The sequence below is a fragment of the Pteronotus mesoamericanus genome, unplaced genomic scaffold (assembly GCF_021234165.1).
Source record: "Pteronotus mesoamericanus isolate MK-2021 breed Mesoamerican mustached bat unplaced genomic scaffold, CSHL_Meso_final contig_164, whole genome shotgun sequence".
NCBI lineage: Eukaryota > Metazoa > Chordata > Mammalia > Chiroptera > Mormoopidae > Pteronotus > Pteronotus mesoamericanus.
This window is the reverse complement of record NW_026555065.1, coordinates 4,859,332-5,003,510: the sequence shown is the minus strand read 5'-3', so window position 1 is coordinate 5,003,510 and position 144,179 is coordinate 4,859,332. Positions and strand designations below refer to the sequence as shown.

The following is a 144,179-nucleotide window of genomic DNA, read 5'->3' as shown; positions in this document are numbered from 1 at the left end:
AGCAGCCATCTCAGATTCCTTTATAGCTCAGGCATGGAGGCCCTGGGGAAAACACAGATGGTGCTTGGCCTGTACCACCTGGGAAACCTCAGGGCCAATGTACCCAGTAGACAGCTACAGACTACAGTGGAGCACCACAACCCTGCTCCTGCACAGTGGATCCTCCGCAAAGGGCAGAGGTTGGTGTCAGTGGTCACAGCCAGTCCTTGTATCTGACTGGCCTGGGTAAATCCCTCCCATTGACCTGCCAACAGCAACCAAGAGTCAACTGCAAGAGGAGGGTGTACTCCGACCACACAAAGGGCACACCTAGAGTAATCGGGTTGGGTGATAGGGGATGCTGTGCCATGGGACCCTACAGGACACGTACTACATTAGACCATACTACCGAGACATGGAGTCAAAGCAGCTCCACCTAATACATAGAAACAAACACTCCAGGGAGTATGCCAAAATGAGCAGACAAAGAAACATGGCCCAGATGAAAGGACACATCAAAACTCCAGGAAAAGAACTAAATGAAATGGAGACAAGCAATCTATCAGATGCAGAGTTCAAAACACTGGTTATAAAGATGCTCAGGGAACTTAGTAGGGACCTCAACAGAATAAAAAATATCCAGTCAGAAATGGAAGATACACTAATCAAAAAAAGATAATTTACAGAGAAACAACAGTAGAATGAATAAAGCTGAGAATAAAATCAATGATTTGGAATATAAGGAAGCAAAAAACAACCAATCTGAACAAAAAGAAAAATGAATAAAAAAAAGTGAGGGTAGTATAAGCAGACTCTGGGACAACTTCAAGAGGTTCAACATTTGCATGATAGGGCTACCAGAAGGAGAAGAGAAAGAGCAAGAAATTGGAATTCTATTTTAAATAATAATGACAGAAAATTTCTGTAATTTGGCAAAGGAAATAGATATGCAAGTCCAGGAATCACAGAGTCCCAAACAAGATGGATGCAAAGAGGCCCATTCCAAGACGTATCATAATTAAAATGACAAACATTAAAGATAAAGAGAGAATCTTAAAAGCAGCAAGAGAACAGAAGCTAGTTACCTATAAAGGAGTTCCCATAAGACTGTCAACTGATTTCTCAAAAGAAACTTTGCAGACTAGAAGGGATTGGCAAGAAATAGTCAAAGTCATGAAAAACAGCACCTACAGCCAAAGGTGCCCTATCCAGCAAAGCTATCATTTAGAATTGAAGGGCAGATAAAGAGCTTCCAAGACAATAAAAAACTAAAGTTCATCATCACCAAACCATTACTATATGAGATGATAAAGGAACTTCTTTAAGAAACAGAAGATCAAAACTATAAACAATAAAATGGCAATAAATACATATCTATCAACAATTGAGTCTAAAAAATGAAGTAAACAAGAAGAACAGAGACTGAATCATGGTTATACAGAATGTTTTGATGGTTGCCAGATGGGAAGTGGTTGTGGGCAATGGGGGAAGAGGTGAGGAGATTAAAAAATACAAATAGGCAGTTACAGAATAGCTATGGGGATGTAAAGCACAGTAGAGGAAATGGAGTAGCCAAAGAACTTATACACATGACCCATGGACATGAACAATGGTGGGGGGATTGTGTGAGGGAGTAGGCGGTGCTGGATAGAGGGTGGAAAAGGGGGAAATACTGGGACAACTGTAATAGTATAATCAGTAAAATATAACTTTAAAAAATCCAATCTGTGGAAATTCAAAGCCCAAATTCCCCTCTCTCCTTAAGCCTGAAGGCCCCTAGAGGGACCATGTCCATTGAAGCAGCTCCTGGGAGCTCCACAGTGCTTTTGCAGTACTCCCTTGCTTCCATTCCCATACCGCTCAATTAATACCAGGCCTGGCCCTGGGGAATCATGCCCCTTTAAGTCATGCTCCTTGTAATGAGGCTGGCAAGAAGTCTCCCCATCCCCCACCTCCAACCCTACCACCAGTTTTCCCCTCCTCTTCAAGGAACCTCTGCAGAAGCCAGGCATGGGAGGCGCAGACCAAGCCCCAGAGCTGCTACATCTTTGTCTTGACTCTTGTCTGGCAAAGAGCCAACTGGCAGAGAGAATAGAGAAGTAGGCTCTTGGGAACTTTCCAATGACACCAAGAGGGCAATGCCTCAGCTTTAGGGGAAATCCCCAAAAGAAATATTTTAATTAAACCAACTTTCTGTCCCATGGCCAGGTTGGCCATGGGAGACAGAGAAAGGTCATACTTGGGCTCATATGTTGGAGTCCCTTGGGAAAGAGGGTACTGTTAATCTATGTCAGTCTTTTGCCCTCTGGTGTATGCATTTTCCCCGAAGTTAAGGAGAGAGCTTAAGCCCCAAGACCTTCTGACGAAGAGGTTCCAATCTGGGAGATTCACACAGAATACAGGTTCAAATCCAGGTTTTTCTGCTTGCTAGCTGAGTGAACTGGGGCTAATAAGCTACCTCTTTGAGCCTCAGTTTCCTCACCCCAAAAGTTGGAGAGTCACAAGTCCAAGAGTATTGAGACCGTGCATAGGGACCCCTGAGTGAAGATGCCTGGTACACAATAGGTACTCAGCTATTGTGCCCATTTGCCTGTGGGACTGCCCTCCTTCCTGACAGGGCCTCAGACAGAGGAAGGCCACCCATATAATAGCTGGCTCCAGGGTAAAGCCAGAGAGCAGCCCCAGTGCACTGAGAACCTTGGGCAGAGCTCTGAGTGACCCGTCTAATACTGAAGCTGGAGCAGGGCTCCAAGTGGGTTATCTGGGACAGACCTTGACCATTCTTGCTACAGAGTGGCCTGCAGGTGGACATGCTCTGAATATCTGGGCTGACCTCAACATTGACATCATCAGCAGATTATCTTCGCCAAATGCGGTTTGAACTTCAGGTTGGTGACCCAAGGCAGGGTGAGGAGAGGGTTCTTCACCTGACTATGCCGCAGGGATAGACAGACAGAACTGTACTCTGGGCCTTACTCTGTAGCACAATGAACATCCCCTACTCAGGGGAGGCAGAGAGATCCTGAAGAAATATGAGAGGTCCAAGTTATATAACTGCAAACTTGTCAGGCATGGAGGCAAATTGGGCAGGACTACTCCTCCATATTACAGATCAATAAATCTGACTACACAAAATCTCAAACTGTTTATACTAGGGAAAAAAATGCACCATAAACAAAACTAAAAGGCAAATGAGAAATTAGAAAAATGCTTTCAGTACATACAACAGATAAGGAGATACTATTCTTTTTGCTGAGAAAGTTATTCAAACCAATCAGAAGATGAATATTCAAGTAGATGATAGAAAAAAATGAGTAGGCAATTCACAAAAGAAGTTAAAAATTGCCAATAAACATGAACATATAGTCAACCTCACTAGTAAGCAAAACAATTAAAATGAAGGGGAGCCCTGGCCATTGTGGCTCAGTTGGTTTGGCATCATCCTGCAAAGTGAAAGGTCACTGGTTCCATTCCCAGTCAGGGCGCATGCCTGGGCTGCAGGTTCAGTCCTTGGTAGGGGTGCGTGCAAGAGTCAAGCTATCGATGTTTCTCTCTCACATTGGTGTTTCTCTCCCTCTCTTTCTCCCTCCTTTCCTGCCTCTCTAAAAATAAATTTTTAAGAATATTTTTTTAAAAATTAAGGTGAGATACTATTTTTTTAACTCTCACATTGGCTAAAATGAAAAAGTTTTTAAATGCTCAGAGTGGGCACAAATGTGCAAAAATGACACACAACCACTCCAGGATGAAAGTTTAAATTGGGATAAACATTAAGAGAGCAACTTGCCAGTTTATTGCAAAATTCTTATTTGCTTTGACTCCAAAATTCTGTTGAGAGACTTATCCAAGGGAGAAATTGAAAAAGAAATCCAAGATGTATAAGAATTTCACAGCAGTGCCACTTATAATAATGAAAAATTGGAAGCACATTAAATGTTGACTAGAGAATGATAAATATCACAGTACTTCCAAACAATGAAATGTTTTACAGGCATTTAAAGTTGTCAGCAAAATGTATTTGTTGATGTGAGAAATCTTGTATATTATTGAATAAAGAAGGATAAAACATTTTGACAGTATAAGCTCATTTTTGTAGAAAATGTTCCTGTGTATCTGCATTGAAAAAATGAATAGATTCTAAAAATATTACTAGTGGTTAGGTCTGAATAGAGTTATAATGGGAACTTGGAGGAATTGTATTTGTATATTTTTATTGAGTATTCTGACCTTTGTAATGAGAAAAAACCTTCCAAATAAAAAAAAATAATTGGAATAATTTAAAGAAAAATCCTTCTCCTCAGGCCTTCATGCCCATACCTTTTGGGTTGAATTAGCATGTGTTACTCAGCAGTGGCTGGAACCCTGGGCTGGAAACTAGGGTTTGGGTCTTATCTGTAGTCAACCCAAGACTTGTTAAGGCCCTTCTCATCCCTGAGGGTCTTCAGAGCCCAGGTTCCTGGGGATGTGCAAGATCTTGGAGAGCTGGAACGGATAAGCCTCTAGCAAGACCAGGCACCGGCCCCACTGTATAGTCTGAATGTAAACAGAGCCCATGGCCACAGCCTGCCGGTGGGTGAGGGCTGGGCTCTGACTCATTAGCATTTTATAAGTGTCCACAAGCTCAGGCATTCTTTAACTGGATCTGTGCATGATAATCAAGGGTCCATTTGGATGGGATTAAAAAAAATACATCTTTTTTATGGCTAACCTCTATCTGAAATCTAGCTTTTCCTTTTATTATGAATGCAGGCAGTAAGCCTCAGTATTAGCGGTATCTGTAAATTCATCCCTAATAGAAATCATTGACATTTCCTTATCATATTAGAATTCCTTGCAGGTATCTCAAAATATGATTTATACTCATCATCACTTCAAAATTCTGGCAGTTTTTATGCCCACTGCTAGATTTTGTTATTGAAAGTGTCAATGAGGAAACATTGATTATAGTACACTTTCATTTTTAAAAAATATTTTTATAACCGTATCTCAATATAATTGATTTCATTTATAATCCTCTATACTTTAGTCTGTGCATTTAAAAACAATTCTGAGAAGGGGCAATAAACTTTACTAGACTGCTAAAGGAGACCATGCCCTCCAAAATGTTAACCCCTGCTATAATAAGCCTAGGGCTCTGAGGCAGGGGGAAGGAAGACTCTTCCAGTTGGGCTGATTATTCCTGCTCCCTCTCCCCTCATTAGCTCACAAAGGCAGCCAGGGCTTCTAGTGGTTCCATTAGAACACTGTGATTCACTGCCAATTCACCTTGAACCCCTATCAAATACTTTCCCAGATAGCCAAGACTGAATGTGAGTATCCCAGATATTGCATTCTCAGCAAGCGAAGTCACCAATAATGATGTAACCCAAGACATTGCCAATGCAGGTCAGGTTCCAGGTTTCAGATTCAGAGTTTTTACAGATAATAAGCCCTCACCACTCTATCTGTAGTACAAGTTATAGTTTCAAAAGCACATATCATTTAAGCCTCATTCCTGTGAGGATCAGCCCCATTTTACAGAAGAAGTGAGGTCCAAAGGGGCAAAGTGACCCACCTGATTCTTGTTGAGTAAGTAGCAGAGCTGGGATTTGAACCTAAACCTCCTGACTCCACAACCCATGAGCTTTCAGTTGTTTTGCTCCTGTCCTGCTCCACCCCTGAGTTGGGGTTTCAGACTATAGCCAATTTAAGCCCTAACTTTCTCTTGACCTTTCTAATGTTGGAGTCCTGCCTGTGCTTTAAATTCAAAGAATATTCTACCGAGGTCTTAATCTGTGCAGAAAATTCCATCCACAGAGTCAAATGCCTGCTATTTTTTCCCAGCCAGCATCTCTTCTCTCTGCTCTCCTTTGTGGAACTGCTTCTTCCCGATTCCATGTGTCCTGGAGAAAATGTCCATCTCAGTGCCCCAGGGCCAAGGATGGGTGTCTGGCTCAAGCTTATTGATGGCAGGCTGGTGACTATTTCAATTCCAGCACCCCAAATGACTGAGTTTCTGACCCATTCCTAGTTCCTAACCTTCTTAAGGCTGTTTTTTGGCCCTAGTCAGCTTCTGTTGTTTTCATCCAAAGAAGCATCTGCTTCACCACCAAATAGATTGGGGAACAGGGGAGAGGGAAGAAAGGAAACCTGCTTTTAGTGCAGGCCCACTATGTACAGGCATTGGCCTAGTTATATTTGATATATTTTTTCACTTTACTCCAAAGTGAATTTATTTTGAAGTGAATGTTATTAGGCCCATTTTTGAAAATTGATTTGAGAAAGAGAGAAAGAAGGGCTGGGGAGTGGAGGGGGAGAGGGAGACATTGATTCCTTGTTCCACTTATTACGCATTCACTGGTTGCTTCTTGTATGTGCCCTGACCAGGGATTAAAACCACAACCTTGGTGTATCAGGACAATGTTCTAACCAACTGAGCAACCCAACCAGGGCATTAGGCCCATTTTAACAGGGGAGGAATCTGACGATTAGAGGAGTAGTCGCTGACCTACAAAATTGAGTTGGTGACAAAATCAGGGTCAGACCCAAGTTCGTTCAATTGCAAAGTCCATGCTCTCCCCATTGTCTGAGGCGCCTTCCTGGGGCACACTGCTTGTTTTGTAATTGACAAAGGAAAACCATTAAAGTGTGCTCTATCTTTCTCACTCAAAATCAGAAGAGCACACTCAGATCTGGCTACAACATGAGGCAGAAGGGGCCCAGGAAGATCATTCTGCGCATTTTGTTCCCTTCCAGCTCCTTTCCAGCTCTGGGTACTTCCCAGGTACAAGTCCTCCTCCCCTTCCCCCACAGAAGCTTGCTCCTGGGAAAGGGACTTTCTGAATTCATGGCCATCTTACTCCCTATGACTGAGAAGACTAACTGTTTTTCTAATTAGGAACGTTTCAAAGAGCAGAATTTCTAACTCCGCGATTGTGGGCGTGAGTCAGCTGGGCCAGGGGCTGTTCAGAGGATCAGCGTACTCCTGAAATCACACAGATGGGGCAACTCGGGAGTTGGGAAATTTTAATTTTAGGTAATAGTTAATAAGCTTTGTAGTTATTGCATATAAAAAGCTATTGTTTCATGAACTGAAGTATGGCCCACCCTGACTCCAGGAGACCACAAGCAGTCCCACCTTTGTGCCCCAGGAGGGCTGCAAGCCGTCGGGATGGTATCTGAGCCATTGTACTACAGGGAGAGACATCCCACCGCCCAGGACACAAATAAAGAAAGTCACGCAGGACGCAGGACACAGGGCCCAGATAGAAAATCTCTGTCAACAGATGAAAGGATGTTAGGGAAATTACCAGACTGTAGCTCTTATCTGATTAACCTCTTTCCTAAATTCCAAATCCCTTACCTACACTTTTTCCTCCTTACAAAAAGGCTGGCTTGAAAGGAAACGTAAGGTGTCTGTTAGCGTACATAACCCACTGTCTTCTCAGCGCACCAGCCATCTGAATAAAGTGCCTATAAAGATTCAGTCCCTGTCTCTGCTTATTGGTTCTCGTAGTAACAGGCACAAACGCTGACTTTTTCGGTTTCAGTACTGCATACACTTCCTCACAGAGGTCAGCCCTGAGGGGTCAAGGCAAGAGGCCCGGACCAGGAGAGTGAATCAGGAGGTGTGAGACCTGATCCTGTAAGGAGGGGTCTGTGGTCTGCCTATGGTGAGGACGGAGCAGGGCAGGGTGGGGCAAGGGGGCAGCCAGGGATCAGGAACTCTGGCGGTTTTGCTCCAGCTTTGCCACCCCCTTGGATAAGTTTCTGCCCTCTGGGGCTACTACATACCCTTTTTTGAGATCCCTGGGCATGAGGAAAGGGCAAGCAGGTGCCAGGGCCCGTTGGCCTCCAGAAGGCAGCCTGGCATGCGGGGAATGTTCTACCCAGGCCAGGACGGCTGGTAAGGCAACCATGACCGTTGCTACCCTCTACTGAGCACAGGTCACAGGTCAAGCTCACTCAGCACTTCCTGGCACCTTCTGGGGGTCCCCAGAGGCAGATGGACCTCCAGTTTCAGGTTTCTGCCTGCAAGAAAGAGATAAAAGCCTTAAGACAAAGGACCCAAGGTGTGTGTGCTCTTCCTCTGGGGAATAAATAGCCCATGCCATTTCCTTTCCCTTCTTCTTCCCCCATTTCTTTCTCCACAGGCACATATCTCCTAAACTCTAAGGCAATGGGCATTATCCCAATTATCCCAAGTAAGGGGATTATCCCAAGCTAAACCCCTGAACCTTTTTTCTCTGACTTCCTAGTGAGCTAAGGCAGGCCAGCCTAGGCTCTCTCCTGTTGCTTCTTCTATGCTAGGCCTTTCCTTGTTTCATTGTCCCCAGCTTTAATACGCATATCATCATAATCATCTGGACTCATGCTCTGAAATCTTCCCTACACAAAGTGAAGAACCCACACACTACAGCTGATCCTAGGCAAACCTGCTCAGGGCCAGGGCCCTGTCTGGTAACAACACTAGGGTATCAATGACATGTTCCACACTGCTTAGTGCGGTCTTAAATTGCTAGAACTAGTTGGCAGAGTAATTTAGCAAAATCTAGTTAGTTGAAGATGTTCATACCCTTGAGCTTACGAATTCCACTTCTGAGTGTACACACTAGAGAAACTTTCTCACATGGCACAGTGAGACATGAACCAGAATACACAGTGTGGCAACATTCGTAATGATAAAAATGTCCATCAACAGGAGAAGGGCAGAACTGTGGCCAAGTTCAGATATGGAATACTACATAGCAATTAAAATCAATGAACTAGAGCCATGCGTATTAATATGCATCAACCCAAAAATATTAGGTTGAATTTTTGAAAAATGGTAGAAGGAAATATATGACAGTGCATTACACAGTTTAGAAATCTGCAAAACAATACTATATAAAATTTATGGATATATAAATATATTAGGAAAAGCATGCAGTTATGTATGGGAATGATACATACCACATTCATGCCAGTGGTTCCTGCAGGGAGGGTGGGAGGGTAAGGGGCGGGCGGTGGTCAGGTCCATGGACGGACTTAACTGTATCCGTTTTGTTTTTTTTTTAAGATGAAGGAGGAAAGACTGGAGCAAATATAATAATATTAAGGTGTGATTAAGTTAGGTGGTGCGTATGCAAGTGTTGATTCTATTTGTCTTTTCTGTGTGTTTAGTATATATAATAATAAAAAATAATATCTGCATTGATAGATGGATTAATATAATTACTCCATTCAGAACTGCCCCACTTGAACTAAACTTCTTAAGGCAGATAACAAGACCTCTTATTGTTTCAGGCCTTTTAAATTAAATCTTCTCTTGCTTGCCACCTAAAGCAAGGCCTAAACCGACACCTAAACTGCCTCAGCTTTACAAAGCTGAGAATGTAAAGTGGGAATAACAATGAAGCTTCCTTTGTAGGCCTGTTGAGGGATTAAATGAAATAATATAATGCAAAATGCTTAGCACACAGTATGGGTTAATAAAAAAAAAATATTGGTTATAATTCTGCTCCTAGCCAGACCACAAGCTAGGGTGTATCATCCTCATGTCTTTGCAGTTCTAGTTCATTATTTTTTTTATTGTGGCAAAATATACATAAAATTTACCATTTTAATCATTTTGAGTATACAGTTCAATAGCGTTAAGTACACTCACATTGTTGTGCAATCATTACCATTATCCATTTCTAGAACTTTTCGCCATCCCAATTGAAAGGAAAAATGGGAATGAAGGGCTACAAGGCTGCTATTTTGCTGCTGGTGTGATAGGGAGGGGGTCAAATAGTCTGTGGCAACGAGGCTTCGTGTCCTTTAAACAGTCCTGCCATCACCCCTCCCCCTCAGCCCCTGGTAACCGCTCTTCTACTTTCTGTCTGTATGAATTTGATATTCTAGGGACCTCGTATAAGTGGAATCTTTCATTTGTCTTTTTTTCTGGATTATTTGACTTAGCCTAACATTTTCAAGGTTCATCTGTATCAGAATTTCATTCCATTTTTAGGCTAAATAATATTCTACCCTATGTATGTACCACATTTTATTTATTTATTCATTAGTTGATGGATGTTTGGGTTATTTTCACCTTCTGGCTATTGTGAATAATTCTGTGTAGTTCATTAACTTAAAAGCAATGTGTGTGTAGCATTTTTCAATTTCCAAAGCATATATATTTACGTAAGATCACTTGATAAAGGCAGAGTAGATTTCCTCATCACATTTTATTGAAGTTTAAACGGGTCATATGACTGGCTCAAGGTCACACAGCTAATAGAACTTGAACTTAATCCTCATATAAAATAGAGGCTGTACTCAGGATCTAAGACTCTCTAATCTGTCAGCGGCCTTTACTCCAAAAGAAGTGTTTGGTGGTAAATTTCAGACTTCTTAGCAGCCTCGACTTTGATGTTCCTTGTGGCCGTGGCCTGTGTGTTTTTGTATCTTGTGTTCGCAGGCAGAGGATGGTGGATTTTTAGTGAACATTTGGTGAGAATCTGTTGTCAACCATTCAGTCTCTCGAGGCCTGTCTGTGAGGCCACCAGCTGGAGAGCTGCCAATTGCACCCAGATGCCCTCGCTGCAGCCGCAGGAAGTGCTGCCTCTCCGCTCTTGCCAGAGTCTGGTCCTGTGACCACCACCCACCGTTAGCCCCTGAGATGCATCCTTGGAAGTTTCTCTGCGATCTGGCAGGATACCCATGGCCTGAGGTAGGGATGGGGAGAAGGAGGAGTCTACCTCTTGGGGAGGCTTTGGAAATCATGCCCATCCTCTAGACCCAACTCAAGTCCCCCTCTTCTCTTCAGCTGTGCCTGCCCCCACTAGACCTACTCTACCTCTACCCCCTCTTCCCAACAGGGTCTGTTCCAACAGCTCCTGATCACCCTCAGATCTCTCTCTCTGCTTTATTATACAGTTTATATACTATACAACTCACCTCTTTCAAATATGCAATTCAATGGGTTTTAGTATATTCATGATATGTGTAACCATCCCACAGTCCAATTTACATTTTTGTCCCTGCAAAGAGAAACCCTGTATACTTTAGCTATCATTCCCCCATCCTCCCACCTACCCTCGGCCCTAAGCATCACTTCTCTGTCTCAGTAGATTTGCCGATTCTGGACATTTCATGCTGGGACTCATATAACATACGGTCTTTTGTGTCCGCCTTTGTTCATTTAGCTTCATGTTTTCAAGGTTCACCCAAGTCGTGGGAATCTCTTTTATGTATGTGAATGTGTCTTCTTTCTCTGGCTCTGCTATAAATGCTTTGAGGTCAGGGCCACTTTTTAATGTTTTTCTATCACCTTCCTCTTCCGCCGCCCATTGGCCAGGACAGTGCTAAGCACTAGAACACCCCCTGGTTTCCCTGCTGGAACTTTGGGAGGGAACTGCTCCTAGGGAATCCCTTTCATTGCCCAGGGAGACATCTAGCTCAAATCAACACTGGATTTGCCAGGAGCAGCAGCTTCAGCGTTCAAGACACTGGTCACATTTTGCCCCACCACCTTTTATCACTTGTTGTTGACTACAGGGTTGAACTCCAATTCTTGGTCTGGCTTTAAAACTTTGCAGCAGGAAGGAAACCCTCAGGCAGTTGCTAGTTTTTTCCTCACGTATAACTCCACCTTTTGGTCCCAGGGGCTTCTTCCGGCTTCCTGAACAAGGAGCATTAGGCCCTCGCTCAGGCTGTGCCTCTGCTTGGAATGCCCTGTCCTCTCTCTCCCTTAAGCCACATGCTGCGGCTTATTGAAAACCTACCAGACGCGGGGGGTCGGGGGAAGTTGGGCTGAACAGAAAGTTCGATCCCTGATTTGGTCATTTAGTAGCTGCAACCACAGACAAGTTTTAAACTTCTCTGGGTCTCAGCTTCTTCATGTGTAAAATGGGGACAGCGATAGCTACCTTGCCTGGGCTGTATTAAGTGTTGGAACCACATATGTGATGAGCTCGTACTGGTAGGTATTCGGTGGTTTCGATTCTTTCCCTGTTAAATTTGAGCTCCTCAGAGGAAATATCTAAGTTGTCCTCATTAAAAAAACAAACATCTTTTTGTTGATGTATGTGATAAAAGTACACTGATCATAAACATATACTTCAATTAGTTTTCAAAAACAGAACACACCTGTCTAACCAGCCCCAGATAAGGCCCCTGAAGTCCCTTTCTGTTCCTCCCCGACCTCTGACCAGGGTGACCGCAGTGCTGACACCACAGAGGAGGGTTGCCTGTTTCGTCCTTTATGTAAGTAGGCTCTTACACTACATTACCCTCACCTTTAAGGAGCCTCTCCCACTTCCCTGTTCCCATAGCACAGACTTGAACCGTCTCACACAGCGTGCCCGTGGGCTCCCAGAAGGCAGGAGCAGAGCTTTATTTCCCTTATTATCCTCAGTGCCTCTCACAGAGTTCAGGTGGATGGAGAAGGCAAGGAGTCCAGATCGGTGAGTTTTTCTGGGCACCAACCCCATGCTGAGAAAAACAAGCCTTTATTCAGTGGTGAAGCAAGCTCATCCCACTGAGGCCTCTGTGGTTTCTCAAAGAATGAATCCCCCGTTTCCTCTCTCTTTTTGACCTCTCTCCACTTCCTTCCTTTGGAGGACTTCCTCCCCCTCAGTCCGGGCCTCACTGACCTCTGTCAGCACCTCCTCTGAGGGCCAGACCTGGGTGGGAGGCCTGGGAAAGCTGCCACCAACTCCTCTTGTGAGAAACGGGGGCTGGGCCTGGGGCCCTCTGCTTGAGTATGGGGGAGGGGGGCGGCACAAAACCTCCAGGCAGATTCAGGGTCAGATCCTGTTCTGGGGTCAGCTCTTGCCATTCTGAAAGCCTCAGGGCCTGGGACAGGTCCCTACAGGCCTTCCTCTGACCCTCCCCCTGTCCACATGACACCCCAGGAGGTGCAGACCCTCCAGGGAGCCCCATGTAAAGGGTACATGTACAGAACCCATAATGCCAACAACAAAGACCTTGTAAGGCTGTTTAAAGGTCAGGAATGTTACATTGTATGTAATAGATACCACATTTATTTTATGTTTTGTTTTAGATTTTAAATTTCAAAGTTTTTTTATCCAGTGATTTCCTTCCTCTCTCCCTCCCTCTCTCTTTCTCAAAGAGAATGTTGGTTGGCCATTAGTCAAGTTATGTGCCCATGCCGGGCAAACTAGTCCCTTTTGCAGTGCTTTGTGGGCAGAATTTGTGGGTGGGGCTGGCATTTTCCTAGTCCTGCCCCTGCCCCAGCCTGGACCTGGGGACATCAGCCCAGCAGACTATGTGACTGGATCTCATGGGTCTCATCATAGTCCACTGCCTTCCAGTCCATACTAAGGTCAATTGCCCAGATGGTCTCCAAGGCTGCCTGGGTAGAAAGGTGACACTCGGCAGGGCGGGCCTCCTGGATCAGTATCTCTGGGCTATGAGCCCCTACTTGAGCACCTATGAGAATACTGGCCTCGGTCTGCAGTTGTGGCTAATGGCTGCCTTCCTTCAGGGCTCAGCATTGCCCTCTCCTTATAGGGCCTCAGGGCCTTGTTGGAATGCATCTCAAAGGGGTGAGCTTACTGCATAGCCTTTCCTTCAAAATCAGGAAAGAAGAACTTGAGTCTGATGAGCTCTGGAAAATGGAGCAGAGCACAGCAAGAAGGCCCTGTAGGCAAACGAGGGTGTTGTTTCCATGTTTGCCCTACTCAGGGGCATGCCTTGCTGATAGAATAAGGTTAGAGGCAGCTCTGGATGGGAGCACCTTATTGCAAGAGCCTGTGAAATCCCTAGAAGGGGCTCTGAGTCTGAAAAATGCTCTTACTGTACACACACCATGCACACACTTGTATTCCCCACCTTCTTATCAGGGACACACCTCCACAGTGGATCCCCACAAATCCCACCCCACCGTTTCCTCCTTCCCTCCTCCACCCTCCCCACCACACACAGAAGTCTACAGAAAGGACCTTAAAAACACAGCTATTAAAAAAAATTATTTTAATATACTGATTTTAGAGAGAGAAAGGAAGGGGGAGAGAGAAACATTGATTTGTTGTTCTACTTATTGGTTGATTGTTGTATGTGCCCTGACCAGGGATCAAACCCACAACTTAGTGTATCAGGATGCTGCTCTAACCCACTGAGCTATCTGGCCAATGCAAAAACTCAGCCATTTTATAGACAAGAAGACAAAGGCAGAGAGAGGAGAGACCTGGCCAAGGTCACCTAGGGATAGTGGCAAAGCCAGACAGGGAATGCAAACTCAGGTCTCCACATGGTTCGGGCAGCTATGTGCAGTGCAGACACAATATTTCACCTCCTTTCCCCTGCTATGTGACCTTGGGCAGGTCCCTTAACCTTGCTGAGCCTAGAGCCTTTATTTGTGAATGATAAAACCTACGTCAGTGGGCTTTTTTGAGGAGTCATGAGGTCTGAGCACCTTCCTTGCAAGTCATAACCATGGTGCGATATGGCGGACAGTCAGAACTCTGGCCTTTCCCCTTGCTTTGAAAGCTCATCTGCAAGTTATGTTAGGAATACATGTTACAAATATTTTTCCCATTATGTCTTTTAACTTTTTATGGTATTGTTTATTATCTAGAAGTTTGTGATGTAGTTAAATATGTCCCTCTTTCCCATTAGGTTTTTGTGTTTGTGTATCTTGCCTAAAGTTATAAGGGAGGAACAGGTTATAAATGAGAGACTCCTCAGACAAATCACAGAAAATGAAGTATAAGTAGATCTTGAAAATATGACAAACTTCCACAAATTCTCTCAAATTAAAAGAAATGCTGAAATACCTTTTTTTTTTTCCTTACATTATCAGATTAGCAAAAATCCTAAAGTTGGATAACACATTGGTAGTGGTAAAGCTGATAAGGAACATGTACTCTCACACTTTTCTGGTAGAAGTATATATTGTACAACACTTATCAAGGGCAATTTTGCTATATTTATAAAAATTAAAAATGTACATACCATTCGAGCTAGCAATTCCACTTCTGGGGAATTATCCTTAGATAATGCACGTGTGAAATGACATCTGCATCTTACAGCCTTGTTATTAACAGCAAATGAAACAACCTAAACATACTCCTTTGGGGAACTGGTAAAAATATGTTTCATTCATACAATGGACTACTATACAGCTATGACAAAGAAGAGGAAGCTTTTTATGAACTAATATGGAAAAAAAAACCCAACCCTCTATATTCTGTGAGGAAAGCAAGGTGCAGAATGGTATATGTGTATAATATATAACACACTCTCACCTCTAGTAACAACCAGACCTCCACATCATGGAAGCTGGTCCCACAGGTCGCTGTGGTTGGGGAACTGGGCGAGTGCCACTCCATCCTAAGGGTACTTGAAAATGGATAGCCAGCAGTTTGACATCTTACAGCAGGCGGTAAGGGCTCGATTCCCAAAGTGATGATCATGAGAGCCAAGCCTCCCAAAAGCCAAGAGGCTGAGTGACATTGAAAAAGACTCTGACACAACCATCAGAAGCATCATGTTAGCTAGACTTCTGTTACGTCAAATAAGTGAGGTTGCTTGGAAATTGAGCGAGACCAGCAAAATGACAGGAAGTTTTTGGATAGTCTTGTACAAGCAGAATCAAGGATGCCATGCAAGTGTTGATCATTAACGCTGAAGAAAGACAAAACCAGTGAAGCTCACAAACCTGGTGACCCAGACTACGAAACAATCCCGAAACCCCAGTTTGTGATTGGCTTGCCAAAAATCAAGTGACTCTTTATAGGAAGGCTCATGCCTGAGATTTCTGTATTCCTACCAAATCAATAGCTATTGCTTGTTAATAGTTTTACTTGTGATAACCTGTTTTGCTAGACAACAAAAGAATAATTATTTACTTTAATTAAAATCTATTCATTTTGTATTTGTTGCATGTATGTATTTCTTTTTCTTTTTTTGAAATTGATTTTAGAGAGAGAGAAGAAAGGAGAGAGAGGGAGAGAGAGAAACATTGATTTTTTATTCCACTTATTGAAGCATTCATTTGTTACTTCTTATATGTGTCCTGACTGGGGATTGAACCAATAACCTCATCATATCAAAACAACTTTCTAACCAAGTTACCTGGCCAGGGCCTGTTGCATGTTTGTATTTTGTGTCTTCTCTGCATGTGACCAAATAAAATATTGCTCAAGATCAGTCATTTTATTGATTTAAAATGTCAACAAGTCTTATTTAATGGAGGACTGCAATATAAATTTTCCTTCTTACAAAATGTATGCTTAGACATAATTCTGAAACTGAATATGACAAAATAAAAATCAGTAAAAAGATATGCAACCATTTGTGTAAAAAGTGGGAATGTATATCCTTATATATTATATATGTGCTCTTATAGACAATTTTATATGTATTTATATATTTAATATATGTATAATCTCTAAAGGGGTTCACAAATAACTAATATTAGTGAATACCTGCTGAGGAGTGGAGGGAGATTCTTTCCTATAGAGCTTTTCGTACTTTTAAATTTTGAACTATATGAATGATAATACTTCACTGATTAAGAACATTAAAAAACATGAGTTTTAAACAGCAGATTCCCGGAACCCAATCTAGAATATCAAACTCAACTGTCAGGGATCGGGCCTGCATATTTAGAGTCTAGGGAACATTTTAGGGGAATCCTTGCCTGCCATGGACGATTCCTGAAAACCTGCTGAGCCTTAGATCCAGGAGTCAAAGTCCCATGGTCGACACTGCGCCATCTGGTGGCCTTAGACAAGATTCCAAGCATCCCTCTGAAAAATCTGTGGGGATACTCAGTACACACACAAAAATACAAATGGTAACATGGCGCTATGCCCAGAGGCTGGGTGGGGGTGGCTCCAGTGGCACAGAGTTGACCTCCGGGGCTGCTTGTCTGGGTCCTAATTGGAATGAGGCTCAGCTCCTAGGATTCCACAGCCTCTGTATCCCAAGCAGCCACCTGGAGGTATCCCGCAGAAGCACATGGTACATGGACTCTAAAGTTAGACTTGGGTTCAATCCCTGGCTCCACCATCTGCTATCCTTGTTACCTTACATGGCTTAACCTCTCAGGTCCTCAGTCTTCTCATCTGCCAAATAGCTACAGGTAGGTACAAGTTGGACAGAGCCTGAACACAAATCTAAAACAATGTCCATGAATAGCAGAAAAGTGGTAAATGTTGATTCGCTTCCTTTTGTTACTCTTGCTAAGTTTATCCCCCTGCCCGCAGAACAGACTGGCTCACGGGAGCTTTCTGTGGCCACAGTGCTGGGAGGGTTCAGCACTGGAAAAGCTGAGGAAAAAGCAATCCGTATGCTTCTGGTACATCTAAGCACTTTCCTTCCCTCCTTCCACCTTCTTGGTTCTTCTTTAGCTACCAAGAAATAGTGTAAGCCTGGCTGAGGTGGGGAAAACCTCAGGAAGTGGCTGCTAGTCCCACAGGCTGGGTCAGGTCCAGTTCCAGTCATTGCCCCAGTAGGCCTAGGTGCTTCATCGAGCGCTTTCTCTGGCCTGGGAGCAAGGCCCAGTCCCTGCCCTAAGGGAACACACAGTCTGGGGAGAGCCTAATAGAACAAATATTGCAATGAATGTGCAGGGGGTTGAGAGGTCTCAGGGAGGCTGTGGTGAAGTTACCAAGTTGGCCACTTGCTCTTTTGAGTTATGACTGTTTTAAAAGCTCCTGATGAATTTAACTAAGAGTCCTTAATTCAGATCTGCATCTTAGCTTTCCTCCTAGTTCTTCTCAAAATGGCAGAACCCAAGGAAAATGAGACACTAGATTGAAAATTTTTTGTTTGAGGCTGTGGGCAGGAAAGTTCAGAGAAAAGGACAAAGTAGACCAGGAGAGGTGACTACTGGGTTCAAAACTGTCTGGCAGTGGGAAGGCACCAGCCTGGCAGAGGAAGAGCCTCACGAGAGGAAACTGGAAAATACCAAGGTCACCTGTGTCACAGCTCTGCCCTGGCTGTGCTCTACACCCATAGCAGCAGAGGACTGCCAAGCAGTCAGATGCCAGAACAGGATCCTGACCTTAGGCATCAGCTGACTTGCAGGTGAGGAAACTGAGGAACAGTAAGGGGAGTTTTGAGCCCCAGCCCCACGTGAGTTAATGGGTGACCCTGACCTGGACCTCATGTCTTCTCCCCATTATGTGGTAGAAAGCATGTGGGCTTTGGAGCCAGAGAGAACTGGATTTGAACCCAAACTCTCCAGTCAGTTTGCTAGCTATGTGGTTTTAGAAAGGTCATTCATGTCTCAGCCTCAGTTTTCCTCATCTATAAAAGAGACAATAGTTCTTTCTCAAGATTGTTGTGGAGCCCTGGTCAGTGGCTCAGTTGGTTGGAGCATCATTTCATACACCAAAAGGCTGATGGTTTGATCCCCAGTTGGGGTACGTACAGGAGGCTACCAATCAATGTTCCTCTTTCACATCAATGTTTTTTTTTTCTCTCTTTCCCCCAAGTCAATAAACATATCCTCATGTGAGGATTAAAAAAATAAACAAAGATTGTTGTGCAGACTCATGATAATATATACAAATCACCTGGCACATGTCAGGCTCATGACAAGTGGGATCACTATTGTCATTGCTTCTCCTACTCAAACTGCCCCTGGCACAGACGCGTAAGAAGGGGGCTGACGGCTGCAGCAAGGCTGCTTTGCACTTGGTGGTGGTCATGGCGGGGCTGTGGGGTTCTGGTTGGTGGGGCCCGATGTACGGAAAGTAGAATGTGGCTGGGCAATGAGGCTTCCTAAGTAGCCTCACTTGTAGAGCATGCATGCTATTGGGGCCACACACCGAGACCACAGTGTGGAGGGGCCAATGAGCCTTGTTCTCTTATTCACGTTAAGGCACCTGTCAATCACATGCTTTGCAGACACTAAGTTGTTGCCAGGGGCAGAAATGCTACAAGGACTTTCTATCTTCCTTTTCCTTTTGCTCCGGTTTCCTCAGTTATGTATTTATTCTTTTCCTTTTATTGTACAATGCCAATAAGCAGCACGGTTGTTGCAGCAACAACCACCGTCTAAGTGCAGTGTACTGGGCGCTTATGCATTTGTTCATTCAGTTTAATTCTCACTGCAGCCCTGCAGGGAACATATTGTCATCCCCGTTTTACAAGAGGAGAAACTGAGGCTCAGTTCCTTGCCAAATTCACTCAGCTAAGAAGGTGCCAGAACTTGAAGGCAAACATCCTAGAGGCCAGGCTGACTTCAAATCCAGTGTTTTCACACCTAAGGCCAGCACCCCTTGCAGGGTTTGAAGCTGTTTCCAGGGAAGAGGGTTAGGTATGGGGCAGGGCCTGCGGGTTCTGGAACCTGCCCCTTGCGCTTGTGTGGGGGCATACTGGGCATGGGGAGCCGCATTTGAACCCCAGAGAGTTTGCTCATGAGACAACCTTGAACTAGTGGAAGGTGTCCTAGTGACAGGTAAAAAGCAGGGTTCATCAGGAAAGGGAGAGAGGATGAGAGAGTCATTGGGACTCTCCCAACATGTCCCCCTTCTCTTGGCAATGACCTCAGTACCCGACTCAGTGCGGAGGAAGATGACTCCACCCCAGGCTCTAAGGTCCTGGGTCTCAGGCCAGAACAAGTCACCCTAATCCCTCCTGGTCCCCAGTATTAGTTCATGAATGAGCATGTGGACCAGTAAGACACATGGAGAGGTTCCTCAGAGTCTTCAGAAAGAAGCTGCCCCACTTTTCTGAGAAAGCTTCCATTGGTAACCTTTCTATTTGGTGTTTGCGCCTCAGGTCTGTTTGAAAATAGTCAAACTGTAGGCAAGGTGGGAGGCCACAGGGCCCTGCAATCCACCCCCTCTACCCACCCCACCCCCGCCAGGCCCCTGGCTAAAGTGGCAAGAACCCAGTTGAGTCCAGAGGAGTAGGGTAACAGACACCACAGCCGATCCCCGACTCCTGGCCCAGAAGAGTCATCCAGGCGCCCAGGCCAGGGCACCGGGTATTTTCAGCCTCCAGCCGCATCAGTGGGCCCTGAGAGGCGTCAGCCTTATTGTGTTTCATGTGACCCAGGCACTGGGCCAGCGACACAGCCATGGGGAGACAACCCTGTGCCCTTGCCACTGGCCTGGGCCCCATCTCCTTTTCTGCTGGTCTCCAGAGCCAGGTCAGAGCAGAAGCATGCGGGAGGGGCTCCTGCCAGACCCAATGGGCACCAGAAACAGGTGGCAGGAGGGACCAGGGATTTTAGCTGCCACCAAAGTGCTCAAGAATGGGCTTTGGACCCCTCAGCAACCCCACCTTCTGCCCATTCCCTCCGCAAACATCCTGAGCAGAGCTTTGCTCTGAGCCCACAGGGAGTTAAGGTGACCAACCATCCCAGTTGGCCCTAGACACTCCTGGTTTTAGTAGTGAAAGTCCCATGTCCCACAAAACCCCTCATCCTGGGCAAGCTGGGCTGCTGTTGGAGGGGTAGGTGGAGGACACCTACTGTCCTCCAGCTGTGATGCCTGTTCGAAGATGCAGAAACTGAAGCCCAGGGAAGGCAAGTCCCTTGCCCAGGCTCCTGAAGCTAGCAGGTGAGGGCTGGCTCCTATCGATCCAACTTTCTGCCCCCTCCCCAGGTCAGGCCCGCGCCTGCCTCATTCAGGTGATTCTAATAGCCCCTCACTGCGCTCCCTCCTCCACACTACCTCTGCCTCATCTGGCTCTCCCTCAGCTCCCAGGGGTGTTTCTCTAAAGCAGTGCATCAGAATCAACCTGGAGGGCTTGTGCAGGCAAATCTTTAGGTCCCACCCCCAGAATTTCTGTTGGCAGGTCTGGGGCGGGGCCTGAGAACCTGCATTCCCAACAAGGTCCCAGGTGGTACTGAGGCTACCGGCTGGGAACCATGCTTTGAGAATCGCTGGTGTGAACCACAGCTCTGATAAAGTCTCCCCAAACTTCTGGACCTCCCATGGCTCACAACAAAAGCCCAGGCCTGACTTCAAGACCCACTGTGACCCAGCCCCTTCACTGCTACAGCCCCCTCCACACCAGACCCCAACACTTCCAGGCTACTCCACATTTTCAGGAGACACCCTGCTCTCTCCTCCCTCTGTCTTTGTTCAAGCCGTTCCTGGCTGAACACCACAACCCCCTCCACATACACTAATTCCCTTATTTATTGAAGCCCATTTCAAACCCCAACTCCCCCAGATGCCCCTCTGGGCCCCCATGAGTCGGGACAAAGGACTTCTCCCTCAGCTCACAGCTCAGCCTCTATTTCACCCTGCCCTGTGTAGTAGCTCTTCTTGTCACCAGTCTGTAGATGCCTTGAGGACAAGGATTGTCTTTTTCATCTTTGTCTACATAATTGTTAAATGGATGTGACGCCAGAAGACAGAACCAGGACAACAGACGGCTCTTTGGGGAGGTAGATTGGCACTCAACCTGAGAAAGAACTTGTAACAATGTGAACAGTTGACACCAGCTCTTGAGTGTCCTGCCATCAAATCATAAGCTCCCTATCACCTCTCGGCATCTTCAGCGGGGTTGGATGAGCATCTACAAAGTCACCAAAGTCCCTGGTTAGGCAGAGCCTGACCAGCCCGACTGCCTCCGCAGGCCCAGCTCTCGCCAGGGGAGCCTGAATCCCACCAAACCACTGCTTCCCAGACCCACAAGGTGCTATGGGCTGGCTGGACCTCACCAGAGACAAGTGACAGCAGGCAAGTGTGAATGTTTGTCAGCGGCCTTCACTGAGCCGGCCCACGTCCCCACGCTGAGTACTGCCTCCGCGGAAGGAACAAGCCCTCTTTGATTCATCCACATGCCTTTTCCTCATTTCATCCACACCTGTGCTTCCAGCCTCACGGGCTAGAGGAAGCAGTTTGTCTATGGGTCAGTTGAATATCTAGAGGTTCATCCCTAGCCTGAGCTCCTTGGGAACTGTGCCTAGCACCACACCAGATGCATGTCAATGCTCAGAAAGGCGTGCGTTTTCTCCCCATGCCCTGTTTAAGCCTTTCCTCATCCCTGGTGCCCTGCCAGGTACACACCGGTGGGCAAATGCCCTCTTGCCCCTCCCCATCTTCTCTTGGAAAAGAGCCTGTAAATCCTCTGACTGAGGGTCCCAGCCCTGCCATCCCCGGGGAAAATTTTACTATTTAAATCAGACAAGTTTGAAAGACTCACTTGATATACATGCTATTGTTTATTTGTTGGTTGGGTGGTTTGGAGAAGGAAGAGAAGGATTTTCCAGAGTCTGGACACATGGCTTGGTGGGGCCCCCCAGGGTCAGCACTGATTGTAAGAGTTTGGTGAGGTCTGCACTTTGTACCATTCAAGACACTCCACTCTGGCTTCCTACCCCATCAGGAAGTGCCCATCCGTCAGTTTCAAAGCCAGTAGCTTGGTTATTGGAACAGCCTGAGAAAGCGATGACCCGGGAGACCCAGCTGGGAAACACCCGGGGCTCAGCTCGCCTTCTGCCAACCTCTAGGTCTCAAGAGCATTCTCATTTCCTCTCCTTCCTGGGGCTGGCTGAAGTCATGACCTTCTGAAAGAATGCAGGGTCAGCCAGCCCGTCTGAAATTTCCTCTATGTGTGTGTGAAAGGAGATATGTCCAACTGTGAACACAGAGTCCACATCCTTATGACTCAGCAAATGCAGCTGTCCTCAAACCTGTCCCCTGGAATGTCAACTAGACCAGCCTCAGAGGTCTGGCAGCATTAGAACAGATGCTGCAATGCCTGGGCCCAGAGGCACTTTCCCCATGCGTTCTTTCAGACAACATCCAGGCACCCAGATACATCACCACAGAGATAGATACACATACCCAGATGCAGTCAGATGCATACACACAGAAACAGAGATAGAGACACACAGAAAACTCAGACACATCCAGCGACACACACACACGCAATCTACACGCACGTGCACACAGAAGTGCACACAGTTACACACACAAATACCTAGGAATACCCAGAAACACACACACACACACACACACACACACACACTCTCACACACACACTCCCCTAAAGGACTCAGCCAGAGTCAGATCTGTCCTCTATGCCTGACCTTGAATGCCTCTTCTGATCCCAGCAGGTGGCTGCTGGCTCTATAGCAGGACCCTCTGGGTCTCTGATCTGGATCTACGGTCACAATGGCTAGAGGAAGGGGAAAATAGTAGAACGACTAATTTATCACACTGTTAATTCAACTCCCCCCCCAAAAAAGTTTCACTTTTTCATTTATTTGGTAACTTTCCAAAGCCCAGCCATGTGAAGGCATAAGGACAAGAAATCAGAACACTAACTCATATCCTCTTTTCCTTTCTCTTATCAGAAGCTTGCCTATTCTTTAAAGCCAGACAAAAGTCTGATGCACAGTAGGCCTTCAAGACCAATACATATGAATTGAGTATATCCATGAGGGAGAGGCATGCTGGGAGAGGGTGGCCACCCAGTGCCTGGTTCTGAGGGCTCCGTTTTGGCTTTCTGTCAGTCTGAGGTCCTGTAGCTATCCTTGCCATTTAGGATCAACCAAGGAATGATAACTCATTCATTAATTAATTCCATAAATAGTTACTGAGCATCCACAGACACTATACAGAAAACAGCAAACAGAAAGTCCTAATCCAGCTCTCATAGAGCTTATGGCCCATCAGAGGAGAGAGACATCAAAAACTCATGTAATTCTTAAAGTATTAGGCCCTAGCCAGGTGGCAGAGTTGGTTCAAGTGCTGTCTTATATACCAAAACATTGTGGTTTCGATCCCTGGTTATGGTGCATATGGGAAACAACTGATATATGTTTCTCTCATATTGATGCTTCTCTCTCTCTCTCTCTTATTAGTATTAGTTATGAGCTAAATATGGTCTCCCCACCTTGTCCAAAATTCATATGTGAAGTCCTAAGTCCACATACTTAGAATGTGACTGTATTTGGAGATAGGGTCCATTAAGGAGGTGATTAAGTTAATGAGCCCATTTGGGTGGGCCCTAATCCAGTATTACTGGTGTCTGTATAAGAACAGGAAATTTGGATACACAAAGAGGCACCAGGGACCCATGTGCCTAGAAGAAACACCATGTGAGGCGGCAGTAAGGTGGTGGCCACCTGCAAGCCAAGCAGAGAGGCCTCAGAGGAAACCAACCCTACCAGCACCTTGATCTTGGACTTCCAGCCTCCAGAACTGTGAGAATATAAATTTCTGTTGTTTAAGCCACCCAGCCTGTGACATTTTGTTATGACAGGCCTAGCAAACAACCTCTAAAACAGGGTGGGGTACAAATAGTCGGGGTCCTACATCTACTTCTTTAAAGAGTTGTTCTGCCCTTTGAGCTGAGCTGAGGCCCTGAATGAAAAGACAAAGCAGCAGTAAGCAGCGCTCTCAGCGCCCTGACTCCAGAAGGGCTCTGTTTCTGCCTCTAGCTTCGCCAGTAGGGCCGCTCCAGGACCAGTGTGGGAAGAAAGCCTCTCATGCCTTCTGTGTTCAAGAAGCCATTGTCAGTGTCTGCACAGACTCAGGTATCTCACAGGTGTGCTGGAGCCGAAGAGGTGAGTAATAGGGAACCTGGGCACCAGGAGCCATCCACACAGAGTCTAGGCTACGAGTGTTGTCTATCACTATGGGCCATGGTTGTTCTCTCTTTATATTTCCCAGAGCTGCCTGGAGTCTCAGAGCACAATTAAATTATGGCAATAACAAATCCCTTAAGTTGTCCGAGTTCTTAAAAGTTGACAAATCTCCTTTACAAAATTGACCTCAAAGGGGCGCTCATGATAAGTAACATTGACATTATTATCACCATGTCACAGATGAGAAAGTTGAGGTCCAGGAAGGTTGAATGACAACAGCTGAAAAGTGGCAGGACTTAGCTCAGGGCTTTGGGCTCTGAGGGGTGAAATATAATAAGGGCTGCTAAGAACTTGAAAAGAGAATGAGGGAAGACATAGGATCACCTTCTCTCAATTCAAAACAAAAGGAAGAAAACCCTAGTGCAGTCCCATCAGGAGTAAGGAAATGGCTCAAATGGCTTTTCAAACTCCATCCAGACTCTGGGTTTAAACTCAAAGAGACATGAAGGCTCCCAGAGTGGGAGCTGGCAGACAGCCTAGTTGGGCATCTCAGAGCCCTTAGGCAGACTCCAAGGGGAGGCGGTGCCTGGGGAGGTGAAGCTGTGAGGGACAAGGGGTATTTTCCACCCTTTCTCTTTAAAATGGGAATAATAATCCAGCCCAGGGATTCTCACAGGGTGGCAGGGTGACCTCTGATCAAGGTGCCAATAAAAAAACACATACAGAAGAAAGCCTACTGTTGAGTCATGAGGGAAAAGTACACTGGGGGTGCGGGTAGGCACCACCCCAACTCCATGCGCTGCCCCTTCGGGCATCTGGTGACCACTAGAGTTGGTTTCTTTTACCTCATTTACTCCCTTTATTATTTTAACATAATACTTGCTACATCCAAAAGAGTAGGTAACTAATATGTAAGTGAGAAAGCATGAGGATAAAATGAACCCCTGGGAGCCCACGTGACCTTGGTGCTGGCCAGAACCACTCCGAGCAGCCAGCACCCACCCCTGTCTCCCTCTGCATCTCAGCTGCCCAGAGGGAGAGCTTCACCTTGAATTCTGAGTGCAGTCATTGACTTGCTTTCAAGATACAGTCTTATCATATTTGCATGTATCTCTAAACAACACATGGTATAGTTTTTGATCTTTACAAAATCAGTATTGTTTTGCATGTGGTGGTTCTCCAAGATACTTTTTTCACTCAACAGTGTTTCTCCAAGAAAAATAGAGAAGAAGTGTGGATTCGTAGGTAGGCAAAGCTGGGCTGGGTTCTGGATTCCAAATACTGTAGCTGTGTGATTGCATACAAACTCCTTAACTCCGCTGAGTTTCAGTGTCCTCAGATTCATAAACGGGGCTCTTGTTTACCTTGCAATGTTATGAAGAGGATTAAATGAAATGGTGTATATGAAACGTTCCTCTTGCAGAACAAGTTTTAAAAGATTATTTTGAGCTTTTTTCTTTCATTTTTCTTCTAGCTCAGAGAGGGAATCACTGATCCACGAGAAAAAAAAAAAAAAGTAATTCTCCCTAGATAGTATAATCAACTTTTTTTAGATTAAGAACTGGGAATGCAAATTTTATTCAGTAAGCCAAGTCACTGCTAAAATAAGTATTTCAGTTATATATTGATTTGCTAATGGGCAGAGGAGGAGTGAAAAGGGGAACTAGTGGGAGAGAAGAAAAAACAGGAAGAGAGGAACTATTAATGGGAGATCACCAACTGTGTTTCTGCTTTTTGAAATGTCAATTAACCATTGTTTACAGCTCTTCAACTGCTCCAGTCCCTAAGCCTATTAAGGTTTGCTTATAATGGGATCCTCTCAGCAGACCACCTACGAGTAGTGAACAGAACAATGCCAGGATGACAACAAGCTGGGAACCAGAAGGAAAGAAAGTTCTATATGCCTCTGGCAGATAAAATTCCTTGTGATATCCAAGTCCTCAGCTGAGCTCTTTTCACAGGTACCTACGTCGTAGAGCACAGGGATTTATAGTGTAGCTTTCATTTGCTTCCAGAATAAGGTTTTCAGCAAATAAATATGAAAGCCAGTGAGACTGACATTAGAATGTAGTGCACTAAAATATTTATATGCGTATTTGTGAAATATTAATGCAGCATCCTGGAAACACACAGGCAAACACTCTGGGGCAGGACCCCCTCAGACCTCTTTAAAGACTTTCCTTTTAATGAAGCACAGCTTTCGTCGCTGGAAATGTTCACATGCTTCAGAGCACACTGTGGTCTCGGTCAGCCCTGAAGTGTCAGTTGGTCAATATATCCTCTTCAGAGCCAGTGGAACACACCTGCCTCCCCTGGGTCAGCTGTTCCACCCATCTTCACACCTGGAGGCGGGCAGCCACCTGCCAGCAGGAGGGCCACGACGGAGCCCTGTGTGGGAGTGGCATGGGCGCCTGGCTCTGGTGGCTGGACTTCCAAGGCATCCTTGGGAACACGCATCCTCAAAGGCCCCTTCTGTCCACTGCTTGGCCCTATGCTTCCCAAGAGATTCTGGGAAAACCAGTGGATGCCATCCAACACCAGAGAACAGGGCTGAGGGGACTTGGTCAATAGGGCTTTAAATCGCCTGGATGAGAGGAAAGCAAAGCGGAGCAGTCGGTGGCCTGGATAGAGTCCTGTCTGCGTAGGACTTACAGGATGTGGACCGCTGTAGGAAAGGGCCCGTGTCTGTCCTGTTTGCTCTCCTAACCCCACATCTAGAACAGTGCCGGGCAGATACTGGTTAACTGACTGACTCGTGGCCCGTGGGGTTTGGCTACTGAGATGCCCCCACCTGGTGGCAGCGTCTGTTACTGTGAGAAGAAAGACGGCAGTAAGTGCAACCACTTCTTCCATTTCCAGGAATGAAGGATGTGGCAGGGAACAGCCAGGAGAGATGAGAGCTTGTTTAAAATGAATGGTCGATCCACTTCCTGAAAGGTCTACCATAACTCACCAAGCTGAAGAAAGGAGCGCATGCTAGGAGTCAGGAAGTCAGGGTTTTCATCAGCCATTTTCTCAAACATGTTGTGTGGTGTAGAACTAGTCACTTCCTCTCTCGAGGCTTCTGTCTCCTCTTCAGTAAAATGTCATAGCTGGGTCAAATTCTAAAAAGCTAATCCTACGGCCATGATTGGAAACTCACACTGGGTTTGTCAAAGCCATTCACTGCTCTCCTTTCTATCAGAGGACCAGTCCCCTACCCACGGCCACACTTTTACTTTCTGGAAGCAGCCAATGAATTCCCATTCCAGAACATTCCTTGTCGATTTATGTGACCAACCACAACCAAGAGCCCCTCACTGGCCCAGGGGCCCTGAACATAGTCTTCAGCCGCAGGGAGGCTGCAGGGAGGCCCAGAGTCGGCTCTGCCTGAGAACTCCAGGTGAGCTCCAGGGCTTTCTTCAACAAGCTCGTGGGTCCACTTCATTTCTGCCTGGAAGGCCTTTCTCTTCCTGCGAGGCTCTTTGGCTCTTTATCCACCCACTCGCATGAAGGTAGCTTGGTCCACTCCCTCCCACGAGGTGCTTAAAAGTTAATGTGGACAAAGGGAAAGGCTGCCTCCCCTTTCCCCCAGACCCTGTGCTTTCTGCCCTTTCTCCTTCTTTCCCTCTCTCTTTCCTGGCTCACTTTCCCGGCTCACTTTCCCTCACTCACCTTCCAAAACCTTCCCTTTCTTCCCATCTATTCTCAGGTACTTTCTCGGTTTCAGGGTTTCACCATGACCCTTTTGATTTCTGGCTTCCAAAGTTCTTCTCTTGGGTTTCTGGCCAGCAACACTGTTCTTTTAGCTTGGAGAGCATGGCCCAGATATCTATGTCCAGGAATGTTCCCTTACCATACTTACTCAAGGGTGCTGGTAATCCACCTCTTTTACCTCTCCTTTCTCCCTATGGGTTCTTTGTTTTTTTCCATCCATATCTTTAAAAGTCCCCTTCCCCTGCCTTGGCCATAGTTGGCAGGCATGTTAATTTTCTAGGGCTAACAAAGTAGCACAGACTGTCGATATGAACAACAGAAATGTATTTCCTCATAGCTCTGGGAACTGGAAGTCTAAGATCTCCATCTTAGTGGGGTTTGGTTTCTTCTGAGGCCTCTCTCCTTGGCTTGTAGATGGCTATATTTTCCCTGTGCCTTCACATGGTCTTCCTTCTGTGTCCTAATCTCCTCTTCTTATAAAGACACCAGTCACATTGGAATTTGAGCCCACTGACCTCATCTTAACTTGATTACTCCTCTGAAGACCCTATGGCCAAATATAGTTCTATTCTGTGGTACTGGGGGTTGGGAGACAGAACTCAGCCCACGCCATCAGGGGTGATGACGATAGTAGCAGAGACAGCATAGGCATCATGGGCCATATCTGACTCCGGGCTGATTTAGGGAAGGGTATAGAAGGCAGGTGCTTTATATAGTCCAGAGGGAGTGGTTCAACATGACCTTCCGAAGTACTATCCACTCAGCACCCTAACCCTGGGTGCCCCCACAGAGTCAGACATATCCTGATGCAGATAGTCCTAGAAGAAGCCAAACATCAGGTAAACCAAACATTTAATAAAAATGAAAAAAATTTACAATATAGTGGGCTGGCAATGGGCTGCTTTAGAAAGTCTGATATGTTGGTCGGCCTGACATGCTGACTCCACGTGGGTTCTACGAGGTCACAGGATTGGTCCCTCACACCCAAGATTCACTTCACTCGCTTGGCTTGTCCCCATGGGGGAGGCCTCTGTCTTCCTGGTATGATTATTGACCAGGCTGGTTCCGAACTCCCTCACCTTGTGAGGAAAACTGCCTGAGTCTTCACCCTTGATGACAACGTCCATTTACATTGTTTTCTAAAGTCCACACCCGCACCCCAGGTTCTCAGGTTGGCAGACAGGAAAGAGCCCATTTTGTGGCGAATAAGAGCTTCGGGAATGGCGGCACCTCCTCCATAGAAAACAGCCACAGCTCCCAGGGTCTTCTGGCTCCCCTGCAAACTCTTCAGAATCCTGCAGGCCCATCTCTCTTGCAAAGAGTTCAGGCATGAAGAATGCCTGGGTGCTGGTAACCAACAGGGACCAAGAGTCTGCACAGAAGGAAGCCCTGCTGGGCCTGGGCTTCCTGGGTGACCACCAAGAGCCAGGCCAGTTAGGAGGTACTGCTCCTCCTCCGGGAGTGGAGGGCTTTCCTCGTGGCAATGTCTTCCTCTGTGTCACTCTCACAATTCCTCTAGAAAAAAAAGAAGAGAGACCCAGGGCAAGAGCATCATGAGATGTCAGGGATGGGGTTGTGCTGGGCAACCTGGCCTGGTACACCTGGGCCAGGGGCCTGCAAGGCAGAGAGGCAGAAGGCCGTCATTCCGTCCAGAGACTGGGCGTGGGTCGGGGAGGGGAAGGGCCTGAACTGGGGCCAGACCAAATGCCTTGAGGCCTCCTCCTTCCCAGGAGGAAGGAAAATAGGCAGAGCATCTAGGGGAATCGGGTGCCAGGAGAAGCCAAATTATAACAATAATGAAAATTATATCTGGTGGCTGCCACAGGATTAAGACCACTTGGATACATGGCCTGGGAGCTGATAGGTCTCCTGAACTCAGACTAGAGAGGCGGGGAGAGAAGGGAGTCACCAGCACCTCTCCTGCCTGTGACCCCACGCCCCCTCTTCCTTGACTGGCTTGGGCAGCACCTTGAGCAAGGCTTGCTGGGCAGTTTTTCCATTTTCATGAAAGAGGAAGAATAAAGCACATTCCATGGCTACACCAAAGCTGAGGCTCTGGAGGTCACGGAGTCATCTTCATTCAGGCCACATTGATCTAGCAAACTATTTAAATTATTAAAAGAAGTACTAATTCAGAAAGACTTAAGCAAGTCATAAAAATATCTGTTTTAAGATGTTCAATTTTAATGTTTTCCAAGCAAAAGGACCTTTTTCTTTTTAAAAAAAAAAAAAAAAAAAAGGGAAGTCCCTATGGGAAAACTTTATAATAGATATCTAGAACCCAATCCTTTTCCACTTGTAGGGTGAGCCATTGAGCTAATGATGCTCAGCATTAAAAGAGAGGGCTATTTTTAAAAGTTTACACAAGAACAAACATTAGAATGGAAATGTATAGTCCTTTCAATACTCCCTGGTCCTGTCTCCCTATGGCCTGCTTCCTATCAGGGCAACGCAGCTGAAAGGCATGCCATGTGCCTTCCCAGGGCCTTCTTGCCCTCCTCTGGCCTAAGCCACCTGGAAATCCAAGGTCAAGATCAACTTTAGCCAAATCCTGGACCAAGCCCGGCTATGACAATAAAAATAACTCAAGTTCTGCTGAATGTCAACTTTTTAGAGTGCGTCAGAGCCAAACAATAAAAAAGTAAATTGGGGGAAAGTCTGTCTGTCATTAACAGGGATTTTCAGAGGGAGGGAGCCCAATTCCTTTTATAGCAGATGAGGGAAATGACTAGGGAAGGGACATGGCTTGGCCGAAGCCACTCAGTTGTTTCAGTCCTCTGGAGCCATAAATCCTCACGTCCTGGTCAAGAGCAAGAATCAACAAGAGCTCAGGCCCTGACCGGCATGCTCAGGGGGCTGGGCATTGTACTGCAAAGCAAAAGGTCACCGGTTTGATTCCCCGTCAGGGCACATGCCTGGGTTTCAGGCCAGGTCCTCGGTTGGGAGTGTGTGAGGGGCAACCAATGTTCTCGCACATCAGTGTTTCTCTCACTCTCTTTCTCTCTCCCTTCCTCTCTCTCTCTGAAAATAAATAAATAAAATCTTAAAAAAAAAAAAAGGCTCAGTCTGAAGAAAGAGGACCCCAGGATGTGGGCGTGAGGGAGCAGGGGCAGGGTGGGGAGGAACAAAGAGGGTGTGCTGGGTCCTGGGATTCAGCCCAAGTGCTATGTGTACTAAGGTTGCTCAGCACTGACTGTCCATCTGTCTCAGGAAGCTGCCTTTCAGCCCTGTCCTGAGAAGCAGGCACCCTCTGTTCCTGACCTGTGTCATCCCAGACACGCCTGGGGCCCTCACCACACTCTGTGAGCAGTGGGGAGCATCTCTCCATGGCACCTGTAACAGCTGACATACTAACACTGCATTCAGAAGCACTGGCACTGTACTCTAAAGTCTGCAGGAGTATTTTATCAACAATAATAACTGCTAATACATATTGAGTGCTTGAGTGCCAGGTTCTAAGAATATGTCATCATTTGATACTCATGACTACCCTATGAGGCAGGAACTACGGTTAACCTCCTTTTACAAATGATAACATTTTGGCACAGAGAGGTTAAGTAATGTCTTCAAAGTCACACAGCTATTAAGTGGCAGATGTGAATCCTGGCAGTCTGGCTCCAGAGGCCACACTCTTGATCAATGTATTATAAGTGTCTTAATTTAAATGTAACAAAAGTGTAACAAGCTAATCAAATATAAGATATCTAATTATTATTACTATTAATGTTAATCTAAAGCAAAACAGAAATGGAACCGTTGAAATGCAAACATAAAGCTCCCACTCTATAGCAGATCTTTGGAATGTCAGGAATACATTCTGGATTGCTTGTGGTAGTCCCTTTATCCAGAGACCTCAAGGTCCCCAGCAGGCTACAGGTCCCCAGGGAAGGGCCGGGGCAGCGCTGTGGCAGCAGCAGTCCCTTTGCAGGCCTACCAGGGGAGGATTCGAGTCCCCCAGAAGCTAGGCTTCTCCTGGCACCGCTCCATGGTCCCTCTGGACGCGAGGCCTCCACTAATCACAGGGCAGCGGCAGGCAGGACCAACGGAGCTGGCTGGAAACAGTCGAGGCCCACCTGCTCCCCTTCATCCCTGAGCTCCAGGCCGCCCCTGAATTCCACCCCAGATGAGGACGCTGCATTACCCACCAGGTTCTCCTCCGGCCTCAGGTGTACCTTCTTCATCAGGGAGCGAGTGAGGTGGTTACACAAGGAGACGATGCTGAAAGAGAGCTGAGGAAGGGAGAGAAAAGGAGCTGCCAGGTGAGAACATGCACAGAGACCCTGGAAGGAACCAGCACCCCACCAGAGTCCCCCCACCGGTGGCCCTCCACCCCTAAGCCCTGACACACCTTCCACCGTCTGCGGACGTACTGCTTCTTGAAGTTCTCCAGGTTGACCACGGACTCCCTGCGCACCAGAGCTTGCTGGTTGTCCACCGGCTGGGAGACAAAGTAGAGCACAGCGGCTGACCTTGAGCTTCAGACAGCAGCCAGCCCCTCGCCCCAGAACCCCCGACCACACACCCTCTGTAGCCTGACCCTGGCGCCTTCCCACTGGGCAGCGCATGCGGAGGGATGTCACACTGAGGGCAATGTCTACAGATGTCTCAGCTATTCAGGAGAGGCCCTTGGTGCCCCGGAGCTGTTATTACCATAGCCAGACACATGTGCTGACCAGGATGGAGGCTGAGCCCCGGGAAGGGGGAGAGAGGGAGGCAGGGCTTTCGGCCACAAATCACTTTGGGGAAAGGTCATTGTGCAGTAGTCTAGGATGTCCGTTGTGCCTCCTTATGGGCACATAATAGACGCCTTAGTTGGCACACAGGACATGAGAACTCCAAAAATAAATGGAGGGAAGTAGGGGCTTTGAGGGAGGTCAAGAGGAAACAGAATGTGTAGGTGCCTTTCACAGCCTAACAGTCAAGGCTCAACTTAAATCCTGACTTCTCCAAGAAGCGTGGATGACTTTGTTGAGCCTCAGTCTTCTCATCTGTAACAAGCAGACAATAAATAACCTTGTGTCACTGGGTTGTTTAGGATTAAATGAATGTGGGTATGTAAAGTGCTTAACCTAGAGACGCTCAATAAATTATTGATAGTTTTCCTGCCTTCTCCACCCTCTCTTTTTAAAATTTATTTATTTAAAAAGTTTTCTTTTTGCCAAAAAACTAGACATATGTAATGTATACAATTTGATGAGTCCATTCCCTCTTGAATTCCTCACACTTTGTATATAAACCAGATTTTCCAAAACCAAGAGATCAAGAGATGGGGTTTTGGGGGTTCTGTGAAACTTCTGAAATGGTTTGTAAATTTTAGTGTGTAAACTTGTACATGAATGTTCTCAGCAGCATTATTTACAATAGTCAAAAAGTGAGAACAACTGAAATGTGCATAAAATGATGATGGATAGACAAAATATGGTCCCTCTACACAATGGGATATTACTCATGAAAAGAATGAAGTGCTGATTCATGCTACACCAGGAATGAATCTTGGAAACATTATAAGTGAAAGATGGCAGACATAAAAGGCCATAGGCTGTATGATTCTATTTACATACTATGTCCAGAATAGGCAAATCCACAGAGGCAGACAATAGATTAGTTGCCATGGGTTAGAGAGAGGGAAAATGGGGAATGACTACTAAAGGGTATTAAGTTTCTTTTGGAGGTGACAAACTGTCCTGGAATTATATAGTGATGATTGCCGCACAATCTCATGAATATACTAAAAACCACTGAATTGTATACTTTCAAATGGTAAATTTATAAAATGTGAATTATATATCAACTTAAAAATTTAGTGTCTAAGTACAGATACACATTTCTTCTGCAGAGTCGATAGCTTTCATCGATTCTCAGAGGACTCCGTGACCTCTAGCAAATGAACTGCCCAGGCTGATCCATCAATTCCCATCCGACTCTGTTTTTCTCTCTTGCCTCTGACAGCCTCCTCACAGCAATGCCTCATCTGGCATTTCCGTGAATGAGGAGTGAGGGAGCTCATTGGTTCCTGAGTGCTGATCTCGTCTGTTAACCACGCTTGTTTATTTTTCATCATGGCGCGAGGCACCGGGGGAGGCCTGTGCATGCTGCTGGCTCTCACTGCCCGGGACTGAACATCGTCTGGCAGGACCTTCCCTTGTCCACCCAGTCCCCTCCCTCCTGGAAGGCCTCGGTGTGTTTCAAAGCCCATTTTAAATGGGACCTCCTTTAAGACAATGTCCAAGAAACAAAGTCCCTCTCCCGAATGTGACCAAAACACCTGTGAGCTCCCTTATTACGTATGTCACCTATCCCAGTCAGCTCTGCAGGGGCGTCATCCCACCAGTGGGAAACAGCTCGAGGGCACGGAATTTTCTTCATGTATTTGTCAATGTCCCCGGCCCCACAGCCTCCCCACTCAGAGCATACAACAGTGGGTGCTTAATAGTTGCAGGGTGAAATTGTTTCCTTGAGCCGCTGAAGAGACAAACTGGAATAAAATCCTAGGACCTGGGACCTGCTCACTCCTGCCCATGAGACACAGGCACCTGGGTCAGCAGCCATAACATCATGAGAAGGAGTCCAAACACAGTGACTCCTCACAGCTCTGCCCAGGGTCAGCAGAGTTCTGTGGGGGCCAGAGAGGACGGTGCACACGACCCGCCGTGTGCGAGAAGACAAGAAAGCTGGGGCGAGTCACCCTTCCAAACTGGAACACAGTGGTTTGGCCCAAAGAGTGCAGAAGGAAAGGAGGGAGGGTAAGAAGGGACGAGAAGAGAAAAGAGAGCAGAGGGCCATCAGGCTGAGCTCTCCCAGCGCTTTCCGTAACTGCGTCTCACCGCTGCTGCCCCACCTGCCGGCCCAGCCCTGGGTCTAGGTCTCACCCGGAAGGGAGACGCAAAAGAGGACGAGCCTGTCTGGTCCTGGTATCAAAGCCTGTCTAGCAGCTTTCTGGCACTCCTAATGGAACTCAACATGCTCACCAAGACCCCCAAAGCCTGGACCATATGGGTCCTCCTCCAGTCTGATTTCCTCCCTCTGTCCTTCCCATTGCTGTGGCTCTCATCACACCGGTCTGCTTGCTAGTCCAGGAACCCAAGGTCTCAGGGCTCTGCCCTCGCTCCTTTACATATTCACTTTGTCACTTTGTTCAGGTCCTTGCTTAAATGTCACCTCCTCAGGGAGGCCTTCCTTGACCATCCAATATAAAATAGCACCCCAATTGCTTTGCATGACTCACTGTGCCTGTGCCCTATTTCTTCACAGCATGTCACTGACATTTTATTCTGCATTTATTTTTTGTTAGTTCCCCTCCCCTGCACCTCCCAGAAACCAGTGTCTCCTTTCCAAGGTGATTTCCTGCCTCCCCAACCCACCAAACATTTCTGCCTCTAACTTCACTAATATCTCCCATTCCCCTTTGAGCCTACCCCTTGCAGTGGACACCTGCACTGCGCTTGGAGAGTTTGATGAGGCAGGATCAGTAGACTCCGGGAGGAAAGGAACCCCTTTTCATCCACTTAGTGATCGGCGCCCTTGCCTGGAGAGAATGCCTAAACCCCATGCCTGGAAGGTCAACCTGCAGGCTAGGGGAGTCTTGTTAATGAGAATCCCATCTGCCAACTGGTCACAGCAGTGCCAGCGACCAACTAAAATGTGTATCAGGTGGGACCATCCCCAGAGGCCATTCAAAGGAGGTGATACAATTACTTCTTGGGTCCTGGCTACACTGCTACACAAAACAGCATGCACTTTAAGGAGGAGGCCCCCGGGGCGATAAATCTGTCAGCTTGGTCTTTCCTAATCAATGAGTCTCCTTGGTTGCTAGGAGGGCTAACCAATTGCTGACACTCTCATCTAAGCCTTGAAAGTCAGAGATGTAAATCCTCAGTGAAATCTGCTCCCAGAAGAAATGTGGCATCAACACTTTTGATTGAATTGGGAATATGAAGGAGGGATGCAGTTCTGCTCTGCCCTCTCCTGACCCCCACCCCCTCCTCTCTGCAAACAGACCCTGCCCACCTTCCCCGGCCTGTTTTCCTTCGTCCTTCGGGATACCAGAGTCTGGGCAATTCTGACCAGGCTCCTGTGAGCATGTTTGATGGCTCAGAAAAATGTCAAGAAGACAGAATGCTGTGGCTGAAGTCAGGTCTTGTTTGGCAGATGCAAATGCCTTTGAAAGAGCCCAGCGGGGTATGCTGGGTCAGCACCCACGTGCACAGTGCGGGGTGATGACGCAGCAGCCACCCTAGCTTTTCAGGAGAGGCACTCCGGAAGATTTTCTCTAAAATACTAGGCCTCCTCTAGAAACTGCAAACAAGATTGCACCTTTTCAAACCTCCATCTGTGCCGTCTCTCCAGCCCCATCCTCCACCAAAGGCCAGGGACACCTGGGCGTACACTTCTCTCCCTCCGCTGGGAGGAGGTCATTCTGGCCTCCTCCTCCCCAATCTCCTTTAATGGAGTTTCTCTGCAGGTGCCCCCCATTTCTCCCTTTAGCTGGCTGAAGGCTGGACCCTGCTGGTTTCACCTCACCTCCTGAAAGGAGCTCGGGATGCTTACTGGAGCCTGAGTCTCTGCCTCCTTATAAATGAGGCAGGGGAAGGAGAGCCACACAAAGGATGTGTCCCTGCAGGTTGTCCCTACATCAAACACATAATGGAAAGAGGCAGGAATGCCCCTTCCTTGCCTGACCTGCTCTCACTCTTCTGAGGCAGCTCTCAGCACGGATACACTTTTAATCCACTCTCCTGGGCCATCAGTCTTCTGAGCAATTTCTTATCCCCAAGAAAAGCTTCAAAAGCTGCCCTCCTGTACTGTTGTTACATAAGACAGGAGACTTGAGAGACATAACAAACAAATGCCATGAGTGGACTCTGTTTGGATCCTGATTGGAACAAACCAACTATAACAGAACACCCTTGAGAAAAATGGGGACAAGTGAGTACGGAATGTTTATCCAGATGATAGTGAGCAATTATTCCTGATTTTTTCAGGTGTGATAGTGACACAGTGGTAATATTAAAAGGAAAAGCCCTTATGAGAGATTCAAGCTGGAGAATGTATGAGTTAAATTAGTCTGAATTTGCTTTAAAATACTCCAGAAAAAGTAGTGGTGGAGATGAATGAGAGAAGACTGGCCATAACTTGCTCCCTGTTGAAGCTGGTAATTGGTACGTGGAATTCTCTATACCATTCTTGATACTTTTGTGTACATTTTAAATTTTCCCATAACAAAAAGTTAAAAACAAAAACTCTCCCTTTTAATATCTGTCGTCTCCTTCTCCTTAAACTCCACTTCACAGTCCAGGTTCCTGGCCCCCCGTCTGGGTTTATCCCCATCCCTCCAAATTCCCCCTGGTAGCTTTTCCATAACAAAAATAGTTGGGGGTGGGGGAGCAGAGGATGTTGAGAACGTTTCTGCCCTTAGCCCCCACTCCTAACTTCTGTCAGTCAGAATTCCTCTCTCTCCTGTTTTCCGGAATATTGGTACCTCTATTTTACCATCCACCACGGCCTTTCCCATCTCTCAATTGGTTAGGTCCCCTCCCCGTTTGTCCCAGACACTGAGTCTTCTCTTCAGGAGTTGTCTTGTCCTTATCTGTCACCTTTCTCCGGAGCCAGAGCACAATCAGTGTTTGTTCAACTGAACGGGCCCCTTCTGCTCCTCAGACATGCCCACTGCCGGGTCTCTCCTCCAGGGCAGTCTTCTCCGCGGGCCAAGAGTTTCACAGACAAAGGAGAAAGGAGAAATGTCGCTTCCAGAGGCATTTACAGTGGGGATGGTATCTGGGCACAAAGCTGCCTCGCACACGATCCGACTGTACCGTGTGGTGGAGTGAGCCAGGACGCCACCCCGTTCACAATCGCCATGGGGAGGTGGGCGGTGCTGGGAGGGTTGCCTGGAGGAGGCTGACTGATTCTGGCTTCCGCTGTCATTATTAATCCTCCCCACCCCTTCACGGCCCGCCTGCACCTGCAGCATCACCGGTAACCCCCCTTCCCGGTACAAGCGGAGTAATCCTGTGCCATGGGCACCTGCCCCAGGAGCTGACTCCCCAGCTTCCCTGGGAACCGTTATTCAGGAAGGTGTCACTCACTCAACCTCCCCTCCCTGACAGCCCGGGATGGTACTTGCACAGAGCACAGCGGCCGACCTTTTGTGAACAGCCAGGGGAATGAAAAGCCTGGCAGTGGGTGGGTCTGCTCGCAGAGCAGTGCCCCCAGCCTTCCTCCCTCTCAGTGCAGGCGCCAGGGACACTCCGATACTCAGGCGCAGATACTAAGGACCATCAGCATGCCTCCCCCCGCCCCCGCCCTTGGCCCCGCTGGTTAAATTCCAGCTGTGGGCGTGTGAGGAGAAGTTCAGCAGGCCCCCTGGCTGGGCCTCCTTGGACAGCAGGTTCTGATGCCAAAAGGTGATATGTGTTGGACTGGCCAGGTGACAGAGGAAGGTCACAGTCTTCTCTGATTTCCTCTAAAGACTTGGGGGCATTTCTCAGTTCTCTTCGATTTGTCTTTAAAAGTTCTTAATACAGAAAAGGATCTATCTATAAGGTGTCTAAATGACAAATCCTTATCAGTGACCAGACTTGAACATGAAGAGACACTTGCCCTACTGTGAGGAAAACCTCCTATGGCTCCGACTATCTGGGTGACTTTAGACTAGGCCTGTCCTGTAAAATGCCGTAAATTAAGGGTGGCCAGTGGTTCACTTCTGAGGACCTCCCAGCACGGAGAGTGTGTGGCTGCTGCCACGATTCTAAAATAACCATTCTCCCTCCCTCTCCCCGGCCTCCCTAATTCAAATCATCACCACCGTCTTACTCCTTTATTGTATTTTATTTTGATGTTCACAGAAGAGCTTCCCCTGAGTTGCTCAATCGGGGGCTTCCTTTCCTTAGAAAACCTGGCTGTGTGAGGTCAAGGTCTGTTGACATGCCCAAAGGACCTTTAATATTTACAGTGTCATATGCCAAATGAGACATATGCCATATGCAAACGTCGCACCCTGTGACAGGGCAGGTAAGTTCTTGGAGAGGTTGCAGGTGGGCGATTTGTCCCAGTTCTCTCAGGCAGGGCATAGGAACAGCTTCGCCATCTTCCATTGATTGATTCCAAGGTGCACATTTTTGGATCTCTGAAATCAGGACTTTTCTCCCAATCAATGGTATCTTATCATAACTGTCGGTCTGAGGAGGACGCAGGTGTTCACGCTGCTTCTGCCAGCCCTTGGGGGCCACCCTGCCTCGGACTGTCTGATGTGAGATTCTCTGCTTGAGGTTCTTTCAGGTCACACCAACTGTGCAAATTCAGAAAGCTTGAGGACCACCGACCTGGAGCCACTGTTCTCAAGGGACGATTTTTCACCTCGCCACCTAGTGTCAAGGTTGGGTCATACATGTTCCCTTGGTTTTCCTCTCTCTTGGTGGCTTTGTCTCTGAGGGTGTTCCAGCTTTGTATGTGGGGGTCTCCTATTGGACTTCCCATCTTGGGCTTTCTATTCTTCTTCCTTTTGGTGCATAAAATAATGACGTGTCTTATATTAGATGTAAACATGGTTTCTTATATTTGATGAAAAAAGTTTCTATTACAAATATTATATATGATATTAGAAACAATCCTGCATGCTAATAGAAAAAGAGGTAAGATTTTGAAGAAATGGTTTCATGGGATCAAAATCTCAGGTTTTATCCTAAATCACTTCTCATCCGTGCTGCCCACTGGGCATTTCCCCCCAGCACCTCAGGCCAAGACTAGCCGGGCACCCATCACGGCTCCCCATGACTCTTGGGATAAAGGCAGAGTTCTTTATCATGGCAGGGGCTTGCTGGTCCTATGTCCTCTCCAGCCACATCTGCACAATACTCTTATTCTCTCCCTTCCAGCTTTCTATCTGCTTAATTTCAGCCTCTCATTTCTCCTCCCACCACAGAGGCCTGGCATGATGGCTCCGTAGGAAACAATTCTTTCTCTCCAGTTTGCCTAGCTAATCTCGGCTCTGGCGTCACCACCTCACAGATGCCTTCCCTGACTAGATCAGACCCCCACTGCAGGCTCCTGCAGTGCCGCATACTTCTCTTTCTTAGAATATGTTCCAGCTCCAGTTCTACATTTGTAGAATGTTCTTGATTAATGTTGGAATCCTTCACTGACCTGCATGCAAACTTTCTGAAGGCAGGAAACATGCCTGTTTCCTCTTAACTTTGTATCCCCAGTGCCAAGCCGAGTGCCTGCCAGTTGGTAGGTGCTCAGAAATTATTTGTGAATGGATGGATGGGTGAATCTGAGTAAAACCTGCCTTAGAAGCAGAGAGGGAACTCCTGCAGCCTGGGGCAGTGAGGAGAAGCAGAAAGAGCATCAGACTTAGCAGGAGACCTTCACTTCTGCCACTATTATGACCTTGGGTAAATCACACGCTCTCTGTTTCCTCATCTCCAAATTGGAAGTAACATTTATCCTACCTCTCTGACAAGGGTGTTTTGTGAGTCTGTTAAGACACTTTGAAATGATACATCTGTTTCCCCGCCCCCAAGCTTCTAGCACAGCCCTGCGCCCACACTCCAGGCTCTGTCTCTATGAATCCATTGACTGGGTCCTCCTCCAGGAAAAGGTGATAAGATCATACAGTCCTAGGGGACATGTGCTCAAAGCTTGGGGTCAAGAAGGTACCACTGAACCTTGTGCTTCGTAGTCTTAATGTCCACCCTCTTCAAAAACTCTCATGGAGTTTCCCAGACTGTTTAGGGCCCAATGACCTAAGTATGTAAGGAAAGGAAACTTTTGGCCGAGTCCCCTTTGGCATTCATTCCCACACAAGGCTGAGGCCCGTAGCCAGAGCGGGGAAAGGGGGAGAAGGCTGAGATGCCGCCCCTTTCCTCCTGCTCTGCAGGCTCATCTTCAGACAGACACAGGCTGGATAGGAACCATGAACAGCACCCTCTAGGACACAGTTCTCCGGACAATCATCTGAAGGGATGAGGCATTCTACCTACACTTGGCAGAACATGTGAAGTTGCTTGTTTGACCCGTGGGATCTGAACTTTAAAATTAAGGTGAATATTTACAGCAAAGCCTCACAGTTTCTTCCCTCACCTTACACCTCTTCTCTACACCTCACCTTAGAGTCAGGCATCCTGAGTTTCTGTTTCATGTATATCAACTAAGTATGAATGACCCTGAGTAAATCATTTTCCCCTGAGTCAACTTCCTCATCAGTTACATGAAAATAATAGTAACAGCAATAATAATGCCACCCACCTTCCTGTCTCACAAAGTTCTGTCAAGGATCAAAGACATAGTGATCAAAGATATAAGTGCTTGGTAAGTGATGTCAATGCAAATGAAAAGTAATATTTTCTCTGTACATTTTAAATTCCTCCTTCTGAAACAGGAAAGCACCAAGCTGATGTACTGTTACCCACAGTTAACTTAATGTTACCCAAGATCAGCAATCTCTAAGGCATATAGGCGGGAAGTGAAATGTGCACAAACCCATTATGACAAATCAGTTATCGAGCATCTCCCCAGGGCCAGCCGTCCTCCCTCTGAAAAAAGATACATTGAAAGGTATTTATTCTCAATTGTTTTAAAAGCTTGGCTGCCCTGCCAGCCCTGCTCCCAGAAAACCAGGTTGGTGAGAGGAAGTGCAGAATGAATAACTCGCCAGCACATCTGTGATTCTGGATTGTGTGAGGGGGGTGGAAGGCTATGCACGCTACAGACTTACATCCCTGCAGGAAAATTCTAGCCAATACCCAGCAGGGGAATTGGGAACACGCTTGTGCATGCCAACCAGGGGGCATTACTGATTAGATTCCTGTGCTCAGAGCTTCAAGCCGGCCAAGACTTCTTCGCTTCCTGATCTGTTGTGCAGCTCCGCTAGTGGCTCACCGGCGTCCGGGCGGAACACAGAGCCCAGGCCACCTGTGCGGCCACTCTCCAGCTGGCAGCTGCCCACCAGTTCCTGAATCCACTGTAGGTCTGCTGAGAGCTCCTGCCTCAGAGCTTCAAACTGCACCTGCAGGTGGTCCAATTTCCTGGCCATGCTCCCGAGGCCGGACACTGTGGTCTGGATGTCTTCTCGCAGGAGCCTCTTGAAGGACTCCACCTTGCGGAACTCGTACCTGAGCTGGGACAGGTTGTGCCGGGCACTCTCGCTCTCCTCTCGATACCAAGCTTCCTTCTCATTGAAGATGGAGACCAGGGCCTCCACATCATCCTGGATAGTGTCATGGGTCCCTGCTAGGGCACGGCATCCCTGCTCTACCCAAGCCACGTCCTCTACCACATGAGCAAAACGCTCAAAGTTGATGTAGGTATTGTTGGGAGGCATGCTTGAGTGGCATTTGAGGGTGTACTCCCTCAGGCGCTTGGTTTTCAGCTGAGTGGGCTCTGTCTTCCGCTGTTCTGGGGCTCTGTCTTCTCCTTTGGACTGGTGGGTGTGTAGACAGAAGAGCCAAAGTTAATTTGACACTTGTTCCAAAGCGCGGTTCGAGGTGGAGGCAGAAGGCACACAAGCAGCCTCTTTGGCATTCACTGCATGCGTCAGGCCCCGTGGAGGACTGGGGTAGGATAAGCACCCCTACCGACCATAAGCAAGGTCAAGGAATACAGGGGTATTGCCTGCATGCTTGCTTCAGGGCAGGGTGGTCCATGGCCATTAGAGGGTCTTCACACGCATAGCATTTAGGGGCGCTCGTACAGACAAGCAGGCTGCAGCAGGGCTCTGCAGGCATCCACTCAAGGCAGGGGCACCCAAGGCCATGGCTGACAGCGCCAGTTAGCTCCCTGGGCCTTGGCAGCACTCAGGAGGCAGCCCAAGACACTTGCTAGCTCCGAGGCCTGAGCCCACCCAAGACCTGGAGAGCCCTTGGCCTTCCCCACCCTTCAACAAGCAAAGGAACCTGGCTTTTTCTGGAGCCCTCCAGCCCTCCCCACTCCCCACCTTCCATAGGCCTCTATCCCTTCTCATCTGTACCCTCAGATCATCCTCGCCAGCTCTTTCATTTAACAGTTAGAGTGAGTGGGAAGTCCGGCTATGTCCCTGGAGTGCACACCTGCTCAGTTAACAGAACTAGTAGGGCCAAAGCCCCAGTCTCCTGATTCCCACCCTCCTAAAGGACTTTTCACAGCACTTTGCTGTGACTAGACCACAAGACCTTCCAGCAAACCAGCAGCTGGAAGCGCAACTATAAAGCAGTTTAGGCAGGTAGTCACCTTTGTGCACCTGCCCTCCCCGGAGGGAACAGAATTGCCCTAAGATAGCGGCTGCCTCTCTCCCGGACCAGGCCCCCACCTCAGCCCCATTCCAGGAGGGCTCATGGAGCCTGAGAAAGCCAGGTGACCGCTTTAGGTGTCATCCGTAACTCAGAGCCCCAAAACCCAGAAGGAGCCCTGGTGACAAAGTTGAGATTTTCCGTTGTCATCAACCTCTTTCTACACCTGGGGAGTCCTGATTTCTGCTTTGAGAATGACAGTGACATAGCATACGACAAAGGACACTTTGTAAGATGACCCCAAACAAAAAGGGTTACAACTGAGGTTTGTGAAGGTTGCATGTCATAAGTCACCGGAATGCATGAAATATAAACTTAAACCTATAAACTTATTTGAAAGAGCCCCAGAACATTCGGGGCCCCCAACTAGCTTTCATCTGTGCCCATGGGTTAGCATTTCAAGCAAAGGCCTTGCCGGGGGCCCTCTGCATGTGGCCACCCCAGCCAGCCCTGGAGACAGAGCAGAGACCTTCCTACCGCCTGGAACTCACCACTGTGCTCTTACCGTGATCCAGGGGTGTCTGAGGGCCTCTTGGATTGTGAGCCGTTTCCTGCAATGAGGATCAGAAACTGCAATGAATCATGAGGACAGACGCTGAGAACAAAGGGCTTCATTCTCACTGTTCTCAGACCTGCATTTTGGCATTCTTTGATCACTGCCATCAACCCGGAATGTTGGAGGATGCAGAGATGGGGCGCAGGGGAGCTGGCTGAATTCTCTGCGCTCCAGAGAAAATGGCCCAGGCAGACCTCTCTACAGAGTGACATCACATAGCGCTCATCTTGGTTCCAATGTGAACGGGCCTGACGCCACACCGTATGAGAGCCATAAGCACTCTTTTGAGCTTCCAGCTTTGCATTGTTAAATCTTTGGTCTCTGTTTTTCTGTTTGTCTCCCAGATCCCTCCTCTGCTCTGCCCTTTGATCCTGCCTAGTGCTGGCCCTGGAGGGAGAAATCCGGCTCCTGTACTGGAGAGGGCCCCACTCTAGCTCCCTCTGAAATCTGTAGGACCAAGAAGACATAACCTTCTAGAGTCTGCGAGACTTTCCTGCCCCAACTAGGCCATGCTCTGGGCACCCAATACCCTACAATTCCCTGCCCACCATCTGTTGTGATCCCACAGCCTCAGAGCTCACCCTGGGTCCTGAGGAAGGGGTAGGATTATCATGTCCCTTATTCTCTCACATATTGGCCTCTCTGAGCTCACATCGTCAACTCCCACCTGAATTGGCTCAAAAACTGCTGCCTTCCTTTTCAAATTCTAGTTCCAGGTGCCAGATTGTACAAGATAATGAGCCCTAGAGAAACTCAGGCTGACTTCCACACAGACACACACATCACACACATATAGTGTTATTTGCATTTCAGCAGGGAAAAAAAGCAGAAAGACTCGAGCAAACAAGATGAATGCCAATCCACACTTCTCAGCACCTGCCCAGCTGAGACCATGATAGGGCAGATGACAACCTGTGACAAAGTGGGGACAGACTGACATGTCTCAAGGAAAGGCAACAGGAGCAGGTCAGTGACCTGAGAAGCCCATGTCTTTCTCTGTCCTCTTACCTGGTCTCTTTAACCAGAAGCTTCCGAATGAAGTCCTTGGCCAGCTCGCTGGTCTGGCTGAAGAATTCCTCATCAAAGTCATAACTCACTGCTGTGATATTTGCCAGCGTTTCCTGCTTCGTGTCTCCCAGAAAAGGGGATGCTCCACTTAGGCTGAGCACACAGAGAGAGAATACGTGATTACAGGGAAGTAGACAGCAGTGGGGAAGATGGACTCAGGGAACCCTGATTCATACTGTTGCAAGGGGTTGGGAGGCTCCCAGCAATACTGCCTGACCCCTCTGCGTAGCCAGTCAGCAGCCTTTTGAACTGAGTCCAGTTCAATAGACTTTATGGAGCTCCTACTAAGCACTCAAGAGAGAGAAACAGTGTCTTCAAGAGACTCATAAAAGGAGGGGAGAGAAACACAGCAGAACAAAGCAGAATATAATAGAAGGACAGACAAAGGACTGTGGGAACACAGGAGGAGGGAGGCCCAGGGCAGGCTTCATAGGAGAGTTGACATTTGCATCAGTGTGTCTTGAAGGAGGAGGAGTTTGTCAGCAGTCAGAGAAGGAGATGAGAGGTCACTAAGGGAGCAATTTGAGCAAAGCCTGACAGGTGTGGAAGTAGAGGGGTCATTAGGGACCAGAAGAGGGTGTGAGGTTGCCCTGAAGGGTTTGTCAAAGAGATGGCGTTCTAATAGTGACTCCTGAATCTACCGTCAGTGGACTATGTGAAGACTACCTAGACGTGCCATCTTCCCAGAAGTCACTGTACCCAAACATTAGCTCCCTGCCCTGATTAATGATTGTCAGTTCACAAATGTATCCAAGCTGGAAACACAGGGGTCACCACCTCTGACTCTTCCTTCCATTTCCTCTCCTCATCTAACCGGCCAGAAAGTTTTGTTGGTCAAATATCTCTCGAAGGTCATCCTCACCCACGCTGCCATTTTCTTAGCACAGTGCATTGGAAAATACTTGGTATTTCAGTCTTGAGTTTGAACCTAGCTCTGTCACTCATTACCTGGGTGAACCTAGGTAAGTGACTCAACCTCTCTGACCTTCAGTTTCCTCACCTATAAAATGAAGAAAATGAAAGTCCCCACCTCACATGGTTGTTGTAAAGAGTAAATATATACAAAATGTTTCATGCAATCTTGGCCCATGCTAAAGCTCTGGAACTGATGGCCATTATTATAGTCATTGTTAGAACACAAAGAACCTTCTATGATTCTCCATTCTCTATATGATCACATCTAAATTCCCGGGCAAATGTACTGAGAAGTTGGTCCCTACCACATTCTCAGTACATTTCACCACACTCAACATGCTAACTGTTCCCTTTCTTAGCAGGGCAGCCCTTCCGTCCCTTTATACCTGGAGCATTAACCTCATTCCAAATAGTCCAGTTCAAATCAATTGACCTCTTTCTTCCTGTTCCCTGCCACCCCATTAAACCTTCCGAAGCCCCAGCAGCCATTGCCTCTCCCACTGTATCTCACAGAGGCATGGTTCTACCTCCACTGTGACCTTGGTCCCACCAGGTGAGAATTAGCTATCTGGTGGTGTTCCTCACGCCACCCCAACACAGGGCGCTCCATACAAGGAGGGCAGACTCTCCATCATGTAACTCTCTCAAGTGCCCGGCACAATGCCCACCATGGAGCAGGCACTCAGGAAACTGTATGGAACTCAAATTAGCTGTGAGAAGACTATGTGCCTTGTACACACTGGAGTTCTTCAACATTTCAATGGGAACCAGAGTTCTGAAGAAATGAAAGTTTCAAGAGCCAATGTCTGAATATTCTGGCTTTGATTTGAAACTATAGAGCAATGCATCTAATTCTCTGTCTTTGCATCAAATTTGTCCGGGGCTTTTATCCCCTAGACATCCCACCCCTAGAGATTCTGATAGATTAATAGATCCGGGGTGGAGCCAGGACCATGGTTGGTATTAAAAGGTCTAGTGGGCAGCCAGGATTTAGACCTTCTGCTGCAGCTTAAGGGGGTCCCCCACATTATACAGAGCTCCCAGTCCAAGTACTGCTGGAAGGGTCAGAAAACTGGTTTATGGGGTGTTAAGAAAATGATCTCCTCAGCTGTTGAGTCTGGCTGTGGGCTGACTCTTCCCCAATGTGCCATAGAAGTGGCATTTTCCAAGTGTGCTGTGAGGAGAAACCATTTGGGAAGCACTAATGGAATGAACACCTACTAATTAGTCATGTACTATGTGCCAGAGCAGTGCTAAGAAATTTGCACGTCAGCTTATGAGGGGGGACCCCAAAAAGCTGGAATTATCTTCGTGAGGGCAGGTCTTGTAGTACAGCCTTCCCACTGTAAGAGAGTGTTCTAGGAACCCACCTGTATCAGTGTACCAGCTGGCATTGCTGTGAGAGGCTACACTTGGCTTCAGTGAATTTTTTTTTAAGACTCAGTGGGTTTGCCCACTTCATGATGGATGATTTACGAGCTCACCTGCCCACACCGCACTGAGTGTTCAGCAGTTTTTGCCCAAAAATGGCATGAGCCCCATGATCCACCCTCCCTATTCACCCAATCTAGCCTGAGCAACTATTTTTTTGTTTCTCTGGATGAAAAAAGCCTTCAAAGGGAAACATTTTGTCAATGTGGGCGAAATAAAAACAGCCAAAGTACTAAAAAACATCAAAATTGATGAGTTCAAAAACTGTTCTGAGCAGTGGAAAAAAGTCTTGATAGGTGTATTGCATCAAATGGAGAGTAGTGCTTTGAAGGTGACTGAAGTTTAAACATGGAAGACTAAAAGCACAATTTTTTATAAATAATTTCTGTTTTGGGGGGGTCCCTCCTCATATTTAACCTTCACAGCACACCCCTGGTGGGAAATTGGTGATTCTTATTTTGCTGATGAAAATAACAGACTCGGAAAGAGGTTAAGAATCTGCCCAAGGCCACAAAGATGGAAAGTGTCAGATCCACTACACATAGAGCTGTGCAGGAAATCTCTGCTTAAGCAACTTAATACTTCAGGAACAGGAAAGAGACTCTGGGGAGAAAGGAGGAGGGAGAATGCAAGGCTGGGAGAGGAGGGGAGAAAGGGAGAGGAGGAGGCAGGATGGGCTGGTGGGGGGGCTGCAGCTTGAGAGCTGCCACAAGGCTTCTGGGTGAAAGCTGACAGCCTCATAGCACTCCGGTGTGGCTGAAGCTGCGCACTGGATCCCTGGCCACGGTGGGGATGCAGATGGAGGCTGCTCTCCTGGGTTCCTGCCCAGCCCAAGCCCCATGGGTGAAATGTGTGAAATGTGTGAAATGGAGCTAAGAGGGTTCAGCCTCAGGTTCGCTGTGTGGATCGAACACATCTGGTTCACGGTGGGTGCTCAGGAAATGTCAGCCTGCCTGTCTGCTTGCCCTTCTCTCACTCCTCTCAGTCCCCCGGGTCTAAGCTGGGTGGTGGATGCAGAATCAGGGGTACTCACAGGATGTAGGTGATGACGCCTATGCTCCTGCAAAACAAAGAACAGTCCAATCATGGCCTCCTAGCCCTAATCCCAGACCAGCAAGGGAATCCCTGCATGGTTCTCAGGGGAAATGGCCACTTGCCCTTCCATGGCGGCCTGTGAATGCCATCTCAAGCCTCACAGCCCTCTCCATCCCGTCCTTCCGCAGCACCCAGGGAGGCAGCTGGAGTCATCAAACTCTGGACATTGAGCCTGAAGACTCAAGCTCAAGATCAGACCCCTGCCCTTGCAGGCTCTGATCGGGGCAAGTCTCTTATCGCTTCTGAGCCTCTTTCTCCTCATACAGCGAGGACAATAATAACTATCTCAGAGGACTGCTGGGAGGATTTTAGAAAACGACTGAATCATGGTGCTCAGCCACCTACAAAGCACTGCTCAAATGAAATAACGCCAGTCTAGGCAGAGAATCAATCGCTGCGGTATCCCCAGACCCACCACAGGGCCTAGAACGTGAGGCTCTCAGTGATCATTTGATTGAATGACTGAAAGAGCTGTTGTTACATTATCTTGACCACGGCTGTGGCAGGCTTCAGAGGGGATCCTGTACCTCCGTCCTCAGCCCTCCCCTTGCTCTCCACCTCTTCTCTGTTCTAACTGGTCTCAGGTCCAGGCCTGGCTGCCTCCAGCTGCCCCGGCCCCAGACCCAGAACACCCAGAGCAGCCAGAGTCTCTGAAAGGTGCGTGTGGATTGAAGGTGTTCCTCTTCAAGAGGGCTATCAGCCAGAGCCAGGGTCTGAGGCCTTCTGCCCTTGGAAGGGTCCCCAGACCACCTAGGTGGCCTACACAACTTACCACATGTCAGCCTCCAGGCCCAAGGGCTCATAGTTCACAATTTCTGGAGCTGAAAGAAGCCATATTGAACAGTCAGCAGGAGTATGAAAATGCAAGAGACAGCTGTGGCGAATTTTAGGGAGTTTAATGCCAAATGTCTCCATCCTGGATTCCCCTCTAACACACACACAAAAATATCAGAGCAAAGGAAGGAGATAATATCATTCTAAAAATTTTGAAGAAGTTAGTTGCCTGTTACATTGGTAGAAACTTTTTGCAAAGAAGCCTTGATAGTGAGGATGAGGGGAAGCACATAGGAATGTCTGGAAAAGGAAGAGGAAGAGGAGGGTGGAGAGAAGAAGATACAAGAAGGGACAATGGGGCTTAGTGACAAGGCCTACTTTAGAATTCTCTGGTGGAAACCAGTCTGGTAAGCACTGGAAGGTGATGGAGAAGTTGGCAGAGAAGGAATCCACAGTCTTCTGAGTCTGGCCTGAAAAAGGGTACCTCCCACCTGAGGAGCAGGAAGACATTCTGGGGTCCAGATGATGGGTTTGAGGTGCCTGAGGGGCATCAGGGGAAGGTGACCAGGAAAAAGCTGGGTATTGGGGAGTGGGCCAGAGTCATCAAGTTTGGAGTCATCATATAGGTGGAAACAGGAATTGTACAAATGATGTCACCAGAAGAAGGTGCAGAGTCTAGGAAAGAAGACTCTACTGAGAAGAGAAGGAGACCAAATGCAGCCCAGAGACCAAGCAGACAAACACTGGGAAGTGAGTATTGAATTTCACACTCACTGTGGTGACCAGGGAATGCCCTGATTTGGGAAGTGGAAATAAGAGTGTAGACAACTTATTCAAACTCTTTCCAAAAGCTTGGCTATGAGATGGAGGAGAAAGAGAGAGCAGAGGCTAGGGAAGGGAGAAGGACTGAGCCTGTTTCACCACTGATGGAATACGGTGGGGAGTGGGCAAGGCTAAGTTTGTTGGTCTAACACAGTATCAAAAGCACTGCATTCACAGGGTGTGCCTGCCCACCCTCCCACCCTCCCACCTCTCCGCTTCCAGATACAAGGAATCACTCTCCTGGCTTAGCTTATTTTTTAGCTTCATAAAAATGATGTCATACTGCATGTGATCTACTGTCACTTGATGTTTTTCCCCTCATTCAGCATTATGCTTCTAGTGTTCATTGAATGTTCATCCATGATCTTTCATTTTCACTGCTATTTAATAGTCCATTGTGTGAATATACATATATCATCTTTTAGTTATTCTCTTCTCAGTGATCATTTGGACCGTTTCTACTTCTTTTATTATTGGAACATTTCTACAAATTTTTTTTGTACATGTCACCTGGCACACACATGAAAGGCTTTAACTAGAAGAGTGATAGTCAAAGTGTGGTCCACAGACAAATAGTCTGCTAATTGTCACTGGTCCAGATGAGATAGGTACAGAAATTGGGAGTATGCATTTAGAGACTAATACAGAAATATGACATTGCCATGACATTCAAACTGTCATAATTTATCTAGAAATTTATTTTTCTTGGTTCTTACTGAAGAAGCAATCCAGCACAGAACGAAAAAAAAATTTTTTAAGATTTTTACCATAGAGAGTTTGAGAAGCACAACTGACTTTCCAGTACTTATCTGCTCAATATACTTATATACACATTATTGTCCTCTATGCGCTTTTGTTTGTCCATTTTTCTGTGCTTTTCTTTTTCCTTGTTTCTTTTAGTTTTCATATTGTTTTTTCACTCAACTTATATTTTTGTAATCACTGCCCTTAAGACTTCACTATGTCTACGTGACAAGTCTAACATAAGTCAACACTTTGAACCTCCTGTAACAAAACGAGACCTTAATTTCAAGCATTCTGTCCTAACATTATTTTCTTCAGTTTTTAGTTTTATTCTTTTTTATTTTCACAATTAAAACTTGATTATTTTTAACAGAAAATGTTTACATTTGCCTAATATTTACTGATTTCTTTGCTCATATTACTTCTTACATTGAGACGTCCCTTCAGAAGTTATTTTCCTTAATTTATAACTACATCTTTTAGAAATTTCATTTTAAAAGGCCTGTTGATGTTTGATTATTTGTTTTGTTTTTGTTGTTATTTTTTTGTTTGTTCATTTTGCTTTGTTTTCCTGAATCTTTTATCCTCATTCTTGAAATGTAATTTACCTTGGTACACAATTACGTTTTTTCCCCTCTTAGCTCTTTGAAGATAATATTCTATTGAATATTGACTTCCATTGTTGTTTTGAGAAGTATGCTGTCAGTCTAATTTCTGTTTGTTTGTTTTGTAGATAACCTATCTTTTCTCTCTGGCTGCTTTTAAATTCTTCTGTTTGTCTTTGATACCCTAGAGTTTAACTATAATATGGCTAAGTATGGATTTTTTTTTTTTCTGTTTGATATACATTGTCCTCTCAGAATCTGATGTTTTTACATCAGTTCTGAAAATTCTTAGCCAGATTTTTCAAATGTTGCCTCTCTAGTGTTTTTATTCTTTCCTCTGAGCCTCCAAACAGACCTATGGTAGGTGGTCTTTTTTTATCCTCATTTGCTTACCCTCTCATATTTCTATGTCTGTCACTCTAGCTAATTTTTTCCAGTTCAGTGTTTCAATTCTTCAACACTCTCCTCAGCAGTGTGTAATCTGCTGTTCAGCTCAGTTACTGAGTTTTAAGTTTCTACCAGTATATACTGAATTTCTTAAAGTTCTATCTGGTACTTTTTGGAAACTCTCTTGTTGCTTGCTCATTCTTGTGATTCTTTCTTTTATTTCTATATGCATTTCATTTATTTTATAGTCAACATCTGATCATTTCAATATCTTATGTCTTTGATTATCTAAATATTGCCAGCCTCTGACCAAAATGCTGATATGTGGACTTGCCTTTAGGAGAGTTCTTCTACTGGATTTTCTTGCTGCCCACAGCTCCAGCTCTAAGTTCATTTCCTTGGCATTTGGGCATGGGGAAGATGATGCTGAAGGAATTACTACCCTTACTCATTTCCTGTATGTCCAGAATTGCTTTAAAAAGAATATTTTCTAAGAACCCAGTTTTTTAGTGGGAGGGCCTTTGGAAGACCAGGTACACCACACTACTGCAAGCTGACAGCAAATTTTTAACCCTGGATCTCAGGTTGGGAATTTCCAAGAAATGGTGGGAGTAAGGAAAATGGTTATGACCTGTTTCTAAGCAGTCTTGGGCAAAGATAGTCATCATAGTTTGGGTAGGGCCTTAAAGAAGCTACTCTATATATCTGTAGGGGACAAAGAAAACCAGTTTGGGCTGGAGCTGGCTCACAAAAGTTAACTGTGTACACCTCTTCCCAGCTCTGAATTCAGTGATAACATGTTGGGAGTTTGAAACTGGAAATACTATAAATTAGGGTTTTGTTCTGAGACCCAGTTGTTAGACATTTACCACCATACCATTGGGCAAAACTGTCCAGAGTCTGGCCCTACTCATTAATATCCCACTCACACAACCAGTCTGTGTGGACTCTCTGCTCCATCCAGAGTCAACAGTGCATTGTCCCCAACAAATGTACTACTTCTGGGCCTATTCCCCTGCTATGGATGACTAAACCTGGGAGCTGCTCCTCCTCTACCCTGGCTCCTTCCCCGCCCCTCTTCAGACACTTCTCCCACACACAACAGCCCTGTCCCTCACTGATTCAAGGTCATAGCTTATCCCACTGACTTTGCTAGGATAGATATCTTGTTTGAACAGCCTTTGAGGGCTGCCTATATTACTCTCTTTACAAGTAATCACATCCTGTCTTGTGGCCCATCATTGCCCTGAATTTCTAATTGAACCATTACTGTTGTTTGACACTTGGTATGACTTAACTAAATAAACATATACATCTTTACTATATACATGAATGGTGGGCAGCAACTGCTGTCTCAAACAAGTTCAATAACAGATGTCTTATGCCCCAGGTTCAAGGTGGCTTTGTCCCCAACTCATTGTGTGGCTTCGTATGTCACTCTGAATGTGGCTCTTTACCATCACTATGTCTATCTCTAGTACCTCGCCTAATAGCTTTCATACAGAAGGTGAAGAATAACCAACCATTGGTTGATCTTAACTGAAATCCTCCAGCCTTCCAGTTCCACATTTGTTAAACTAGACCAGACGATCTGCAAAGAGCCTTCCAGCACTCTTATTTGTTGGCTTGCTGTGTTGCTTCCACAAACTGTAAGCTCCTTGGGGCAGGGTCTCCTCAGAGAGACAGACCAGTGTAACGGGAAGAGCACAGGCTTTGATGTTGGACATATCTGTATTTGAATCTCAGCTCTACCCTCGTTTTGCCCTGAACAAAGCTCTTGACAGGGGAAATATTTAAACGTGTTTCATTATGTAGTTTGAAGATTAACTGAGATAATGTCTGCAGAGCACAAGCCATAGATAGTACTGGGCACCTGTAAGGGTCCCGTGCCAGTGGGCCCTCTGCAGCAGCATTCCACAGCGGCTGCAGAGTTTGTATGCGTAGCCTGAAAACCCGTCAGAGTGAACGATCTGACACACTGTCTCCCTTTTTTGTTTAGACTGTGGTTAGAAGTTTCCGCCCCTGGGTTTTGAGAAGACCACGCCCTCCCTCCATTTTCAGAGGCACTCCAAGTCCTGAAGCAGAGAGACAGTGGTTCTCAGTTCTCATTCCTTTCCCCTTTGCAAGGCTGTTTCTTTATGAGACCCCACCCTGCAGCCCAAGCCCCATGAGAAGGTTTCTGGGGTCTGGGCCAAGGGTGAGAGAAACAGAGGAAGAGAGGGCCACCGGTGCCCTGCTGCAGGTGGACCTCCCATGCATAAATGAAGGACAGGCATACAAGGGAGGTGAGTGGGAGGATCTGGCATCCAGCAGATGATTTCCTTTTTTCTTTCCAGGAAATCGAAAGCTACTCCAAAGAAAGTTGAATTTACAGGAATGCAAGAGGGTGAGGTAATTTTAAATGTTCACAACAAACTCAACTAAAAGCAGGAGGTGGCACCTGCTCTGGGAAGGTTTAACTCTGCGAAGGCTGCTAGCCCCACCTGGCCTTCCTAAGCCCCAGTGGGCACTCAAAGCCAGCCCTGGACCCTTACCCAAAGGCCCAGCACCACATTTCCTTCCCCACACAGTAGGTTTCTAGGGGGTCTCCAAGGCATCATCTTTCAGGCCACAGCCCCAGACACAGGGTTTTTTACTGGGATTTCTTTACCTTTTGATCCCAGATTCTTAGCTGGGAAAGAAATAGCCCCAACACTCACCAACAAATTCTGGTGTGCCAAAAATGTTCTTAAATTCAACTCCATCTTCTATTTCGTGAGCCAGGCCAAAGTCAATCAGCTTGATGTGTGGAATGGGAATATTCTTGTCTAATAGCATAATGTTTTCTGGCTGGAGAACAAAAAGAAAAAAAAAGGGGCGGGGGAGAAAAGAAAAGATGGTAATTAAAGCCCTGTATTGTGTTTTTGCTTTGGAGCTGGGGTGCGGTTTGGTGTTCTTTTTTTGGAGACTAAAGCAACATAAACTCTCTCTTGTTTTTATGTCCTCGGTCTTCTCCTGTGAGCTCAAAAACTAGCACAGCACCGAGGACAAGGTCTGGGTTTCACCAAACCTGTCACTCCTGCTGCTCACAGAACTGGAAACTGACTTCAATCCCCTTTGTGCCTTAACAGCAGATTCCTTCAATGCAGGGCCTCTGTTTCCCCAGCTGCCAAAAGGCACCAGAGAGATACCCGCATTTCCTATCAACAAAACCACTGCTCTGTGCGAATGTGATGGGGGTAGGAGCATCACAGCCAAGCCTTGGCTTACGTGCGGCTTGTTGACCTTCCTCTTCCTGACCACCTCTTGCCCCTGGCCAGCCAGCTTCCTGTTGACAACACTCTTCTCCTCTAGACTAGACTATCGGGGTGGCTCATGCTTCTCTATGTGTCTGTCTAATTTTAGCCCTCAGTAGGGCACAGGAAAAAGTGCACCTGATTTCCAGGGAAAATACCAGCTGTCTAGGCTATTCCCAAAAAACAACTGCCAAATCTGACATAACAGTGTGGGCGTGTGGTGGTCTGAGAACAGCCCTGGCCTCACACACCCCGGGCTCCAAGTGAGGCTAGAACGGGATCCTCAGCCTGCCCTTCTCACTCACACCCAGCTGCTCCGGGTACCCAGTGGGCAAGCAGGTCCCTGGGCGTCACCCCCTTTCTTCCCACTCCCCACCACCGCTCTCCCAGGCTCCACGGAGAGTGGAATGTCCTGAAAACATACATCCATCCAAACACTTGCACACAAAAGTCACAGCAGCACATTTATGAGTCCCAAAGTGAACACAATACAAATATCCACCAACTGATGAGCAGATAAACAAAATGTGGTATATCCATACAGAGGGATACTATTCAGCTATAAAGACGAATGAAGGCAAAAGGAAAAAATAAAAATAAAAAGGGAGGCAGCGGCAGTGGCAGCGGCAGCAGAGCAGGGATTGGCTGCGGCAGGCAGAGGTGTGTGGCTCCGCAGCCTCAGCAGCATCCCTGCCTGACAGGGCCGTCGGCGGCTTGCGTGACCACAGCAGTGAGGTGTCCTTGGCTGTCCCACCTTCTGTCGCAATTGCCAGGGCTGCAGGTCTGCACCGCTGGAGCCAGGACGCGCCTCCGTGCTCCTCACCGCCTCCACCCCCGTGGCCGTAGCGACCCTTCCCCACTGCTGCACACACCGTGACAGAGGACAAGAAGTCCTTAATCCTGGGCCTGGCCGAGTAGAAGCTCTTCATCTGCAACCTGACCACTGGAGAATTCACTGGGTTCTTGTCCCCACCTCAGCACCCACACATTGGACCATTTGGGCCATACACACCTTCAGGTCCTGTCCTGCCCTGATGGGAGGAACACAGAGACCATGGCCATCAATGCTTCCTGCTTCCTTCCCAGGCCACCAAGATGGCTCAAGGCTGGCCAGGGGATTTGGACCCCATATAAGAAGTTACTCTTGCTTTCAGAAGGACTTCCTTCTTGCTCTCCCAGCCTTCACTAATAGCCTGATGATACCCAGGAGGCAACCCAGGGAATGACGTTTATCCAGCTTTTACCAAGGGAAGCAGTGCACTAGTGCTCTACATCATCCTTGTGGCCACCCCGATTGGTAGGTACTATTATCAACCCCATTTCGCAGATGAGAAAACAGAGGCTCAGAGAGCTAAAGCATTTGCCTGAGGTCCAACAGCTCATAATAGCAGAGTCAGGGTGAACTTCCCAGGCAGTCCAGGCCTGGCTCTTTTCACTTCATCACCCAGTTGGGTTAGACATCTTCCCACTGACCATCAGAGAAAGCCCAAGTGCCCTGTCTGGTAGCTGAGACATCCCAGGCTCTGCACCAGCTGCCCTGTGCTGCCTTCCCAGCCTCACTGTGCATCACTAGCCTGCACCTGCCCCCAACCCCTCAGAGCACTGCTACCATGCCCAGAACAATGCCTCAATTCCCTCCTTTGCGCTGGCTCTTCCCCTTGCCTCCCACACCTTGTCTACTCTACTCTTCTTCACACTTTCAGAGCCTGTGTCCACATCCCTGCCTCCTTTTACTCCCTTACTTTCCAATGAAACATTCCCTGACCTTGTGCTCTAAACCCTTCGGTGTGACCAGAGAGTGGTTCTTGTAGGCTCTCTCTCGTATTGTGATGCCACTTTCCTGCATGGTGGTCTCCCTTAGAAAATTTGAATCAGTTTCAAGGACTCTGGCATCCCCTATGGTATCCTGCATACTACATGTTTCATTAAAATTTGCTGACATGAATTGAAAGAACTGGGGGCCAGTGGTCTAGAAACACCCGAGGGTGCCCCCCCCCACAGAGCTGCCATAGAGCTGGGTCAGGCGGGAAAAAGGACTCGGGGGGGGCCCCCAAGGGTAGCAGTCCCCCCAACCCAGGGTTTGGTCTAAGCTCCTTTGCTTCCCTGCTCCCCAAACAGGGTAGGGTGGTAGAAAAGAGCTGAAGCCTAGGCGCTGAGAAACTCTACCTTCAGCTCTACCACCCATGGCTCTGTGAGGCTGTGTGAGGCTGCATGAGCTTAAGAGCACGTGGCTTCCTGTCTCTGGGCCTCAGCCCCCAACTCTAAGATAGACAATGGATGACACAAAGCCTTTTTGAGCTCTAGGCTCTGCGATTGCAAAGTGGCACAAACTTTTAAGCTGGCTGTGGGCCCACATCCCAAATTTCTACTGCTCTGGGCCCGAAGGCAGGACATGCAAAGGCCCCGGTGTCCCAGCCCCAGGTCAGGAAGGAAGAACAGGCAGCTGCAACCACAGGCCTCTAGGCCTCTAGGATAGTACAGTCCTACCCATATGCTCTTGCTCCTGTCATTCTCCTCCAGCTTCATTTACTTCAACCACATGCTTCACCCACATACCTGATGTCACTGCCAAAGCACACCCGGAGGGAGGGATCACGTTCCCATAGGTGCGCATGAACCTGCTACCAGGAGGTGAAACTGGCCTCACCTGTCAAAACAAACCCACCCAGCTCAGCCCACCAGGCAGCTGTGGGAGAGGCCAGCGTGCCCCTTCACGTCCCAGTGGATCTGGCCAGAGGTGTCTGCTATGGTGCCAACCTGGCAGCTGGTCCTCCAGGTGGGACCCATGTCAGTGGGTAATCCCCGGCGCAGCATGTCCAGGAACCCCTGCAGGATGAAGGCAGCCTCTGGGGCCTATGCAGTAAGGTGTAAATGGCCAGAACTTAGAGTCACGCAGGTCTGGGTTCAAATCCCAACTCTGCCACTCACAGGAAAACCTGGGCAAAATCAATGGATCTCTTGGAGCCTTAGTTTCCCATCTGTAAAACAGAACAACACCCGCCACGGCACAGAGTTGTCCTGAGGGTTCAGAGATGGTCACGTAAGGAGCTGAGATTCAGAGAATGATAGCTATGTCTGTTGTCTCCTTTCTGGGATGCAGTATTGACAATAGTCACCCCTGGAAACTTTTCTGAGTCCCTACTGAATCACCTGCACAGGCTGAAGAACATGCCTGTCACAGACCCACCTCCTCCCTCCCTTATCTTCTGCTTCCCGCTTCCCAACCCACTCAACCCCCAGACTCACAGTGTCGGGGCTGAAAAGGACCTCGGGCCACTGAGTCCCCTCATGTTGCAGAGCAAGCCCGAGAGGTCAAGAACCTGCCAAGGCTGCTGATCAAGGATCAGAGTCCAAGTCTGCTGGGCCCTGGCCTAGTGTTCCCTCCAGGTGCCCATATGGCTGCTTGTCACTGGACAAGGCTGCTCAGCTCAGCAGAGCAGAGGCTTAGCTCAGCAGAGCAGGGACCCAGTGTGGGACAAGGAAGCTGCCTATGAACCTTCACTGGCAATGTCAAGCCCAGCCACAGATTATTCAGGAAGTGCTGGGCAGCCTGAGAAAGCAAGGCCGCTTGCTGCCAGGCCTCTGTCAGCAGGAGTCCATGGGGCTGCAGTGCACTGTCCTCCTGGCACACTACAGATGAGACTCCACCAGCCTCCAGTATCACCCAGGCCCCAAGTGTCCACCTCTGGCCAGCTCGCCTTCGGCTGCAGCGGGGCTGGCTTCCTCATCCGCCCACCCCGGCTGCAGGTCCCTCTGCTGGAATGCCTTCCTGACAAGTTCCTCCTTCCCCCTCAGCACCCAGCTCTCACCCTTCCACACTGGAATGTCTTCGGTGACTCCTCCAACACACACAGCTACTTGTTTCTGCCCAAGGGCCAGCATGGTACCCTGACATGCCTCTGGCAGAGAACCAGCTGCGTTATAATTACTTTCTTCTGTGTCCTCTTCCCTCTATACTGAAGCCCCATAGGGGGGAGAGGGACCTTCCTCTCATTTCCATCCCTACATCCAAGAGTGGCTGGGAATGTAGTAGGGGCTCAGAAATTGTTCACTGGATAAATGAAGCAATGAACCAGTGTAATCACAGATGCATCTCCTGCACATCCTGCTTTTAGGAAATCAATATAGATAATGGCTCAGAGCCTAGGAACCTGGGTTCAAATCCTACTTTTGTCATTTACTAGCAGTCTGACACTGGGTAAGATACTCAGCCTCTGGTTTCTCCCTTATAATTTAGAAACAATAATAAAACCTACCTCAAGAGGGTCCCTAAGAGGATCAAACAAGGCATATAAATGGCCTGTGGCCGTTATCAACGTCTGTCATTTCCTTGATCATGACTCTCCTTCCCAGAATGAGTCTGTATTTGATCACCTGCCTATTGAACTCATACCCAGCTTTCCAAGCCCAGCCAAAATTCTATCCCCTCCAGTAAGTATCATCTAAGTACCCCGTCTAGTCCTTCTTCCCTCTCCCAGCTCCACACTCATGCAGTAGTCTCAACCTGCAGCACCAACACCACCAAGAGCTCTGTGTGCCAGTCTTGTCTGCCCCACTAGATCACACACTCGCCGAGGGCAGGGCCTGCTTCTCATGCTCTGCCTGTGTTTCCAAAAGCACTCAGCCCTGGGTTTCAGAGGAAAACCTATCACACTCAGTTTGCAAAGCATTCGCACTCATTTGATTCTCACTCTCTGAGACATCCCAATTTTACAGATGAAGAAAACGGGACTCAGAGAGGTAATGTGCTTGTCCAACGTGCCTCAGCCAACAAGCAGTGGAACTGAGATTCAAGTTCGGGTTGACTCCAAATCCTATGTGCTCTTCCTTCTCCCCCATTGTCTCCTTGTTTCTAGTTGATGCAAAGTGCCCACTGGGGTCACCGCTGCCTGCTGACAAAGTGGGTGTTCCCATCTTGGCTCTAGTGCCTCAAGAGCATGCTGCCCAGCTCCATGTTTTTCCCAGAAAACCCACAGCTTAGGGAAGGGCCACAACTCCATTGCCCTGGATGTGTTAAACCACAGCTTCTGGCTCTGATCTCCCACTGTTCTGCCTGGTAAAGCAGGAGAGAAAACCACTACTTACTGCCCCTCTGCTCTTGTCAGGTAGAGGAAGGGAAATAGATAAAAATTCACTTTCAAGGCCATGCCAGAACTGCTGGCTTTCAGCCTTGGGCCAATCAGCAATGCTGACTTTGTGGTCTGTGCCACACGGCAACTAGCATTTGCCATTAGCATTCCCCACTCATCACCATATTAGGTCCTCATAGCCACTAAGATGTGATGGCCGAGGCCCCATCTAACCAGTGAGGAACCTGGGCGTGGATCCAGACATTCTGAGCCCCAGACTGTGCTTTGGGGGCCCCTATCTGAGCTAGATGCCCACTGGAATCCCCTGGGGACTGTGTTAAAAATACTGAACTGACTAAATCAACCACCAGGAGTAAGATTCCAGAATTGGGGTTTTTTTGTTTTTGTTTTCAGATTATTTATTTATTTATTTTTAGAGACGGGAAGAGAGAGAGAAAGAGGGAGAGAAACATCAATGTGTGGTTGCAGTTCACGCGCCCCCTTCTGGGGACATGGCCTGCAACCCAGGCATGTGCCCTACACTGAGAATCAAACCGGCGACCCTTCGGTTTGCAGGCCGGAGCTCAATCCACGGAGCCACACCAGCCAGGCCAGAACTGGTTTTGTAAAGCAAGCTCTCAAGGGAGTCAAAATCAGGCAGTGCCCAGTTACAGGGAAACCAGCGCTAAAGAGGGCCCAGTTATCCAACAGACATGGGTTTGAATCCCACTTCTACCCCAGGCTAGCTGTGCGACCTCGGCAAGTCACTCACCCCTCTGAGGCTTGGCCCCTCATCTGCAAAATGGGAATGTTCGTATGGTGCTCTGAGGATGCCCAGTGAAGTCCTAGGAGCCTCCTACCAACCTCTCCTCTCTACAAAATGGGCACCATCACCCAACCTCCCTCACAGAGTTGTTCTGTGGATAAAATGAGTAAACAAGCGTAGAGGACTCAGGGAAGAGCCTTCATGTTTACCAGGTGCTCAATACATGTTGGCGACCGTGATTATTCTGCATAACAGCTGACACCGCAACAGGCGGCCTGCGTATATCACCGCCCTATTTACAAAACGCTTTCACACACAGGGTCTCGGAGAACCTGTGCTCGAGCTGGCACCCACTGACTCATGACAGCCAGCTGTTCAGCGGGCAGGAATTCAGTCAGCTGGTGGTTAAAGAACTGTATAATACTATTATTGTAATATTAAAAATTAAATTATATAAACTTATATTTAAATAAATTATATTTAAAACTTATTGCTTCCTGATTTTAATATTTTAGTATCTTCTATATTCTTGAGGTTAGTTCCACCTTTTAGCTCTGTACGGGAGAAATACCACACAATGGTGTGCTTCTGCTCCCTTTTTCCCAGCTCTAGTCAGTGACATCATGTTGGTATCTTGAAATTGGCCACAGTGGGTGTATTTACACTGTGGAAATTGGCAGAACTACAAATCAGGACTTGATTTATTGTCTTCTAGATTTTAGGCTTAAGAAGTTCTGGAAAAGATTACTTAATAATGCAGATTGAACTTAAAAGCGTGCTGTGTCTACAGCCATTGTTTTGTGAGAAGCACAGCAAATTTAGGAAATATTATTTTCCAAGATGCAGAAACTGTTATCCAATTCATCAAAGAAGTCAGGCATGTCATTGGCAAGTGAGTTAACTTCCAACAGACATCTTCACTGTTTCATTTTCACCTTACTAGTTAACGTGAAAATATCAACTAACATTCTTGTTAGAACTATACTCCTTTGTCAACTGCATCCACAGGTTGGCTACTGATACAAGACTTTGACAAAAAATGAGGAAAGTGCTCCATGAGAGTCAGTTGGCTCTCTGGAATTTATAATAAAAAGTGTTATATATTTTATTATTGTAAACTGTGTTACAAATCTATATATCACAACATTTACAGTGTGTGTGTGTGTGTGTGTGTGTGTGTGCGGGTGTGTGTGTACATACATTTTTGTTTTCCAGAGATCTGGCTGTCACCAGAATACCACCATGCAGAACCTCAGTAAGGTAGGTTACTTCCTGTTTTCCAGATGAGAAATTGAGGAACAGGGAAGTTACGTAATGTATGCAAGGTCATACAACTAATAAGTGGTGGCGTTAGAATGGAGCCCAGGTCCTAGTGTCAGGATACCTGCTCTTTCTACCACCCTCCTCTGCTTCCAGCATCAAGATCCTCTCACTCCTGCTGAGATCAGCTGCAGTGGGAGGGCTGATGGTGGAGCTGTGAATAGAATTTTAAAAAGTACTTTTTGAACATGTGACAGTACAGTGGGGGTCAGGCCCAACCAGGGAGTGGGGGTTGCAGACATCTGGGAGCAGCAAGAGGCCTCTGGGCACCTAACACTGATGGCAAAGGCAATAAGGACAAAAGAGGAGACGAGCACTGCATTTTTGTCATAGGTTCCTCATGTGTAAAATGGGGATCAAGATCAATCTATTCCAAGGGCATCAGCCTTACATAGTGACCTGTCCCTGGGAGTCTGCATGGCCTGCTAGCTGGGAGGTGCCACCTTACTCATTCTCCCTTTGGAGGTTTCCATGCCCACTGTCCTCTCTGAATTCTTTTGGAGGTAAATGAGGAATAGGGGGAAATGTGGCCTTATAGGGAGGCTAGTTAAAACTCACAGCCAGCACTTGCAAGGAGTTTTAGAGTTTGCAGGGTCCTTTCATAAACAGTTATCTCCCTGGTGCCTCACTCCACTTCTGTGGGACTGGAAGAAAAGGCAGGTTTATCCCCAGACTCAAGGTCAGGAAAGGTTAGAAGCGTGACCTCCCCAAAATTCCACAGCAGAGGTAAGGCTCAAATGCAGGCTCAACTCCCAATCCTCTCCCTTTTCCACCTCGCCATGTGGCATCCTGCTCTCTTTCAAGAATCAATTGGTTGACTTACTGCTCCTCATTTCAACTCTTTCACTAATGGCTCTCCATCGTTTAATTTTTGCCCCATTTTCTTCTTTCCCTCAACCATTCAATTTAGCGTCCTTAGTTCACTTGTCCTCAGGCTACCCTAAGGTGGCCTTGAAAGTGTTGATGAAGCAGCCAGCATGCTTTTCTAGGCTCCAGGCTCTGGTGCAAGGCTGAGATGAACGGGCCCATGGGGGCCCAGGCTACTCTCTGAGGCTGGGGCACAAGCTAAGATTTGGGTATAAGGAACTGGAAATAAATCCATCCCTCAGGACGCACTGAAAGGGTAAGGAAATCAGGAGAGACTTGTATAAAAGCTTCTATAGCAAAGTAAAATACTTCATAGCACACACAGGCTGCTTGGGTGAGAATGTAAAGGGAAAAAAGCAGGAGAGAAGATCATGAAAATGGTATAAGCACCATTTCCTAATGCACCTGAAAACACACACACACACACACACACACACACACACACACACACACACACATCTGTTCATAAAAAGCTGGAGAATAATGATTGTGATGCTATTTTTTTATACTAGCACAAAAGACCATAAATTTCATTTAAAAATATTTATGGGGTACCTTTTGTTTATCTCCTTCTAACATTGTTACTACAATCTACAACTGGCTAATTTTCTTCCATCTATCCTCTCCCCTACTGAGAGAGATTTTTTTTTCTAAATCAGAAATAGAATCATGTTTCTCCACCAATTAACGGTCTTCTAAAAATTATTGTTCCTTTTATAAAGTGTGATAATGGTACTGTGGGTTGTTAGAGGACAGACCTTAATTTTGGGAGACACATACAGAAGCGTTTAGAGTGAAGTATCAGGATGGTTACAGTTTTTTTTTGAATGATACCAAAAGTTTAAAAAATCAGATACATGTGCGTATATATAGTGCTCTTTATATAACATATATATTTTTTTGCTTTTTAAAGACAGAAAGAGGTAAAGCAAGTGTGATCAAATGTTGAATTTAGAGGGAGAGTATTTACTGTATTCTTCTCTAATTTCTTCAAATGTTCTGAAATGCTTTCAAAATAAAAATTTTAGAGAAAAAGCCTTCCCATGACTAACTGCCTATGCAAATTCCTTGCCCTGCCCTGAATCTTTACAATCCTACCCTAACCTATCTTGAGAGTTAAATCTCTGCAGAAATAGTCTCATTCTTGTAAATTCTACTTTCAAATGCATAAACATTTTAGAGCAATTAATAAAATACAAATTAATTCAGTCAATTTAAATATTATAATTTAATGGAATATTAATGAGGAAAAATATTTAATGAGGAATAGCTTATTAGAAAGAAAAAACAACACAACTGAGAAATTAAATGTGTAAAGAATAAATATATACAATAGCACAGACCTTTGAATTAGCGGTGTGGTTCCTCACTGACTAAGCTCAAGTCCAAGCCCTGACATTTGATACCTGTGTGATCTTGAATGAGTTACTTAACCTGCCTTGAATCTCAACTGCCTTGTGTTTAAAAAAGTGGCCATACCTTGTACCTCAATGAGTGGCTGTGAGACTCCAATGAGAGAACAGATGTAAGCACGCTATATTCTAGAACGTACTACATATATTTAAAGAATGTATTAGTATCATTCTTATGAAAGCTTAATGAGCAGTCCCCATCACATCATGAACATAAGAACAGCTCAAAGGATGATCAGGGCATAGAAGAATCTGGATTTTTGGAGTATCTCCTCTTAACACTGTTTATATAAATCAAAAAGCTCCCCTTCAGAGTTTTCGGTTACAGCCTTGCATTCAATTTCATTCAACTCTCATACCTTATTCTTTTCGCTTAAAATACTAGTCAGACCTGAGGACTACCTTCCATTTCTGAATTCTCAAGTCCAAAAGGGTCAAGGCTGTGGGGGAGGGTGGGGACACACCCGTACTCAGGGAGAAAACTCCCAACTCCAAAATAAACAGAAAACCACACAAAAAATGCCCTTTACAAGGCCTTTATTTGTGCTGGGATTATGTACCAGGGTGAGGTTCGTGGGTGGCACTGAGCTCCAATTCCTGCTAATCATCCTGTGGAAGGCATGTCTGAAGGCTCATCGGGTGCTACCCAGTACGGGGGGCAGTCAGCCCCAGTGTCCCTTCTGTCTATGCACACACAGGCATTCCGCTGCTTCCCACACCAGGAGGACTTTCTGTGATGGATTCACACCACACTCCAGGGTGGTATTCGCCATGCTGAGGCAGAGAGCTTACCCCTTGGAAGTGAGCATTTCTTGGGTTAGCTTTTATATCAGGTGGCCTCCCCATTGGGTCCCACCATGGCCCTCCCCCAGTAGATGGTGGGCCCTTGGAAAGCAGGTTCTATATCACACTGATGTTTGTCACGCTACCCTCTGGAATAAAGTAGTCTGTCAATCAATCAATGCTCACATCACTGAATTGAAATCCACTCGCAACCTCTTTTGCTTTTTGCGGCTGACATAAAAGGGCTTTTGCCATCCGTGTACACATTTGATCTTACTAAGGCATTCATTCATTCCTTTGCTTATTTGCTCAACACTGAGTAACTGAGACTCAGTTACTTGTCATGTGTCAGTCACTGCGCTAGACACAAGCGGCAGAGAGCGATTGGCAGTGATAAATGCTCTCGGCAGAAGTCTGCATAAAGGGCAACAGAAGCAGAGGGGCAGGTTAGTCTCAGTTATGCTTTGGGAGGTGGCAGGGAGGGGAAAGGCTTCCCAGAGGAAATGGTGTTTCTGCTGGGTCTCAAAAGATGAGTGGAAGTCCACAGGCAGAGAAAAGGAAGAGCAGCAGCATCCTGGATGGAAACAGCATGAACAGAGGAGGAGCGAGGCCAGCACAGTATCTGTGAGGTCCTTGGCTAATGTTTGGAGTGGGGAAGGGTGGATGAGGCCAGAATCAAGGCAAAGGCAGCATAAGAAAGGCCTGAAAGTCATGCTGAGAATGCATTCAATTTTCCTATGGTGATAAGGGTCCATCACAGATTTCTGGGCAACAGCATGCCATGGTCTGTTTACCAAGACTGCTTATCAGCATAAACTTGTCCATTCATCTCCTTTCTGCCACAGAGCTGGGGGCGTGCCCCAAGCAGGGACAGAGCCTCACCTTCCCCAGTACAATGGCTGAACATAGGAGTAGACATCTGGCCAAAGACAGGCCAGAGAGCTGACCCTTCTCCATCACCTGCTCCTTCAGGCTGGAAAGTGAGAGCAGAGAACAGGTCATGGGTAGGAACGTGGACACCACATGGTTAGCCTGGTTCACTTGGTGAGGCAGAATAAAAGAGAAGAGGAAAACAGAGACCCCTCACTGAGAAGGACGACCAGGAATAAAACTGTATTCATACCAAATGAATTTGATAAAATGGGAGACAATGTGGAACCAAGAAGTCCCCTCTGAGCTGGATCTTTTCTGTGTGATCCCCTCCAGCTGGCAGCAAGTTTCAGCCAGGGGGCACACATACCCCTTTCTGGTTCCAGGGAGTGTCTACCAGTCATGAGGTCACCCCGCTGAGGCCCAGCTACTTGTCACTTCCTGAAGTTGCCTCGCTGGACCCAGGCCACGGACCCACTGGTGGGAAGTCAGAAGGCTCAGAGTCCACACACAACTCTAAGGATAGAAGGCCAGGGTGGGTGTTAGCAGAATCCTCCCCCTACATGCATGCAGGAGAAATCCAGACTGTCTCCAGATTGTGGGAAATGTCCAGACTGAGCCCAGGAGCCAGTCAAGATCCTCCGCCAGCAGCCCAGCCCCACCCAGCAGTCCATTTCAGCTCTCTGCTGGGCAATTGAGAATTGCACTGGCAGGCTTTGTTTACCTAGTTGACTGGGGCCCAAAACACTGTAACAGGAGTTGAATTTTTTTTCCCCTCTATTCTGTGGAGGAAAATAACAACACCAGCTATGATTACAGAGCACCTCTTTGGTATTCAGCACTTCATGCTGCTTCTCTGTAATCCTTACAACAACTCTGCCAGGCAGGTATTACTGTTTGCATTGAAGCTGAAACACTCAGGTTCAGTTGTATCCTGGTACATGGTAGAGGAAGACTCAAATGCTGACCTGGCTAACCCCCAGCTGCCATAGAGGCAAACTAAACAGCACAAACCCGCGGTACTCATGCGCCCTGCGGGCCTCCACAGCTCCTCCTACCTCCACCAGACCCGTTAGCAGCGGTCCCCAAACTTTCTGGCACCAGGGACCTGTTTCGCGGAAGACAATTTTTTCACGGACCAGGTTGCGGGGATGGTTTCAGGATGATTCAAGCGAATTCCATTCAAGTTCACTTCCTGCTGAGCGGCCCAGTTCCTAACAGGCCCTGACCGGAACCAGTCTGAGGCCCAGAGGCTGGGGACCTCTGCATCAGAGAACAGACAAAGGAGCCCATTTTGAGGCCAGTCTGCTGGAGCCAGCAAAGACATGAAAACCAGTCAATTGCCCATAGTATTGCCAGGAAGGAGATACAGATGTAATCCAGGTAGGACGTTTCTTGCTTGGCGTATTACCATGCTGAGGTGCAAGGGTCTGCCCAGGCCACACCCTCCCCAGTGACCCCTACTTTTACTCCTTGACACTTAAGTGAAGCTCTGTAAGATGGCTACCGTTGGAGGAATTCAATATACTGTGGCAATGACAATCAGCCTAAGGAGAGGGGATACACAGCAGGTTCCCTCATGATGTAGAATAAGCAAGGGGGTGAGATCCATATGCCAGAACTGAGCCCACGCTCCAGTGCAGTCACTTGTGACCATGGGCATGCCATAGCCCCTGGATCTGCCCCCCAACCCAGAACTTAGGTGTCATCCAGGACTCTGCCCTCTCCTTCATCTCCCAGATCCAATTAGGCACCTGATCAATCCTCAGATCAGCCTCTGAAATAGGTCTTAAATCTGTCCCCTCCTCAAATTAGTTTGAGAGTTGTTACATCTCACCAGATTAATGCACTAACCTCCTACCTGGGACCCCAGCCTTGAGGCTGCCACCATTGTATCCATCTTTCGGGTAGGAGGGATCCTTCTGAAACATACACCTGCTTACCTCCCTCTCCCCCTGTGCTCACCTGGCCCCCTATATCCCTCAAGGTAAAGTTCCACCTCCTCGGCTGAGCTGCCCCACACTCATCTGCCTCCTGCTCTCCTCTTGACTTCTCCAGCCATTCAGCATATTCACCCTTGTCCGTACTTCCCTGAACGCACTGTGCTATTTGGGAGCCATGCGTGCTGCTGGCTTCTTTTCCTAAGAAAACCCTTCCCTTCTGATAATGCCTGCCCAGCCTGCAAAACCCAACTCAGAGGCCACCTTCTCCAGGAAGCCCTTTCAAGTACCTCAGTCTTACTTAGATGCCCCCTCCTTTGGGTTCCCCAGCCCCACTGTACTTTCCTCTACCACAGCACTTAGAATTGTTGATCCTTCTTTTCTGTGTCCTGCACCTCAGTTGATTCTGTATCTGCAGCAGCATGCAGGCACCCAGCACTGTGCTCGAAACATGACAGGAGTTTCTGAGTAGAAAAATGAGTGGGTCCCCTCCCCAGTAAACAGGTCCCTCTGGTCATGGGTTAGAGCTCTTTATGCTTTGGGTGTCTGTACAGGCTCATCAGTCTGTGCAAAGGAGCTCAGCTACTATGGGAAATGATCATTCTACTTTGACCACAACTCTTGCTTTATGAAGTTCTATGTGGTCACAGTGAACTTTCTTGACAATGAAGAACGGTTACCACAAATGATCAGTGGGTCCTGGAAGCAGTTTGTTGGCTACAGTATGGGGTGGGGGAGGGGAGGGTGGGGGCGGGACGCCAGTGGTCCTGGGCTCCAATGTTTACAACCTCTGATTAAGGGACTCTGGACCACCAGCGCACCTCAATCGTCCCCTCTGAAGGCTTCTAGTTCGCTTCCTCAGCAGTTAGCTCTTGCTTACTGAAACGTCCAATCTTGTTAAATGTGTTTGGTTTCAAGTTTCCTGTCACTGGTCTACTTATTTAAAAATTACACTCCACCTGTTCCTTGAAGATTATGTGGTCTGATTAAGAGATTTCTTGCAGTCCGCCTTTGTGAAGACATCCTAATATGACAAATGAAACTGGGGAGATGGACGCTTTCCTTGGCATTGCTTCTTTCCCAGGAGCTCAGAATTTTCAACTGTAAGATGAGGGAGGAGGGCCACATGGGCACTGACCCCTCTTGGCAATGATATCAGGAGAGATTGGGCCCATTCTTCTAAATTAAGTCTTTTCCCTCACCCCCCTCACTGACCTTGAGATCAAAGTGAGCAATTTTCTTGGCGTGAAGGTAGTTCACCCCATCCAGGATCTGCTTAATGAAGCTGGTGGCTTCTTCCTCACTCAGCGACTCCTTCTGGGCCAGAAAGTCAAATAGCTCTCCTCCGGAGACTCTGCAAGATACCGGCAGGAGAGCCCAGTCAGCCCTGTGTGTCCTGAGGCCAGGCAAATAGCCGCAGCTCCTGAACCTGACCCTTGAGCACCCTGTGCCACAGGATCCCCCCGCTCCTCTCTGGGGCTCTGTCTAGCCAGCACCAGGGGCTGACTTTGCTTCCGTTTGCTGTGTTCTTCCCTTTGGATCCCAAGGGTGAGAACCATCCTGAGGATGTCACCAGAAAGCCCTCTGCTCACGCTCTAGACCCAGGTCCCTGGTTACCATAAATGTCACCTCTCCCCTATATGTGACTGAAGTGGCAGAGGGCAGAAACAAGTGCTGTAGGATGACAAAGAGTAACATATGCAGGGCCAGACACTGGAGACCTGGGTTCCAACCTAGTCCTGCCACTGACCTTGGACAACTCACTGACCCCCTCCAGGCCAGCCTCAGTTTCCTCGCCTGTGAAACAAGCAGATTGAGCAAGACAGCTCCTAAAGCCCCTTTCTTTGAAGTTATAAAAGATGGCCTAATTTAAACATAAAGACTCATTAATTATATTCATCTCTAAAAACTATAAAATACTACTTTTGTCCTCACGTTCCGCACTCTTGCACCTTATAGTTGATGTGATAGGAATGGAAACCCACAGAGTAAACAGAATCTCCCCTGTAAATCTGTAAATACTAGTTTATAGTTTTATCTGAATTAGGGATTTAGGAGTGCCAGATAAAACAGGAGGTTTTTATTTGCTAAACCTGGCAACCCTCTGACAGATGGTGAGGTATCCAGCCAGCATGTGTTTCCCTGGGGCTGGGACAGAGCCAAGAGTCACCCCAGGAAAAGGTCTCCAGAAGGGACCTGGGCCAAGCGGTCCAGGAATTCAGGATCACCTAGAGAACTTATTCAAAATGCATATTTCCAGGTCCCACCACCACAGGCCCTACCAAAATACATTCTTGAGCAGCAGAGCCTTGGAACCTATAGTTTTACAATAACAACAACATAATAGTGTTAACATTCATTGAATACTTACTTGGTGTATAATGAATCCTGCATGCACATTATCTAATTTAATCATCACAGTACCCTATGAGTTAAGTACTATTACTTTACTACTTCACAGCTGAAGAAATAGTGATTCCAAGAGGTTAAGTGGCTTGCCCAAGGTCACACAGCTAGTAAGTGGCAGAATCAGGATTCAAACCCACGCAGAATGACTCTCAACCACTATGTCATACTGAGTGTCCTAGGATGATTCTTATTTGGCCAGAGTGGTTTCGGTCCCAGTTTTGGGAATCACTGTTTGCCACCTAGTCTGTTCTAAGTAAAGAACATAAAAGTCTTCTTTCTCCTTTCTTTAAAAATATCTGGAAGCACAACTGGACTCACTAGTCATTCTTAGCGTCATGAAACTAGAATAACAAAACTTGAGGTAGTACAATAGGAAGTACACAGCAACACCTACGAAGTATTGCCACTTAAAAAAAGTCAACCCTATATCTGCTTAAGCTTCTTGTTCTGTGCTGTCCCACAGAACTTCCTGCAGAGATGGAAATACCCTCCACACATGCTGTCCACCGCAGCAGCCACTAGTCCCATGTGGCTGCTGAGCATCTGAAATGTGGCTAGTGCAACTGAGGAACTGAATTTTAAATTTTATTTTACTTTAATTCACTTTAATTAACAAAGTGAAGTGATATGAAATATTTTCCTCTAAACACAACTGTATTGCTTTGGTAGGATTGCATTTCACCCTAAACGTTGCATTGCTAATAAACTGAGATATGCTGTAAGCATAAAATACTTATCCATTGGGTTTTGAAAATGCAGTATAAAAGAAGAGTATACAATATCTCATTAATGACGTTTATGTTGATTACATGTTAAAATAATATTTTGTATATATTGTGTTAAATAAAATACTATTAAAATTAATTCACCTATTTCTTTTTACTTCTTATTCAGAAAATCTAAAATTGCATGTGTGGTTTGTTTTACATTTCTGTTGAACAATGCCAATAAGAAGGGTGTCTAGTTCAGCTCTAACTCCTAGTTTACAGGAAATACTGGAGACAGAGGAACAAGTTAAAGCCACGAGGAAGGACTAAGCCAAATCCAGACTGTGAGAAAATCAACGGGAAAAATGACCTAGTTTTTCCAACAAATCACTGGAATCAAAAAAGAGGGAGGAGGACTGCTGTAGAATAAAAGAGATATAGGAGACAAAAGAAACAAATGCAATAAGGGGACATCATTTGGATGCTAATTCAAGTGAAACAACGATAAAAAGACACCGGTGGGCCGTCGGAGAACACCATTATTTCCTGGAGCACAGGCAGCCTTGCCTGGATGATTCTGTCATGTGGAATAAATACGTAATGACCTCATTTTTTTAAAACCGTCATCAGTTAGAGATACGTTCTAAAGTATTTACATGTAAAATGACACAATGTCTGTCTTTAAAATAGCCAAAAATTTCAAATTTAATATTTGAAATTTAATAATATTAATAATAAAATGTTAAAAGAGGCAAACAGTGGGAATGGGGGGAATAAGAATTTTATATGAAACAAGATTGGCAAAATGTTGATGACTCAAAGCTGAGGGACGGCCGCATGAGGGTTCTTTACATTATTCTCTCTACTTTTGTATTTGTTTGAAATTCTCCAAAATAGAAGTTAATAACAAACTACCAGGGAAAGAGGCTCCATGTTCTCCCTTGGCCAACCTCCTACACAATGAGTATCACCATGTGGAAGTTCTTCCATAACAGATGAAGACACTGAGGCCCATGGGAGGGGAAGTGGCCATGCAAGGTGTCCCAGCAAGGGGGTGCCTGGTCAAGACCATGTCCAAGCCCTGGCCACACTCTAAAGTTATGTCCACGTACTAGCGCGTGCGTGGGACTAGTTGCCCTAACTTGCTCAGCAATGTGTCTCAGACATTGGGGGTAACGAGAAGGTCTACATGCTAGGCTTGTTCTGACGAGCAAATTAGCCAGCGCACCGAGCAGGGTTCTCAGCCCAGAGACTGGCACAGGACAGCGCTCCACCACCTCCATCCGTGGGGACTTCTGTTACAGTGTTATTATTTGTGTTACATGTGGTTAGCATGGGCTCAAGTGGTGGGAGAAAGTGCCGGGAACACAGTGAGACTTGGGCGGGGCCTGGACGGAGGAATGAGGACAGGTGCAACAGGCAGAGGAACAGCACAATAAAGGCCCAGAGATGGGGACAAGCATGGGGCATGTATGTGGCATTAAGTCCCCTGTGCACTGGCCAGATTTGGAATGAGGAGAAGGCCTGCGGAATACTGCTTCTGCCATTTACTAGCAAGTCACTCTCCCCCTCCGTCTTTTCTCATCTGTCAAACGAAGCTAAAAATATCTCCCTTAAGTAGATGGACAAATGTCAGAAGTATATGTTCCTGCTGGAATGTGAGCTCCTCAAGGGCAGGAGCCATGAATCAGGCATGAGTTAGACTTTCTGTCTAGTGTCTACCACATAATAGATGCTGAGTAAATATTTAGAGAAAGAGAAAAGGAGCAGAAAAGAGAGAAGGGGAAGGTGAAAGGGGGAAGAGAAGGCGAGACCAGATGGCACATGCGAGTGTATTGCCTGTGTATCTGAGTGCATTGCGAGCATATCTGAGCCCCTCTACTCAGAGTGAGCTGGATGTGGCCCACAGCGGCTGCCTGGGTGTGTGGGACGAGGCTGGTGCACTATTTCCCCACGTGTCCCATGGGTGAGGTCATTCTCTGTCCCCTGCCCCAGGGCAGGGCTGGACCTGGAGCTCCCTGGCAGTTGCTGAAGGAGTAACCCTAAGTCTGCTCTGCAGGCCCAGGTCAAAGAGCCAGGACAGTGGCCCCAATCCTCCCTCAACACAGACTCTACCTTCACCTTGGGGTGGGGAGTATGAGAGTTCCAGAGCCCAGCTTTCCTTCTTGTAAAACAGAAATAAGAAGAAAAAAAAAAAAGTCTAATGGCCTGCTTTAGAGGGAGGAGTGGGAAGAATCTTGTAAAACTGGACAAGTGCTATGAGATCCTCAGTCAAATCCTTGGGTAAACACCATGCACTGCGTCATCACAGCGGTAACAGCGGTAGAAGGGTTCATCTAGAGTTTATTCAGTTTGCCACCTGTGCCACGTGCTTCCTCAAGCAGTCTTCACTCGAGACTCACATCCACCCTGAGGGGTAGATGGAATTTCTGTCCTGATTTTTCAAATGAGAAAACTGAGGTCCCCAAGAGAACAAGTGCCTGGCCCAAAGTCACACAGCTAGTAAGTGGCAGAACCATGATTTAGACACAGGTCTTCTCGGCTCCAGCCCACCCCGTTATACAGCCAGAGTTGCTGAGGCAGGGAGGGAAGCGCACAGCCAGCCCAAGTGCGGGGCAAGTCCTCTGGGGTCGCCACTCAGCAGCGCCGTCCCAGCATCTCACCGGGTACCATCCTCTGTCTGTCTGTCTCCCCAGCTAGAATGTCTTTGCTTTCACAGCACCTTGTGCAAGGAAGACAGTCAACAGAAGGTAGGTGAATAAAAGAACAAATGAAAGAAAAAAATTAAAATATGAAGATGACATAGAATAGATCATACAGAAGTGGGAACTTGGTGTTTTCAAGAGACCTGTCCAAATGCCCTTTGCAAATTTTCAAATTAATAGTGTCCCCCTCTGAAACACACAGGACCCAGCAGCCCTTGCTTTTTAATACTCCCAGACCCTGCTGGGTCCTGTGAGGCTGTGGTCTTGGGCATCTCTTACTATTCCTACCTTAAATGGAATGCTGCACACACATAAAAGCATATCATGGTAATGGGGATGTGTCCGGTCACCCAAAGCCCTTGACGTGAAGGCTACGCGATGACTTTGGGGGACAGTAATCAGCCGTTCTGTTTGAAGGTGTGATCTGGGCAGGAAACTTGGTGAGACCATGTCTCCTTTGAATGAAGAAGGGAATAGCCACAGTGGCCCTTAGAATCTCCCCCAGAGACTCAGAAAGGTGGAAGGCTGATGACCTGCCACCAAGTCCCAGACACCCACGCTGGAGACACTCACATCAATGCTCAGGCAAGTCTTCTCAAGGGTGCGTTCATTTCCCTCCCAAAGGAGTGTCTCCCACAGGCTGCTCAGCCCCGAGACCTCTTTGCTGCAGCCATTCCCCACATCCTCCCGAGTTTCTCTCCTCTCACATCTCAAACCTGTTTACCTTGCAGATGGAAAGCAAAGCCTAATAACCTGGGCCTCCTCTGCTCTCCCTCCAGAGTCTGACCTCTGCCTCCCTTCTCCCTGCAGGTGGATCTCCCTGCTAGAAACACTTTTCAGAACTCCTTGAGGAGCGTGTGTTCAAATGACCTGTAGACAGTGATTTGAAGAATGTGGACGGCGCTACCAGGGCCCAGAAAGCCGGACTCCACTCGGGGAACTGGGCAGCACTGCCTCCCCCTGGAGCCCTCTGCCAGGCCATTCTTTGGTATGCAACTGCCGAAGGTGCCGCTTCCCACCAGCTCAGAGTCAAGGAGGCCCCAGGGTGACCGGGGCCTGGGATGCGAGGCCCGCCCAACCCACCCAGGGCAGACGTACATTTTTCAGAGCAAGCTTCACATGTGACATGAATTAATCTACTGAGATTTTGAAAATATTCTTTACACCATACAGAAGTCAACTTATTTGGACAAGTAAACCCTTCCTAGCCTGGACTTCAACAGTCCTGACCAGTGGCAGCTACTGCTAAGGAGGTTATGCTTGAGGCAATCAGCCGAAAGGGACTCAGATCAGGGCTGGATATGTCCTCCTAGGGCTGGCCGCTTTAGCCGAACTCAGGAAGAATCCCACACCAGACAACAGGTGCTGAGGGGCAGTGGTATCAGCGTAGAGCCATCCATGCACCTGCAAATTGTAACAGCATGTGGGCACTAATACCAGGTTTAATTACTGGGCAAACCCACTAACCTAGTAGGGCACAGTGATGAACAGGAGGCCAAAGCCTCCTGATCAGCCCAGCAGGAGTCACCAAGTCCAAACACAAAAGCCCACAGAAAGCCTTTCTCTCCCAGGAGGTCCTCCCTCTCACTCCCTGGTCGTGCGTGGTTCAGGCAGTCTTAGCACCGCCCAGCCTTCTGTGCAGACAGGCACCCTGAGAGCAGTAAGACAGCTTGAAAATAAAGGAGGAGACAGAGAAACTGGGAACAGACGGAACTCAACAAACACAGCAGCTCAAGCAAGACACAGGAGCACCAGTGTGACAACTGATGTTATGAACGGTGAAAGTTCACAGGAAGAGGGCACAGATCGGTTGGTTACACGAGCCCTGCTGGGAGAAACACGGATATCTCAAGGGCATCCCCGACCCCAACTCCTTGGGGTTCTGGAACAGGGAGAAACAAACAATTTCCCCAGCAGTTATAGAAACATCAGTTAAAATGACAACAAAGTATCATTTTATAACTATACAGGGCAATAAGTAATGAACCCTGTTTTAAAACAAGAAGCCTGGGCTAGCAACGCTGCAGGCAAACGGGAACGCCGCTATGTCGCCGGTGGTGCTGGTTAGCCATCCTATGAAAGGGAGGATATCAGGAGCCCTAAAAATGTCAGCCTCGTCATCCCAGTCCTGAGGATTTGTCTGAAAAAACTAATTCGAAAGAAAAGGGGAAAATTATGGGAAGAAAGTTGTTTTATGGCAGTAAAATTTATAATGATTAAAAGCTGGAAAATAAAAACGAAACGACCGGCAAGAGGGAAAGACAGGTATGTAATTTAATGAAATGATAAAGTCAGTTAAAAGGAAAAAAGCTACTTACGGGATTATGTTAACTGGGGAAAAAGTAGAGTAGGAAATTCTATAGGTACAGTGATAGTATACAAATAGATAAAGACTGAAAGAAACCACACACACACAAAAAAATAGCTGTGTTTGGGTGGTAGGGTTATGAATGTAATTTCTTTTCAGTTGCTGCAAAGTTTTTTTGATAATAGACTTTTTGAAGATGTGTCCTGGACTTCCCAGTGAAGGTGGGCTTGTCACTCTCTGCCGTGACTCAGTGTGCCAACTGCTGACCCTTAGCCTTGGGGCATGTCACACCGTGGGCTGTCCACGTGGATGGCCATCCTGTGGGAACCCACAGGCTTGCCTGGGCCAGGCAGGTGCACACACCAACTAGTCCAGCCGGTTGAGAGAGAAATACAGAGGACACTGGAATTAGAGAAGGGGCGAACGTGAGCAACACTATGCATTTAAACATTGAGATGATGATTTAAGAATCAAATGTGAGAGCATGCAAATGCCCATCTGACACATAAATCTATATCCTGGCCACACCAAAGCATCATTCTCAAGTTAGAGTGACCTCAAATGCCAGGTGGTCCACCCCACCTGTAGGCAGGTTAAGGATGGCTGCCTGGTTTACAAATGAGATCTGAAGCTCACGAGGATAAGGCCACTTTTCCCAAGGTCATGAAGTCAAGGAAGACAGATGCCACCACTCCTCTGCTAACTGGCAGATGCATCCATGCCTATGAGGCTCAGAACCTTGTCAACATAGTGTCTTGCTGCTTGACTGGGCACAGCTACTGTGGCTTGTGCCACAGCACAACTCAAACTCTCTTGTCTGCCAGAGTCCCACATTCCCATTCCATGGAGACACCTCCGAGAGCGACAATCCCTGAGAACTTGGTGGCACCTATCCAGGTTCCAAAAGGATGGGCCAGCATAAGCCCACCCTACCTCCTGCTCACAGCTGTCTGTGCAAGCAGCACGGGTCCAAGTCCTGAGTCAGCTGACCTGGGCTGTAGCCTGGGATAAATTAACATTTTGTTTAGAGTTTATAACTTTGCCTGGGTTAACCTCTAACCCCACTTAGATCACCCTAGAATTTATATGGTTTGTGTGATGCCTATGTTGTAATTTGCCAGGTGTCACAGAAAGACCAGGAGGGAATCAGCTAAAACTCCTTCCATAACAACTGCACTCTCCGACATTGACGATTTCCAGGACGGTTTCTCAGGAACAAGCCCAGGATGTTTCGCAGGACCAGGAGGTGAACCAGCTGAAACCGCCTGAGACCAGCTGACACAGCTGGAAAGACCCTCTAGTGACCTTCTCATGAACTTTTCTCATTATAATACTACATCTCTAACCAGAGGTGGAGATTTTCCACCATTTTTGAATATGCGATGTATGTATAGCCATGTTTTCTAACTGCTTATGCCCGGAATGTCCCCACCTATACATGCAATAACAAAGCTCACCTTGATGTTTATACATGATTTCCCCCAATAAAGATGGATCAGATGCTTTGCTCGAGGAATACACTATTCTGGGAGCAACCCCCAGTGTGTTCCTTGCTTATAAGCTCACAATAATGTTCCTTTTCATAAAATCATTTCAGAGTTGTCTCTTGGCTGGCAACTGTTGAGAGTTTGGGCTGAGTTTGGTCCCGTAACACCACTTTCTGGCTAACAGATATGATAAGTGACCTGGTCTCTCAGTGTTCTTGTTGGTAAAATGGGGCTAAGAAGAGTCTCCGTGTGACAAGATTATTATGAGGAATAAATGAGGTAAGAGCTGTGCTTGGCACAGTGAATGCAAAGGAAACTCTCTGTGTTAGTAGAACACTTCCCTCATCACAGTCCCTATGAGAACTGAACAGATGGCACGCATAAAACATGTGGCAAATGCTCTCTAAATAATAGTTATTATAAGTATAAAGGTGTGACAGCACAAATTCCAGGAAAGGGCAGGAGAAGGGCTTTGCAAAGCCTAAAGGATGTTTGTTCTTCCCTTGAGCATAGAATGGACCCCTGCCGGACAGTCTCCCCTACTCCGCTCTCTCCCTTCCTCCCTCCATCTCCCACCTGCTTACCAGCTGGGAAATGGCCCGAGCATCAGCCATGCCTTCCCTTTGATCCTCAGGCCCCAATGAAAACCAGACCTAAACCATTGCCCTCTGTCCCTGCTGCTTGGTCCCTGCTTTGGCCCAGGTTTTGAAGGAGTAACTGAGGGAAACCACCCACCGCTGACTTCACCGCTTCTGGGCCGAGCTTAGGTCTGGCTGCTGGTCCCCTCCGGGATCTGAGGCTGGAGCTTCCGCCGCCCCGCCTGCCCCTGCTGCCCACCATGGGCCCCAACAGCCCACTCACAGCTCCAGGATGAGCACCACGTCGGTGCGGTTCTCGAAGACGTCGTGCAGCGTGATGATGTTGGGATGCAGCAGCTGCCGCAGGATGCTCACCTCCCGCTCGATCTCCTCCCTGCACACACCCCGCCGGCTGGCCCGGCTCTGCCGCTTCTTGATGAATTTGGCTGCGTACTCCAGCCCGGTGCTCTTCTCCTGGCACTTCTTCACAATGGCAAACTGGCCGCTGTGGGGACACAGACTCACACAATTAGGGTATCACTGTGGCCATCAGAGAAGTGACCCGACTGTCAGCCCCCAGGCAACACTCATTCAGAGTCACTCTGCCAGAGCAGGACAAACCCCGCCGCCGGCCAGCATCCCCACCTGGCCATCAAACGGTGGCTGAGATGGGGCAGGTCCTGAGCTTCCCTTCTGTTCATGAGAATCCTGAAGGAATGTTAGTGCTATCATTTCCAGTGTGCAGACGTGAACACTGAGGCCCTGAAAGCTTACTGATTTCATCAAAATGACACAGCCTTGTCATTCCAAAGCCTCAGCTAGAACCGATTCACCAAACGAAATCACAATGTCCAGAGGCTTATACTATGTAATGAAAAGATTAAAAGGGAAAAACAAAAAAAAAAAGACCAGCATGGTCAAAATACTAACTGTAACAATCATCCCGTTGATACTCCCATATCTGGATACAAGTACAGACTCATCCATTTGGAATTGCGAGGTGACAAACAGCTTCATACGCTCATTTTTGCCCCTTTGCATCCAATCCCTTCCCAACAAATAAAATCTCAGGTACCTGGCATAAACCAAGCAGCTTGACAGTAGGGGGACTGAACAAATAATGCAGATGACGCACTTAAGGTAAAGGTAGGTCCAGAGGCTATGCAGGCTGGGTTGATGGGGGGGTCCTGGTGGGGGCGGAGGCAGCCCAGCGCTGTCAATAACTATGGTGGGAGTTCATCACGGTGAGAGTGCTGGTGGGACCGTAGAGTTGTAAAATGTTTGGAAACTGAGGCGCAGAAGTCAAGTCACTCTCCTGAGGTCATCCCAGAGTTAATGGCAAAGCCAGGCCCCAGAGATGGGCACATAGCCCACCATCCACAAAGCCTCTATGATGCAGGGGTCAGGGCTGAACCTGGAAATCCTTCAGTCTGTGGATCAAGGTAGTAACTGTAACGTGGCATCCAAGCCAGGGCGGCAGGCGGCTCTGAGCCAGCATCCCTGAGTGCTCGCACCGTCCCCTGGGAGGGGTGGCAGCCTCTGCTTCACCATCTCAGTCCAGGCAACCGGTGGGGTCAGTTCTAAGTCCCTGGAGACTGCCCCGTGGCCACCCCTCCTGGGGGTCCTCTCACTCCCCTTGCACCATTTTCCACCATTGCCCCCTGTATTCTTGCTGCCCACAATGCCCACGGCTTGAGACAGAACTCAGAAAGTCTTAGGTTAAGCTTAGTGGCTTAAAAAGGGCCCACCAAACTCCACACGTAGGATGTACTCTCTTAGTGGCTCTGGGGAAGAGCTAAACAATGAAATGTTCGGGAGACGTGCCTCAACCTCAGAAAATAGCACTGCATCTAAACTATTCCATTACTAAATAATACTCAGTGAGGCAAGCTTCAAAATAAATCCAAGTGACCCAATAAATAAATAAATAAATAAATAAAATTCCAATAAAGAAAGCAAGGACTAAACATGCCAACCTGCTATGGCAACCACCTTAGAGATGCCACCAGACACACACCCTCCACTCAGTGCTGGCTGAGCTTCTGCTCTGTGCCAGGCTCTGTGTTGGACAATCGAGGGCAGGGACCAAAGGCCCAGACAACAGGTACAGAGGGAGCTCTGGGGAGGGAGAGGGCCCTGGAGCCAGGGCTGGGCAGAGAAGGCTTGGCAGAGCCAAATTTACATTACATTGTCCACTAATGTTAAAGTTTCAGCTATTTATGCGCCGGCATTGGCTCCAGTCTGTCCACACACCCGGCTGACGCAGGTGGAGTGAAGCCAGTCCTCCAGAAGCCAGCGTGAATACATTCGGCAAGATCCCTAACACAGCTGGCGGCTTGGAACCACTTTGGGCCTCGGGGACATCAGGTCCTTCAATGAGTGCCAGCAAACACTTGACGAAGCTTCTAGTCCGGGCGGCTGTGAGTCTCAGCGTCAGGACGGCGGAGCTCCTCTCCTCCCTCTCTGATGCCTCCAGAGCCCGGCGTCAGCAGTCCTGAAGGCAGACAAGCTCCCCCTTTCCAGTAGACTGATGAGAAACCAAAGCTTAAGGATTTTAAGCAATTCGTAGAAGCTTACAAAGTACAGAGGTGGAGGCACAGGGTTTTTATAAAGCAGAAATAAATATTCCAGGTGACCTTGACGTAGCTTCCCCTATTCTTAGGAGGGAAACAAAGGCATTTTTTAATATCACGTGCCTAAAAAAATTCCTCTGACTCTCAGAAAGCAAGTGTTTGCTTTTCCTGGTGGAGTTCTCTCTTCATGAGAGCAGCTGTGGCAGTAAGAGGGGCCTGGGGTCAGGCCTAACTTGCAGGCATCTTCTTCCAGCCAAAGGAGGTATTTTGAGAGGGGGTGACCGACTGGGACTCCAACGCCAGGCAACAGCACTCATCTCCCCTCTCTCCGCGAGGTGGGGTCCTCCACTCAGCCTCCCCGGGAGCCTCAGGAGAGCCAAGGCCACGTGCTGGTTTTCCTCTCTCCTTGGGCTGTTACTGGGAAGAGTAGAGAACATGCCCCACTAGGGCCAAGCCCCGGCTTCAAGGTCTGGGTCAGAGCTGGCACTGTCACCCAGGGCAAGAGGCTACCTGCTTGGAGTATCAGTTTCCTCATCTGCAAAATGGGAATTGTGAAGACTGGAAATATCTGTAATGCTGGCCCATAGCCGGCACTAAGAAGTGGTCGCTATTATGACAACTGGTTTGTGGCTCACGTGAAGGCTGAGTAAGAGGCATTAGTCACAGAAGCCACTAATTTAAATGGCCTGCAACGTGTGGCCAGGGAATCAGTGTGATTTTAAAAGCCCTCCTGATGATTCCAGCCCACGGCCAGCTGGAGGGACCTCTCTGTTCTGAGCAATTAGACAATTCTCTCCATCCTTCGAGCAGTGGTTCTCAACTCTGGCTGCACCTTGGAATCACACGGGGAATTTAGAACTACTGGTGCCTGGGTGGCATCTCCAGAGATAACTGCTCTCCTGGTCTGGGCCGCAGCCTGGGACTAGAGATACAGCAGGTCCTTGCATAATGTCATTTGATTGTAACAAATGATGAGATGCTGTTGAAATTTAACTCTTATTATAGCAATTAGCCTATGGTAAAAATTGGTTTCTGTACATGGTGTAAAATTAAGTGAGTCTGACTTTAAATGACATTGAGGGAGGACACAACAGTGCTTAAAAGCTCCCTTGTGACTCTGATGGGCAGCCAGGGCCAAGAAACACCGACTTACAGCAGTTCTCTGGTTATCTCCGCTTTACAGAAGAAGACACCACGCAGCTGTTACTCATTTTATTCCTCATCCTTTTCCTTACCCTCTCCATGCATTCTTTGATCTGACAGGGAGGGAAGGAGAAAGGGAAGTGAGAGGGGAGTGTTGTCTTTCCCACCAGCATAGTTTTCGCTTTGAGAGGTTCTCAATCTAACTGCCCCAACATTTATTTGGAAATTGAGAAAGAAAGTTACCCTGGGCCTTGAGGAAGAGCAGGCATGGAAGTCTGCATTCAGGCACGCCCTGGTCACTGTACCCAGAGCAGACACACAAAGGCCGGCAGACGCATGGGCAGGTGAAACCAGCGACAGTGGTGGGCCCTTGTCTGCGCATCAGAAAGGCTCCAAAGCCGGAAGTGCAGGCCCCACGGTGCAGAGGTCGCCCAGCTAGGCTACAGGGCCAGGGGTGACAGTGAGGGTCCCTCTAACGTTGGGACAGAGCCACCCAGGGCCGCATCCAATCATTAATGAAGATCGTTGCCAACACTAATTCAAAAGTTATGAGAATGCTTAAACAGTGAAACACGTATGCAAAACACACACGTTTCCCCCTCCTACTGTAACAGTCAGTACTTAACCCACAGTCAAATGCAGCAAAGGATTGGTAATTAGGAGGCCTGATTCCTGGTCCTGACCTGCCGTCAAAGCTTCATGGGCTAGGACAAGGAACCTCAAAAAGTTTCCTCTTAGAAAGAGCCTGAGACAACTCTGAACAAAAACGAGGGCTTTCCCTTCACTCTCCAAATTCCTAGCTCTGAGCTGGTGTCCAGAGACTTCTAAGTTCTAGTCAAAGCCCCAACTGGCCATGGCCCTGGGCAGTCTATTCAATTCCCAGGGCCTCAGTCCCTTTCCTTGTCAGATGGGGATGAGAAAACCTGGCCTGCGCACCTCACAGGGCTGGTGGGGAAATCACGAGATGATGCCTGAGAAAGGACTTCACCATCCAGCACTGTACAAAGGCAGGAGGCGTGGGCGGGTGGAACCCTGCGCCTGAGGCTGGCTTGGGCTTGCAGAAGTCACGTAGGCAGGCAGTAAATCCGCAAGTCACAGAAACTGCCTGCTCTGCTTCTGCCAGCACGCTGTTCTGCAATTATGTGAGGAACACAACCCTCTTCCCAGGGGGAGAGCTCAGCTCCTCACTCACTCAGCGCCCTGGACAGAGCAGGCTGCGTAGAAATGAGACAGATGGGCCTCATTCCAGAACTCAGCAGGGGCTGGGATGGTACCCCACGAGGGTCTCCTGCTGTCTTCCCTGGAACTAGATGATAAGGAGTAAACTTAAAACAGTTCCTCAGCACCAAAATGGCATTGGCGTCTCCAATACCACCAGCTCCAAAGCTTCACGGAAGAGCCTGGTTCAGTTGCCCTCAATCTCTTTACTACCAAAGGGGAAAAACCCAGGCGTGACTCAAATCTCACACCCTTTGGATTTTGTATAGCAATGTGGACATGACAACACTTAGACCTAGTTTTTCTTTGATAAGTTAATTTTATATTTATCCTATTTATATTTACAGGTAGTTCCATTTTACAGATCAGAAAACTGAGGTCCAGGGAGGTGAAGTGACTTGTCAGTTGGGCCAGGTAGCAGGCCCTAATGGCAGGGCTAGCACCTAAACCAGACTCCAGCTCCAGCGAGCTCTTCAGGTAACTAACCAGCAGTGGTATATCAAGCAATGAGGAGAGGGGCCCACCCGAGAAGAGAGATGCATTTTTGTCAATGACATTGCTTAAATTTGCCAGCGAGTGTGATAATAAAAAGCAGATTGACCTTTATTCGATTTTATCACTGGTTTTGAATTCTTGAAAGGCAATGCGCCCGCATGGCCTTCACCAAGCAGACCATTCCTCCTGCCCACTGGCCCCCACCTGCCATGGGAGGCCACAGCCAAACAGATGTGCTCTAGCACATCTTACAAGCGTTTTGTAAGGTCTATGAATAGGGCCGGCCTCATTCATCTGCTTTCTTGGGCAACTCTAAAGTGCCAGTGACTTTAGTAACTTGCCCCAAAGTCATGGTTTATAGAGGCAGAGATGAGGTAGAGCCGCACAGAAGGCAAACCCAGGGATGAGATGCCATGCGAAGGGAAAGGTACCAAATGGGAAGTCTTCCAAGGCAGAAGGGTGTGGAGACCAGGTTCCTCCTCCTGCTTCCCCTCATCGGTCACTGCAGTTCCCCTTCCCACCCTGAAGAACAAGGAGCAGATTCCTCTGGAATTACCCTGTGTTTCGGGCCACAGGCAGGGATAATGCTTAGAAGCTCCCAGTCAAGGTCACCCAGGTGCAACTCAGTAGGTGCGGGGATGAGACCTGTAGCTAAAATGTTTCAAAGTCTTGGGCAGGAGCAGTTCAAATCTATAGTTAGCGGGAACCAGATCGGCCTGATTCCGGAGGACCCACACCCCGCCCCTACAGCAATAGCCTGTCTGGGGATGGTGTCACCCAGCCCTGTCCTCACTCCTCTGCCTGGCCAGGCTTGACTCTGGGGACTCTGTGGCTGCCCCTGCCCCTCATCTCCCTCCCCTTTCTAACACATCCAACCTCTAGCCAGACCACTTCTAGTTCCCATGAACAAGATCCTTCCCCCCACTGCCTGAGCAAACAACCTGTTTCTGATCTCCTATGTCCAAGTCCAGAGTTTAGAGTCAGAGGACCCAAGTTCTGTTTCCACTCTACTACTTTTAGCAAATCACTTACTCTGAGCCTCAGTTTCCCTTGTGTGTAGTAACGCAAACATAAGACTATCCCAGTCTTACCAGGTTGTAATGAAACTGACATGAGACAGGTATGTGAAAGCATTATACAAACTATAGTTTCTCCATGAATGTGAATTATTCCTTCTCTCCATCCATGGGATCACCACAGCTGAATCCTGGTCACCACTTTCCAATCGCAGCGTATTCTTGAACCTCATTCAGCCTCAATGGACCCCCTTCTCAAGTCCCAGCTTAAAAACAGGCAATGCTGGGGAGGGCTGTGGCAGCTGAAGAGCAGGGTCCCCAGGTGGTGCCAGCATCCAGGAAGGCAGAAAACACTTCAGAGCACAGTTACCCGAGGTCAGGGCAAACAAGGGGTTAGATATCCAGAAAGAAGCCAAAATAGGGTGAAGAAATACAGTTACCAAAAGTCAGAGCACAATGTGGGTCAGGATCCCAGGCCAGAGGGATGAGGTCAAGGAGCAAAAATTTTTGAAAAGCCAGGCAGGCAGGGCATCAGGAACTAGGTAGGCCTGCAAAGAGAGAGGGCACCACAGAGCAGCAGCCAGGCCAGCACACGGCGGGCGGGTGGAGACTCTGAAGCAGACGGGAACATCAACACAAGGCTGGAAAACACAAGAGCGCCCAGGGCTGTTGAAATGGCCTTTCCTCCCAGCTACAGACTAGGACCCCCTGTCTCATGAACTCGTTTCTCCTTTGACCACGTCGTCAATGCCTCTCTAGTCTCCTGACAATGGTTTTTAAATTTATTTGATGTGTAGAACCCTCTTCAATAAATCTTGCACAGAAGCCCAATATGTAAACCAGATGAAAAGCAGTTCTTTTTGGGGAGAGGCACTCAGAGCCCACCTAATCAGAGCCCACCTCCATGACACATAAAGGAACTTCATGGAAGCCCAAGAGCGCCTGGGAAGACAATTTGAGAAGTACGCTCTACAGTGTGGAAGCATGTTTTTCGACCATTCCAAAGCAGTTTCAAACTGTAAATGAGGAAAAAAAAAAAGGAGGAACAGAAAACACTGATACTTCTCAAAATTATTACCTAGTCTTTCAAGAAGTCACTCTAACCAAGCCAAGCTCAGAGTCAACAGTAAGGAATACGTTTGGGATAAGCATCGGAAACCAGAAGTCTCCAGGGAGTTGAACCTTGACCTATAAATGGCCCTAGTCCACAAAGTCACAGGTGTTTGCCTGTGCAGGCCTGTAGCAGCTGCTTTCACAGGTTACCTAATTTAATTCCCTGTCCTGCAGACTAACTTCCTTCCCCTGACCTTTTTTTTTAAGCCAGAAAAAAAAAACAAAACAAAAAAAACACAACCTCCTGAAGCACAAAACGGAAGGAATTGTTGAGTAAAGCCAAGTTGGGCTGAGGTATGATTACTTTTCGGGATCTATTTTTAAGTATAAGCACATTCTGATGTTGTCAAGTGGACATGAACTCACAAGTCCTACACCTGAAATAAATTACACTTGGTTTAAGTTGGACTTGGCTATAGAGAGAAAAGTTTTCACTAAAAATACAGCTCAGAGTCCTCTGACATTTCCCATAGAGTCTAGATTCTAGACACCAACTTTACGTAGGTTACTGTGGAAGTGTTGGGCTTAGATGGTACCATCCACCCACCCACCCCATCTACTTAACTGTCCATTCACCAATCCATTCATTCACTAATTTACCTTCCATCTCTCATCTATCAATCAGTGTCCTAGGTTCTAAAAACAGGGTCCAACTTGAAGAGCTTACAGTCAACTGGGGAGATCAAACAGTAATAGGAAAAGAAAATTATGTTCTGGATGTGTAGAAATACCTGCCTCAGGGTCGAGTGGACAAACAGTCAGCGCTGCAGCAGTTCAGGGGAGGGAAGGACAAGTACTAACTGAGGGGAATCGGGGGAAGCCGTACGGCGCCTTATGGGATTTGAATCTGGCCTGGAGCAAAAAGCTGGATTCAGACAGGCAAGGGGAAATTCCTCACTATGGCTGGAGAGGCAGGGAGCAATACATAAATGCTCTGCTCTGTGGACGCCCCAAGTCATCACCTCTCTACCTCACTTTCTCCCTGTCAAGTAGCCACTTTCTTAAGGAAATACATCAGGAAGCTGAACTTGCCCTTTCTCCTCCTCTCAGTGGGATAGACGGAAGGGAGAGCAAGGGGTCAAGTAGCCAGGAGCAAACAGTAATGCTCAGTGCGGTCAGACAGCTTCCTCATCACCCCCAAGTGTAAACCCAGTTGGCCTTGGCAGCCTGGGCAAATCCCAGGAGGCTGGGCCTACAGACGAGATCTTAGACATGAGCCCATGATGCAGAGCAAGGAAGGGACTGCAGAGAGAAGACAGAAAAACCCAGGACAGTTGAGGCTCTGCTATTACTGCGGGGGCCCAGGGTCATCCCTCATAAAATGGGGAAGCGAACAACTGATCTTCTTTAATACCTCCCTCCGCAGTTGTCAGACCCCCTCTCTCCAGTGCCAGGTTCTTCTGCACCAGCCTGCTTCCTGCAAGCTTTGCACTTTCCCTTGGCCCATGTCTGCCTGATACCCTTTCTCATATAAAGTCACATAAAGTGACCATGGGTTCCCAGGCTGAAAATACCCAATGCCAAAATTTTTTGTTTTGTTTTGTTTTAGTTTATTTATTGTTAGAGAGAGGAGGAAAAGAGGAAGACAGGGAGAGAAACATCAACTGGTTGTCTCTTGTACACCCCCATCTAGGGACCTGGACTGCAACCCAGGCATGTGCTCTGACCGGGAATAGAACCAGCGACTTTTAGGTTCAGAGGCCAATGCTCTAACCACTGAGCCACACCAGCCAGGGCTTACCTGACTGACACATGAAAGATGATATCTTATTGTTTTAACTTGAATTAAATTAATTAACTTGCCGTTAAATACAAGTAATAATGAACATCTTTTCCTATGTTTATTGGTAATTTGAAGTGCCTACCAATACATGTTTTGTTAATTTTTCTATTGAGGCGTTTTCCTTTTTCTTATTGTTCATAAAAGTTCTTTACATATATGTGATATTAACCTCTGCCGTGTGCGTTATGAACATTTGCCCTGGTTGTATGGTAAAGGAGCTTTAGGCCTTCTCAGCATCAAATGGCGTTAACCAGTTTTTTCACTTCACCTCTCCTCCTGCCTGTCACTTTACTCACCTGATTACCATGCCTCAGGAGCACTGTGAAGGGAAATGCCTTTTGGCTTGGTCACATTGTGGTCACCTAGCACTCAATCCAGGTTATACCTTCAAATTCACTGCACAGGCCCCAAGGGGACTACTGCCATCCCTCACCCCTGACACCTGATCCCTTCCTCAAAGTCACCTCGCTCTTTCTCCAGACAACGTCCCTTCTACTGGCTGATTGCAGGAAGGGACGACATCTGAGGGTGAGCAGATCCCTGTCGCAGAGTGGGCCTGGTGCCCCCCAGGTGGGGGGCCACAGCTGCAGGGGTGACTGGCACAACAGACCCTTTAGGGATGCGGAGCATCTCCCCTGCCGCCACATTATGTTATGTTGTTAAATGTCCATTGTAACAGGATGCAGGTAATGGCTTTCTTTCAGAAATTAGTGCCATGATGCTAATTCTGTCTACCCTGAACAATTGATAATGAGATGGACATATTCTATCTTATTTCCCTTTTGTTCTTGGTAGTCCATGACGACTATGATGGCCCAACTCTTAGGTGTGTTTCCTTCTTCCCTCCCTCACACGAGTGGATCTCAAACTTGGGGGTGTAACAGAATCCTCTGGGGAGCTTGTTTAAAATGTTGGTATCCAGGTCTTATCACAGAGTTGAGAAATCATAATCTTTTGGAGGGTATGTGGCTTTTGATCTTCTACCTTTATTTTCGACTTCTCTGTGCCGTGTATTGTATGTTGCCTCAAATCCTCAGCATACATGCATGGGAGAAACTAACTATAAGTGGTTCTGTGTTGCTATCACTGCAGCACAAAGAAAGATAGTGAGCTGCAGAGGCGCCTGCCAACACAGAGCTTGGTCCATTTCACAGATGGCGAAAGGCACGGTCCAAGGCAGGACCCACCCAGACACCCATTTACAGTCCATCCCCATGGCCAAGCTGACTGACTGTGGAGCAGAAGGCATGTCCCAAAGGAATAACATGGTGCCAGTCCCTTCCTCCTTCTGCCCCCACGCTCACAGGTGGCCCTGAAAGGGACTTGACTTCAGATCCACACCCAGCCCCCCATGTCCACAAGCCTGGAGGTTGGGGTGGAACGAAGGGAAGAGGTCCAAGTCCTCTAGAGGCAGATTTCCCTCCCGGCTCTCCTCCCACCCAGCCCCGTCTCCCCAGCAGAAGCCAGAGCCTCGTTGGGCAAGCAGCTCAGAGTCGCAGCTGTGCCACCTTCTCTGTCATCACCAGCCCCAATTAGCAGCCACCAGGCACCCTCAGGGCTGCGACTCTTTCCCGGTTCCTCTAACTCTGCTCTAAGTCATCACAGGATTTGGCACTGCCTGACATGTTCCCTTCCAGCCTAATTGTCGGGACACAGCAAAAGTATGTGTCACATCCAACATGACTTATTTTTCCTTGGTCTACCCAAACCCCAGCTTCTAACGTGGCCTTTTTCCTCTAGAAGCCCACTCACTGGGCCTCCCTCGCAGGCTGCCTCAGGGTGGCCTTGTCATTGCCCCATGGTTCACCTCGGAATCACAGGGCAGAGGTTAATCAACAGCGCTCTCAGGGCAGAGCGCACTCAGATCTGGGCAGGACCCCGGGATAACCCACTTCTGTTACGAGCTGGCTTTAGGACTTTAGGTGAGTTTAGCTTTTCTGTGCCTCTGTTTCTTCATCAGTAAGATGGGGATGACAACCACCTCAGAGGCTGTGACGAGGATTAAATGCACTGACACAGGTAAGTGCCCAGAACGGCATCTGGCACATGATAAACACCAGTAAATAGGGTTTTCGTTTTAGTTCCCTGGGCTTCAGTTTCCTCACTTATGAAACAAAAATAGCACACTGAACTCACAGGACTGTGGAGAGACTTTAGAGAAATGTGAGAACACTCAGCACCTATATCCTTGGGTTTCGAGAGAGGATGGAGGGTGAATGAATTGGACACTGAATATCATGGTTCAGAGCAGACGTTTTCCACCCATGGTTTCAGGCTGCCCTTTCCTGCCCCTCAGTAACACAGAAAATCACCGCCACCCACGGAGAAACAGGCCCATAGAGCAGCCACCGGCCCCCACGCATTCCTGCCTTATCTGGAGAGCTGGCAGGTCACAGCTTTCCTTCCAGAGCAGAGTGAGAAGCCAAGCTGTGTCTCAACACATCAGAGATCAGGACAGGCAGGGGACAGACTGTCTCCTTGGGTCTCCTGCCACCACACCGTTTCCTCCAGTTCAGGGACTCTGCAGGGTCTTCAGACAGAGGCTGGGTCTGCCTGGCCAGGCTCATAAAGGCACAGAGAAAGGTCCCCAGATAAGCAGAGATCTCTGCCTGGGTGCCTGGGTCTCGATGGGGTGAAGAGCAGACGCAAGGGAATGGCCAGGGAGCCCAGCCAGGAGCGGCTGAGATGGCCATGACCATGACAACAGGTGCCCTCCGCGTGTGCAACGCAACACCCTTCACAGTTCCTACCGCCCAGGACTGTTTTGACTGTCCACTTGGCTGAGTCCCAGATCCTGGGCTGTAAACTCTCAAAATGCAGGGTCGGCACTGTCTTACTCACTGCTGAGCGTTTGGCATCTCTAAATGCTAAGTGCGTGTGAGCTCAATAAGTGAGTCTGAAGCATAGGCTCTAGGAACAGAGATGAACAACAGGCAGTTTCTCATTCAGATCAGAACCACTAAGCATTTGAAAAGGGCAGCCTCGCAGCTCTCCTCTCAAACTAGACATTCCGTGTCCCTTCTCTTTGAGGGCGCCTAGGCTCGCCCCGGGTTCACAGTGAGCACTCTGACACAGACCAAGCTCAGGAGCGCTGCACGTACACTCTGATGGAGACCCACCCAGTCCCTCTCTGTTACAGAAGGAATTTTCCCATGGGTCCCAATGGTGAGAAAGACACAAAGGGATCTGGTCAAAATCCACCTTCCTCTCCAGCCCAGGAATGATCTGAGCCGCTGGGGCTGGGCGTCAGGCAAGGTGTCAGACCCAAGCCATTCCGGGCTCTGCAGTATGTGGGAAGGACAGTCTAGCCCCCACGGCAGCCAACAGCTGCTTCTCACGGAACTACAGGGTCAAACCACAGGGGAGAGGAAGGACGCTTTTCACTGTTGAAGAAACACTCAGAGTAGCTTGCCCAAGGTCACAGAGCAGCTTACAGCAGAGCAACCCAAGATCCCAGGTCACTCAACACATATTCTGTGTCATGGATTTGGCAAGAATTTCCAAACTTTTTCTAGAAGCATAGCTCTTGTTCTTGTTATTATTTATTTTTTTACATTTTTGGCACAGTAATAGACACGAACATGGCTAAATAAAACTGATATAGCACTGAAGTCCTTTTAGCAGAATCAAAAGCCCCCTGCCCCAGCCCTGCTTGCCAGAGTAAATGTCTGTTAAGCCTGACCATATTTAAGAAAGCTGTTTCAACCCTGGCTGGTGTGGCTCAGTGGATTGAGTGCTGAACTGCGAAGCAAAGGGTTGCCGGTTCAATTCCCAGTGTAGGGAACATGCCTGGGTCGCAGGCCAGGTCTCCGGTGGTGTGTGCATGAAAGGCAACCACACACTGTTGTTTCCCTCCCTCTCTTTCTTCCTCCCTTACCCTCTCTCTAGAAAAAAATAAAAAAAAATTAAATTTTAAAAGAAGAAAATGTAAAACATTAAAGAATGCCATTTCAAATAAATCTTATATAGAAGCTTAATGCACAAGATATATAAAAGTAAAGATGCTTAGTTCAAAGGGGAACAACACAATGCACTTGTCTAACTACTATATACACACACACACACCAACCCCTACCTAAGTTTGTACCATAGGACTAAATGTGAAAACCACACAGCTACAGCAAACTTCCCTTATATCACAGCCTCCTGCTTCTACTGGGGCTTGCTGTGGAGGCAGGAAGAAACTTTCTTCCTGAACGCACACATCTGGTCCAGGCATACCTGGATTTTGTCCCACGCTCAGACTCTTGAGGTATCACCATCTACAGGAAAAGAGACCTCTACGGAGACTCAGGTTTCCCTAAGGCATAGGTTCTGACTGGAGGGAGAGAAATAGGGAGGAATCCAAGTAGGTCACAGCTCATAAAAATACAAGTAACTAATGGCTAGTTGGATTGACAGCTACATATATCTCAATATTAGTTAGTTAAATTAGATTGCTTTTCTACCAATGGACAAAATTCAGCTCTGCTGAAGAGAAAAATAAATTTTTGGTGTAAAAGGAGGAGAAATAATGTTGGGGAAGGGGAGAACTGAAGTACTTAGGGAGAAGGCAGAGCAAGATGGGCCCTGCCGTGAAAGTCTTTGGGGTGCCAGAAGGCAGCATGAGGGCACCCAATGTTGGCAAGCTGGGAATAGGGATGGCAAAGCCACCGGAGGAATGTAAAAAGAAGGGGCAGGAGCATCCTCTGATTGCTTACTCCTTAGTCCTTCTCTTATTTGAAACACTAAGTCAACACTCTTCAACCACTTCTGCTACTTGCAAAAAAAAAAATTTTGTTGTAAGCTCTGGTCTGCACCGGATTCTGCTGTGTGGCCCCATCAATACCAAAGGCAGGAGCTTCAAAGCTCACTCTGCTGTCTCTAGATCATTGTCTAGCCATGGGGAAGTGCAGCTTGCCACCTAGAAAGGACAGTTGCCGCCCATGATGGTGCAATCTCCTTCCTTCCTCCTCCTTCCCCGAGCACTCACAACGTACATGTTCTCCTTCCAAAATTCAGAGCGAATACACAGCTCAGGAGGACAGCAGCCTCTTCCCACCAGATGCTGAAGGGAAGGAAGTGGGGGCACTGAGTTGCAATCACAGCTCCCAACACAGCCTTCCTGGAATTTCCCTCCCAGGGCCTGCACTGCACGTCCTTTCCTGTCCTCACCACTGGACCCTGCACCCCTGAGAACATCGCTCCTCCAAGTGTGGTCCTTGGACAGGTAGCACTGACCTTACCTGTTAGAAAAGCAGAATCTTGGACCCCACGCCAGGACTACTGAGTCAGAGTCTGCACGTTAACCTGACACACACGTGATTCGTGTACATATTAAAGTCTGAGAAGCCCTGTTTTAGAAAATATTATACACAGCTGGTCCTCAATCCATTACTTTATGGAACACTGGGTACCCCAAAATTCTTTCCAAATTCTCTTTGGTTCTAACTCATCTTGCTGAAAATCTGGGTCTATGAGATTGCTTTCACACCTTGGAAAAGGCAGTATAACACGAATTAATAAATATCTATTGGATGGCTTGTTCTTTGAATAGTAAGTAACTCTTTGAGGAGTTCTATGACTTACAAAACGGTTTCATGTGAGTTCTCGTATTTCATACTCACCAAATCCCTGGGAGGCCCTAGGGGACAGGTATCACTGACTCCTATTACAGAGGAGGAGCCAAGCTCAGGGATCTTAGAGAAAGTGCCCAATCAGCCTCCACATCTGGATCCACATCTGGTGGGAATGTTGCGGCTCAACATGGATTAAACATAGCGTTTGGAGGAAATGATAACATGATTTGATTTTTTAAATATTTGTAATTAAACAGAAATTCATCAGAAATTCCTTTTTTATTTGGTCTTTCTTGTTGGGAACACAAATTATTTTCACCTGCTCTAATAATGAATGATATCCTGTATATGTACTTTGATCAAAAAGTTTTTTTCAAAGTAGCAGATCTTGAAAGGCCTTAAATTTCTCCTGTTTATCATTGTGTCTTCCACAGCACAGCAATTTGCACATAATTGTCAATAAGTATTTTTGAATCAGTTAGTTAATTGATAGGTGGCCAACTGGCAGATTTATTAGAACATGTCTTTTCCTCTCTCATTGGTGAGGCCCATATACTGAGCTATATATGTGAGAAATTGGGCTCCTACTCCTAAAATAAACTAGATTCCAGGTATCATCTTGTTTTCTTATAATCTGCCTCTCCTCAACAACCACTCATTATTTTGCAGTCATACCTTACTCTAATTGCAAAGACATTACACTCATATAAAATAGATAACATTTCTTTCTGTATTCTAGGCACCATCCTAAAATGGATTAATTAATTTTTAAAAATTTGACTAAAAAATGAGCAGAGGAATTGAATAGACATTTTTTCAAAGAGGACATACAGATGGTCAACAGACACATGAAAGGATGCTCAAGTCACATCATCAGGGAAATGCAAATCAAAACCCCAAAGAGATATCATCTCTCATCTGTTAGAATGGCTATTATCAAAAAGAAGAAATAACATGAGCTGATAAGGATGTAGAGAAAAGGAAACACTTGTGCACAGTTGGTAGGATTACAAAGTGGTGCAGCCACTATGGAAAACAGTATGGAGGGTCCTCAAAAAATTAAAAATAGAAACACCACATGACCCAGCAATGCCATCTCTAGGTATCTATCTAAAGAAAACAAAAGCACTAATTTAAAAGATATATGCACCCCTATGTTCATTGCTGCATTATTTACAGTAGCCAAGATATAAAAGCAACCTAAATGTCCATCAATAGATGAGTGGATAAAGATGTGGGTACACACACACACACACACACACACAATGGAATATTACTCAACCATGAAATGAGTATCTTGCCTTTTGCAACAACATAGATGGACCTAGATGGTATTATGCTCAGTGAAATGAGTCAAACAGAGAAGGACAAATACTGTCTGGTTTTAGTTATACATGAAATCCAAAAAAACAAAACAAAACTGGACACACGATACAAAGCAGAAACAATCTCACAGACACATAAAATGAATTGATGGTTGCCAGAGGGTAAGGCAGTGGAAGGAAGGACAAAAAAAGGTGGAGGGAATACGAGGTACAAACTTCCAATTATAAAATAAATCATAGGGATATACAGCATAAGGAATATAGCTAATATCGTAATAATCTTGTGATGACAGATGGTCACTAGGCTTAGCATGGTGATCACTTTGTTAGGTATATTAATGTTGAACAACTATGTTGTACACCTGAAACTAATACAATATTGTACATTAACTATACTTCATATTTCAAAAAGATTGTGGGTAAAAATAAATGAATAAAAAAATAAAATGTATAAAGTTAGACCTTAACAAACCAACAAGGGAGGTATCATTACTGCCCCGTTTACACCTGGGGCTCCTGGAGTACGGAGGGGGGTAACTCCCCAGTCACGCAGCAAGGAAGGGGCAGAGCTGGGGTTTGAACCCAAAGGGGCTGGCTCCGGAGCTGTACCCTTGACCTCAACTGGCTCATCTCGAATAGTGGGAAACGGGTGGGAAAGGGTGTCAGGAGCCTGGAGAGAGATGATGAGCTAGAGGTCAGGATCTTGTTCACTTCTAAAGCCAAAAAGAGTCAAGTCTGACCTGTCCTGAAGATCACCAGAGTTTTCTGGGAACTTGGCCAGAAGAGAGAACTCAACTTGAGTTTCTACTTATTATTTGTTCCCTGCAGAGAAAGATCTCCAGCTAACCCCTAAAGGTTCCTTTCCCCCTCAACCACAGGTGCTGGTAGACTTTTAGGATCAACATGAACAGGCAGAGTCCCCATCCCGGGTCCCTAGAATCACTCATCCACCGCTGAGATGTGCGGCCCCAGGAGCCTGATGACCTAAGCTCTGGTGCCAGTTCCCTCAAAACAGCAGGTGCGCTTGGGATAAGTCAGAGACTCTCTCAGCCTCCATTTCCTCTTCTGTGAAATGAGGGTCCTCCCTGCCTATGGGAGGCTGCCGTGACACCCAACGCGATGATGGACGTGAACACGCTTTGTAAACTGCAAAATGCCACACAGACTCATGAAATGATACACACAAGCACCATTGTTCTCACTCACAGACACAGTTGGCAGCTATTTGGCAGAAGTTCAGGGGGCCTTTGCCCCCAGTAAACACACTCACTGCCTGTCATCTCATCTCTAAAGTGTCATTCCTTAGAGTTCTGGGTCTTTTTATCAGAGAATTAGCTAGTCAGTGCTGAGTGACCAAGAGAAAATCATCATGCTCTCCAGCCCTTAGTTTCCTCATTTTAAATGAGACAACTGGAGTACATCCATAGTCTTCAAACTTCTTAATTAGGAAAGACCAATACGTAAAACAGATGAAAACTAGGGGAGGGAGAGCCATGTGCTCAACTCCCCTGCCTCCTTCCCCTTGCAGTGGCCCTGGGGGACCCTGGATTCTAAGGAACACAGCTTGTAAACCACTGGGTCCAATGCATTCCATGTTCCCTTCTGTCTCTAGCCTATGGGATTCCAAGATCCCTGCTGGGAGATGATGAAGAATGTCAGGGTGAAATGGGAGCCAAAGTGGTTCTTATATCCAAGTCAGGGGACCAAACTACACAGGGAACTGGCTGAGTTTAGAGTGGGTATATCGAAAGTTCAGCAGACCCAGCTTGCAGTTGCTCGTGGAGAAGTCATCTCTTGGGTAAGTTAGTTTGCTGCTGTGCTTCAGTTTCCTCTTTAAGTGAGGTTATTAAATCTTCCTTACAGAAGTACCCCAAGTAATGTATAGGATACTCACCCCTCTAAGGGGTGGACCTTAATTCCCCTCCCCTCCCTTGAGTATGGACTAAACTTAGTAACTCCCTTCTAACAGAGTATGGAGAGAGAAAGACTAAACTTATGGTGGAGAAAATTGGCTGATGCCACCTTAAGTAATCAAGGTCAACATCACCAGTGATAAGTCAGGTTGATATCAGGTACCCCCTCTTATAAGGTGATGAGAAGGGCACTTCAGCTCTGTGGTATTCTTCCTCCAAATCCATAACCTCATGAGAAAGATATCGGACAAACCTGAGAGACACTCTACAAAATATCCGACCAGTATTCTTCAGACTCCTCAAGATCACAAAAAACGAAGACTAAGAAACAGTCACAGACCAGAGGAGACTAAGGAGATATGACCACTAAATGCAATTTGGTACCCTACATGGGATCCTGGAACCGGAAAAAAGGACATTAGTAGAAAACTGATGAAATCCACATAAAGTCTGAAATTTAGTTAATAGTAATGTATGAATGTTGGTTCCTTTGTTTTGAAAAATGTACCTGGGGTATGTATTTGGGGGAACTGAGTAGAAGGTCCACAGGAAATCTCTGTACCACCTTTGCAACTTTTCCACAAATCTAAAATTATTCCAAAATAAAAGTGCATTATAAAAACTGAGGTTGATAACAGTATCTATCTTACAGAGTTGTTATGAAGATTAATAATAAACTAATAATATAGTAAACCAACAAAAGGGCTAAGAACAGCATCTAATGCACAGTAGAATCTCCATAGATATTAATTATTACTACTGCTTTGTGCCAACCCAGAAAATAGCCCTCTTCTGTGTTTTAATGTATTGAAGTTCATTTGGGTTACAAATATTTCAGTAACACCTGTAACACTGAGACTGAGAGACCTGACCATATAAGGTTTTCAATCAACTTGGAATCAAGCAGTCCCATAAAAGTTTTTGTCAAATTTCATCAGAAACTATTTTTTTCACCTTCAACAATGATCAACTCATTGCTATCTTCTTTCACCTATACTCTTATCTACTCTCCCCTCCATTGGGTTATTTTGAAGCAAATAATCTGTAAATACTTCAATATGTATGTCTAAAAGATAAAGACTTTTTAAAACTATAACCACAGTACCTACCATGCTTTTAAAAATAGCAATAATTTTTTAATATCATCAATATCCAGTTGGTGCTAATATTTTCCCTATTCTGCCACAAAGGTTTTTTACAGTTTGTTTCACCAAATCAAAATCCAAATAAAATTCACACATTGCATAGGTCTCTTTTAATCTTTTAATCAGTAGGTTTTGCTCTCTCCTCCTCCTCCTTCTCTCACTATCTCACTACACACACACACACACACACACACACACTCTTCATTTGCTGAAAATACTAGGTCTTTTGACCTGTAAACTTTCCTGCAGTCTGGATTTTGCCAGTTGTGCCCATACAGTGTTTAACATGTTCCTTTGTCCCCTGTTTTTCCTATAAATTGGTAGTTGGATATAGAGACGAATCAGCTTCAGGTTTGAGTTTGTGGCAAAACTCCATAGGTGGTGTTGTGTGCTTCCATCTAGAGGTACAGGCAGTCTGGAGGTCTGGCTGTCTTTCTCTTTGTAGTAATAACAGCTTTGATGATCAATGCCTAGATCCATGAATTCAATAGGGGGGTTCAGTTTTTAAAAAGTCATTATCATCATCCATGACTTACATCATGCTGATACCTTTGCCTGGATGGCACAGCTTCGTGTAGAGCATTGAGGATTTTGAACTCCTTAGTGGAATACAGACTTTCAAAGCCATTAGGGCCTCATAAGCATGGGTTGGGGGCGGGGGTCTCTGCTAGGATTGGCTGGCTGTTTTGATGGGGTCTTCCCCTCAGCTTTCATCACAACAATCATGTGGTGGGCTCTAAGGTTTGGTGTGGGTTTGCTCACTGGCTCTGGAGCACTTGTGCACCCCCGTGCGCGTATACACACACAGGCGCACTGAGCACGTGCAGATCTGCCTCTTGAGTCAGCCAGGGGCACAGGCCAAGGATCCTATAATTCTGAGAGCCACGCCCTCCCTTTCAGCAGCTACAGGTTGTTCTTTGACCTCACATTCTTGGCCTCAGGGCCAAAATCAGTGATGACTTCTCTTTCTTTCCTTTGAAACATTAATTCCTTCTACTCCCATAGGTCCTTTTAGACAAGGATTTTCTTGAGTTTTCAAAACACTCTTACCTAATCCTTCCAGTATTTGGTGAGTGAGGAAGGTGACTAGCAGAACACCCCACTCCCCAGGCAGGGAAAATGAGCCCAAGAAGCTTGGCTGGTCTACCTGCTGTCCTGCTCTGGCCTAAATCCTGCACTTAAAGGTGCAAGATCTTACCTTTAACAAGACAAAGTCATATCTTCTGAGCAAGTCCAATACCCGCCTCTGTGGGATCTTCCTGCCTGTGGCGTGATGCAAACCAGGAGGCTCTCAGTAGGAAGGGTATCCACTCAGCTCAGGGCAAATCATTCTGCCTAGATTTTCCCAAAATAGCAGCAATTTCAAACAACTTCGTCCCACTCTCAGCTCTGTGTGTGAGGCCATCTGTTTTGATCAGTCACCACAGAAATTAAAAACAAGAGCAGAAATAGTTTCCTCCTTTGACCTAAGTGCCAGCTTCTAGTCCAGGAACACCACATACAGTTCAGGTAAGACATTCAGGTGCTGGAGACAACGTGGAAAGGGATGCCCGAAACAACCCAGATGGTGGGAGGCCAGCCATGCACCCTCACAAGATGGGAACGGGCTTGTCCCAACCTGCCCAGAGTCTGTCAAGCTTGAGGCCCACAGCAAACACTAGGAGACAGATGGCCAAGGTTGGGGTGGGACGGGAACAAACAAGAAAATATGTTGCCCACAAAGGAGGAAAACTGAAGATAAGCACTGGATCCAGGAGCAGAACCAGATGCAGCCCATGTAAGTCTTGATCACGTGGGCAAAACCAGCCTGCCCAGCCTCGCTCTGGCGCCCCATCACTCCCAAGAAGGCTCAGGACCAACCCCCACTGAGTGATCCCAGCCCACCACGCTGGTCCACCCAGCTTCCCCAGGCCGGCCCTGAACCCTCTGCTGCCACAGCAGCACCTGCCACTGAGGTCCGTACCCATCTGAATCATGACACAGGTAGCTTTCGCCACTTTACCAAAAACAGGCCAGAATCAGAAAATCTGCCTTTGCAATTGGAGCCACAGGCTTCAGGGCTCACTGGTCAGGGATCAGAGGGCACCAAAACATCTCTCCTCATATTATGTCACAGTCTATACCATATATATCAGCCCCTCCACCCCCAGCTAAGGATGTGCAGTCCTAGCACCTATACCAGGACTCTTAAGAGAAGCTGCAAATGCCCCCAGCAGGGCAGAATCAACCTAGGTCAGCTGTCCGAGATCCGCCAGAACACAATACAACTTGAAAAACCTCATGGAACCATGCACATTCTCACCAACACTTTCACTCTACAGATGGGAAACTGAGGCCCAGCAAAGGGAATGGACTTGTCCAAGCCCCCCATTCTCCCAGGCAGTGACAGATTCAGGACCAGACAGGTCTCCCGAAAGGCAGCCCAGCCCTGTTTCCTCTCCACCCCGTCTCCTGTTTCAGACAGCTCAGACTTGGCGCCTGCAAGGGAAAGGTCTGGCAGCAGGGAGAGGAGAAACCTCAGTCCAGATTACATCAATCTCGCAGGTAGCCAAGAGAAAAGTGGAGACCATGTTTCCCTCTGGCCCACAGGTAGTCCAGCTCCAGGAAGCCACTGAAAATGCAAGGAGGCTAACCTTCTTCAGAAAAACCTTTACCAGCTACAGGGAGAGGGGAAAGCTAAGACCATGGTGGCCCCATCCTCACTTCATCATGCTCATCACCACACAACCCTATCTCATTACCCCCAAAATGATAGGAAGGTATGCGATTCCCTCAGCCTGTAATCTGGACCCTCGGTTTCAGTGCCCTCAAGTCTTCCCTCCACTCTCCTACCATGACAACCTGTCCCTTGCTCACAGTGCCCAAGATGTCCACCTCTCCTCACTCAGCGAAAGCTGTCCATCCTCATAGAGCCAGTTGGAAGACCCCTCCTCCAGGAAGACTTCTCTGCCTCTCTGCTTTATGAAGCCCCTCCTCTGAACTTCCAGCCCAGGAGAGAGTTAGCACTGGGAAGGGAGGCACAGGTTCCCCCAGGAGGGCATGTGCCTACCAGCACTGGGATCCCTTGTAATTCACTGGGACAGCTCTCTGAATATCTCCTACAGTTATCTAGTTTCTGCAGTTTGATTGTTACTGAAAAAGGGACCCAGAGTCCTACTTTTTAGCACATCAAACAGCTTGGGACACACAGCAGTGTTTGATAAATGCCATTTGGCATTATATATCAAGAACCACACAACCCAAATGTCCATCAACTGATGCATGGATAAATAAAATGTTCTATATCCATACAAGGGAATATTATTTGACAATTATAAGGGATGAAGTATTGATACATGCTACACTGTGGACAAGCCTTGAAAACATTACACTAAGTAAAAGAAGCCAATCATAAAATATCATATATTGTACGATTCCACATATATAAAATTACCAGTGTAGGCAAATCCAAGCAGACAAAAGTACATTAGTTATTACCTAGAGCTAGAAAGATTGGGGGAGATGAGGAGGGTGACGAAATGTTCTAAAACTGATTGTAGCGATGACACGTGCTCTGAATATATTAAAAGCCATTGACTTATACACTATAAATCGGTGAGTTGTATGGTGTGGGAGTTAAATCTCTAAGAGATTTTTTTAAAAAGCCTTGAAATACATTCTTTTCCTAAATGATGCCCACTGTGCCTAAATGTGTAGGTCCTTTATGAAACACTTCTACATATATCGGCCCTGGGTCATATCTCAACAGCCTGTGCAGTCAATATTATCACCATTTTACAGACCAGGAAGTCAAGGCTCCGAGAGTTAAGGTAGCAGAGCTAACTAGCCACAGACCTGGAACTTAAAATCAGGTGACTTGAGTCTGAGTGCAGGATTCTTTGGGAATGTGGCCTACGGAGAGACTTCATAAGAAAATAACACAGCTTAACAGACATGGAAAAGATGGAAATTAAACATCCTCTGCTAAGGAACAGCAGTGTCAATTAGTTGTTCCGGATGCAATGGAAGATTACACAGACATTGAAATGATAAATAGGAACTCCATGTGCTATAAGATAATGTTAAGTCAACATGTGCAAATGGTATATACAGTTTGATTACATTTTTGTTTTGTTTTTAAATATATGCATGTGGCCAAAAAGTAGTAGAGAACACAGATGCAAAAATGTGCTAGGATGATGAATAGTTCAGTGAATTCTTTCCTCTTAAAACTTCCTGTGTTGTTTTAACGGGAGGGAGGGAGGGAGACAATAAACCCTTGAATGGACGCCCCCAACCAGCACAGCGGAACACTAATTATCCAGTCAGGGTGCACTCAAGGAGGGGGTTACAAGACACAGGCCACTGGGCTACAGACTTACCAAGGGCCTTACAGTCAATGGGAGGAAAGGGCAGGCCCCCATTTTTGGTCTGCAAACATAAGAACTCCTCTTCATCAAAAGGAGCACAGGGAAGTCAGCCAGAATTTATTCAATCACTTCTGATCTTTCCTTTGAAATGTTGTGTCCTGGACACGAGGCCCTCCTCTGTTTCTGCCTCCATCGTGGGGGGCTGCACATTTTCCTGAAACTCTCTCTTAATATGTTCCTCTTGCTCACTAGATTGTGAGGTCCTCAGCAGAGCCCATAGTCACCTATCCTTGTACCCGCAGGCATCTAATACAATGTTAGACACACAGTAGGTCTGCAGTACAAGTTTTCTGAATGGAATCAGCTAGACTCTCTTCATACTTGCCACACTCTTGAGCTAGACTTTTATGAATAAATATACACTTAACACCACTTCCTGATCAGCATCCCGGTCCGCAGTCCTCCACTCTCACTTCAGTTTACTCCACACATCCCCAAGTCCATCCTCCTGAAACACTGATGTCATCACATTCTCCTCCGCTCAAGACCTGTTTTCCCCTTCCCATCAAGCCTGAGTGCCTTGGCCAGGCCCCAGGGCCCTTTCATCACCTGGCCCCACGCTACTTGCTCAACTGTACTCTGGCTTCCTGGAAGGCACAGCCCAGCACATTCATTCCCACCTCCGGGCTTCTACTAACCCTGTTTGCCTACCCTGAGATACCTTCTACCCACTTAAATATTACCTCTGCTTAAGTTCAAGTTCCAACTCCTCCTGACCATGCCAACCCCCAGGGATCCTCGCCTCTGAATGTGTCAGCTTCCAAAGTTGAGTACACTTACTTATCTTTTTGTACACTTTTCCCCCCTGTGTTTGTCTTTTCCCAACCCCCAAACTGGATTAATCCTCTGAAGGGCAGGGCAATGTCTTACACTTCATCAGTACAACCCACCACACCCACTATAAGACAGGCACACTGGAGAAGCTCAAGACTTGCTGGTGATTAGGTCTGAAAATCTGAAACACAGCCATGGTTAGGAAAGACAAAAGTGTTTTCCAGGTGGCACAGAGGCTTGTTCTAGGCAGCCGGCACAGTTGAGACATGGGTAGGAGGGTTATAAAAGGGGCTTCGACATTTAAATTGATGTCACTGAAATTTAGGCTGAGTTCTCTCATGTAAACCAATGCTTCTCACAGTGTGCTCTCCAGAACAGTAGCATCGACATCACCCAAGAGCTTGTAGAGATGTTATATCAGAGACCCTGGGGGTGGACTCCAGCATCAATGGTTTAATAAGCCCTTCAGGTGATTCCGACATCCACTAATCTTTGAGAACCACTAGTGTAAACACACAAGAGGAATATCCTCAGACACCAGAAAGAACAGTCCCTTCCACCTCTAAAGACTGCCTGTAGATATAATTTTTAGCTCAGGTCTTCCTGTTTACTAATACTACTACCGCTATTACTATTACTACTGACACTGTAGTTAGAAAAATTGTCAGAGAATAACTAAGCAGTTGATAAGTATCATTATTAGTAGCAGTAATAGTATGGTTATTATTACTAGTACTACTACTATTACCAGAGAAGGAACTGAGTAGTAGTAGTACCAGTAGTAGTAGCAGTAATAACAACAGTTATCGATTGCTTATCGATCAATTAGTGTAGCCTCTGTTTCTGACTGAATCCTTTTATGCTGTTGAGGTCCTTGCTAAGTTCCTTGAGCATCCTTATAGCCAGTGCTTAAACTCTGAACTATCAGAGTTTATCTCTGCATCTGATAGATTGCTTATATCCATTTCATTTAGCTCTTTTTCTGGAGTTTTGATCTATTCTTTCATTTGGGCCATGTTCCTTTGCTCATTTTGGCAGCTTTCCTGTGTTTGTTTCTATGTATTAAGTGGAGCTGCTTTGACTCCAAGTCTTAGTAGTGTTGCCTAATGTAAGTAGGTGTCCTGTAGGGTCCAGTGGCACAGCCTCCCCTATCACCCAAGCTGAGTACTGGAGGTATGCCCCTCATGAGGGCTGAATGCACCCTCCTCTTGTAGTTGAGTCTCGATTACTGTTGGCAGATCAATGGGAGGGATTTACCCAGACCAATCAGCTGCAATAATTGGCGGTGACCACTGATCACCAACCTGCACCCTCTGTGGAGGACCCGCACTGCAGGAGCAGGGTGGTGGTGCTCCAACATAGTCTGTAGCTGTCCACTAGATGCCCAGGCCCTAGGGTTTACCAAGTGGTTCAGGCCAATGTTGATCCCCCCCCTGTGTTTTTCCAGGGCCACCTTGCCTGAGCTATAAAGCAATCTGAGATGGCTGCTGCTTGGGCTGGGCTTGGAGATTCCCATGTGAAGCTAAGCTGTGAATCTAGGCTGCCTGCTATTACTGGGCCTTGGGCCACTTAACAAGAGGTATGGGGACTGGGTGCTCACTGAGGCTGGCTGTTGCTTGTTTGAGAGGATTGAGGATGAGCCAGGACCAGCCATTCTTATGAAAACGCTACTGTTAGCATCTGTGAATTGGATGGGATGGAGCCTCAGGGAATTTCCAGGGTGGGGCAAACAGTGTTAGCCAGGTTGATAGAGTCTCAGATATGGCAGCTGCTTGCCAGCTTTGTGACTCTAAGAGGGGGGAGGGTTCAGAAAAGGGGCAATGGCCTCTGCCCATCTTTCTACCTGGGAGACAGGTGTCCCCCAGCTCTTGCCTTGATGCCAAACACTTCAGGTCCTCCCTGTATGCCTCTGGTGCCTTTCAAGCTGCTACCCCAGTGCTGGAGCTCAGAGGGAGTGATTCTGAGTAAATTTGTGTGTGGGTTCTTTAAGGGGAACCACTTGGGATGACAGAAATTTCTTCCACTGATTCAATCCCCACTGGTTTTTGTAGCCGGAAATTATGGGGACTTATCTTCCTGGCACTGACACCCTTCAGCAGGGTGTCATAGTGTGGGGCTAGGACTTTTCATTCCCAAGATATCCCTCCCGAATTTTTATCCACCACACATGGATGTGAGACCAGCCCGTTCCATGTCTCTGCCTCTCCTACCTGTGTGAATGCATGTGGTTTCTTTAATTCTGTATTTGTCAGATTTCTATTCAACTCGATTCCTGATAGTTCTGAGTGATGATTGCTCTATAATTTAGTTGTAATTTTGATGTGGTTGTGCAAGGAGGTGAGCTGTGTTTACCTACGTTGCCATCTTGACTAGAAGTCTCTCTCAATCATCTTGATTTTTAGTTTGCACTTTAATTGTTCCATGATCCTACGGGAGGTTTTGGTCTCTAATTTGCATGTTGCCCCACTTTTGAAAATATTGGATCAGTCTGCTGGCATCTCCAGTTTTATCCAATCCAAGCTTCACATCCCCTTATTCTTCAACACTTGTCTCTGTCTGTGGATTGCTAGGTGGGCTGGGTTTCTGTGCAGAGGGGCAGCCCAGCTTTCCGTAACCTTGTTTTGAAACTCTCGATGCTTGTCCTGACCTCATCAGAAGGGGGTTCAAGAATTGGCTTACCTACAGTCCTGGCAGAGGACCCACAGGGCACAGCATCGCCATGCAGGGGTGACTGACTCACACCATGGTCTCCGGGTCTTGGGGACACGGCAAGAAAGCAGACCTGGGGCTACGTGGCAGAGGGCACCTGATCTGGGCCCTTAGGCTCTGCAAGTGGCCAGAGCAAGGGAACAGATGCAGCCATACACCAAGGGGTCCACAGGATAAATGAGACAGACAGGTTGGAGTCGAGGATACAACAGGAAGAGAATGGACTCTAATTGTCACTTTGAACCCTCAGCTGCAGGATGGGGAGCAGCTAGTCACCTCTCTGTCTGTAGCCCTCTTTCTCCCTACTTGTAAAGTCAGAAAGTTAAGAAGATCTCAAAAATTTCTCCCACAAACATTCAAGTATTTAAGAGATAAACAGTGCTACAGCCTTATGGACGCTGTAGGTGAGGGCTATAGATGGCAGAAATGTTCTGTAAGCGTACTGTCCACTGCACTAGCCACAAGCCACAGGTCGCTACTGAGCACCTAAAATGTGGCCGCTATGACTAAGGAATTCATTTGTAATTTTTATTTAATTTTAATTACTTTACATTTAGATTTAAATAGTCATATGTGGCTAGTGGCTACTGCGTTACACAGAGCAGCTCTAAATCAATTCATAAATGTGAGTTCTTTAGGACCCTATCTCCATATAAGTAGGGAAAAAGAAAACTAACTTACCTGCTGGTTTTAAATGCTTTAATTTAAAGGTAGAAACTCTGAGTGACTCTTGAAGGAGTCCCAGGAAGCAGAGCCCTGCTTCCTGGGTCCTTATCCCAGCCTTGCCACCAGCCAGCTTCGTGGGGAGCTAGGAGTCCCTTCACCAACCTTAGTTAACTAACCTTACCTCTTTGGGCCCCAGCTCCTCCTGTAGAGTGCAAGCCAGCCACTCTGACTTCCCTACGCAGTTGTGAGTACACGCAGCAAAGCTGTATGCTAAGAACCTTAAAAGTGTCAGCAAATGCATGTTACTGCCACCACCCATCACTGCTGTAGCGACCTTCCTGATGCCTCACTAAACGGCCCTTTAACTGCTGGGAGGCTGGGGAGAGGGTGATCATAATGTGACCAGGGGAGAGGGGAGGGGAGAAAGTTTTCGGCAGTCATTGGTTTATCAAACACTCCATAAAACATTCTGTGTGGCTTAGAGGCATTCAATAAATGTGATGCCTCCATCTGCCAGTGATTCCACTCTCCTGAATTGATCTGACAATTGTAACGGTATGAGTGGTGCACACAAGTCTGTCTTATTTACTGTAGAACCCTCAGTGCCTAGAACCAGATAGAAGGTAAGTAAATAAGGGATATAAATGTACACACAAGGATGTTTATTATGGTAACAACCTAAATGTCTATCAACAAGGGCACTTGGTTAAGTTCATTAGGGTCCATCTATAATAGATAGTCTATGCAGCTGTTAAAAAGAACATCACACAGACACACACACTGTTCTGAGAAAATGCACAAGATCAAAAAATCAACTTGCAGAGCATTCTGAACCCATCTACATGTAGAATATAATCCCATCTACGTTTTTAAAAATACAGAATATGCATATAGTACTATTTTACGTGTAGACAACTTCTGGAAAGATACACAGAAACTTAATGGTCACCTCTGAGGACTGGGCACAGAAAGTCTAAGGAGGACAGGGAAGGAAACTTTAAACTCACTGTTTGTTTTTTTATTAACTAGTTTTCTTTTTCAACGATAAAAGTTAAACATGACCATGTTAAAAATTCAATCTGGAACATCACAGGGCCAATAAATACATTTACCAAGGGAATGGCAGAAAGAAATGTTTACACTGTAACATAGTTGGGGGAAATGGGATATGAATGGTATCTTTGGTGTGATCATAATGTCAAACAGACAAAAAGGAACAACAGCACAAAAGAAAAAACCATGACACAGCCCGAAAGAGTCTGGTCCGTCTAAGGAGGCCTACGGACCCCCTGCCACCCCCACCTCTAGACAATCCACAAGGTGGCAGCCACATCCTTAAGGACCTGGCTCATCCCACAGCCAGAGAGCAGTCACAGTAACATTGCAAATGTCCTGTAAAGTGAGACAGGTCCCACTCCCTCAGCCTGAGGGAATTCGGAGATGGCGTGAGCCTAACTCTTCTTAAAGGCTGGCATCTCATTCTTCATTACAGAGATTTTAGGCTGACAGCCACAAGTCAGAAGACATTAGGTGAATCTGTGCAATCTTAAAAGGCCAGAAACTAACAGCTTAAGTGACAATAGGTGCCTTTAAGACTTGGTAATTGGGGCAGAAAAGTGAAACCGGGCACGAGGCTTCCAAGCAGCTGAGATGTCTCCGGTTACCTTGCAGCAGCCCTATGGAAGCAAACACCTCAAGAAAACAGAAGGGTTGGCTGCAGGAAGGGGAAGGAATTTAAAAGTAAAGAACCTGAGGGCTAGAAGGCGCTGAAACACCATTGAGCCCAACCCCCACATCACCAAAGAAGGAGCTGAGGCCCAGATAAGAATGCATTCCTTCTAAAATGCCTTCTAGCTGCCACCGGGAAAGCAAGCTAGATTTGAGAAATTATCCATTCTGGAAAAATACAGTTGGCTGCCCATCACATGGAAGCCACAGGAAACGAGGGCCCAGTTCAGTCCCCGCGAGTGTTCCAGCCTCACATGAATAAATCATGATGCCATTGTGAGCAGATAGAAATCTCCACTTCAGGACTAATTAGTCATTTCACTTAGCAAATCCTCGACCTTCTTTGGGTGTGGCTGGCAGCTCTGCCAGACAGAAACACCTTCCCACTGGGGTTCTGCGCTGGGAGGCTTGCTGCCTGGGTCCTCCCTAAGGTCGCCCCAACTTGGATCAAGTGTTTGTTCACTTCGTTTTCCTCTCACTGGCCTCCATGATGGCCTGCCCCCATCCCAGAGAACCTGACCCTCAGGAAGTGAGGCCAGCCCTCAGACTGCTAACAGAGAAAAGTGTGGTCCACCCTGCAGTTTGTTTTTGAAGAGGAGGCAGTGGTGCCGGGGGCGGCGGTGAAGGAGGGGGCAACTCCAACCTACCTCAGGCACAGGGAGAATCTTCACGTTGGTCCAGGTCCTGCTATTATCAAACAGGCCCTTCAGAGACCCGAGGGCTGTTGGGACAAACACAGTGTTCTCCCTGACACGGAACTTTGAGATGAGGGAAGAGTGAAGATAGGGAATAAATAAAATGGAGTCACTTCAACCAAGCTGCTAAAATTAGTAGCATTAGGAAGGCTGAAGCATGAGGAAAAGACTCTATTCTTGTTCTAACTAACCTGGGAACTTGAACTTTTTGAACTTTCTAGTGCGGCGTGAACGCTGGGATGTACATCAGACCTCCAGATAATCCCCTCATTGCCCTGACCGCCCCCATCCAGGCTGCCTGACACCTGGCTGATAACTGCGCAGGACCAATCCTGAGGCTAAGAATGAAGGATTGATTAATCCCAAGAATGCACTTTTCACTACAAGAACTCTTAACTTTCCTTTCCGGGATTCTGCCTAGCTGTATTCCAACTCAGCAAACTCTAAGACCCTTGAAAAACCTTGATCATTTATTTCTGAGTTTGTTTGCCAGACAGACTCTGACAGTCCAATGTTCTGGTTTTCCAGAGGGAGAAATGAGAACCCAGAAAGTGGGCAACTTGTTCAAGCCGCATGACAATTTAGGAAGAAGTCACCCACTTCTTGGGTTTTCATATTTTCCTCTGGAAATATTCCTGCTGAGTGTTAGGCTATTAGATACTCTCAAAGGTCTCAGGTAGAACATTGTATGATTGTCCCAGCAGGTCCTGGGTGAGACCAAGAGTCTACAAACACTTCCCTCCGCCAGGTGAGCAGCCAATGGGGCACCAACAGGTATTTATTAAAGACTATATGCAAGTGCCTCAGGGGAGCGTACATCTAACTGAAAAAAAACAGACCCGATCCTGTAAAACAAATACTATTAAATAAAAACAAGACATGTCACAGTTGAGGGAGGAGAGAGAAATTACCAGAGAAGCAAGAGGCACAGGGGAAAACGAGGCAGGCAGGGAAGGATGAGGAGATCGCGCCAGAGGAGCAGGGCAGACCTTTGCAGGATGGTAAGTCAGGGTGAGGCGGCAGGAGAGGGCCTTGGAACCAATTCTCCTCAGAGCCTCCAGAAGGAACCAACCGTACCAACACCTGGATTTCAGACTTCTGGTCTCCACAAGTGTATGGGAATAAATGTCTATTGTTTTAAACCACTTAGTTTGTGATAATTTGCTATGGCAGCCCCAGGAATCTAACACAGCAGGGGAAAGAGATGGAAAAAGAAGCTTGGGCTTAGGGTCAGCGTTAGGGTCAGAGTCAGGGTTAGGGTTCTGAGAGGTGTCACATATCTTTGTAGAACAGGGGTCACAAGGCCTGTGGTAGCAGGACCCTCCAGGGAGGGTATCTGAGAGGACATAGGAGCCTGACAGCTCCAGGTCCGCTGGATGAAGAGCCATGAACAGGAGCCCGCCCCACCTGCCCTGCTATCTCACTGGGCACCGGCTGCCACCGGCAGGGTCCATGGCCTCTTAGAGATTCTCTGTCCAGAGCTGAAGTCCTCTCCACCCACTCCAGCTCCCTCTACACCTGACCCTCTTCATTCATGAGCTCCCCAAAGGTAACTGGACCGTCTGTCTCCAGCAAGTTTCTCGGGGTCCATTACCATGGAGAAGCAGTGTGGGTCAGTGGAAAGTGCTCTGGCTTTGGAATCAAACTGACTGGATTTCGATCTCAGGGTGACTTGGGATATGGGTGATGTGATCTCTCTGAGCCTCAGTTTTCTCATGTGTAAAGTGGGGTAAATAATCACGGCTGCATAGGTTACTATGACAATTAGAAACAGCACATGTAAAATGCCCAGCCTATGGTTTGCTATACAACAGGAGCGCAATAAAGGGTAGTAATTATCATCATCATTATTCACATGAATAACAAAGTGCCTCTGGAACTTTGGCCTGAGCTGTCCTTGCGTTCAGCGCTGCAGCAGATACGGAGACCCACAAGCGGGTGCTGTCCTCAAGGGCTCCGACTCAGCAGACTCAGAGGTGGGTGCCTACTCTGTTCCCTCTTCTCACTCGCTTTCAAGTCCCTCCTTCCCTGGTCACAAGCTCTGATCTCAGTCCCCTGTGCACCTCCAATAGGCACCCAAGAAATATTTTTTATGTGAATAGTAAATAAATGACATTGGGTGCGTCATCCAACCTCTTGAAATGTCAGTTTTCTCGTCTGTAAAATGAGGCTAATAGCATCTACCTACCCTGTTGTCTCACAGGGCAACTATAGTAAAGACCGAACAGCAACCATAGAAGGCAAAGCCCCACGCAAAACCCCAAACTGCACCTCCTCAAAGGTTGTCCCTTTTTTCTACAGAGGTTGGCCCTGCTGGGCCCAGGACAGTCACAGTGAGGTCCAGCAGTGCTCACATCGCCCTGTGCCTGGAGAGCCTGCATTCCAGGTCACGGGCAGGTCTGCATCTTGCTGGGTACAAACCTCCTTGCCTTTCCTGGTCTAGAGTCAGAAAACCTTGGCTTAACTTCTGATTCTGCCTCTTCCTGGCTGTGCAACCAAGTCACTTAACCTCCCTGAGCCTCAATTTTCTGTGAAAAGAGGGTTAATAGCCTCTGCCTGTCTAGAAATGCTGACATGAGGACGTGAATGTGGGTAATTATTATGATTATCATTATTATGTAAAAAATAAAAGGCAGGTACAATGGTGTGAGCCTCAGAGGAACACAAACCGCTGGACCAGAAGTGTACAAACACCACTGCTCCTTTGGGTTTCAGTAACTTTGAAACCTTCTCCATCAAATTTCAAAATCCTATACGGCTTTGCCAGGAAACCAAAAATATTCCAGCCACAATTCTGGAGAACCACAAGATAAGGCATTTCCATAATGGGTACTACTGGGCTTCAATCAGCTCAGCTGCTTGGGCCAAAAAAAATAGTTTTTTTTAAAAACACCACACACCACAATTCAGTCGCTCCCCTCAAACACACGTCTTTTCTCCTAAGAAAACAAAATAAATGGAAACAAACTTTAACTGAAACCCAACTCCGAGGCATTCGTTCTCGGAAGGCAGGCCTTCCCCGGCGATGGGGGCAGACACAGCATCCTGCAGCGAGGGTCTGCCCCTAGAGAGAGTTCCAGTGGGGGTGGGCGAGCAAGGGGGGTGCTGGCCCATTCCAAGGGCTGTGAGGACTGGACCTGTGAGACCAAAGAGGCAATCGCTGCCGCAGACTCAGAAGCTAGCTCTACTAATCCAGCTAAAACGCTCAACAAGCATGCCCTGGCCAGGTGGCTCAGTTGGTTGGAGCATTATCCCGTACACTAAAAGGTCGCAGGTTTGATTCCCAGTCAGGGCACATACCTAGGTTGCGGGTTTGATCTCTGGGGTTTCATCTCTGGTCGGGGCGTGTACAGGAAGCAACCGATTGATATTTCTCTCACATCAATGTTTCTCTCTCTCTCTCTCCCTTTCTCTGTCTTTCTCCCTCCCTCCCCACCACCACCATAAGCAGCCCAAAGATGAAGGGCCCTCTGAACTGGCTGTGCTATGGTTCTCGTGGCCCCCCCTGGGCCTGCCGAGTCTCCCCAGGAGAGCACAAACGTGTCTCACACTTGGGGCCGCCTCAGTCCTCCAAAGACCCTCAGTCCTTGTGCATTGGCTCAGAACCTTAAGTCACTGAGAGGTGGGGTGGCGGGGAGGCAAGAGTAAATGTTTTGCAGTCAGGCAGACGTGGGCTTGATGCCGACTGGCTCCAGAGCTTTGGAGAGGTGACTCTCCCGGTCCTGGTTTCCTCATCCTTAAAAGGTAGCTGACACTTATCACACAAAGTTTTCTAAAGATTAGTAATAATATATGGAAGGCTCCTGTTAGATGGCTGGTGCTTAATCAGTGGTAATTATTATTATAACAGCGCCCCCACCCCCATGCTACAAATTCTAAGGCCTAGTCCCTCCTCCATACCTGGCTCCTCCTCCCTTTGGCTCAAAGGTAACCGCTAATCAGAGTGCCCCGTTCTCAGACCTGCCCAGTTCTGGGCCAAGCCGGGCCTGGACACTGTGAAGTACAGGGTTGGCAAACAGAAAGCACTCAAAGCAGCAAGTATTTGTTTACTTAGGAAAAAAATCCTGAAGTCTCAAGTGATTGGAATTTTTCCCACCACATTCTGCTTTCATGAGTACAAATCAATAAGTAAACACACTTAGGTCAGGGTTCATTTAGAAGAATAACTTCTCTCATAAGGACTCTTCTCTTGACAGCTATGTTACTATATAATGTCCAGCAGACAAAACATTGTGATCTGAGGGACCTGAAAGATTCTGAAAATTCAGATGCTTCAAAGAAAAATATTTCATTTCTAATACATTGCACTTTTCTAATTACAAAAGTAATACGTGATCATTGTAGACAGTGTGGAAAATAGAAAAAGCATATAAAAAAATCAACTTAGTGGCAATTTCACCATCTCTAGAGAACATCACGGTAAATATCTTGATGTATTTCCTTCCAGTCATTTTTCTATATTTCTAAAGTGTGTTTAAAACAAATAGAAGATGAAGCAGGCCAGCCGGTGCCGACAGGCCAGCAGCCATGGATTGCCCACACAGGATTCCTTGTTGTGTTTTCCATTCTCCTCACCCCTAAACAACTTATTTGTTGGTGACACACCTACACATTTCATAACTACATCTTGTCTTATCAGGGTTTGGTGAACTTCTACCCTTTGACTGAGTTAATGCAGTCATCTCTGCTTTCCATTTTCGTGCCACAGAGTCAATATTTACTAGCAGTGTTGCTAAAACAGGCCCTGAACATGACTCGGTGCTAAGCGTCCCTGCCCAACGTCAGCAGCAGCAGTCTCAGCGGCACCAGAGGCTTTACTGTGCCATGGGCCACACCGCCAGGTGAGTGACTCCTGCACTGACTGAACAGATAGCGGCAGCCCAGCAAGGATGCTTCACGTAATCAGGAAGTCCAGGAGGTTAGTGCTGGAAGGCATTTAAATACTAAGAGATGGAGAAACTGAGGCCTCTGGGGGAAGGACTTGCCTGAGAACATGTAACTCCAGCACCAGAGCCTGGGTCCCTGCACTCCCACCCCAGGACTCTCTCATTGCACTGTCTCATCAAAGGCGCCAACATGGAGCAACAGCTGAGACAGCAGTGGGGACAGAATCCACTTCAAGCCCGGATTTAAATGGGGTAAGTGCTTCTCTGAGGTGGTTAGTTTCACAGAGCGATCTCCCCAAGGCTGGCCTGGTCTCTTATAGTATTGATTAAGGTGATACCATGGCATCAGCAATTCTCTTGTTTCTTGCTGGAATTCATTCATTCATTCATCTCTTGGTGTAACAAGTCTTTACTGAGCCCAGCTACAGAAAGGCATTACTTGCTTCACCAAAGCAGTGCCACTTGGCCCACCTCTTCTGGTAAGAATCTCTTTGCAGTTGTCAAAAGAGACAAACCCGTTGGGTAACTCCAAGGAAATCTGAGACCTAAAGGAAACTATCCATAGGATAGAAACATAAAAGAACTATAGTTTGGGGATAGAACTCTGACAGCAGGTCTCTGGAAGAAAGTCCCTATTTCTAAGAGCAGCTCAGGTACTAAAAGGTACTAAAATGGAAAGGATAGGTGACTTGGTGTGAAACCAAATGTCTGTAGTGTTCCTGTGGAGCAGTAGAGAGAGCAAAGGACCTGGAGTGTAATTTGAGTCCCATTTGCACCACCAAAATGTTGTATGGCCATGAGAGGGAGAGTGTCTTGCCTAAGGCCCCACAACACATTTGTGGCTAAAGTGGAAGTTGAATCAAGTTCTTTGCTCCAGGTCCAAGGCTGATGGCGCGAATGCCTCACATGAGTCTTTCTACTTCTCCGATGACCACAAGAAAGCCCCAGCCCTGATGTGGAACTTCCATGGCCACAGGACTTCTCTACTTCTCTTCATCTTTTCGGTTGAGATCAGGCCCTGTCCACAAAGGGAAGCCCTGGCACCTTCTCTCCCTGGGACTAGAGACTTCACTTGGGTTCTCAGAACCAGGCTCAGCTACTTCCTAGAGAAGCAAAAGCAACACAGAAGTCACTAGGCTAACCCCGCACAGAAAGAAGCTGTGATATGGGGTGGTTCTGGTACATGAGAGGGAGAACAAGCGAGCATTCTGTACAGCTGCTGAGATGTCAAACAGCTCTGCACGCTGGGCCTATTCCCCTGCTCCGCCCCCTCCAGACAAGAAAACAAAGAAAGTCGTGTGAACAGAGCTGTGATAAAAATGATGCTGCTGAATTCTACTGGCTCCTGGGCTTGAAAGACGCAAACTCCAGCTCTGAAGGCTGAGCTGGCTGAGCAGATTATGGTTGTCGCACGGTCCTGGTGTTTGCTGGATGCCGACTGCACATCCTGTCCTACGCTAGAGTTACTGAAGACACAAAGGAAGGAAAACACGAAGAAAGGTAAAACCTAAGAAAGGGCCCTGTCCTCAGGGGTCTTGCAGCCTGGTTTGGAATACAGAATGAACCTTCAGGAAACCTTCTTCTTCAGAAGAATGACATCTGAGGCACAGACTCCCAGAGCTATGGACACTTGAAGCTGGATGGGGCAATGACTGGGGCAAGTATTTATGAGAAGGCTTACAAGGGAAAGGAAGAATTTTCACTGGACTTGAGGGCTGAGTCGAACTGGTGGAAGAAAGGAAGGGAGATGAGAGAGAAGGTGCTCAGAAGAAGGAAAAAGACATCTCATTAAAAGATATGGACAGCAGCTAGAGGGGAGAAAGGTTAGAAAGTGTTGAGAGGGAAGTTTAGACAGGTAGAGTGGACAAAATAATGGGACTAAGTTAGCCACACCCTCCAGTTTAATCTCCCAGCTACTTTTTCCTGACTATGTCAGAGAGAATGTAGGGAAGCTATGGTTTAGACAGACAATGGTCTGGAAGCACTTACCCTGCAAAGAGGAATCTAAGGTGCCAACGAAAAGGGAAGGTAAACGCATTAGAGACATACACCGGTGGGCACAGAGGACAGTTTTACTAGAGTAACCATCCAAATGCCAGTTAATATCAACAAGCATCAGCTCACCTTGGCAATGCTCTAGGTGCTGGCTACTGGGCAACCTCACAGAGGGAAAAGAATATGTACAACATTGTTATTACTAAATGAGCACCTGCAGCTCTTAACATTTAAATCGTTTAAGTTCTGTGCTCAGTGAATGCTCACTTTCTTCCAAGCATTAGGTAAAGTTTCCCCAGACTTATTTCTGGAAGCTCTTATTTAGGAAGAGCTTCCAAAAGCCAGCATTAGCTAGAGTTAGGACTTGAGCTATAATATATACAGGTATACTTCACTTCACCCTATCGATAAGTTCCCTAAAGAATAGATTTTTTAAAAGTCAACTTACTCTGCCCTGGCTGGTGTGACTTGGTGGATTGAGCCCCAGCCTGCGAGAAAGGGTCGCCAGTTCAATTCCCAGTTGAGGTACCTGCCTGGGTTGTGGGCCAGGCCCCCAGCTGAGAGTGTGTGAGAGGTAGCTGGTCAGTATTTCTCTCCCACATCAATGCTTCTCCCCTTCTCTTTCTCCCTCACTTCTCTTCTCTCTAAAAATAAATAAAATCTTTAAAAAAAAAGAAAAGTCAAGTCACTCCAAAAAAGAAGGGCTTGTGTATGGTGAATACTTCTGCGAAGAGCAGACTACTTAACATTTTAAAATGACTCTAAGAGCTCACAGTGCACTGAAGGGGTCAGAGGGAAGGTATTGTGGGACCCTTCCCGTCTAAACTCTAATGGCATGCTGACAAATGACTCCTTCCAGACCCACTGGGGTATCTCTGCCAGACCGTTTCTGGCAAAAGAGATGGGAGACTCATTGCAGCTACCAGCATGGAACCCTCACCCTCTCCTTCCCTCCCCTTTAGCTGCTGTCATCCTGACGAACCCTTCAGCCAGGGTTCCCTGAGTCTTTTCTTTCTGCAGGAAGGATACAGGCAGTGACGCCCCCACCCCTCCTTTGCGACCCTGCCAGGTCCTCATCAGCTCACATTCTCTGCAATGATCGCTCCTCCCTGGCCCACCTCCAGTGCCCTTTTCTCCATCCAATCCCGTTAATTAACCTTTCTTCCAGCTCAAAACCAGTATGAAGTCCAAATTCTGGAGCATGAAATATTTAAAAAGCAATTTGTTCTATATGACATAAAAAAAAATACAGGTTAAACATTTTCAATTTAGAAAATACGAAAAAGTATAGGTAAGAAACAATTAAATCATCCATTATCCTACACCTCTACCATTCCTCTGTATTCCTGTGACCCACATTATCAAAAACGTTAATGGCTGGCTTAGGCGTTTGTCCATCCTCTGCTTGCTCCCCTGGGTTTGCCCACTGCCTCCCTGCCAGACCTGTCACCCGGCCTCTGGGGACCCTCTCTACAAAACATACCTTGCATTATCCTGTCCATTTTGGGGGCTCAAGTCCATCTACACCTGGAATACCCACCCTCCCTGCTCAGCCGATCCCAAGTCCACCCATCCGTCAGCGCCCCACTGAGCTCCCCCCCCACAACCTTCTCCAGCTGTGCCAGGCCGTGGAGGTAGCCAGGCCCTGAACTGGTATCACAGGTAGTGTCTGGATGTTTTTTCAGCTGCACCATGTTCTGACAGCTCTTGAATTGCTGCTGAGCCTGATACTCTCATAGGTTGTTTTTGTATGTTTATTTGTTTGCTTATTTACCTCTGCAATCTCTCTGTAAGCTCCTAGAAATATAAATGATATCTTTGCATCCACTCCCTTCCCTACCCTAGTGATCATCAAAGCATCTCCCACTTTTTGACTGGTATTTCATAGACCCATGAAATTTTAGAGCTGAGAGGGAAAGGGTACTGAGTACCAGAAAGGAGGAGAAACTTTGGCTATGGTCAAAGTTCAAAGCCAGAATAGCGACCCCAGAATAGGAGCCAACTGAAACCAGGATTCATTTGAACATATCCTGTGCGCCTACTATGTGCCTGTCCCTGCATAAAACCCTGGGAAATAAAACAGAATGACCTCCACTTCCTGTGATCAGGAAGCTCACTGGATTGGGAGCTGCTTTAGGGTAACTTTTTTTCAGGGTGGTGGAAGCGGGTGGGAGCAGGATCAAAGGCAAATAATGACATAGAACAGATGCTCCCAACCCTGCCTGTAGTCCACACACCTACAGTAGTCAGGGCAGGCTTCTGGGAGGAAGCAAAACTTGAGCACAGATGGAACAGAAGGCCCCATGCACAGGTGAGACAGAGATAAGACAGGCAAAGCATGCTGCCTGGGCTCTTCCAGGAGCAGTAGGTCACTGGAAGGACACACACAGGAATGAAAAGTGAATCTAGAGGCCATCAAGGAATTAGCTTATGGAATCACTGCCTCTTCAGTGGCAGCTCCCTTCCCTCCTCACATTCTGCATCAAGTCTCAGAGAGAGAAGCTAATTACCACTGCTTCTAATGGGCAGAGCTTTTTCAACGCAGCCATCTCATAGGATACCAACTAGCCAGTGAATGGGTCACTCTGAGTCAAGTGACCATTCCTGTTTGAATCGGGGACCACCCCTGAACAAGGATCCCCTCCAATCAGCTCAGCTCTACGGGGTAGGGGGCTGGGAGGGGCCTGGGGAGAAGGGAGAAGGCAGTAGTTTTAGTGAGAAAGGAATGTTGAGTGTGGTAGACACCATGAAAGAGTGGGGGTGGGGGTGAAGGAATCCCAGCAGGGCTCCAGTGTGAGCAAAGGCAGGGAGGTAGCACTTTTTATACCTGCACTTCTCTAATGCTGAGATGGCCTCCCCGGTCCAGAACCTCCTCTCTGAAGAATGTAGCGTTGCTATTAATCAAGTAGTATCTTAGGAGTGGCACGTCAGTGATGCTTATTTATCTATGGCCTATAATTAGGCCATATGGCGTGAGGACACAGAAGCACCTCTTTTTCCTTCATTTTTGGAAGACCATGCTGAGGTCAAGAGGGAACATGCAAAGCAGTTCCTAAGATATCTAAGAAAACGTGAGGGTAAAATCTGCCCTCCGATGATTAAAGAGGCCTGAGATAGGTAACTGGAGAATGGCATACAAACTCTAGAGTCTGCTCTGGAGTTGAAGAACATGTTATCCAGAAAGACCAGAAGAACTTGGCTTCTGCGAACAGTCAAACTTATCTCTCACGTTTCATGGGAAAGTACCTGGATAAACAGAAGAGGAACACAGGCTATCTGGTTCATCAGCGTGTACATCATAAGAAATCAGAAATGAGACAAGCAGGCCCATTAGGAAGACCCATTTAAAAAGCCTGCTGAAGTGTCAGATAAAGAGACTTAACATCTGAAGGCAACACCGCAAGTCTCCCCATTGCGGCAGGTCCCCAAGTCAGCTAGAACACTCGCTGTTGTATACAAATAAATCTGTTTGGTGTTATAAAAAATACTAATACATAACTGGACAGAGGATAATGAAGAGACTTGTTATTAGGGAAGAAAGGAATAAACCGACATCTCTAAGAGCCTACTATGTGTCTCAAGTACCATTCTGAAGGAGTGATCTTGGATCCAGTTGTACATTCTATACCCTAAATCTTCTAACTCTGAACCCCTGGCATATATGCATGCGCGTGTGCGTTTGTTTTAAAACACTTCTGTGATTCAGAGGTGTTGCCTGTGATGACAACCACTGTGTCTACACGTTTCAGTTACAATCTCATTCAATCCTCTAGAGTCAGGAGAGATCTAAGTTTAAATCCTGGCCTGATAAAGTAGGTGGTCTCTTCTCCATTTCACAGATAAGAACACCAAAGCTCAGAAAGGTGAAGTAACTTGCCCAAGGTCACACAGGCAGTCAATAGTAAAACTGGGATTGTTGCCCGGTTTTGACCCTGAGCCTGAGGGACAAACTCTTGGCTGTGTGTTGGAGAGGTGTGGTTCAGCTGCCCACAGGCATGGCCCAGTCACAGGCCTTCCCGGAAAGCAGGAGCACGAGGAACCAGAGGCCTTGCGGGGGAGGTGGGGTGCAGTGGGGCGAGGCCAGCTTAGCCAGCGCCTGGCAGTGCGTCCTGACCTGGCAGGAGCTGACGTTTTCTCAGACGCTTGTGGACCCCAGGACAGATCCTATGTCAGAATTCAGATGAAACATCAGAAAGAATTTCATGACTCCAAACTCTGGAAATGCCGTACAGTTAGCTGGCTCTAAGATGCCTTTAAAATTTTTCTCTAAGAATTTTTCAAGACTGTTACTTAGACCTGTATTTACAAATCCCTGTGGACATACAGCCTTACCTCCACTCCATCTGGCCTCCCTGCCCTTGAAGGCTGGGACCAAATCCTTGTGCCTCTTATCTGTAATATGAGGACAGTGACTCCCCCTGCCTGCCTATCCCACATGGGGAATCTCACAGGTCGCCCAACCAGCTCCACCCTGTGAGCTCTTCTAAGCAACAGACCACTGGGCCTTGAGCACAGCGATGTCCATATCTGTGACATTTGCTAGGCACTTCCCACATGCCAGGCTATGTCCCTTGTGTCTACGGCAGGAATGAGGGGGAAGGAAGGGATGTCACAGGTGGCTTTTTTGTTTGGGAGAGACTTTACAGGGCCTTTGATTCAGGACAAGAGAGACCTAAAGTCCACTGAGGCAGAGGTTGCAACAACAATAAACTGCCTGTACGTGAAAGAAACAGGGGTCTCCCTTGGGTGGTAAGTAGAAAGGATGGTGCTGGTTTGGGGCCTGAGGCAGGGTCCTGGAAGGCCCCAGTATCGTGGCAGAGGTCAGGGGTCAAGAAGCAGCGGTGTCTCTCTCGCTTTAAGCTATTTCCTTCTTTGTGTCGAAATTGCTCTCACTGCCCCCAAGCCTACATGAAATTCAGTTTACACTTCAACCAGTCTCAGTGGCGAAGGAGGCACTCAGAAATCGGCCTGAGCTCCTGCCTGGGAAAGGGCCACGGAGGGAGTGAGGCTTCGTGGCGAAGGAGAAGGAGCACTTGAGTTCAAGGACCCGAGGTGGAGGAGGATGTGAGCACTCCCTGGGGAGAATCCATGGGTCAGGAACAGGACTTCCTGTTGCCCTGGAATGGAATGCTCATATTTTCTATTTGGACCTTAACGATGGGACCCCAGAAGGCTGGAAAACATGAAGAGACTCAGATTGCACATGTGGTATTTCAACAACACTGTGAGACAGAGACCATTACAACGAAGAAACGGAGCTTAGGTGAGCCAAGCTGCCCCCAAGGTCCAGCAGCTCAATAGCAGGGCCAGGGTCGGACTGGGGCCCGGTGGCTGCAAGCGCCCAGAGTGGTCACCACCACTGACGAAGGCTCGTCAGCCTCCAGCCCTGAGCCCCTTCTCCTGCCGGGAGGGGCTTGGCTCCCTTCCCTGCCTCCCCACTCAGCTGCCCTCTCCCCTCTGCCCTGCCTCCTCTCTCCGTTGGCAGGACCTCCTCCAAAAGTGTAGCAGGAACACCGTGCCTCTACAGCCACACTGCAGCCCCGCGGCAGCTAAGCTCGCCTTTCCAGCTGGTGGGCCCTGCCCCCAAGGTGCCAAGTAAACCTCACCCCAAGATGGGAAGGACACTTCATTACCCTCCGGGCCTGTGGCCAAGTGACCAGGGGCCAACGGCTCAGGATTTAAGACTAGGGTCCTGAAGGAGGCCTCAGGGTTAGATGCCTGCAGCCAGTGGGTGGGGGTGAGCAGGGAGGCAGTGCCAGCCCTGAGAGTAGACACAGGATACCTGGGATCCCTGCATATTGTCTGGGAAACCGCCAAGAGCACTAAACAATTGCATTGACCTCTTTCTCTGTTCTCTGGAGAAGACCCAAGGGTCACACGGAGGAAGAAAACCCTAGGCAGCTTGTCACCTGCAAGAGAACACTGGTCCAGGAATCAGAAGTCACGGGTTTAAATCCCAGCTTTGACGCTAAAGTTGGCAAGTTAGTGAAGTTTTCTAAACTCCATCTTCCTCATCTGCAAAATGGGAAAAATACCTACCACCCCATAGGATTCGAGGGGATTAAACCAGGTAATGCCCCCGTCCCCACCCTGTGCCCAGTACAAAATAATCCCTGATATCCGGAGAGCTCCTTCCCCTTCTTCCCACCCCAGCTTTCTCTGCGGAGGACAGGACTGGCCTAGGTTCTGACACTGGGCTTCTCAGAGGTTCTTTGTGGGCTGTGAAAGGGACGGGGGTGGGGGACAAGGGGACTTCTGGCCACCCCATCTTCCTCCTTTTCCACGCTGCACCTTCACTTTGATCTGCTTATATCCTATCTTCCACCTCACAATAATCTACCTTTTTAAACTTTTGCTGCTTAAATAGTAAGCTCTACTGAAGTAGATCAGGAGTAGGCATGCTTTTTCTGCAAAGGGCCCAATGGTAAGTATTTCAGGTGTTAGGGGCCAGGAAGCAAAATCAAGATGGAGTTTAGAAAACTTCACTAAGTGGGTCCTCATTCAACAAAGGAGAAAACTACATTTCAACAAATACTTAACTGGTGGAATTTAAAATATAATAAGAATTGAGTTTTATCTTGTTTTGCCTGTTTTTTATAATATAGGTCTTCCAATGAAAAGAATTTTTATTATTTTTATTATTATTATTATTATTATTATTTTATTTATTTTTTTTTTTTTAGTGAGGAGGACAATATTTTGCTTAATTGGGTTCCAAAGTTAATGTTCCTATCATCAAATCTATTGGAACCGTTCCTCTGGAAAAACCCATCCTTAGCTCCAGGGCCATTCACAAAGAGGTAGCAGGCAGATTTGGCTACAGGGCTATAGTTTTTTGCCCCCTGGACTGGACATGGTAGGAGTCCTTGCAGGTCGAAGTCCTTGGGCTCTAAAGCCTGGTGGAGGCTGCTCTGGGTTCTGGGGCGACCTCCAGGAGACAGGCTCTGAAGGTTGCAGCCCTCGCCCCGACAGAGGCCCCGGGAACTGCAGGGTCCCATGACCAACGCCCTGGGGTGCTTCACTACAGCTGACATGGGGGTACCTCGGGGCCCAACTCCTACCACTGGCCTTGGCTCTTACCCCTCACATTGGTCTCCCCAGCCCGAGGAAGAACAGGGGAACAGCTCTCTCCTTTGCCCTCAAAGCACACCCCTCCCCCAGAAGCCCCTCCCTCCTGACAGCACTCTCTCAGCAAGCTTTCTTACAGAACCATTCCCCACCAGCGTCTGAAAGCAGAGACAAACAAGTGGAACCCTTTTGGCACCCTGGGGTCCCCCCAAGACCCCGATCCTCTCTCCCTGTGGGGGCAGGAGGCAACACCATCCCCCCGCAGGGGAGAGCTGTCTCTGGGCCTGATGGGTCGGGTAAGTTTTCTGGGCCTTATTTTCATCATTTACAAAATGAGAATTATTATATTTGCCTTGCCTGCCTTGTGTTGCTATCAGAATTTCAAATTATCCATAAAAAACGTAATTAACTGAAAATGAAATGGAAACACCATGGAAAAAGGTAAAGTAGCAGAGAGAATAAGTTTTTTGGAATTAAGAGCAGCACAGAAAACTTAAACCAGTTTAAATTTCCCTACAGCAAAAACACAGTAATGTATCTTTACAAAACCCTTGAACTACCAGAAATACATGAAATAGTGCTGGCAAAGCCATAAGGAAATAAAAGCATGTTGGTGACCTAGTAAACCAGCTCAGTATTTCTAGTTTTAACCATTACGACAAATCAGTCAGTCATAACCTTTGACCTGGTATTCCACCTCTGGGAATACACCCAGCAGAAATAATGCAGAGAGAGGAAATTAAACAAATATGTCCATGGAAGCACTTATTTTTAGTAGTGGGCAACAATAGGGGAAAGTTAACTAAACTGGGAATGTCTGTAGAGCAGAATACTATTAAGTTAAAAAAAAAAAAAATATATATATATATATATATATATATATATATACACACTATATCTATTTTTTTTAAAGCTGGTATTCTCCAAAAATATCCATGTCATGAAAGTCAAAGAAAGGCCAAGGAACTGTCCTGACTGAGGGAACCTAAAGATATATGACAACGAAAGGCAATGTATGATCTGCGCTGGATCTTGTTCTGCACGGAGAAAAATGCTATAAAGCACACTAATGGGAAAATTGACAAAATTGGAATAAGAGTGAGAGCTTAGATAAAAATATTATATCAGAGTTAAAAACTATACTGTGGTTATGAAAGAGAATATCTATGTCCTTAGGAGATGCATAATGAAGTATTTAGGGATAAACAGGCAAAATATCTGTGACTGACTCTCAAATGGTTCAGAAACAATAACAAATAGTTAGGAAGGAAGGAGGGAAGGAGGCAGCGAGGGAAGGAAGAAGGGGGAGAGGAGCAGGAGGGAGAGGAGAGGGAGAAGGAAGGGGAGAGGAAGTGACAAAATGTTAAAAATCGGGGTATCTGGAAAAAGGGCGTATGGAAGGCCTGTCATTCTGAAACCTTGTTATTAAATTTGAAATTATTTCAACACAAAAAATGTTTCAAGTTACATAGGCTCTGTACACATACAAGGTTTAAATAGAATGTTGAGTAAAAAACAACACAACACAAAAGTGTACACACTGGCAACAAATAAATAGAAAAGGAAGCATATACAGTAGATACAGGTATATAATGGTTTTGATTATCCCACATACAGAGTAGGGCAAAAGCAGGTTTATAGTTTTGAGTACATGAAACAGTTTATTCTTGCATTATCACTTGTTAATTATTGTATTATTTTCTGTACAAACAACATGTAAACCTACTTTTGCCCCACCCTGTAAGCACCTCTCTTCAGCTCTTAGAGTTCTCATAGTACAAACCGAGCTCAATGGGACCTGCCCCTCAGGCAAGCAATGTGCTCCATGTGCCAGCTTCTGACTGAAGCGTATGCAATGCAGCCACTTTGTTTGAGTGGCTTTGTGCTTTGTTTTGTAACAAAGCACGATAAAAGCGCCTCTCCCTCACCCGTGGCTTCTATCATCCAGGGCCCTCGCAGTCGCCTGTCCTCCTGGCAGCCCCATGCCTTCGACCCCCCTCCACGTGCCCTCCTGCCCAAGCCCAGGCCTGCTGTTCCTCAGTCCTTGGCACAGCCCTTCCCTCAGGTGCTTACCTACATTTTCCCAGATTAGCCTGGGAGGAGCCCCACCCAGGTGGATACCTTCCTCTGAACAAACAGCACATGTTTGGGTGGGCGGGTGGGGGCCCCTAATTAGCTCATGGCCTGTTCCATCTTCTCATCTCGTTAGCTTTTAAGGAAGGTACCCCTGTTCCCCAACTTTTAGAAAATGAGATTCTTAATCCCTAAAATGGGAATAATAGCTGCTTCCCAGGGGGTTACAGGGATTAAATACAAGAATGCGTGTCCAGGAAATGGAGGTAATTTTTGTGTTTCGTTTCCCACTCTGTGTTTCGGGAATCATGAATACTCATGGACTCCAAGGCCTATGGGAGCTGGGGGCTTGGCTGATGTTTTCTGCCTCAGATTTAACTCAAGGCAGGCTCCAGACAGCTCTGCACTTAACTGATGGGGATCTATGAGAGCTGAGCGCTTATCAATAGTGATCAATAGTTATCAACAGTGGCCTGGGCCGGACACTATGGTGGTGGGGAGGGGAACGGGTGGATAAAAGGTGAAGCATGCAGGAGCCCAGCCTGGAGGAACTTGCAGTGCAGAGGGGGAGATGACCAGGGGAACTCTGTGTGTGACATGAGACATGACAACATTAGTCTCAGCAGACTCAGCAGAGATGTGGGTCCAGAATAAATCCACAGAAGGGGCTGGGGCAGGATGCGCTGGGTCATGACAGGCTTTGTCAGGGAGACAGCCTTTGATCTGGACCTTGAGGGAAAAATTTAATTTTTCCAAGAGTGAGGGAACACAAGAGCAGAGGGAAGTGACTGAGTTTGGGGGACCTCTGGCCTCTGTCTCAGTGCTAGAGCGATACTCAGCATGGGAGAACTGACATGGACCTGACCTCAAGGAGCTGACGGACCAGCTCCAGCAAACGTGAGACAGGATAGGCCTAATCTCATCCCTGGGCCGTCCCAGGGCCGTGGGCGCGGCTCCTGCTCCCCTTGGTCTCCCCGGCTTGCCCTGGTCGCTTAGCACTTGGGGGAATGTTAGCTCGGAGCCTGTGAGTGCCTCAAGTAGACACAAAAGAGAGGATGTGTGGACGTGAGAAATAGCCGCGGAAAGATTAGAAGGTAAAACAGAAATAAAAATAGCTGCTGTGTTAAGGCTGCTAATCTTTTATTGGCTTAAAGTGCCTTCTTAAATTTGTTATTTAAAAAAAAAAAAAAATCTTGCATCCGAAATAAGTCTCACAGATCTAATACATGGCTGTAAAAAGATATTCAACGCATTTCATTAAGTGAGAAAAGCAAGTTGTAGATTGTTATGGTTGTGTGAGCCTATCTGGGTCCACGTATACACTTGCTTTACTTAGAAAAGTTCTAACTTGCCTGTTAGAAAATTACCATCAGAGTCTACGGGTGCACAAGAAACGTGGAGGGAGAGTGGGGGTGGGGGCGTTCTGCCTTTTACTTTAACTCATCATAACTTTATACCATTTGCCATGCCTCCCCTTTATAAGAAAACAAAATTATTTCTCATTTGAAAAGAAGTAGTAAAAGCCCCTTTGCTTCAGAAACGCTTTTCCCTTGGAAACTCTTTTCTCAAGGACTGAGACAAGTAAACCAACAACTATTATTGCAGTGTCCTGCAGTGCTTTGTGACTAGATGGGGCAACAGCACCCAGCCTGGGTGAATCGGAGCTCTACGCATGTCCTGAAGGTTTTTGTTTCTCTCACAAAGGAGGTTGCCCAGGCTAAGCTGAGTGTATGGTGAGTGATCCTAACGACAGAAGACCCCATCAGGACCCTCGGGCCTGGCCGGTGGCCCTGTCCGTAAGGCCGTCCCAGGGAATTCCTCAGCTCCCAGGGAGGATGAGGCCTGAGAGCAGTGGATCCCTCCCTGGCCCAAGCTGCAGCCCCTACAAAAGGAGATTTGCAGGTTAAATACTCGCAGGTAGCAGGGCTTAATTAAGGCTGCGGTCTTCCTCAGGGAGGGAGGAGGGGATGGGTGATGGATGTGTGGGGCAATGGGGAGGCAGGCTCCCTGAGAGAGGAGGGGGCTGTGGATAAAAGTTGAATGTACATACAGATAGCTTTTCGTCGGTTTGTTTAAACGGGCACGAGGTAGTTGCAAAGCTTCTTCAATTCCACCTCCTATATTGACTTTGAACACTCACCTCCCCTCTCTGGACCCCACTTTCCTTGCCTGTAAAATGGAGATTTGGACAAAATTCTCGTTGAGATCCAGTTCAATGGTAACATTTAACGATTTCGTGTTAATATAATAATCTGATACTCTAAGTAAAGGAAAGTAATAAAAATACAGGAAGGAAGAAACCATTGATTGTTACATGCTGCGTACGCTAGGTTACCCTGTATCCTTGGGCCTACAGTGTTCATCACTGGACCCAACTATCAGCGCCCTCCCTCTGGGAAACATCATTCCTTCCCAAATGTTCACCCCCTGACTCTGACCCTGCTATTCTAACTTCAAGGTCAAACAGAAAAGACCACCCCACCACACATTCTCCCCCACTTCCCAGCAGCATTCAAATTAAAGGAAAAAATGAGCTTGTGCTCTGCGGGTCCTCCAGTGACCAGAGCCCTAGACAGGTGTCAGACCTCCAGTCCCCACCCTGGTCTACTACTGGTTCACCACGTGACCTGGACAAGCCACTTCCTCTCTCTGGTCTTAGCCTTGTCTGTAAAACGAGGGGCTGAATGGGTTTTTCCTTATGAGCCCTGCTCTAATATTCCCCTGCTCTGCCCTTGGGAGGCTACCAAGTCTGGGAGAGGCCAGAATCTGCAGGCCAGCATCCCAAGCAGGCTGCTGCCAAAAATGCAAGCACAGCCAAGTGTCTGCACTCAGCGCTGGGAGCCAGAAATCAGGTGAGAGGTACAGGGCCAGGAGCAGTTCCAGCCGAGTTCAGGACTCTCCAGCCAGGGCACGCTGTCCCCATCCAAAACTAGATTTTGTAGCTTTTCTCACAGATGTTCTTACTTGTAAGACAAGGACAGAGGAGGCCTCCAAAGGAATCAAAAACATGTGCTTCAGGGACCAGGCCAGGGCAGGAAGTGGAGTTAAAGATTCTTTGCTTGTTAATACATGGTTTTAGCTAAGATATAACATACTTACAGGAAAACGTACATGCACAGCTTGATATATTTTCATGAAATGAACACAGCAGTGAAACAGACACCAGATCAAGAAATAGAAAAACACCTATGCCCCCGAAGTCCCCCTGTGCCCCTTTCCAGTCTCCAGTCCACCCAATAACCACTATTCTGACTTCTAGCACATCGGACTCATTTTGTCTGTTTCAAACTTTACGCAAATTATAGAGTATGGACTCTTGGAGTCTGGCTTCCTTTACCCAACATCATGTTTGTGAGCTTCATCCACCAGTACAGGTAAAAATGAAACATGACTGTCATTCATGTTTCATTTTTACAAGGTAAGGATTTAGCGAGGAGCTAAAATCAACAAGACCTCCCTGGAGTGGAGGCTGGGGCACTCACTGATGACCGAGGAAGAACCTAGCGCAGCTCCGTCTGAAATAAGAATGACAGCCTCCTTCCCCTGCTGTTCTTCCTGCAGAACCCCACACCCTTCTCCCAGGGTCCACTGGTGGGAGGCAGGACTTGATGCGCCAAGTTGACGTCTGAGGCCAGCAGCCCTTGTTCACTGAACACTTACCCTGTGCCCGACTCTGTGAGGGGCACCGTGGACTCGGCATCTTGTTTAATCCCCACAACTGTGAGGTACACACTGTTACTGTTCCCATGATACAGGTACAAAACCTGAGGCCTAGAGAGGTTGAGCAAGTTGTCCTCTTGTTGCACAGCCAGGAAGGGGACTCCAATCTCAATCTGTGGGGTCCCATTCCCGTTGACAGGGAGCTTGCCAGCTGCATCTGGCCCCTACCCATGTCTCCAACCTCACCTCGCATGGCTTGTCCACAGCTCACGTTCTGAGGCCACACTGGCCTCCTGCCGGCAGCTCCGACCCCGGGCCCTTCCCCATCTCTGGGTCTGTGTCCATGCTGTTGTCTCTGTCTGCATATTAACCCCTCAGTTCTCAGATGAACAGTCTCTTCCTCAGAACGGGCCCTGACCATCCAGTCTAACCTACATCCCCTATACTCTCTTAGCACCTTGCTTTCTCCATTCATAGCCCTTAACACATGCTCCCTTGTTCACTTGTTTAGCGCCTTTCTCCACTAAGGGAGCATAAGCTGCAAGAAGACAAGAATATCCCTGTGCACTTACTGCTACCTTGGGCAGTGCCTGGTATGCAAAAGAATGTTAAGTGAAGAAAAGAAGGGGAGGGGAAAAAGGTAGGACTGTCCACTCAGAAGCTGAGCCGTCACCTGGAGGCAGCTCTATCTCTAGCCTGTTTATGGTCCCAGCCAAGACCTTCCTCTTCAGAGCTTCAGCTTCCTTAACTCTCAGAGGAAGGGCCTGTTAGAAAGGACCTCTAATGGCCGTCCAGCTCATCTGACCTCTAGACCACAAATCCTAGCACGTCAAGCCGTTCCAAAGGCCTCTACTCTCTCTTACTCACTCCTTGCCTGATTAGCACTTTAGAAAAGTAGGCGGGGTCCTTTAAGGCTTTCCAGGCTGTGAGATACATGGGGCCTTCACGGCCCGTTGCAGGGGAGGATCAGAAGACGTGAGACCTCTTCCAGTTCCCATAGCTCTATATAGTGTGTGGGAGAAAGATAGGACTAGGAAGTAGTAATAGATGAATTCCCCGAGGAAACTGCTTGTATTTCCTTCTTGGGAGACTCCCACCCCAACTGCTCAGTTCTCAGTTCTGGCACCTGTCTCACCCGTGTTGTGTGAGTGGCTGCCCCCACCACCAGCTGGAGCTCCAGGAAGGCAGAGACAGTCTGTGTCCTCCTCATCTTTGTACCGACAGCACTTAGCACTGAGCCCTACACACAGGGCGTGACCACGGTGAGGCCACCGAAGCAAATGCCCCTGGCAGCGTCTGCTGCTGAGAGTGCCACTCTCCCCTGGTGTCACCAAGGCCAGAAGAAGCACCTGAGATAAAAAGAACCTGACCACCCCCAGCTTCCGGCCCCCGTCCTCCTCCCACCCTTCCACCGGGCCCTGGATTGCCTAGGTCAGCGCAGTCTCCGAAATGAGGCAGGACAGTCATCCCCAACCTCCTCCCCCCCCCCCCCCCCCCCCGCCGGGCCTCTGCATCACTTGCTCCTCCCCACACCCAGCCATCCAGTCACCCTGGACGCGCACCGCCTGAACTTGAAGCACCAGCACCTCCCATTCTTCTCAGAGCCTGGCTGTGGCTTGGAAGCTCTTTCTGTTTTGTCTTTTAAAATTAAAGCAAAGAATTAGTTCTGACCCTAGAGCTCTATAAAGAGGAAGGGCCTTCCGTTTTGCTTCTTGGATATCGTGGAGACCCTGATGCGCCAGGTTTTTACTTTGCTGGGTGTGTGAAGGGCTGAAGCTGGGTATATTGGTGAGCATGTGTGAGTGTGCAAGTGCCGCGTTCATAGGAGAGCGCACGACCGGTGTGCAGATACAGATTGGACTGGCTAGACCTCAGTTACGGCGCTTGCTGGCTGAGCAACTTTGGGCAACTTGCTTAAATGCTTGGGACCAGTTTCCTCATGTGAAAAATGAGAGTAAAAATAATTCCCATTTCATGCACTGTTGTGAGAATGAAACTTCGGAACTAGTGTTTTATAATCCCTAAAACACCAGCTAAATATTAGCAATGGTTAGAAATGGAGGGTAAGGAGAGAGCTTTGGAAAATCTTCATTTCTCTCTAAATAGTAACTACTTTCAGATCTTGGAAGTTAGCCCTGGTTGCGTTCTGTGTTTAGCAAACCAGAAAATGCACCCAATAACTCAGATCCTAGGAACCCTATGACTATGTTCGTGTGGCTCGTTATTCAATGCAAATCCACCTTCAGGAGGATTACATCACCTCCCATGCAGGCTCCGAGCTTATGAAACAAAATCTTGGGAGCTGTGGAGAATGCCAAGTGGGACTTGGAGAAGAAAATCAACAGGTCAGGTCTCAGTCCAATGCCTGGGGAGGGCTTTGGGAGGACAATAACAGATAAACCAAGAATCATTTAGATTCACCATAAATCTCTGCCCGAATATACTGAAAACAAGAACTCTACAATTTTAGCCCCTTCTTGCTGGTGTCTTTATTTTCAGAGGATGACTCTGTGCAGAGCCACCCGTAAAGATAAATAAACCTCAGGATTACTGACAGCTGTTAGAAGGCGGGGGCTGGGGGCTGAGTGACAAAGGCGAAGGGATTAAGCAAAGACAAAAAACAAAAAACTTAGACACGGACCACAGTATGGCAATTACCAGGGGAAAAGGGGAGCGACAGGAGATGGAAGAGGGTAAATGGGGGACAGATGGTGACGGAAGGAGACTTGACTTTGAGTGGTGAACACACAATGCAATATACGGACGACGTATTATAGACTTGTACACTTAAAACCTGTATAATTTTGCTAACCAATGTCACCCCAGTACATTCAATAAAAATTAAATAAATAAACCCCAGGATTGTTTTTAAAGCTTCCCACAAATCCTGTGACATGATCAGCTGACACGTGCACCAAGAGAAGTGTATCCTTGGCTCCAGCTCGCTCCCCCTCCGCCTCTCTCAGCCCCTTACCTCCCCAGTTCCTCTCCGATGTCATAGAAGTCCTCCACCTTCTGCTGCTTGAAGGTCTCCATGTTTGGACTCCTCATTGAGGTCTGGCACGTACAGCCCTGAAACTGAGATCAGGAGAGATGTGTAAATTGACAAAAGCCTGAGAGTCTGAGCCTAAAAGTAATCAGCTGCAAGGGCACTAATAATTTAACAATAAGCCACAGCCCTCGGTCCTCAAGGACTGCCATGCTCAAGCCTTTCCTCACCCATGACCCACCCTGTATGGGTGATTTGATTTAGAGTAAGGCGACAGAAGAAGATCCCTCCTCGCTTATTCAGATCTGCTCTAATCAAGTTCAGAGGAACAGCCGTGTCAACCGACTTCAGCAACTTGTTCTCAGGCAATTCAGGTCTACCGAGGGAAGAGGCAGGAGAAAGAGCACTAATTTTTGAGTCAGAATATTGGGTTCGAGTCCCAGTTTTACTTGGGTAAGCCATTTAAACAGCGGAAGACGTAGCTTCTCAGTCTGTACAAGGGGCTAATTCTGTAAAAACCAAAGGTAAATCATAAAATCATTTTGTTAACTATAAAATGCAGTCGAAAGGTAAGGGCTTTTCATGACCTCAGCTCCCTCAGAGGCTGCGCCACCTGCACGTGAGTCTGAACTGATGTGCAAACTCTCTCACTCATCGTCCCAAGGGAAAGATGGGCAGGGGTGGTGTGACCAATGACAACAGGCACCGGGAAGCGGGAGCCTGAGGTTCTAGTTCCAGCTCGGCCCCCAGCTGGCTCTGTGACCTCATCTCTCGTCAGAGGAGCTTCAGTTTCCTCCTCTGGAAAACAGAGCTAATTCTGCCTGCCCAGGGCACCTGACTGAGAGACACAGGACGAGCCTGGGCCATGAGGAGTGCTCACCCCTCCACCGGAAGAGGCTGTTTGCATCTTGTCCTGGGATCCACCTGCCCCAAGGAGCTCTCCTGTTCCTGGGACAGTCACCTGCCACCCTCAACAGCACGCCAAGGGTGGAGCCCAGGACACAGTCTGCAAGTCACCAAGATAAAACCAGCTGCCTGTGGATGTGTCTTTCAAGAGTCATTATCACAGGCCTCTCAGAGCTCATTTCAGCTAAGCACAGGCAGCTTTTCTTCCACCTGTCAATCAGATACCAACCACGCCCAGGACCTGTGAACCCCAAAAGACTGTTTTCATCAGTCTGGGTGGAGGCACCAGTACATAAGGGCGTGTCTCATCCATGCCAAGTGGCTGGAGCTGTTCTCACAGGCGATGTGTACATTTCACCCTCTTTCCTCCATTTCTGTCCCCTGAAAACTAGAGCTCTGTTACCAAGACGCCACCAGCTTCCCTCCCTTCCACGAAGGCACGCACATCCCTGAAGACCTCCAGACCGAGCCGGCCTGGCACCCAGGCCTTACTCTCAGCATCATCTGCCAACCCCCTGCCTGTCAGCACTCATTGTCCATCACACACCCTCCCTGCTGCTTGGTCTTCACCCTGTGCTCCGCCATGGGGTCAGGGCCCAGCGAAGATGGGACACTTAAAAGAGCAGGCTCCAGGAGCCCCCGTTCTAGGCTAGGCTGGTGGTATATTAGCTGTGTGACTCACAGCAGGTTGGCACTCTCGCTGAGTCTCCGTCCTCCTCATCTGTAAACAGGGTGATAACATCGATATTACCTACTTCACACATTGTGATAAGGGCATAAACTGCTGGGCAGAAAAAAAGGATGACTGCTATTGTTATTGTTTGACTCATCCCAGGCTACTCTGTGTTTCTACTTCGCGCAGCCGTTAAGACAACCAATTCCGTTCCTTTCCGAGGAAAGGTTTGGAGGTCATCCTGGCAAATTTGGTTTGATCAGAATCAGAAGCTCGACCCATGCTCACTGCCCACCTCCATCCTGGCAAATCTCCCAGGACGAGCTCACACGGCGGCAGGGCTGCTACCCACCATCTCCTCTGTGCTGAAAAAAAAGCCTTCCAAATAAACTCTTTGGGTCAGCTCCTTGGGGTGAGGGTGGGGAGTTACAAATTAGTAAGGTTACTAATTTCACACAGCTAGATGGAAGCAGACAACTCCAAGAAGTTCTGTCGGCAGATACCCTGGGAGTGGTCCCAGCAACAGCTGAGGCCTGCCGTTGGCTGGAGGCCAGGGCCATTCGCTGTCAGGAGCCGAGCTGGATTCGAAGCGGCCCCAGCTCCCCAGTAGAAGGACAAGCGGGGGAGTCCCCAAGGACAAACCAGGCCTACCAGTTTGGCCCCAACCCACCTTCCTGACCTTAGCCCCCTCGCCCCACATATCCTATGTTACAGCCAAAGCAGACCTTCCCATTCTCCCAACACTCGCGCCCCTGCCATGCCTCAGTTCAGCCTGGGCCCTTTCCAGGGGAAGCCCATCTGGAGAGCCCTTCTAGTGGCTCAAATGCCACCAGTATGTGAGGCTCCATGTCCTTTTTTCTCGACAAAACAGATGAAAATGCTCCTCCTTTGTAAATTCCCAGAGAGAACTCTTCATACATTTTTAGGGTGAGAGCTTATCATTTTCTGGCTCATCATAATCCATGTCTATGTCTAATGTGGAGGAATGGAGCACAGATTCCATAGTCACACAGGCCTGGGTTCAACTCCCAGCACTGCCACTTACTAGCACACACTGAACACAGGACAACTTTGCTGAACTTCAGATTACTTACGTGGAGAATGAGTCTAGACAATGCCTAGTGTTGGCGAGTATGTAGAGCAACTAGAACTCTTAAACACTGGGACGCTTTGAAAAACTGTTGGGCAATCTCTATGGACATACCAAAGAGGAATGCATGCAGATGTTTTGTAAATGATCCGTGTTGGAATGCTCAGAGCAGCACCATTAATAATAACTAAAAATTGGAAACAACCAACTGGTCATCAGTAGAAGAATAGATAGAGGCATACCCATACCATGGAATTATTATACAACAATGAGAATAAACTACTACTATCTTCAACTACATGGGTGTAACTACAAACATAATGTTGAATGGAAGAAGCCAGACACAAAAGACTTCACGTAGGTAGAACGACTCTACGGTGCTAGAAGTCAGTGGTTACCCCTGGGTGAGGGATTTGCCCAGAAGGAAACACAAGGGGGTTTCTGGGTGCTGGCAATGCTGTTTCTTGATCTGGGTGGTGGTAACACGGACAAATGGGGTATATACTTATTTTGTATGCAGTTTTACCTAGTAAAAACATGAGTCTAATATCTACCTTACAGGACAAATAAGATAACATATGTAAAATGTTTTAAATATTGCTTGGATGGTCCCAAAAATGTGAGTTCCTTGCTCCTGCCTTTTGTCTTGGAGACCCATGAGGGCAGGGGTTGGGACATTCTCACCTCTGTCCCCTTGTAGTAGCTGGCATACAGCAGGCGCTCCATAAATTATGATACCTCGTCAGGTAAAAACAACTGATTACAACTTAAAACTCTTCCCATACCTCTCTCCCCAAGATGATTTTGCATTTTACCAGTTTGGATACATGAAACTAAAGGGAAGAAACTCTGAGGTGGAATTATAGTCACCAGTTAGGACCCAGAGGCACAGGCCATTCTTTGGCCCTGAAAAGAGAAAAGCACATGGCAGAGGGGACGGACACAGCTGCAGCTTTTGGCCAGAGGCACAGGCCATCAGCTCCAGACATTCCAAGGATGAGGCCCTTCTTCATGCCCACGTTTCTCTTAATGCAGTCTCTACAATTCATATTCCTGCCCCCACCCCTCACACAAGGCAACAATTCTGAGGGCTAATAGGGATTTCCTAGAACCTCACAGAAAAGGGCCTCAAAGATCATCTGGGGATTTTCAGACTCTGCTTCAGGAGCCACCAGTGTGAGGAAGGGGAGCCAGAGCAGTTCCATTTTAGCCATATTATATGTTGGGTTTCTGCGTAAGAATTCACGGGGGTGGAGGGGGTGTCTGAAAACCACTGCTGTCTAGTCTAAACCACTCGTTCTACAAAAGGAGGAAACTGAAGTCCCCACAGGGGAAGGGACATGCTAAAAGTCACACAGCTGCTCTTCCTGGGCCTCTGTGGACAGCACCTATGATGGTGGCACTGGGGTTGGAGGAGTAAGTGGCCTCTGAGGGACAGCCCAGGAGGAGGCCCCTGGGGCTGGAGGAACACCCCACAGGAGACCCTCTCAACCTTACCAAGCCCCCTTCCCCGCTCACCTGCTGAACTCTCGGAGATCCTCTCCCCACTTCCCCAGTGCCAGTCGGTGAAATGGGGCATTGCAAGGGGGCAGGCGTGATTACCCCCTTACACCTCCCATCCTACTCCCGCCATCAGGGCTCATCACACTCAGGCGCTGAGGAGGCTGGCAACAGACAGGCGGGGACTTTGGCATTCCAGGAAGGGGACAGTGCCCTTCCAGGCTTTGACCCACCCCAGTCCCTGAAGAGGAAGCTGGGTCCCGAGAAGATGAGCCACTTGCCAAGCTGACATGAGAAAACACCATATTTCTGGTGAAGGTCCAGCTCCACTGGGCAGCCCTCTTTGTTCACCTCCACATCTAACAACTAGGTAGGCCCTAGGGAGGGTCAGGGTCAGTTCAGGTCTCATTTCCGCCAACTGGAACTTGCCCCAGAGCAGCACCCCCACATACACCCGGCCTTGTGCCCCCTGCCCAAGCCTCTCCCGGAGCTGTTGAATTATCACTGGGGTCGCCTTAGATGCTAAAAACACTTCCTGAGAGAAGGGTGGTTTGGGAAGAACAGGACTCTGAAAGTATCTTTGAAGGGGCCAAGGCAAGAGCACCCCTCAATCACCAGGATTCCCCCAGGAATACCTTACACCCAGGCACATGGGAAATGAGTGCCAGGCCCAGATGCCCTCCACTGGATTGTAGGGTACAGGGTATCAGAGACTGTGCTCACTCCACCTGCTCACAGGGACCTTCCCAGCTGCCCCTTAGGCAGCCAGCTCTGGCATCCTCTCTTCCAGTGTGGCCCGCTACCTAATCTACCACTACCTGTGTGGCCCGCACGCTCACCTCTGGGCCTTCCTAAACAGAATACTCACTTCAGCCTGGCAGAGTTACAGGGGCAATGGCCAGAGCCACACAGGCCATGAGACATGCACAATGCCTCCCTCGTCCAGAGTCAGGGTCAACTGTTGAGAACACCCTTCTATGCCTTTCTACCCCAGCCTGCACAGAGCTACTGGCTGCCCCCATCCCCACCCTAGCTCTGCCCTAGGCCGGGATCCTGACGACAGGGCTCACAGCTTCATTCTGCCACATAGGAAGCTGCATACAGAGCGGCCTCCTCCCTTGACCTCCTCCCGTAGCAAGGAGGCAGGAGTCGTGCAAGGAGGTGGATGCTGAGACGACCTAGCTCCTCTTCTCCCAGAAATCTGGGGTGCTCTATCCCCTCAAGGGGCCCTAACTTGTTGGAAGAAAGCCTGTCTCGTATCGCCTCCCTGGGTGTCACGCCTCTGCCCGCCGCCCCTGTCCCTCGGGTCAAACTGCCAGGCTTCAGAGGGCGTCCTGGGGGTGCAGAGGGCAGGTCCCGGCGTTCCAATGAGGCCACAGCGCCCAAGGCCAAGGCCGGCCATACCCGTGGGCAGCGTCAGGGACCCAGGCGGCGGGCTTGGAGAACACGAGAGTGCGCCCCGGAGAAGCTTGCCCCCGCCAGCCCCTGTCCCGGGGCACCACTGCGGTCGGACCGTGCGCCCCGTCTCGCCAGTCGAGCCCGCACACGGGCGCTACTCACGGCGGAAGGCTGCGCTGCGGCGGGCGCGGTGGGCACGCGGGCGCGGCGGGAAGCGTGGCGCTCCGCGGTCGGCTCCGCTCTCTCCCTGCGCTACCGGCGCCCTCCGGCCCGCCCGCCGAGCCTTGCTGGAGCCCGGGGGCGGAGCGCCCAGCCCCGTCCCAGGCGCCGGTTGGAGGCGCGCCCGGCGGCCCGGGAAGGGGCTCAGGGCGCCCCCTGCTGGGATCCCCTCGGGACAGCCCTGGGGTAAGGCCCAGAGTCTCCCTGCCAGGTCCCGCCGGTGACTTCCAGAGCTCTGGCAGACCCTCCAGGCCCCCTTACCCGCTCTGCTGCTCACGTGCTGTGCGGCCTTGGGCAAGTCACTTAACCTCTCCAAGCCTTGTCTGGAAATTTATTTAAATGAGCTGATAGGTGTGACATAGCCTGGTACAATAGCTTGGAAAATGGTATTTCTTTGTCCACCTCACCTTCCCACTCCCCCCCAGCGCACACACACACACACCGTCAGGGAGGAAGTCCCGCTAGGGAATAGGCTGCTTCCTCCCTGCCACCCAACATGTTTCCTGACACTGCACATATTGTGGGAACCTCATCACCCACGTTTCACAGAGGGGCGGGGGCTGTGATAGGGAGGGACACTCCCCTCCTCTCCGCCACTCCCCAGCTTGGGAGCGGCCTGGCCTGCCTCGCCATCTGTGCCCCCCCCCACCCCCCAGCCCTGGAAAGGTTAGTGAGTGAAGCCCGCATCGCCATCAAGCCTCCCTAACAAAGGACTTGGGTTGGGAGTGGATTCCTCCTCTCTTCCTTACCTCAAAATCCCCGGAGGAAAAAAGGAATGAGGAGGGTGGGGAAGGAAGGAGAAACAGAACATCAGCCAAGTTCAGTGGTCTTACTTCAAGCCAAGAGGCTGTTTAGCTAAAGGAAACGGAGGTCCCTCCTCAGAGCTCCCAACCCTAAGCCACTCACGGGGCTTCTCAGGACAGTTGTAGAGTCCTGCGACTGGGCTCAAATCCCTGCTCTGCCATTCGCCCTCTATAGTCGTGAGCGTGGCACATAAGTTTTTCCTTCATCAATAAAGCAGGGGAAACACCCCTTCTAACAGCGCCTAATGGAGTCATTGAGGGGCTGAAATGAGATAGATGCGCTGGAGGACCCCTACTAGGGTGGGCAGCCTCCCCCCTCCCGCCCCGCCCTCTAGCCTTTCCCACACTGGGTACCGGCGAGTACAGACGAGCCCCACCTCCCGGCTGACCAACACCCCAGAGTCTGAGACAGCCCCGAGAAAGATCCCAGAGCTTCCTTGCTTATAAACTTTACAACGTCCCAAGGCAGTGCAGGCTCTGAGCTTCCTCTCCCGAGAGCCATGCTACCTGGAGTAATAATCCGGGACCAGAGGTGGCTGCTTTCAAAGTCAGTGGGGAGAGGAGGACAACCATGAGGCTTCACCAGCACGGGGAGACCCTTCATCCTCCAATCACCCTCAAAACACCCTGCTCATTTCCAGTTATCTATTAATGCGTAACAAACCATCCCAGCCTTAGTGGCTGAAACAACAATCTTGCTAGGCTCACAAATTCTGAGGGTCAGGACTTCAGACAGTGTACAGCACCCTGCGCCACAGCATCTGGGGTTTCAACTGAAGAGACTTGAATGGTTGGAGGATGGCATATTCTGGAAGCTCCTTCATGCACACAGCTAGGGCTTGAGCCATGGGGAATGCAAGGCTGGTCAGCTGACACTGCTGTAGCGCCTATGTGTAGCCTCTCCATCCATTCCCCTCTGAGCCTCATGCCTAATGCCGAATTTGCAGCAACAGCATCCCCTTGCATGAGGCAAAACAGACATTTTTGGATTTGATAGTTGGCAAATTAGTCAAGTAACACTGCAACTGGAAGGGCCATTGTCAATCATCCCATCCAGCCTGGTCATTTTTCAAATGTGGAAACTGAGGCTCAGAGAAGAGAAGCAACTTGCCCAAGGTCATACAGCTGGTGAGAGGCAGAGCTAGGACTAGAACCAGACCTCCTCAAGATCCTCGGTTTGGTGCTCTTTCTACTGAACCTGCCAAATGCAATTGCCTGGAGAGGTACCAACTATCTGGAAATGCATTTTATGCTTAAGGGCAAAGGAGTTTATCAGACCCTCACCAGAGCAGCAGCAGGACCCTGAGCACTGAACACGGGACCGAGGTAGCAGTGGGCAGAGAAGGGGAGCCCCCAGGGTGGTGGCAACAAGGACGTGCATTCCAGAAGGAAGCCAGGAGAAGCTCCAGGTATTAAGAACTAAGAATTAGGCAACACGTTCCAGTTCCTGTGTGGGTCCCTCACCTGACCAAACGGAGTTCAAATGCCTCACCCCGGCAGTTAAGTCTCCCGCCTGCACTTCCCCACCATGCGCACACATCTTCTGCCCTCTTGTGCATGCACATCTAGCCCTTGTGCCAGGTTGGATTATTGGCTGTATCTGCCTCCAAACCTTTGTTTAAGCTATTCTGCCACCACCCTCCTCATCCCATCCTGCAAAATCTTATCCATCCTTCAACAGCCTTCTCAGGTATCCTATCTTTCATGGAAACTTCTCTGATCTGCTCTGTAGATGGCTTTTCCCCTGAAGCCTACCACTCTTTGTACCCAATTGGCATTCCCCTTCCTCCACATTAGTTATGATTAGTGGCCAATTCGCTATTCCTCAAGGGCAAGAACAAAATCTTGTTCATCTTTGTACCTAGACATTGTCTGATGTTCCAAACTAATACAGCTTATTAAGTTGAATTACTAGAATGTAAATGCCACAGTTTAAGGAACCATAAATGTCCTGTTTTCTATTGCCCCCCAAGTAATCACATGTTGGATGGAGAAATGTATAGTTTTAATAGTTGCCATGTATTACATTTCTTCTAGCATATGCCATCCCGTGCCAGGGGCTTTACTTAAAGATGAATGTTACTATCCACTTATATGAATGAGGTAACTGGGGTTTCGGGAAGTTGATTTGCCCAAGTTCACCCAACCTGTAAATAAATGGCTGAGCTGTAATTTGAATCTTGTCTGCCCATCTCCAAAGCCCAAGCTCTTTCTGCTCCTCCCACCCCACTGCCTGCCCTCAAGTGAAACTTTCAAGTATTCTAAAAGTGTTAACACAGGAGTTACTGACTGCCCTTTAGAATTGTCCTGGGAGTGTTTAAAAAGCCCCAGGCTCAAGACTGCACCCCACACCAATTACATCAGAACCTCGGGAACAGGGGCCCAGGTACCAGCAGTGGTTAAAATTCTCCAGGTGATTCCAGGTACAGATTGAGAACCACTTTGTTCATGTCACAGTGACCTGGGGAAATGAAGGCATCCTCCATCAATGTGCCAAACTGCAAACACACTTGAGCACCTGCTTTGCACAAGACATTTTAAGAGACTGAAATAGGTGAGTCACAGGAGCTTGCAGTTTCCATAGGATGAAACAACGAGCCCACCGGGAAAGATGTAACTGGGGCAGACAGTGAAATCCAATGAAGGTGGTTATATCCTTAAGCATACTTTGGCACCTGGCCAGTTTACAGAGCTAACAACCTGTTGACAAGAAGACGGGGCCAGAGTAAAGATGCTGCTTGTGTCAATAGGTTGTTGTGAATATTCAGCTAGTTTGGGTTATATGTGAAGGACTTCGATCAGTGTCTGGCACATAATGAAGTGCTCAGCGGTGAGTATTAGCTATGCTCGTTCTTCCATAAATGTCTGGTGTGACCTTCTCTAGAGGAGGAAATGGGTCTCACCCATTTTTGCATCCCATCCACCCCCAGCAAGACCCAGGGTAGATTCTTGGCAAGTATCAAACAGTCTGGAAGGCAGGCTTCTTGACAATGGGTCCAGTGCTGACTTTTTTCTTAGTCTATCAGGGCAGGCCTGGGGAGGGTGCAGGTGGTTCCTCCCTGGCTGGCTCACCCCTCTGGGGGAAGGCAGGCAGGCCGCCTCCCCATCCCAAAGGTGGCCTGGTAGCCTGGCTTCTCACCCTGCCCAGCCCTGCCCACCCTGCTCTGTGCCCTCTGCTCTCCCACACCCAGCCACTCAGGGTCAGGGTGAGGAGTGAACCTGGCAGCTCTTCCTGCTTCCTCCCTCAGGAGGTCTGCTGCTTCAGCCAGAGGCAGCTGCTTCAACCTCTAGCCCTGTTGGATGCAGCATGGCCTGGACCCACCTCAGGGATGGGACAGGGAAGGTGGGGAGAAAAGATAGAAGGGGGCGGGGGCTTGGGAGGCTTTGCCTTCCCCTGGAAGCCCTGGAGAAGGGGGATTCTTGGGCATGTGTGCACATTCATTCACTCTGTAAACAGTCAAGGGCACCTCCGGGGACAGAGTAAACTCAGTGCCCAGAAGTGTCGCTCCAGCCGGCAACATGAGGGTTTGAGGGGGAGGAGAGGCTTGATTCAAACTTGAAAGAAGAGGCTGAGGGGAGTAGGAGGTGGAGGAAGGGAGGGCGTGACTACAGCTTGGAGCAGCTGTGTGTACAAAAGGCTGGGGTTATATAACCACCTGCCATTTGCTGCCTTCACCCCCACCTGAGCCAGTACAGGGGTCCCACTGTGGGATCAGGACCCGGTCATGTACTGTCACCTTCTGTTTGGGGCTAAGGTCGATGACACAGGCACTAGGTGCTTGGCCAAGGCTCCCAAACTATGTCCACTTTTAGAGCTACAAATTCTACCCACATTTCTCTAGGCTCAGGAATCAGACAGGCTTATTTATATCCTGTTTTCAGCCATTTTCTAGGGAAATCACTTCCCTACTCTGAGTCTCAGTGGCCTCATCTGTAAAATGGGAATAATCGCACCTCTCTCTCAGGGCTGATGCGAGAGTCAGACAAAACATCTGAGAAAGCACTGCTACAAACGTCCGTTTCTCTTCCACAACAGATGTTTCCCTCTCTCGAGACAGTCTGTCACTTGCGCCATGCTTCTCTGGCCATGTTGTTCCTGCCACCGTCTCTGAAATCCTTTCTTCCTTTGTCCTTCATTTATCTAAGGCTCAGCTCAATTCCAACCTCATTCATTTTTCAGACATTTCCTGGTACTCACCCTGGGCCAGGCCCTGAGAGAAGTGAGGCACCAGCCCTGCCCTTTGGGAGCTCAAAGCCAAGCAGAGGAGATATCGTGGGAACATATGCCCAGAACCCTGTGTTCAGGAGCCAGGCCAGAAGCTGGGCAGAGCCTCAAGGGAGCGCTGAGGAAGCGCTGTTGGTCCCTGAGTGACCGGGGACTAGGTCAGGGAGGATCCTCTGCGGGGAGAACTCTTCTTAGACGTCACAATCATTTCTGCTGAGCTGAAGCTGATTTTACTTTCCCGTGTTTGTCGAGGGGCCCTTTGAGTGACTCCTGTCACCCTTCTCCTCCCTTTGCTGATAAAGTGGTCAGACCATCAGAGGCCTTTGGTGGATCCATAAGGGAAGGATGGGAGGACAGCATTTCCTCCCCATCTCCCTCAGAAGAGAAACTTCAGAGCCAGACCCGGTCACTCTGTGGGCGGATCCTTCCACACCCCTGGCTGACCCAGGACCTCTGTGTAGCTGGCCTGCCCATTCAGGTCACTGCTTTGCATGCCGACTGCACCTCAGCTAAACCCAGGTCCTGACCCAGTTATGAGCAGCTACGTCCAGGAAAACAAAAGCACAGAAGGCCAAGTCCAGACGCCTGCAGTGGCCTCTGCCCCAAACAGGACCGGGCCCTGCTCCTTCCCCTCCGGACCTGCTGTCCAGGCTAAGGAACCCCAGGCCGCCTCAGCTCATTCTTTCAGATTTTCTGGCCTCTTAATCTTAACTTCTATCCTTCCATCCACATAGAATATTTTCATTCTCCTACTCACATCAAGCCAATATTTATAGAGAATCTCTTGTAAGTCAGACACTGTACTAAATGTTTTCCTCTTATCTCATTTAATCCCCAAGTTGAATACCTTTATATAATTATTATTTTTATAAATAGATGGAAAAAGTGAGACTCAGAGTGTAGTGGACACGTACATTTGTTTTGGCTGTTCGATTTCCAGGGCCCCCTTCCTATCTGAGAGAAAACAACTATGGTGGCAGTGTTAGGGTGTAAGGGGACATGATAAACTATCTCCCACCACAAAAACTGCAGGGAGAAAATCCTCCTTCCCCCAACCTCAGTATCAGCGAGACCATTGGCTTGGCCAGTCGGGTGCTTCTGCCCAGCACACTGAATGCCAAGTGAGTAAAGCTGAGCTGTCCCCAGTGGGCAGCAGAAGTAGTGGAGGCATCCAGGACAGATTGTTTGAGCTCCTTTGGTTCCTGCTATTGCAGCCTCCCATTGAACCTGAGTCCCTCTAGCCTTGTGCTGAGTTGGCAAGAACCTGACTGATACAGGTAGAGCCAGGAACATGCTCAACGATGGAGGGTCAGGAATCAAAAAAGACATATTCTTTCTGCCCTGGCCAGTGTAGCTCAGTTGGTTGGAGTGCCATCCTGTAACCAAACAGTTGCAGATTTGATTGCTTGTCAGGGTACATGCATAGGTTGTGGGTTAGTTCCTGGTCCAGGTGCTTATGAGAGGAAACCAATCGATTCTCCTCTCTCACACTGATGTTTCTTTCTCTCCCTTCCTCTCTCCCCCACTTTCTTTCTTAAAAGCAATGAAAAAATGTCCTCGGGTGAGGATTTTAAAAAAGAAAATCTTTCATACCCAGAGTCTTCCTTCCACTTTGTCAAAGAGCATCTGAAACAGGAGAGAGGTGGGTGGAATTCCAGGAACTCCAGGATGGTGGTGAAGGGAAGACCCGGGGCGACAGTGCGCGGCAGGCCTGGGCAGCAACCAGTCCAGACTGAGCGGCTCAGGAGCGATGCCTCCAAGTAAAAAGTGGAACCGATCCGCCTGGCAGCATGTTTTAACCTACTGTGTGTGGTGCTCTTTGACCGCTTGAGGATGGCTTTATTATAAGCACATAGAAAAGTTGAATGAATGAACAACAAAGTGATTTTAATCCTAGGAAAAAAAACCCCAAAAAGGTGTATAAGAAAATGTTCCTCACAATACACTGGAGCTCATCTTTGAACTGTGAATATTTACATTCCATAATGATCTGCTATGTTGAGCTGTGATTTGATCTGCCTTTTTTTCCCCTATCAATCTGATCCCACCTATTTTCTTTTTTTCTTTTAATTTTTACCAAAATAACATTGCATTTTATTTTGTTATTTTTTCATCACCAAAACTG

General features: G+C 47.6%; 1 protein-coding gene and 1 pseudogene across 5 annotated transcripts; one reads left to right on the top strand and one right to left on the bottom strand.

Moving 5' to 3' along the window:
- Positions 1–29,009: 29,009 nt before the first annotated feature.
- On the bottom strand, positions 29,010–137,087 carry DAPK2 (death associated protein kinase 2). 5 transcript variants are annotated; one of them, XM_054565307.1, is made up of 12 exons: positions 136,970–137,087; positions 131,226–131,329; positions 78,590–78,811; positions 69,328–69,466; positions 54,510–54,639; positions 49,251–49,299; positions 48,417–48,443; positions 44,978–45,130; positions 43,919–43,964; positions 32,499–32,588; positions 32,296–32,379; positions 29,010–29,665 (listed from the first exon to the last, which is right to left on the bottom strand). In XM_054565307.1, exons 2-12 carry the CDS (start codon positions 131,300–131,302, stop codon positions 29,585–29,587), a joined length of 1,098 nt encoding a protein of 365 aa, XP_054421282.1. In that variant the 5' UTR covers positions 131,303–131,329; positions 136,970–137,087; the 3' UTR covers positions 29,010–29,584. The 5 variants fall into 5 exon arrangements, 4 of the variants coding, with proteins under 4 accessions (XP_054421282.1, XP_054421281.1, XP_054421278.1 ...); XM_054565306.1 differs by lacking the exons at positions 29,010–29,665; positions 32,296–32,379; positions 32,499–32,588 and adding exons at positions 38,915–39,647; positions 42,262–42,569; XR_008528423.1 differs by lacking the exons at positions 29,010–29,665; positions 32,296–32,379; positions 32,499–32,588 and adding exons at positions 39,590–39,647; positions 41,865–42,569.
- On the top strand, positions 113,299–121,893 carry LOC129064189 (ferritin, heavy subunit-like; annotated as a pseudogene).
- Positions 137,088–144,179: the final 7,092 nt, after the last annotated feature.

Bases quoted from the DNA above. Each gene is read 5' to 3' on its own strand.
- DAPK2 (XM_054565306.1), bottom strand. From the start codon at position 131,302: ATGAGGAGTCCAAACATGGAGACCTTCAAGCAGCAGAAGGTGGAGGAC. The intron at 69,467-78,589 runs GTGAGTGGGCTG...GGTATCTTGCAG, and splicing joins GTGGTGCTCATCCTGGAGCT to AGTCTCCGGAGGAGAGCTAT. The intron at 54,640-69,327 runs GTCAGTGAGGGG...TTTGTTCTCCAG, and splicing joins TTGCTCACTTTGATCTCAAG to CCAGAAAACATTATGCTATT.